Source organism: Mytilus trossulus, chromosome 7 (assembly GCF_036588685.1).
Source record: "Mytilus trossulus isolate FHL-02 chromosome 7, PNRI_Mtr1.1.1.hap1, whole genome shotgun sequence".
NCBI lineage: Eukaryota > Metazoa > Mollusca > Bivalvia > Mytilida > Mytilidae > Mytilus > Mytilus trossulus.
This window is the reverse complement of record NC_086379.1, coordinates 339,649-453,374: the sequence shown is the minus strand read 5'-3', so window position 1 is coordinate 453,374 and position 113,726 is coordinate 339,649. Positions and strand designations below refer to the sequence as shown.

The 113,726-nt window shown below is 32.5% G+C and overlaps 3 protein-coding genes across 6 annotated transcripts; all 3 read left to right on the top strand.

The window, feature by feature from the left end:
- Window positions 1–38,125: 38,125 nt before the first annotated feature.
- On the top strand, window positions 38,126–42,826 carry LOC134724454 (ER lumen protein-retaining receptor 1-like). Its single transcript, XM_063587470.1, has 4 exons — window positions 38,126–38,274; window positions 39,961–40,220; window positions 41,129–41,406; window positions 42,215–42,826. Exons 1-4 carry the CDS (start codon window positions 38,163–38,165, stop codon window positions 42,297–42,299), a joined length of 735 nt encoding a protein of 244 aa, XP_063443540.1. The 5' UTR covers window positions 38,126–38,162; the 3' UTR covers window positions 42,300–42,826.
- Window positions 42,827–49,095: 6,269 nt separating this feature from the next.
- Window positions 49,096–62,173, top strand: LOC134724453 (ER lumen protein-retaining receptor 2). 2 transcript variants are annotated; one of them, XM_063587468.1, is made up of 5 exons: window positions 49,096–49,283; window positions 53,420–53,679; window positions 54,273–54,525; window positions 55,643–55,722; window positions 59,260–62,173. In XM_063587468.1, exons 1-4 carry the CDS (start codon window positions 49,193–49,195, stop codon window positions 55,708–55,710), a joined length of 672 nt encoding a protein of 223 aa, XP_063443538.1. In that variant the 5' UTR covers window positions 49,096–49,192; the 3' UTR covers window positions 55,711–55,722; window positions 59,260–62,173. The 2 variants fall into 2 exon arrangements, with proteins under 2 accessions (XP_063443538.1, XP_063443539.1); XM_063587469.1 differs by lacking the exon at window positions 55,643–55,722.
- A 13,079-nt stretch (window positions 62,174–75,252) lies between these two features.
- LOC134724452 (phosphatidylinositol 3,4,5-trisphosphate 3-phosphatase and dual-specificity protein phosphatase PTEN-like) lies at window positions 75,253–111,503 on the top strand. 3 transcript variants are annotated; one of them, XM_063587467.1, is made up of 10 exons: window positions 75,253–75,271; window positions 75,567–75,737; window positions 81,909–81,993; window positions 82,454–82,498; window positions 95,438–95,612; window positions 96,129–96,236; window positions 98,320–98,461; window positions 100,122–100,288; window positions 105,525–105,716; window positions 106,767–111,503. In XM_063587467.1, the coding sequence occupies exons 2-10, from the start codon at window positions 75,662–75,664 to the stop codon at window positions 107,169–107,171; spliced, it is 1,395 nt and encodes a 464-aa protein (XP_063443537.1). In that variant the 5' UTR covers window positions 75,253–75,271; window positions 75,567–75,661; the 3' UTR covers window positions 107,172–111,503. The 3 variants fall into 3 exon arrangements, with proteins under 3 accessions (XP_063443537.1, XP_063443536.1, XP_063443535.1); XM_063587466.1 differs by lacking the exon at window positions 75,253–75,271 and adding an exon at window positions 75,336–75,474; XM_063587465.1 differs by lacking the exon at window positions 75,253–75,271 and having other exon boundaries at window positions 75,337–75,737.
- Window positions 111,504–113,726: the final 2,223 nt, after the last annotated feature.

Sequence of the window (113,726 nt, the reverse complement as noted above, 5' to 3'; positions counted from 1 at the left end):
TTACCCCTATGTTCTATTTTTAGCCGTGGCGGCCATCTTGGTTGAATGGCCAGGTCATCGGACACATTTTTCAAACTAGATACCCCAAAGATGATTGTGGCCTAGTAGTTTCAGTGGAGATTTTGTAAAAGATTACTTAGATTTATGAAAAATGGTTAAAGATTGACTATAAAGGGCAATAACTCCTAAAGGGGTCAACTGACCATTTTGGTCATGTTGACTTATTTGTAGATCTTACTTTGCTGAACATTATTGCTGTTTACAATTTATCTCTATCTATAATAACATTCAAGATAATAACCAAAAACAGCAAAATTTCCTCAAAATTACCAATTCAGGGGCAGCAACCCAACAACCGATTGACCGATTCATCTGAAAATTTCAGGGCAGATAGTTCTTGACCTGATAAACATTTTTATCTCATGTCAGATTTCCTCAAAATGCTTTGGTTTTTGAGTTATAAGCCAAAAACTGCATTTTACCCCTATGTTCTATTTTTAGCGGTGGCGGCCATCTTGGTTGGTTGACCGGGTCACGCCACACATTTTTTAAACTAGATACCCCAAAGATGATTGTGGCCAAGTTTGGATTAATTTGGCCAAGTAGTTTCAGAGGAGAAGATTTTTGTAAAAGATTACTTTAATTTACGAAAAATGGTTAAAAATTGACTATAAAGGGCAATAACTCCTAAACAGGTCAATTGACCATTTTGGTCATGTTGACTTATTTGTAGATTTTACTTTGCAGAACATTATTGCTGTTTACAGTTTATCTCTATCTATAATAATATTCAAGATAATAACCAAAAACAGCAAAATTTTCTCAAAATTACCTATTCAGTGGCAGCAACCCAACAACCGATTGACCGATTCATCTGAAAATTTTAGGGCAGATAGATCTTGACCTGATAAACATTTTTATCCCATGTCAGATTTCCTCAAAATGCTTTGGTTTTTGAGTTATAAGCCAAAAACTGCATTTTACCCCTATGTTCTATTTTTAGCGGTGGCGGCCATCTTGGTTGGTTGACCAGGTCACGCCACACATTTTTCAAACTAGATACCCCAAAGATGATTGTGGCCAAGTTTGGATTAATTTGGCCAAGTAGTTTCAGAGGAGAAGATTTTTGTAAAAGATTACTTTAATTAACGAAAAATGGTTAAAAATTGACTATAAAGGGCAATAACTCCTAAACGGGTCAACTGACCATTTTGGTCATGTTGACTTATTTGTAGATCTTACTTTGCTGAACATTATTGCTGTTTACAGTTTATCTCTAACTATAATAATATTCAAGATAATAACCAAAAACAACAAAATTTCTTCAAAATTACCAATTCAGGGGCAGCAACCCAACAACCGATTGACCGATTCATCTGAAAATTTCAGGGCAGATAGATCTTGACCTGATAAACATTTTTATCCCATGTCAGATTTGCTCTAAATGCTTTGGTTTTTGAGTAATAAGCCAAAAACTGCATTTTACCCCTATGTTCTATTTTTAGCCGTGGCGGCCATCTTGGTTGGTTGACCGGGTCACGCCACACATTTTTCAAACTAGATACCCCAATGATGATTGTGGCCAAGTTTGGTTTGATTTGGCCCAGTAGTTTCAGAGGAGAAGATTTTTGTAAAAGTTAACGACGACGGACGACGACGACGGACGACGACGGACGACGACGGACGACGACGGACGCCGGACGCCGGACGCCGGACGCCGGACGCCGGACGCCAAGTGATGAGAAAAGCTCACTTGGCCCTTCGGGCCAGGTGAGCTAAAAACTGGCCAAGTCAAACGCTATCAATCAACGGAGCAAGTGAAAAACATCTGGGATATTCCTGATACATACATAGAAATGATTAAACGTGTTGTTTCCAATGTTTTACTTATCATATAAATGGCTTACGTGAGGTTAAAGCTAGATATTGGTATTAATTTTGATAAATGTAGATTTAGGATATGAACCAATAAAATAAACATCAAAACGACACAAAAGAAAACCAGATACTATACAAGTTGTATGCATTGTTTCGTTTGGTTATTTCCATTTCATATACACAAGTACTAAATGCACGATAAGCTCTTATCTATATGCTTATGTTACTTGAACGTACGTTTTATCTTGAATTTATTAGATTGAATTGGACATACACAACCATGATTTTAGGTTTGTACTTTCAACATGTTCATTAATCACCTCGGTGGTCTTAGGTTAGAATCCCAGCTGGATGATTTTTTTAAATGGTGTGTGTAGCTTCGCTATGCATACAGCAGTAAGGAAAAAGTTCAAAGACTGGTAGGGTCGGAGTCAGAAAGATTGTTCGGATGAGGTGACAAGTCTTCTAACGAACTGCTATCTTGTGAACTAGTACGTCAGGCTCTGCTATACATCGTTTTCAATATAATAATGCGATTTTAATACAAGTGAGCGGATTTGCTAGCTATAAAACCAGATTTAATCCACCATTTTCTATATAAAAAATGCCTGTACCAAGTCAAAATGACAGTTGTTATCCATTCGTTGACTTTTGATTTTGCCATTTGATTAAGGACTTCCTGTTTTGAATTTTCCTTGGAGTTCAGTTGTTTTGTAATTATCTTTTACATATTAAGCTCTAATAATCTATGCCCAAAGATAACTTTGATTTTAATCTTTTTTCCAGTTTATCTTTCACTAATTGTTCTCCTAAATGTGAAACCAACTCAAAGTTTAGTTACTTCCCAGGTTTGTCTGAAATGTGACAATGTTGATAGTGTCAGCATGTGTGTTGTTACTGAAATCTGTAACAAAGATGAGGTAATTTATAAAAATAAGTCATTCTCCCTTGTATTAGACGGAATGATAATGCGTCATAATATTCTAATTGATTGAATGTTGGTGTGTTTGAAGTGTGACAATCATGTGTGATAATGCTGAAATCTGGCTTAAAAATGAGGTAATTTATAACAGAATTTATTTCCCTTGTATTAGAAAGAATAATAATGCGTCATAATATAATAATTGATTGATAGTCGGTGATATATGCAAAGTTCCGTAATCTTAACTATGTCATGTTGGTCAGTTTCCATTGATGGAGAAAGCCACAGAGCTCAGAGATTTGATTATTTGATAATCTATGACTGTATTTTTGATTATTGTATTATCTTGTTAAAGAAATGATAACTAATTATGCTATTACATTTGCAACCAAGTGGGATTATGGAGGGTCTCACTAAACTGGAGAGTTGAATGATATTTGAAATTAATGTACAATTCATAGACTTGAAGACACAGCCCCATTCCACCAACCTACTAGCACCTTGATTTAGTCTCTTTTAATTGATATGGAAAGAAATTAAGAAATCTTATCAATTGACTAAACTGCTAAGCATGACGAAGTAATTTATCCTCCAGTCTGTTAAATAAAATGGCCGATTTAGGTTTTTTTTAAATTGTCTACTAGTAATTTACAACCAACGTTACCTATAATTTCTTATCTAAATGATAACAAACACGCTTCATTATCATACTACATCTTCGTACATTCTTGATATAAAGGGGTAATCTTTTTGTTTTTTTGGGGGTTTTTTTGGGGGGGGGATAAGCAGGGGTGTAAAGATGACTTTTATTTTGTGGTGGAAATATTTTTTTAAATTTTGCTATGCCAACATATATAGCGTGACAAAGCCTAGCAAAATGTACATTCGTCAAAGGGACTCAACTATTAATCAGAGACCAACGAACGTTTAGATATATTTGAAAGAAATTTATACTCATGCCTTGGGCAAATGATTTTCATTTATCACTAGATTAGCATATTCTGCCTTACCAAATGGAAATTAAATGGCCAATAATATGACAGTTGTTGTCCATTCGTTTTATGTGTTTTATCATTTGATTTTGCCATCTGATTACGGACTTTCAGTTTTCAATTTTTCTCGGAGTCAAGCATTTTTGTATTATATTTTTATCCCTAATTGTAAAGCTATTCATTAACTTAGTTTTTATTCTTTATATAGGTCTGCTACATGCATCATTACATCGATGATATGTTTCAAGAACGTTTTGACTTAGGATGTATGCACCCTTCGGTAGGTAATTATGTATTCGAGAGTAGTAATTATGTTATGGTGTTTCAAAATTAAGTCATCCTTTAGGTTAGTGTAATTTCCCTTAGACGCTTTGTCAATGGTCACATAGATTGCTATGTATGCCCCGCCGCAGGGTAGAGGGCATTACGTGTAAACATTGTATGTCTTTTTGAACGAACGTCTCGAAATGATTTCGATTCTCTAACTGTAGTTTTGACATTAAGCAACCAATAATCAATTAATGTATCTAACTCTTAAATTGAGAATGGAAATGGGGAATGTGTCAAAGAGACAACACCCCGACCATAGAAGAGACAACATCAGAAGGTCACCAACAGGTCTTCAATGCAGTGAGAAATTCCCACACCCGGAGGCGTCCTTCAGCTGGCCCCTAAACAAACATATTAGTTCAGTGATAATGAACGCCATACTAAACTCCAAATTGTACTCAAGAAACTAAAATTAAATATAGTAAAAGACTAACAAAGGCCAGAGGCTCCTGATGCGCAGGCGCAAAAATACAGCGGGGTTAAACATGTTTGTGAGATCTCAACCCTCCTCCTATACTTCTAGCCAATGCAGAAAGGTAAACGCATAACAATACGCACTTTAAAATTCAGTTCAAGAGAAGTCCGAGTCTGATGTCAGAAGATGTAACTAAAGAAAATAAACAAAATGTCAATAATACATAAATAACATCAGACTACTTGCAGTTAACTGACATGCCAGCTCCAAACTTCAATGAAACTGATCATATGAATATCAGGCATAATTCTTCCCGTTAGGGGTTTAGTATCATACCATCATAACATATATGAGAAGAACATAACCCGTGTCATGCCAACAACTGGTTTTTAAATAAATGTGTTTAGTTCCGATGCAAAGATCCTATAAGTGAATCAATATTAACGCCAAAATATGCAATCTTCAATCATCTGACAACAGTATCGTAACTATATCCCTTCTTAATAAGCCTATTTAATGGTTTTGTTAGCTTTTGAGGTGAATACTGACATTTTTGTGCTCTATAAAGAATATTTCCATAAAAAAATGGATGTGAAATACCTGAACCTATAAGAAGTCTGAATGTTGAGTTATATTTACGAATAATGTCCTTTTACCGATGTAGTAAATGTTTTGACTAGTTTGTCATATCGAAAACCCTGGTGTAATATTTTTTAAGTTATACATACATTTCTCTCGTTAAAATCTAAAACATGGTTACATACACGAGCGTATCGTACAAGTTGAGATATGTAAACACCGTAAGATGGTGACAAGGGAACGTCACCATCTACAAATGTATAATTAACTTTAGGAAATGAAAAATTATCTCTTTTATCATAAATTTTAGTATTAATCTTTCCGTTAATGATACAGATATCAATATCGAGTAAAGGGCATTGTTAGTATAAGCTTTATTTAAAGTAAGTTCAACAGGATAAAATTTCTTAAGTATACATACTGAAGTCGTCATTATTGAGAGCCAACATATCACCCAAATTTCAAAAAGTATTATTAAATTTGTGTATCAGATGTTGTTTCGATTGGTCTTTGCTGATTGTTGTCATAAATTGTTACTCATAGCAATACATGTTTGTCTCAACCAAAAATTATACACAATACTCATTACCTCAAAACACAGATACATTTTTTATTTTAGACGGTTCACTTTTACCGTTCTAGGATTATGACCTTTGGCTATACAAATGGAAAACTCTCGTTATGGTTTTTTTGCACTTAAGTTTGCCTCAACTAAATTTAATGAAACTTATACATAATGATTGTTACCACAAAAACTATGATCACGATCAAATTGTGGTGGCGTCACTTTAATCGTTCCAGAGTTATGTTCCTTTATAACGTTATATGGAAGCGGGGATGTCACCATATGTGGCCCATGAACATATATTCAATTATTTGTTTTTGCCTTGACTATTTGACACACACATGTCTGTTGCTTGGTCCGTTTCGGTGTTGTGTCGTTGTTCTCCTCTTATATTTAATGCGTTTCCTTCGGTTTTAGTTTGTTACCCCGATTTTGTTTTTTGTCCATGGATTTATGAGTTTTGAACAGCGGTATACTACTGTTGCCTTTATTTGAAATATAAGTTATATGATTTGCTACTGACCCCTTACGGATCCATAGAGGGTTAGTAAAATTCATACGGGTGAGGCCGTATAACGAGTCTTACTCAATCAGGACAGTTCTAGCTGTTTTGTAGGAAAGTAAACAATGAAATATAACAACATCAATAGACGACGTCACTATTAACAGTAGACGTGACTTGATAAACACCCTTCAATATTTTCTAACCCACTACGGATTCATACTGGGTCAACACATGACGACGCTAAACAAATCACAATATCAGCGGTGCGATAAAAGATCACAGTCAGTCAGTCATCGTTTAAAAAAACATTACATGCAATATCACTTGAGATTTTAAGGAAATAGCGTTGATTTTGAAAACGTTTTCAACAACATGTATCCTTTATTAATACAACAAATTGAAGATACTTCTATATATAAACAAGTTTGGAACGTAAACTCGTGTTGTCTGTTCGAATTATCTTGTTAATAACGTGTAAATTCCATTGTAAAACGTAAAATGCTAATGCATTTTCTATTTGGCAAATGATGTGTTTTGTTATCGAATAGTCCGTTTCTATGTATGTTGGTGTTTATATTTGTAGCGGTTCTGTGTTTTTGTTGTTCAGTTGTTTTCCTCTTTTAGTTGATGTGTTTCCCTCCATTTTGGTATGTTACCTGGATTTGTTTTTGCTAAATCAATTGATGCAATGACTGCTGAACAGTGGTGTACTACTTTTTTTTTATAATAATGTAACAGGAGTTCTTATACAGATATATGTGGTGCTCTAAAACACGAGGAAGTCACATAACACTTTAAATGAAAGATAATCTGAGGAGAAACACTTGAAAATTACCATGATTGCTGTGGTTTAGTGTTTTTAATGCTAAGACTCCCAAAACAAAATTAAAATATTCTGGATTAAGATAAAAATATAAACATTTGATCGAGAATTCCTTCATCTTTGTATTTGTTTTTTTTCTGCTAATATTTATCAGCCAAGCGCCACGTGCAAGTCGTATGTACACATTATTAAGCCTCTATGTATCTTTGACTTGTCTTGACACCCCTGTCTTGTAAATCAGTTACAAATCATCATAATAATACTGTAAAAGAACTTGTAAGATCGTAAAGTGAATGAATGGACCGTTTTATATTACAGAGGTGTTCTCACTTAAATAACCTGACTACCCACCTAATTGGTAAAAGGACAAATTATGATACAATATCAATATGTGAGTCATGTTGTAACGGAAGTTCGCAATGCAATCGTCATTTAGACTGTAAACGTCAAAGTTTGTCGTGAGTTAACCATTAATATTCATTTGTGTACATTGAGTTTAATTTCTAGTAAAACATTATTTTACAATAAAATGGGTTGGAAGATACCAGAGGGACATTCCAACTCATATATCGAAAATAAACAGACAACGCCATGGCTACAAAGTAAAACGACAAATAGACAAACAATAGTACACAAAACACCACAAAGAAAACTAAAGGCACAAAGGAAACCCATAAAAAACCTAAGGGGTGATATCAGGTGAAATAATCTATTGAACTGTTAGCCATTCAGTCTCGCAGTATGCTTTCTTGAAAACAGAGACGACGGATACCAAAGGAAGAGTCAAACGTATAGATAAAAAATAAACTGCCAACGTCATGGCCAAAAAAAATAAAAAGACAAACAGAAATATAATAGCGCAGAAGACACAACATTGATAACTAAAGACTAACCAACACGAACCCCACCAAAAACTGGGGGGATCTCAGGTGCTCTGGAAGATTAAGCAGATCCTGCTCCATATATGGCACCCGTCGTGTTGCTTATGTGATTACAAATCCGGTAAATAGTCTAACTCGGTTTGTCAAATTCATGAAAAGGGAAGGGTATTGTAGTAACGACAGAAGGAACATATACGATATCATCTGTGAAACGGTTATCATAACGTTCAACCAACTCGTGAAATATGATGTATACAAATAACGAGTAATTCCTTTTCCGACTTGCCTACAGTTTTGATTCTTTTTCGTTTTATCAGCTTCCAACGTTTGTATTAGATTCAGGATTTGCAAATTAATATATGCTAGTATCGATTGGGAGACTTAATGTTATGTTTTGTTATTTATTCTATACTTTACACATTATGTATCTTTGTACCCATGTTGACCTTTACACATAGTAAAGTTTTATGTGATGTTAATTTCTTTCTCATCATAAAGAATTGAAAATATCTTTCTTATTATAAATAATAGCATAACTATATCTCCTATGTACGTACCTTTCATTGTCCTCATGCCCACCAGACAGTTTTCATTTGACCTCGACCTCAATTATTCATAGATCAGTGAACAAAGTTTTGGTGGCCATGTTCATATGTCAGATACTAAAAACAATAGGTCTTCTTTATTTGGTGTATGGGATGATTGTGCGGTGTTCATGTCCTACTGGTAATTGTCATATAACCTTGACTTGATTAGTATGGTTCAGTGGTCAAAGTTAAGTTTTGAGTTTTGGTCATTTATTTTAATACTATATGTAATAGGTCAACTACGTATATTTGGTGTATGGAAATATTTTATGATGTACATGCCAGTCTTGCAGGTTTTATTTGAACTTGACTACTTTTCAGGATTAATTGTTCAGTGATTTTCTTAAACTATTAGCAAACTGTCAACTATATTTGTTGGATGGAATGACTGTAAGGTGTACACGTGTGTCTGGTAAGGTTCATCTCACCTGAACCTCATTTTCATGGTTCATTGGTCGATATTAAGTGTTCATGGTTAATAGATATAGGAAGCTGTGTTGTGAGTGCCAATGAGACAACTCTCCATCCAAATAACAATTTAAAAATTAAACCATTATAGGTTAAAGTACGGCCTTCAACACGGAGCCTTGGCTCAAACCGAACAACAAGCTATAAAAGGCCCCAAAATTACTAGTGTAAAACCATTCAAACGGGAAAACCAACGGTCTAAGTAATGGTTAAGTATATTTCTTAGAAACTATAAGCAACAACTATATTTGGTATATTGAATGATTGTAATATGTGGAAGGTGAACATGTATTTTTTGTTTGGTTTATCAGACCTTGGTCTCATTTCTTCAATCGTGTTAAATTAACCGGATACTTGTAGTAAAGCTTTATATTTAGGACTATCAACATAAAACCAATGACTAGTAATGCAGTGAAACCAACTCCAAGTTTAGTAACTTCCCAGATTTGTAAGAAGTGTGACGATGTTGCAAATGTCAGCATATGTGATGCTACTGTTATCTGCTACAAAGATGAGGTAAATATGTCATTTGCCTTTGTATAAGAAGGAATAATAATGTGTTATAACATACTAATTGATTGAATGTTGGTGTTAGTGAGCAACCATTTATCTGAAAGGGGGGTTAAGGTGGGGTTTTTTTCAGTAAAAAAATTGTATTTTATTTTCAACGTTTTCAATAAAATGATTTTTTCTAAAGGTATGGGGAAAATCTGGATTCCGAAGAAAAATAATTGTCATCTGCTTGACCAGAATATACCAATTTTTATCAAATGGGGAATCAAAAAGATTTTTTTAGGAAAAACATCATCCCCCTTTTTTATTCTAAATGTCGTTCCCTTATTTGCAACGTTTGGCAATCTTAACTTTTTCATGTTAGACAGTTTCTATTGGTAGAGAAAACAACAATAGCAAGAGAGAAAAATCGACTAGGAATTCAAGCATTTCTATCAAATAAAGACCGTAGTAGAACGAGGGTCTAGTAGGTGTTACAGAATAGAGTATTATGGAAGAAAAAGGCAAAGATAAAGGACAAAAAAAATAAGAGAATAGAGGAAAATGGGCAAAACAATAAAGTATAGCGAATAATTGATTAATAAAATATAAATAGAGTACAATTGGCTAAGTTATAAATCACGAAGAAAAATAACTTAAAACGTTATTTAATACAGAATCGAAGGACCCTATTGACAACTTAATTATATCTTGAAATTTATGTGTCAGAATGTTAGTATACTCATGCCTTGCGCTATATTATTTGTTCATTTATCACTAAGTTAGAATATTCTTCCCTACTGTATGGAAATTATACGGTCATCCCCTAATTAGAAAGTTAATATATGACTAAATCATTATTATTTTAACAGGTATGCTTCATGCGAAAATACGTCAATGACATGTTTAATACACGTGTTGACCTAGGATGTGTAGACCCTTCGGTAGGTCATTTTGTAATGTTACGTAACATTTATGTTATATTATTTCACAATTAAGTATCAATTGTTTGGATTCAATTCCCTAAGTCACCATTACAAATATCTCAGTGATCGATTGGTATGGCCCCGCCGCAGCGGAAGATACCATATGGACGGCCAAACTCATAGATCGAAAATTAACTGACAATGATGTAGCTCAAAAAGAAAAAGACAAACTTACAAATAATACCGTATAGCGGGTTATTTTCACGGGGTGTAAATTTTCGCTTAATTTCGCGGATAGAAGAAAATCGCCACAATAAATTCTGCCAAATTAATGGTGTACATGCAAAGGTATTAATAAAAGTTTTCATCCGCCAAAATAATAACCGCTAAAATATTTCGTATACCTTGTTCAATGAAAATTGCGAAATTTTACACCCGCGAAAATAACCCGCTATACGGTAGTACACGAGACACAACATAGAAAACTAAAAACTAAGCAACATGAACCCCACCAAAAACTGGGGGTGGTCTCAGGTGCTCTAGAAGGGTTGGCAGATCCTGCCTCACATGTGGTATCCGTCGTGCTGCTGATGTAAGTACACAACTAGTAAATGGTCTAATTCAGCAGGTCGCATTCGTGAAAAGGGAACTGGATTTTAGTTATGATATAAGGAAAATATCCGATATCCTCTGTGAAACGGATATACCATAACGGTCAACCAACTCGCGAAGTCGTTCGACTGAAAAATTTACGAAGGGATCAATGATTTCAACCATTTGGACCTCTTGGTTTAATAGCTTCCTTGTGAGCAGCAACCCTCTGTCAAGGAAATCATGGTAGGAAATACAAGTCCGGGTATATTGTATCAATTGGGTAATATATACTCCGTATGCAGGCGCTGCTGATATGATTATTGCTACATAGAAATAGAAATATCTCTTTTGTTGTAAAGCTTTGGAAGTTGCAGTCAACAATTCTCTTCAATATAATACTGTAATAGCGCATCAACTGTTTAATATTTCAGATGTGTTCTCACTCAAACACCCTCACTTCGCACCTAATTGGTAAAAGAATAAATTCTTATATAGATAAATTCGTATTATGTGAGGCATGCTGTAATGGAAGTTCTTATTGCAATAGCCATCATCTGGACTGTAAACATCAAAGTTCGTCGTGAGTAAACCACTTATAATGATTTGTGTACATTTTCTAATAATAACATCAACAATAAAAAAGGATCGAAAGCTCCCAGAGGGACATTCCAACTCATATGCGAAAAAAAATAGAGAACGGCATGGCTAAAAAATAAAAAGGCCATAAGACAAACAAAAGTACACAAAACACAACATAAAAGACAGAAGATAATACCACAAAAAACTTGGGTGTGGGGAGATTTAATCGACTAAACGGTTTATCACTTTATTTCGTACTACAATTTCTAGAACATGTTTCATTAATGATGCGTGTCATTCTATGTTCTGTTTTATTCTATTTTTATACGACAAATAAAGTTTGTATTCGTATTCTGCAGATAAACGCATATATCAAATGTTCAGTATGTTCAAAATATAAGACATTAACATTAAGTGCTATTAAGTGCTATAAAGCTAATGTATATATTCGCACACCTAGCATAATAGTTATCAAAGGTACCAGAATTATGATTTAATACGCTAGACGCACATTTAGTCTTCATAAGAATCGTCTGTGACGCTCAGATCCAAATATTAATAAAGCCATACAATTACAAAGTTGAAATCATAAATTAGCAACTAGTATTTTAGGCATGGAGCAGTGAAGATGAACACATCCATCTTAATCTCAACGTGACTGTAATGTACGATGCATATGATATGTAAATAACAACACAATATTTGTGCAACACGCCTTTACCGTTTCGTTATATATGTATATATATATAGGAAGATGTGGTGTAAATGCCAATGAGACAACTCTCCATCCAAATAACAATTTAAAAATTAAACCATTATAGGTTAAAGTACGTGAATTGGTGGATTTATATGATTTGTTAAGTGGGTGCGGGTGTATATTTGTATATAGCGCATTAGCCATCCTACTATGTAGGAGTGCGCCGATCTAGAACGGCGATTCATACCTGAAGAAAGAAAGAGAAAGAGAGAGAATTATGTTAAAGGGGCACTAGCTGTCAAATTCATGCTCTCCGATTTTTGATAAAATTCTCATATTTGATTTATAATAATAAAAAACATGTATCTAATAAAATTAACGGTACTAATTTTCTTGCACCAGATGCGCATTTCGACAATACATGTCTCTTCAGTGATGCTCTTGGCCAAAATATTTGAAATCCAAAGCTTATATAAAAGATAAAGAGCTATAATCCAAAAGATCCAACAAGTATAGCCAAATCCGTGAAAGAAATCAGAGCTTTGCACGAGGGAGATACATTCCGTAATTTATAATAATTTCTATCATTTTGTAACATCAAATTTTAATAACACAAAATATCCGTATTTTCATGCCAGTACCGAAGTACTGGCTACTGGGCTGGTGATACCCTCGGGGACTAATAGTCCACCAGCAGAGGCATCGACTCAGTGGTAGTAAATAAAATTAACGGTACTAATTTTCTTGCACCAGATGCGCATTTCGACAATACATGTCTCTTCAGTGATGCTCGTGGCCAAAATATTTAAATACCTAAACAATTAAAATTAAAAAAAAAAAAAAAATTCAAGGGCACATGTATAAACATAAGTATCTTCGTTTCGTATGTATTTTAGTCGAAATGCCATCTAATACTCATCGAGTTGACCTCGAAAGCGATCTAAACATGAAATATAAATATAAATAGATTAAGCAAACTCGTGCTGTTGGATTAATCTAGGTCGTTTTAATTTCATATTATAGACAACAAATAAATGTTTATCATCGTTTTTACCTGTATAAGAATGATATTTTGTGGATCGAATCGGTCAATCAAATGATTTACATTTGTTTCACTTTCAATGTTGACATTCTTTTCCTTAAGGAGGCTGGCGGGTATAAGATTTTCAGAAAGAAAAAAAACATAAATTTTTCATTACAAATTTTATTTATTACCTTTAGTAATTGTTACTTTATCATATCGTACAAAAATCATTCCCAAAAAAAATCGTGTTGGCCCAAGGTGACTTTTAAAATAAAAATATCATTGAAAAAGCTCCAAATTATCTCCCTTTGGTGCAAACATTACATTTTTTTTCATTAAAATTGAAATATCTTTTTTAACTCATCGGTGATCTATATTTTTATTGTCGTTTTCGCATAAGCTGTACATTAACTAAATAATTTTAAAATTAAAGCGATTTCTGTAATTTACTTCTTTTTTTATTTCGATATTACCGCTATTTCTCTTGTTAGTTCAACAGAAAAAAAATGACACATTAACAAAAATGTATGCTTCTTTCGAAGGCAGATTGTTGGCGTAAATGAACGGTGACCCCATTTTTTTTTCATTTTTCTATCAAGTATTAGATACAATTCATTTATAGAAAAATAGAGAAATCCTATCTTAAATAAAAAAAAATTGATTTAGACCCCGAGCCCCCTTAATTAACTTTACACATGCAATTCACGGGTTATCCATCTAAAGCGAAGGGGTTAAATTGAAGTTCACATGAATACGAATTCAATTAAATTGAATTAATCATTTACAAGTGAATAATTCATTATCAATATTTTTAGGTTATTATGACACACTGACCGCTAAAAGCGAATAATTGTTTCACTTTTTGCCTTTCCTTAATGATTGAGCAAACAAAATTATTATAAACGGTGTTTTTTATATATCTCGTAGTGCCCCTTTAAATAAAGGCAACAGTAGTATACAGCTGTTCAAAACTCATAAATCCATGGACAAAATCCATGGGTAACAAACTAAAACCGAGGGAAACGCATTAAATATAACTGGAGAACAACGACATAACACTAAAATGTAACACACACAGAAACGGACCGAGCATCAGACAAAATCCAACGAGAATAACAAATATAACATCAAAACCAAATACATGAATTTGGGATAGACAAGTACCGTGACACGTCTTATCGCTATGTGAATTTACACACAAAAATAAGAGAAAACAAACGACGCAACGTTTAAATGTAACACACACAGAAACGAACTATAATATAACAATGGCCATATTCCTGACTTAGTACAGGACATTTGTAGAGGAAAAATGGTGGGTTGAACCTGGTTTTGTGGCATGCCGAACCTCGCACTTTTATGGCCATGTGAAATATAACATCAAAATGACAACACAACACCACAGGACTACAATATAAATAAATTGGAGAACACTATTGACAAAGAATCACACGAACAACAGCCAACAAAAGGCAACAAGTTCAAAATTTTAATACGCCAGAAGTGCATTTTGTCCACACAAGACATACTAGTGAAGGATTTTCAAATAAATAGATGTTGGTTTCGATTGCACATGGAAGACCTGTTGCTATAACCAAACATTTGTTTTGTTTATAGATATAAACATGATGTGGTATCAGCGCCAATGAGACATCTCCCTTTAAGTCACAATTTGTAAAAGAAACTCCATTTGTATATGCATATTTTACAAATTAAGTATCTTTTTACCCTGCTTCAATTCAGACAAAATGACAATGCCAAGGTAAAGGTTAGCGTCACAATCATCTTCGCTGTCCAGGTTTTGGCCAAGCAGACTTCTATAAAACTATGACCAGCAAGAACGGGAAAATGCATTACCAAAAACTAGGTGATCGAAATGCACGCCGGTAAAAAATAAACTACATTGTCTGATATCATAAAATAATTATTTGTACTGGTACGAAACAAGTGGAAAGATCTGTCAGCTTCGCGTTTAACTCTAAATATCTAATCGATTGTTTAACATCATGTTGGTACCCGAAAGGTGTGTTGTACATGTGATAACTAGATAGGGTCGAGAACTACTAGTAGTTACAATTTGAGATAACTGGTAAGGTTCTAAGATAACAAGTTGGAATCTGAGATCACTAGTTACGATGTTATGATCTGAGATAACAAGTTAAAATCTGTGATAACTGCTTAGGGTTTAACTATACAGTTAGGTTCTGGGATAACTGCTTAAGGGTTTAACTAGTTAGGATCTAGGAAAACTGATTAGATAAAAACATAGCTTAGCATATATGAGATAACTGGCAAGGATCTGTGAAAATTTAGGAAACATAAATAACAATTTGAGTATTTTGGAAGGAATTTTGTGATTGCACCAATGATTGAATAACACTTGGGTCTATTTTGAATAGTCTTGACTTATTTTATTTTTTTTCACTTTCAGGAGTAATTGAAATGACGAAACACCGACTTGATATGAGATATTATTTTGGAAAATTTAACAAGTAAACGTAAAAAGGCTGTCTGAAGAAAGTTACTTTTCATGCTGGTTTACTTTAATATAGAGAGAATACATGCAAGCCGAATATATATTTTTATTCAAGTAATATTTGTACTACCGTTTTAGATTTGACTCAGTACCAATTTTACGATATCGCAAGACAAACATAATAGATATCATAATATAATTTAATGTTGGATTTTTATTTGAAATTAATTGCACGTGTTAGCTATCGGATTAAGACAAAAAGAAATAATTATATTAAACATTAAATTTGTTTTGAAACATCGTCCTATTTCAATAGCTTCTTTGAAATTTGGTTTTACATCCTTTACAGTATTTTTGGTGTTTCTGGTATGTAGACGAACCCTTTATCATTACAACTTCTTTTTGATCTACCGAGAGACCATTAACATTTAAATGGATCTACTTAGTTTAAGCAGTATTTTTTTTAAAGTGCACAAAATACAAGTATGCAATAGAAGAACAGGGATTCGGAAACAATTAGAACGTATACGAAAATCAATTTCCCTACTTCGTCTTATATATGAAAATGACTATTATCAAGTTTTGTGGAGACATGTTACATACATTAGCTGTCATCAGTTTGTTGATTTGTTTGTTGAAATATCAATCCCTGATTGGTAAGTCTCTAATTGCACCTTCCTTTTTAAGAATGTATTTTCTAACAAATAATCCATATCTTACATTGCACTCAAGTTTTGTTTACTGCCGGTGTAAGATAGGAAATGTTGCTTTATTACAGTCACCATTGAAAATGTCTATTCATATCTCTAACTTTTTTGTGAATCTTTCTGATGTAGATGAACGGTGATTTTATATAAACGTCGGTTAGCTTTGATTTATCTCCAAAAACAAAACGTATTCACCGGGGGCACTTACAATGTTATTAGTGGTCAGGATGAATCACTGAGAAAGGTAAAGGCAACAGTAATATACAGCTGTTCGAAATTTATAAATCGATAGAGAAAAAACAAATTCGGGTTCCAAACTAAAACTGAGCGAAACGTATCAAATACAAGAAAACAACGACACAGCAGAAACATAACAACAAAAATGTAACACACACAGAAACTAACTATAATATAACAATGAACATTTTCCTGACTTGGTACAAGTCACTTATTCAAATTGAAAGTTATGACTGAATTATGTTTGTATCATTGTCAATGCCCTCTGATGGACCTTAAGTGAAATAAACAAATATTGTGCAGAGGAATCGTAAATTATTTCTCATAAATAGTCGTTTCTTGTCATTTTTCGTGTATTACAGTTACCTTTTATTTACAGTTGGTGAATATGTTACAGTGAATTTGTATAATCAGTGATTATGTAGAATCCCTGAAATTCTCAGGGATTATATAGAATCACTGGCCAGTTTAGGGATTATATGTAATCACTAAAATTTTAGAAATTAAAATTAGAAAAAACGTCAGGGATTATACATAATAACTGGAATGACGAAATAGTTTTATTTATAAAGAAAATTAATAAAAGTCATATTAAAACAGCATTACACTGTGTAGACATAAATTGTAAAATGTTAAGCACAAAATAGCAAAATGATAACCCTATTGTTTTAAATGTTAGGCACACAATATATTCAAAGGCTAAACACAGTGTATTAAAATGATATGCTAAACATCTGTTTATACCAAAATATACACATTTTTTAAGAAAAGAAATCTTCACAAATTGAATAACATTTTATAACCCGCCTCAGAGAAATAAAGTGTTCATTTAAAACATCTGTAGGTACCCCCCCCCCCCCCCTCATAAAAAGGGAATAAGCAATTTCAAACTGGTTCGTGCATTCTGCAAGATACCATGTTTTTGGTCAGGCGATATCCTTTTTCAAACTTCTGATGAACAATATCAATTATGTATTTTTGGGATTCCCTATCCTATTTTACCCTGTGGAATTGCTATAAGATTATAACACCAAATGCCAGCATCCTCTAAAAAAATTTTTTAATTGTTAATCCTTAGTTTTTCTATACATTTTCTCGGGAATTTCTCGTTATATTGAAGACCTGTTGGTGACCTACCGCTGTTGTTTTTTCTATGGTCGGGTTGTTGTCTCTTTGATACATTCCCCATTTCCATTCTCAATTTTATTTAATTGTGTAAGTTCTCTCTGTTTGAATTTCTTTTTCATTTGAGCAAAAAAAAAAAATCAAAAAAAAATACGTTGTTCCATAATCTTCTTAACCATTTGGTTTACATGTACCACAAATAACATGCTCTGTGGATTTACAAATAGGACATACATATCCATTTGACGCTGGCTTTTAATAAACAAACAATACAAGTAATTTATCACTATAAAGGGAATATTGATACTATTAATTTTGAAGTCTTCAACTCCAAGTTATCTCCAAACCCTGTGTTGGTTATATCTTTAAGATCATTCTCTGTGTTTAAAAGCAAAATTATTTTATCTGTCAATGAATATGAAAGAAAAAAAAATATAATTTGTCTTGGGTTTTTTTTTATCAAACAAAGAATCCTTTATATATAATCCCTGAAATTATATTAGGGAATTTGAAGAATAATTATTAAAATGTTCAGTGATTATGTAAAATCACTGGTCATTTTCAGGGATTATATTTAATTACTAATGAATTTAGTGATTCTACATATTCCCTGAATAATCAGGGATTCTACATAATCCTTGATTATACAAATTCACTGTAACATATATACGTCTCAGTCATTTAAAAATCAATAAGTTATTAAAATTTGATCCAGATGTTATACAGGTCAAAATCGAAACGGATGGGTGTAGTACATTTTATTCATTCTTATGTGTCTACCTTTTGTGGGACTTACGAAATCGAATTTCATACATCTTGTTGTCATGTTCAGTCTAAATAAAGGCAATATTAGTATACTACTAAGCAATAGTCACCAATCGATATTACTGACACAATTCATCCGGTACCATTTATATTGAGTTAACTTTCCACAATAGATCGATATGATGTAGAAGTCAGCAAGTATGTGTCAGCGAATGGCCTGTAACAAGAAAAAAACGAAACCTCATAGCATGTCATAAGAAACTCTAACATGACGATATGTATAACAGTTATTGGATGGAGAGTTGTCTCATTGTCACTCACATCACATCTTCCTATATCTATAACGAGAAAACTCACAACCGTATTTATCTAAAAGAAACAACAAACGGCAAAAAATGGTATAAGTCACAAGCAACAACCACTAAATTACAAGTCCCTGAATAGGGAAACGCACATATATTTTTAACGAGGATTAATATGTTTGCAGACGCTCAACCCTCCCCATAACCTGATACATTGATGTTACAAAACTACATACGAACAGACCATAAAAATCAGTAAACAAAAGACTTGATACATCAGATCAAAACAAAGCGCACATAAAAAATAGCTAAATTAGAGATTTAAGTCACAAAGTACTAAGAGTAATTGCAGTTACTAAAAACAGGTTAAAAGCCAATAACAACTTACAAAAAGATCATGAATCAAAGATAAAACCAATTAATCAAAACACATTCAATGGATTGGGTGTAAAGACGTCATAAACAGTCAAAAGAAAAACGTGATCGTATGCAATGCCAAAATGTAGGTATCTACAGAATGTAGGGCAGTTAATATTTGTAGGTGTATATTGATTTGGGTTTTAAAAGATATAGTTTAAGATTTACAAATATCCTTATAATAACGAACAGAGACTACTCCTGAATGCATTGTCAGCAGTTTCTGTTTTCATCAAGTGTCTGTGTCGCCTTGATATCGAGATGAGGCCCTAACAACATCTGTTTTGTGTGTAAATCGCATTACATAAACTTCTGAGTTCGGCTTTTTTCAACTGATTTTTAAGGTTTGTGTTGATGTTGTACTGTTACACCACTGTGCCAGGTTAGGAGAGGGTTGGGATCACGCTAACATGTTCAACCCAGCCACATTCTTTATGTATGTGCATGTCCCAAGTCGGGGCCTGTAATTCAGTGGTTGTCACTTGTTGATGTGTTACACATGTGTTTTTTGATTATTTTTTGTACATAATTTATTCCGTTAGTGTTCTCGTTTGAATTGTTTTACAATTGTCATATCGGAGTCTTTTATAGCTGACTATGCGGTATGAGCTTTGATCGATGGACGCCGTACGGTGATCTATAGTTGTTAACTTCTTTGTCATTTGGTCTCGTGTGGAGAGTTGTCTCATTTGCAACCATTCCACATGTTCTTTTTTATATTGATAAATGAATCAGGTATTGACAATTTAATTGGAACCTCAGCATATACCATCGTTGTGACGTCATTTTTTTAATTGCGTTAACGCCTGCACTGATTCTGGTGTGTCTATGCTGTATTGAACTTGGCATCATGTATTCGGGTTTAGTTTTCTGTAATAAGTTAATACTTTAGTTTCATTATGAATATATCTTTCACATTCATTTGTTAAAATTTACTGTTTGCAATAACATGAATCGTTCTATATAATAGTGTTCTTATCCCGGGCATATTACAATGCCGTATTTAGCAAAACCTTTTTCAACTTTTGATCTTCAGTGCTGTACAACTTTGTACTTTTTTCACTTTCGGTCTTGTATATCTGGGCGTTATGTATTCGGGTTTAGTTTTCTGGAATCAGTTTTCTGTAATTAGTTTTTACTTCAGTTTCATTATGTACATGTATATCTCTTTCATACTCATTTGTTAAAATTTACTGTTTGCAATAGTGTGAATTGTTTTATATAATATGAATGTTCTTATCCTGGGCAAACAAACAATGCCGTATTTGGCAAAACCTTTTCAACTTTAGATCTTCAGTGCTGTACAATTTTGTAATTTTTTTTCGTCACTGGTGAGTCTCGTGTGGACTAGACGCGTTTTTGGCGTATTGAATTTTAAACCTGATGCTTTTTGCTATCTATTAATCATGCTTTTCTTTGTCTAATATGTTCTGCTTTTTATTTGTATTGTAGTCCTGTAATATTTTGTTTTCATTTCAATGTTATATTTAACTGTGCCATTAAAGTGCGAGGTTTGGCATGCCTTAAAACCAGGTTCAACCCACCACTTTTATTCCCCTTTAAAAGTGTCCTGTACCAAGTCAGGAAGATGGTCATTGTTATAATATTGTTCGTTTCTGTGTGTGTGTTGCATTTTTACGTTGAGTTGTTACTGTTTTCTCTTAATTTTGAGATAAGACGTGGCACGGTACTTGTCTATTCCATATTTATGTATTTGGTTTTGATGTTATATTTGTTATTCTCGTGGTGTATTGTCTGTTGCTTGGTCCGTTTCTGTGTGCTGTTGCGTTTCGGTGTTGTGTCGTTGTTCTCCTCTTATATTTATTGCGTTTCCCTCGGTTTTGGTTTGTTGCCCCGATTTTGTTTTTTGTCCATGGATTTATGAGTTTTGAACAGCGGTATACTACTGTTGCCTTTATTTATATACCCAATGAAACTTTCTAAAGTGGAAATCCTGAATATCAAGGGTCTGTGCTCTGTTCCCATTGAATTTCAACCAAAGAAGAACCAGATTGGCCATCACTGTACTGGGTACAGAAACTATATAAGTGTCCTTACAAAGAATGGTATATTGTTGATTCTTCGAAGTGCTACATGAAACCTCTTTCTGAATTAATATTGTTAACATCAATTCAATCAGTAATCAAAGCCGGGCTTCAAAGTTATCAGCTATACACGAGGTGGCATAAATTAGATGTGGATACTAAAATAATCAAAGATCTTTTAGAATACATACATTCAAAGACTCTTTCATTTTGAATCAGTATTAAAACATTTAATTTTATACACTTTGCACACTTATTCCCAATTCTAAACTAAACTGGTATTGTTTCGTTTCATAAAAAGATGATCAAAGTATACAATTATCTCGTCTTAGAGAGGGTTGAATTCTACTTTGTTTAAAATCCCTGTGATTCAAACCAAAAAACAATCTGACACTGAGATTTTCAAGATGTTTGATTTCTTGATTGACAACATATGTGTTACGTTTAGATGACGTGTTTCTAAACTTATAATCGACATTTCTATGGGAACAAACTGTGCCCCTCTTAACTAGCTTCGACATGTTCCTTTATTCTTATATGGCTGAATTCATACAGGAACTTCTAATGAAGAAAGAAAATAATTTAGCAGTATCCAGCTTTCCACTATATAAAGGATATTCTTTCACTAAATTATTCAAAATTTGATATGCGTGCCCAACGCATCTATCCAATCGAACTTGCGATAAATGATACAACAGATAAGACTGTCGAACATCTAGAAATTGACAATGAGGTTCGGTTGATTACAAAACAAACATACAACAGATGATTTCTGCTTCCAAATTTTGAACTTTCCATTTCTGAGTGTTTTCCAAATTCTAAAAAAAAGTACATGTTTGTATATGCAATTTGCAGTTATCAGATTACAAGAAAACAAATTTAATTTAATCATTTGTTTTGAAATATATTTTAGTAACAGAAAAAAACCCCATCCTCAACACTTAGAGATGGGCTTATTATGACGTCATCTACACGATTGACAGGATAGATTTGTTACTTGTTACCATTACATGAATAATATAGTTCGACACTTTTCAGCTAATCCGTTGTAATTATACAGAGAAGTGGAATTAGTTATATGAAGGATCAAATTATCAAGTTATCATGAAAACAACAAGCATTGTAGTCCTAGAGCTGTTGCAGACTTTCTATAGCGGTCCAGATGTCTTTGATTTGTTTGTACCGTTGGATTCGATGAAGCCATACCACAAACTTTTTTAAGTCAGAAAACAAATATACAATAAAACAACTTTTGATCAATAATTTAAAAATATTCTAACATGACTACTTTAAGTGTAAGCGCAAAAATACACAAAACTGGCTGTTCCCCGTTACGCCCAACTTCGTTATACTACAAATTAAGACGTGGTGTAGTGTTTAGTGCATAGGACTACTAACACAAAGGTTCCTGGTTCAATTCCCGTTTGGGATGAAAATTTCAGGAACTCAATTTTCGGCTCTCCCTTTACACCATCTGCGAGAATGGTCTTGAGGAAACGATGATAGTCCGTCGGAAGGGGACGATAAATGGCTGACCCGTGTTAAGAGAGAGCCATATCTCTTGCACGTTAAAGACCCCCTTGTAGATTTCGAAAAAGAGTAGGCTAATGCCACTACAAGGCAGCACTCGTACCCGCAAAGTGGAAAGGGATTAATATAAGTTGCAAAACTTGTTTCCCAATCCACTATAAATAAATATGTTTAAAACTAAACCAATATTCACCGGAGTTTACGTAGGCCAAGATACAAAAAGGTTATCTCTCTTTTAAAAATAAACAAACAAATCAGTCCATTTCAATAATTTTTTATGTAAAATTCCATTAAAAAAAATCCGCGAAATGACGTTATCGTCCTTACATGGCGACTATAAACCAGGTGACGTTAAATGCATTCTTCTGATCTTCCTTATCAAAATTAAAAAATAATGTAAATTAACACCGGGCGTTTTAAGGCTTCTTGTACGCCATATAGTGTAATTAAATTACATAAAAAGAGCATTTACATAGTTAGTTGAAAATGCATTTTTATTTTAATATTATTAAATAAAAAACGCAAAAAAAACGGACCGCCATAGCAGTATCGTTTGTATATGGCTTTCACGGTTAATAAACTTGCCGAATTTGTCCATAAAGATTCGAAATAATTCATGGCAGAGTTATTTTCATCTATTCATGTGTTAGGCATTCATATTCGTTATTTACCCCTAGCTATCGCTCGGTATAAAATTTTATTGAAAACAAAATGTTTAACCCATGGTTAAATGAAACAAGTCTACGGCTGTCACGCAGGTTTCCCAAAATAGACTTAGATATTTGGATGATATTTTAAAAAGAACATATTCTAGTACACTTTTTTTAGTTTATAAAATATGTCACATGCAATGAGTTAAATGATCCATTTGTGGTTTTAAGTCAGTTTGGTTAACTGATAACTTAACAGTGGTTGTCGTTTGTTTATGTGTTACATATTTGTTTTTCGTTAATTATTTTACATAAATAAGGCCGTTAGTTTTCTCGTTTGAATTGTTTTACATTGTCTCATCGGCGCCTTTTATAGCTGAGTATGCGGTATGGGCTTTGCTCATTGTTGAAGGCCGTACGTTTAACTATAGTTGTTAATGTCTGTGTCATTTGGTCTTTTGTGGATAGTTGTCTCATTGGCAATCATACCGCATCTTCTTTTTTATATTTACAGATGTATTCTGTTGAACTTACCTAAAACAAAGCTAATATTACAATTATTGAATCTTGATAGCTAAAATGGGAAGCTTTAGTCTTAACTTTTACAATAAAACAAAAAAAATCATTTTCTTTATGAAATATTAGTTTTTAGATGATGGTGTTCCCTTGGCATCATAGTATCGTGTTCATACATCTTAATATGTACGATTCGCTTTGCTCGTGTGTATGCAAATAAAGGCAATAGTAGTAAACCGCTCTTCAACGTATTTGTATTTAGCGAAATATTATTTCTATTTTAATTGTAAGTTATTACACCAGGGTTATTGATATAACGAACTTTTCGAAACTGTTTGACTAAATTTTATCGTCGGTACAAACTTAAGTACATCATTCGTAAATATGAGTTAACGTACATACATCAAATAGTTATCAAAAGTACCAAGATTATTATTTAGTACACCAGACGCGCGTTTCACACAAGACTCATCAGTGACGCTCTCATCAAAGTATTTATAAAGCCAAACAAGTACAAAGTTGAAGAGCATTGAGGATCCAAAATTCCAAAAAGTTGTACCAAATACGGCTAAGGTAATCTATGACTGGGATAAGAAAATCCTTGGTTTTTCGCAAAATTATAAGTTTTGTAAACAGGAAATTTATAAAAATGACCACATTATTGATATTCATGTCCGATAGTATATAACATTGTATAACAAACAATATAAATATCATATCCGATAGTATATAACATTGTATAACAAACAATATAAATATCATATCCGATAGTATATAACATTGTATAACAAACAATATAAATATCATATCCGATAGTATATAACATTGTATAACAAACAATATAAATATCATATCCGATAGTATATAACATTGTATAACAAACAATATAAATATCATATCCGATAGTATATAACATTGTATAACAAACAATATAAATATCATATCCGATAGTATATAACATTGTATAACAAACAATATAAATATCATATCCGATAGTATATAACATTGTATAACAAACAATATAAATATCATATCCGATAGTATATAACATTGTATAACAAACAATATAAATATCATATCCGATAGTATATAACATTGTATAACAAACAATATAAATATCATATCCGATAGTATATAACATTGTATAACAAACAATATAAATATCATATCCGATAGTATATAACATTGTATAACAAACAATATAAATATCATATCCGATAGTATATAACATTGTATAACAAACAATATAAATATCATGTCCGATAGTATATAACATTGTATAACAAACAATATAAATATCATATCCGATAGTATATAACATTGTATAACAAACAATATAAATATCATATCCGATGGTATATAACATTGTATAACAAACAATATAAAGCATCAGATCTTGAAGAAAATGGTTTACTTATTTTAAAAAAAAAAATATGATACCGGTTCTGTTCAGATCCAGCGAAAAATTTGTCAATTGAATTGTCCCCCCCCCCCAAAAAAAAAAAAATCGTCTCCAAATTCTACATTTTTTGCAACTAAGTACAAAAAAACTTACAACTACAAATTTATGACTTCCTTTTTTACAAGCAGATGGAAAAACACTTAACATTATACCATTTAGTAGTTTTAGGAGATAAGCGGCTTGTTAAACTAATTCCTTAAATTAGTGGTATAGATAAACCGTCATGATAATATCAGACTAACGTCATCTTTATTTTCTCATAACGAGGCCTTTTAATCACTCGTGGGTTTTTTTTCAAACCGAGTGCTATATATATTATGCATAACAGCATACTTTAAGCATGATTTTTACTTCAAAATTTAACACTGTATCACCACAGTATATTCAACACACTAACTCAGTTTTCTATAGTCGTGGTTAGAATTTTTTCAGAATTTCCATATAATGTGCCTTTTTTATTAACTTCTTTCTTTTTTATCATATTTTTTATCTTACTGCATTAAGATAAACTCATCATAGATACCAGGATTGAAATTTTATATTTACGCCAGACGCGCGTTTCGTCTACAAAAGATCATCAGTGACGCTCGAATAAAAAAAAATGTTGAAAAGGCCAAATAAAGTATAAATTTGAAGAGCCTTTAAGACCAAAACATCCTAAAAGTTTTGCCAAATACAACTAATGTAATCTATTCCTGTGGTAGAAAAGCCTTAGTATTTCAAAAATTCCAAGTTTTGTTAACAGTTAACTTATAATTATGAACATATCTATGATAACTCAAGTTAACACAGAAGTGCTGACTATTGGGTTTGGTGATACCCTCGGGAAAATACATCTCAACCAGCAGTGTCATCGACCCAGTGGTTGTAAATCATCATAGATACCAGGATTGAAATTTTATATTTACGCTAGACGCACGTTTCGTCTACAACAGACTTATAAGACGGTCGAATAAAAAAATGTGGAAAAGGCCAAATAAAGTATAAAGTTAGAGAGCATTGAAGATAATAAAAATCATAAATTTTTTGACAAATACAGCAATGTACAGCTAATGTAATCTACTCCTGAGGTAGAAAAGCCTTATAATTTCAAAACTTAAAGTTTTGTTAACAGTTTATTTATAATTATGAAAATATCAATGATAACTAAAGTCAACACAAGAGTGATGAGCTGGTGATACCCTCGGGGAAATAAATCTCCACCAGCAGTTCACGTGGCATTGACACAGTGTTCGTAAATAAACTCATAATATAGATACCAGGATTGAAATTGTATATTTACGTCAGACGCGCGTTTCTCCTATACAACAAATTCATCAGTGACGCTCAAATAAAAAAATGTTGAAAAGACCAAATAAAGTATACATGCATACTGCGGGAAGCGTAGGTAAAACTGAGTTGAAGCCGATGCACTACATTTGTACATAAAGAATGACAGGCTTGTTTAATATTTCTTGTTAGGTAGCAATAAACAGTTAGGAAAAAATAATAAAATTTGCCCTTATGAATTTTACCATTCCCTTTTCATTGCTTTCTTGCAATATCAAACAGTTTAACTTACTGTTTGTGTCATATATAGGCATATGTATGGAATCAGAATCTTCCATAGATTTTATTTCCAGTATATAAAATGGTAAAATATAATTTCTTTTTGGTATATCCATGGCAACAATCTGCATTTATTTGTTATAAAATATTGCAAAAAGGGGGGGAAAGATGTCACATATTTCCCCAAAATTTGGCTAAAAGTAGAATTTCAATCGCTTGAAGTAATACCTTATCTGAAACTGTGTACATATATCATTCAGCAAATCCAATGAAAATCATATGTCTTTCGTCTCATTTTTTGGTAAAATTGCGTCAAAAACTTCGTGTAGAAAAAGAGTGTTTGTAAACAGTACATTAATTTCTGGACCGATGGCAGGTCTAGCTATGAAAATACGGACTGTCAAACAGAAAACAGCCCATAAAACATGTAAAAAATCATCTTGATGCTCTTATAAACCAAATTAGCACTCATCTGTCTAAAAATGAATTTTATTACACAATAACTTTCCTGTTTGAAAAATCCACAGGGGCCATAATGCGAAACTAAACTCCTAACTGTGTATTGCTATCTTAGTCGGTTTTTTTTAAAAACGTAACAACTATTATATAGATCATTATACGGCATTCAATAAGTAGTAAAACCCAAATCGCCCAGTCAGCTTTAAAATGTCCCGAAATGACAAATGTATAACAATCAAACGAGAAAACCAACGGCATGTATTGTTCATTAGAAAAATTAAAAGTTTGTTGTTTCTTAACGGTACAGAACCTTTTGTATTGAAGTTTAAATTGAATGTTTAAAGAGACTATATCTGTCGAATTCATGTTAACCGATTTGATTCATAACATACTCAAACGTATATCAAAATTGCAAAAAGTCAAAAATAAAATATAATCAATGCAAGGACTAAATCTGTTTTATTTCATATATTGCAGTGTACATAAAGTGCGAATCCAGCTAGTTCATTTTGACTGTTATATGCGGGTATGTTTATTGTAGAATAAAGGATCATGGGAAAACTGTATTTGTTTACGATTTGAAAATACCAAATCAATTGATTTGAAGGAAAAATTTTACATATTTTCATTGTGATATGTCTATATTATGTACAAACATAGCATTAAAGTTCAAATAAATGTTATAAAAGCAACATAATATAGCATATCGATTATTGAAAGCGATCCATTTTAACTATAGATGCGATGAATTATCACTGTTAGTACAGTCATTTCTGATGTGGAATTTTTGAAGATGCGAGGAATTTTTATTGTAGAATTATGTGATAAATGCACATGAAACAAATGAAAAAACTTAGGCCGTGTTCACATTGACCAAAATTCGGTGTTGTGTTAGTGTAACTCACACGTAAACTAAACACAATTGCGTTCCCATTGATAAAACTCAATGTTTACATGTAGTTTAAATCATGTTTTATCTACACACAGTCGATAGTCAATGTAGGCCTTGTGTAGGTTAAGTGTACATAAAACTAGGCATTTAGGACATTAGTTTTACCGTGTATATATTTAAGGAGGAAACTATTTTTGAGTAAAATTAATATTTTTTATAATTATTAGTATAGTTCTATACAGAAATTGGTGTCTAAATTTTACACGTACTTTATTAACCCCTGATCAAGACTCAAAGCAGCATCATTGCCGAACCCATAAGGCAGCAACCAATTGATTTTCGGGGGGGGGGGCTATTATAGTGAGTATAAAACATACAGGCAAGGGGGTGGTGGTGGTGAGCTAGGGATTTTGTTTTGCTAAAATTGATTTCGACTTGTCACTAAAATTTGTCCTGAAAAATAATCAAAAGCCCACACCCCTCTACCCCCCCCCCCTGCTCCCCCTCCCCCTCCCCAAAAAATGAAGTAAATAGTTGCTGCCTAATTCATTTGAAAAGGTATTCCCGAATCGACTTGACGTACACAAAAATATTCGCCACTGGTCTTTACTCAAACAACGATTCACGCAAAAATGCATGACTAAAAAAGTGTGGGGAAAATGATACGTTTGTCTAGTATCTCAGATCCGTTAAATAACACTTAAAATAAAAAAAAAAAAACGTTACCCTATTCTTTTACCAAATACTCCTTGGAGATGAAATACCATTAGAAACAAACAGAAAAGATAAAAATGTAGGGATCCCTAATATCTCAATCCTTTTTTTCGGCTGTAAGCACGCTGCTGCAGCTAACGTTTCTAATGCGTTATCGAGAGTCATCTCTTACTAGTATATTCAAACTACTGCAAATTATAAAAATGGCTTTCTTAAAGTAGCAACCCCTTAACCAAAAAAAGGGGGAGGGTTGTGTATTTTTTTTTTTTATCTGAGTCAGATTTTTTTAACACTATAATGAATGGGGAAACTCTTGATTCAGAATATTTTTTTATCATCTGTATGACCATTATTTTTTTTTATCAAATTGGAGATCTGAATATTTCCATTCCCACCACCACCACCCTTTTGAAGCCAAATTGTTGTTCCCTTACCGCTAGAAAAATTGTCCAAAAATTTTGAATTCAGTTCTACGTAATGAACATTTAAATGACATATAGTTTACAAGTGGGAACAAATCTTATGTACAGGTAGCTAAACAAGGTGTATAGATGTGAACAAATGTTATGTGAAACCAGTGTACACTACACTAAACTAATTGTAAACATGTTTACTCTACACGGCGTTTGGTGTGAACACGGCCTTAGTTTATGACTTTAGAATTTATGATAAATGTATTTTCAAATTGAAATACAAACTGCTCATTCATTCTTTATCAAATATATTGCTTTTCACACTTGTAACAAAAGCGCTTCTCAAAAATCATATTGTATTCTTCAAATTACGTTTTTCCTTGATTTAAAAAAAAAATTAAAAGATATTTCTGTAAGTCAAAGATTAATATGGCGGAGTTTAAGTGCAGTCTGTGTAAAATAGAGACGAGTACATTTGAGTACGTTATCTTCCACGCAATACATACACTTTGCGAAAACAGAGAAAAATGCATCTTGAAACGCAATGGTGACAGAAAAGCTAATAAAAGATTAACTTTCCAAGTTGTACCCTCAACTGCTTCAATTTCCATATTCTGAAAAAGACAGTTTTTGGTAGAATAAATGTTTTTGACTCGATTGTTGCTTGCATGATTTTTACTGTATAAGGTGAAACGGTATGTGACATAAATTATCCACAGTCATTAAAACATGAAATGGAAGGTGAATGGGCGAACTTTTTTGTTTGCATTGGTACGTGACGTAGAGCACCCTTGATACAAAAGAAAATGATCCGTTATACACAGCTCGATACCAGAGGAGGATTTAGGGGGGACAGGGGGTTGCCCCCTTTTGGGAAAACATTTGGTTACTTTTATATGGAATCAATGGAGCGGGCCCCCTCTTAGGCAGTTATTGGGCCCTACTTATGAAAATTTCTAGATCCGCGAGTGAAAACTACCACAGAGGTCAAACAATGCACATTTTGGGTAATTGTACGCGACATGCATGCTACAATTCATGTTTGATGATCTTAGACCCTTTGGACCTCTATGTGGGCTATTTCGGTAACTTGGCAAAAAATCCCCAAACTGAATACACGAATAGATTCAGCATGTCAAAGAACCCCAAATATCCATAAGGACTTTTGTCTATATTTGGAGACCACAAACTTGAAAAAGGGACCAAAAATATGAAAATGCATGCATGGGATACATTAGTTATTGAAGGCATGACTGTAACAATATGATGAAGATAAATAAATATCTTATTCTGGGGTCTCATTGGAGGGGGGTGAGGACTGTCTGATACCTGATCCCGCCTACTGCTTTGTCAGATTCCCGTATCACGCTTATACTATGCAGTTCTCATTTTTTGAAATTTTCCGTGTCCCGCTATACTTTATTTCTCGTTTTCACGACACAATCATTTGACTTTCACGTGTCACGCTTACAAAAAAATCGGCAATTCAGCGTCACGCTTATACCCCAACGCGACCACTATTCTTCTCTTTTCTGACTCATATTAAGCCCATTATAAATATATTAAAAAAGTGTGTTTTTATCCCTTTTTGTCCCGTTTCGTTTTGATTTGAGCCATATATAGATAAGATGTCATATGGGACAATGAGACAACTCTCAATCCGAGTCACAATTTATAATAGATCATAACAGTATATCTTTATACGTCAAAATACGGTCTTCAACATGGAGTCTTGGCTGACACCGAACAGCAAGTTATAAAGGGCCCCAGTGTAAAACCTTTTAAACGGGAAAACCAACGATTCAATCTATATCAAGATGTACGTAATTAGTGGTGAAGTGTCATGGAATTTGAAAAAAAACCAAGGATATGGAAATGGATAAAAAAAAAAAGGATCAAGATCCCTATACGATTTATAAGAAATTAAATGGAATACATTTGAAATAAATGTTATTTCTATTGAATTTATTTAGAGTGTTTTAAACCCAAACTTTTCTCCGTAAGTTAAAATTTATCAAATCCGTCTCTTACTTTATCTATTGTTTGAGCAAGTCGGCTAAATTAAGGCTTTACAGCTAATTTTCTAATGCATGTAAAGCAAAACTTTGGTTTACTTGCTTGCTTTGTTTGTATAATTGTTTATACAAACTTTGTAAATAAGATTGACATCTTTAAACAATATAAATCGGCATAGTTTAACCTGTATTTATATAATTATTATATTTGAATTAAATTGAGTGTTATCATAATGATTGTACAATAAAAACCAAAGCAAGCACGCTAACTAAAGTCCTACTTTACATGCTTAAAAAAATACGCTGTAATAGATAAAAAAAAAAAAAAAAAAATTCATACAATGAAAATGCTCCGCATATACAATACTAATGACTCGCTCTACAGTGAAAATGAAAGAATAGTATCATTATTCGACAGTAAACATGACTCGCATAAATAAAGCATCAATAGTGGAATTCACTTCAATAGGAAAATACTGAATGACAAAACCTATTCTACGTTATACAACTTTACTATTTGTGTTGAAATGAATATTTTTTCTGCAACAACATCTTACCTGTTGTTATAAAACACAAGCACAATCTGTTCGTGAAATGTCCTAAATATTCACCTTTTTTAGTGTATATTTCACAGCTAATTGGCTTTAGGCGCGAAAAAAAACCCGTTCGCATCTCTTATTAGATATAGGAAGATGTGGTGTGAGTGCCAATGAGACAACTCTCAATCCAAATAACAATTTAAAAATTAAACCATTATAGATCTTACTTTGTTTTATTAGTATTATGTGTTTCTTAACATATACATTTTAACTTATTTTTCTTCATTTTCTTCAAAAATAAAAAAAAGTCGTCTGTTTATTTATCATTCTACATTAGAAATTTCTGGCATATACAGTGAAAATGATATTTTAGGATCCGCACTTTACATACACCGTATTGTAGATAAAAAAAAAAGGTTTACAATATTTTTTCCCTGTAAAAGAATATATTATTTTGTGTGGATCGAATCAGTTAACCAAATGGTTCATACTTGTTTAAATTTCAATGTTGACATTCTTTTCGTGTAAATAATTAAATGCATTGGTAACTCATTTGCCGCTAAGTGGTCAAATTGGAGGTCAAACGAATACGTATTCAATGAGGTCGAAATATTCGCTTGCAAGTAAATAATTCATCGGCAATGTTTCTTAGCTTTCAAGCGTCATATAATCAAACTTGCTGCTAAAAGCGAATTATTATTTCACAATTTTACTTTATTAATGAATGAACAAATAAAAGTTATTGTTTGTTGTATTTCGTAGCTAATACCCCTTTATGCCTACTCACAGTTAAAAGACAAATATACTGATATATTACAACAGGAAGCTTTCCAATTATTAACCTTCGGGAATTCGGAATTTTTATTTATCAAAACTCATGTTTGAAGACAACAACGAAACAAAGCACGCAAGTATTGATATCAGGTATGTAGTTTATTAGCAAGAATGATCAAGTAAATATAACATTATGTACAAAACAAATTACATTCAATCTGAAAATATATTAAAGTTTGAACATCAATGACAACATATTTCATGAAAATCAGTGTTACAAATGATATTGGACTTCCATGTTTTCATAATTTTTCATACTGGTCTCGTGTTGACTTTATTGAAAATCACAACGGTTACCGATAAAAGAGCAGGGTGTGCTAGTTATCCTTCTGCTTTCTGCATTAATGCCTGGTAATATGAGATAGGAGTTTGTGTTCTTCAAGGATTTTGGTTTGTTGTTTCCTTTGTGTTTCCTTTGTTTGTTTATCATGATCTCGGGTTTTTATGGGGTGCAAACACATTACTGTTTTCCCCTCCGGAGCACCTAGGTTTACTCCTGTCATAATCTGTTTAAACTAAAATCACTAGATTATTTTTACTTACATACAGTACTGGTGGAATTACTGCACACACCGCCAATGTCCTCAGCCGAGGCCATCCATCATCATGTGTTTCGACCCCTAGCTCGATACACTCTCAGGATGGGGGGTCCACAGTGGTGATCAATCACTGTGCATTGTTAGTGGGTTTCCAGCTACTACTATCTCTCTTCATCCATATCCAGCAAGATACTTTCTTTGCTGCTTGGCCCAGTTTCTTGATTGCTGCTCTTCTATTCTGTCCAGTCACTCCAACTGCAGAAAACATTCTCCACACTGACTGTGCAGAGACGCCTCTGCAGCCAACCTCAACAGGGAAGTTCCATGGCTGCCATCATCTATCTCTGCACTCTGCCAACAGTTCATCATATTTTGCCCTCTTTCTTTCATTTGCTTCGCCACATCTCTCCTCCCAGGGAACTGTCAACTCTATGATTACTACTTTTTTACTGCTTGTAGACCATGTCTGGTCTTAGATTGGTTGGTACAACATCAGGAAATTGCATCTCCTTCCTAGATCAACTTCTAACTGCCAATCCTTCGCCTGATTAAACATTCCTGATATGTTCTTTTTACTTTTCTGGCCTACTTCACCCTCCATCACAAACTGGATCTTGATAGGTTTGTCTCTAATGTGTTTTGCATCTTTCCTCTGTTTCTCTATAACGTCAGCAAGTTCCCGGAGTACTTGGTTGTGTCGCCATGTATATCTCCCCTGTGTAAGAGCGATATTGCACCCTGAAAGAACATGTTGTAGAGTTTCCGCACAAGGGACAGTCTGGTTTTTCTGATAGTTTCCACCTGTGCAGATTTGAAGGTGTCGGTAACACATCATACACTGATCTCAGAAGGAACTGAAGTTGGTATTGCGGATATCGCCATATATCTGACCATGTAAGGAATCGTTGTTCCAAATCCCATCTCGACCAAGCACCTTGGCTCCCTAATTCTACTGTCTTTGCTTGTCTGTTTTCTTCTTTTCCAGATTTAATCTCTCTTTGGACAAGACTTCGTCTTTCTTGTGTGTTAGCGTTCTTCCAGTAGCAACTTTTTGATGTACCAAGGCTTTGTCGTCCTACTGCCACTGTTCCAACAATATCTTTATGCCTCAATCTACTCTCTGCCTCTGAAACTGCTTTTAATACTGACCATTTTCGTCCTGTTCTTACTTGGACACCTGCTGTTCTTACTTTGTCATCTCTAGATTCTTTCAGTGTCACCACAAGGCGACTTTTGCTAACTTTGAATTCTTCCACTAGAGATGTAAATGGTAGCTGCAACTTTGCTGTCCTGCTGTACAGTCCTACAGTTGAAAAACTTGGAGGGACACCTAACCATTTCCGTAGATGTCTGTTGATGGTTATTTCATGCTTTTCAACTGTTGTCAAGGTTTTTTTCGTACAGCATAAGTGGCCATGATATCCTTGGCAGGAGTCCATGTTGGTATATCTATGCCTTTAATTTCCCTGGTAGACCTGTCTTGTCGATGTTCCTCATTCCCTCTGAAACCTGTTGTTCAATTCTCTTGATATTGTTTTTGTCACTTAGAGAGTCATTATACCATTTTCCTAAGCACTTGATGGGATTGTCTATTATTGATGGAATGACTTCTCATTGCACCTTCAGTTCGACTTGGTGTGTTCTCTTCCCTTTCCTTATAATTAGAGCTCTAGACTTCTTTGGCTTGAAAGACATCCTTGCCCATGTTACTCTCTCTTCCAAGGCCTTTAATACCCATCTAGCCTGGACATGGGTATCTGTAGTGATGGTTAAGTCGTCCATGAACCCTCTATTTGGTGGTTGCCTGATGTCAGTTGATGTTTTCGGGCCTCTAGTTTCTCTCTCTCCAGATTTAATAATCATATTCATTCCCATGACAAACAAGATTACTGAGATGTTACATCCAGTGACTATTCCTTTTTGTAGTTTCTGCCATGTTGTTGTTAATGTGCTTTTTGTAAATCGCAGCTCAATCCCACTGAGATAACTTCTTATCACTTTCTTAAAGTGGTCAGGAATATGGTAATGATCTAGTGATTGTTGTATCAGCATGTAAGGAACAGTTCAATAGGCATTGGCCAAATCTAGCCATACTACTGTCAGATCTTTCTTGTTCACTTTGGCCTCTTGAATAAGTTGTGAAATGATGCTTGTATGTTCAATACATCCTGAGAATCCTGGTATTCCGCCCTTCTGTACAGAAGTGTCTACATAGATGTTATCTGTCATATATGATGTCATCCTTCTTGCCATAATAGAGAAGAAGATCTTTTCTTCTACATTTAGGAGGGAAATTGTCCGAAAGTGTATGATGTCCTCCGATTTTTCTTCTTTTGGAATAAAACACCCTCTGCTTTCTGCCAACATGATGGTATCTTCCCTTTCCTCCAAACTACTTTCAGTAGCCTCCACAAGTGTTTCACAAGTGTTTCGGGCACTTCTTATATACCTTGTACGGGATGCCATTTGGTCCTGGTGATGATGCAGACCTGGCTTTCTTCACTACATCTGACACTTCTTTCCATGATGTTTCCTTAGTATTCATTGGTATTTCTGGTTCTGGTACATTTTCTATCCTATCGCAGTTACCTAGATGTTCCCACTGACTTTCGTCGCTGTGTGTCTCTGATAGATGTTTTTCCACTTCCTCTTTCGTGCTTTTAACTGAATCCGCCTTTGTTCCGTCCAGTGTTGCTTTGGTAAACTTCTAGGGATTGGCAACAAACATTGCACTCTTCTTCCCTCTTTCTCTCCTTGCTTTTCTGATTCTTTCTGCTCTTTGTAGACTGTTTCTTCTTTCCCTCAGTGTTTGATCTTAACTCATTCAATTCTTCTTTTTCCTCCTCATTTGCTTTTTTATACTGCTTTGTGACATCATTTATTTCGGTTCTGAGTGTTTGTATTTCTTGTTGACGTCTGTTATGTTTCATGTTACCCTGAGTGCCTTCTCTTGTTTTGGTGTTACTAGCTCCAAATCTATCTTGTCCTACTGCATATACAATAGTTGACAATGCTGATATCTTTCTTTGTACGTCTCCAGTAAGTGTATTATCCAAGATCTTGTCTAGGTCTTCATCAAAGATCTCCCATCTCCTATCATCTGTTGGTGGCCATTGTTTCTTTTCTTTCCTGCTGTCTGCTGAAGGTGTCGATGTTCTCTGCTGGTTTTGATTCCAATGCTCCTTCTCAATGTTGATCTGAGTAGCTTCATTAGGTAAGAGGTCCTCAGCACTGTGGTGTGCTTCCTGGCTGTGGTCCTCCGTCGTCTCATCAGTGTTAACTGTGCGTCCCCTTGTTGCTTCCCAGATCCACACTTAGTTCTTGCCTGGTGTATCTTCAAACCTTTTAAGTTCTTGCAAACCTTCCCACAATGACACTTGGCTTCTGTCGTTGTTTCATTCAAAGTCCGTTGGATTAGCCGAGTTGTTACCGTTTTGTCCTGCTCAAGGGGTCTCTCATCCTCCCCCTCTCTCAGAAGACCCTGGGGGTATTGCTCTTTATTCTGTTCTGTAGCTTGGTATGGTGTTCCTTTACAGGAACAGTGTGTTGGGATGCCAACCCTTCACACCCTGGTTTCAGTCTTCTCCGAATGTCATCTGTCTCTCCAGACGTCACCATTCTATTCTTGGTTGTCAGCTAGTCTTTCCCAGCAGTCACTGGTAGGTCCAGGTTATAAGTTACTTACATACATGTACAGTACTGGTGGAATTACTGCAAACACCGCCAATGTCCTCAGCCGAGGCCATACATCATCATGTGTTTCGATCCCTAGCTCGGTACACTCTCATGATGGGGGGGTCCACAGTGGTGATCAATCACTGTCCATTGGTGGTGGGATTCTAGCTACTACTATCTCTCTTCGTCCATATCCAGCAAGATGCTTTCTCTGCTGCTTGGCCCAGTTTTTGATTGCTGCTCTTCTATTCTGGCCAGTCACTCCAACTGCAGAAAACATTCTCCACACTGACTGTGCAGGGAAGCCTCTGCAGCCAACCTCAACAGGAAAGTTCCATGTCTGCCATCCTCTATCTCTGCACTCTGCCAATAGTCCATCATATTTTATATTAATTAGATACAGGGAATTTGCACAAGAGATCGACAGACTGATTGCATTGAACAGTAGGCAATCATTAATTAATGTACCTCATCTTCTTTTTTTTATATTAGCAAAATAAGCATCTGTTATTCTATCGGGATTTTGGAATGAATTTAAGCACAAGAAATCGGAATTAAGTAAAAATACACTCGGGATCTCAGATTGGACCATCTCCAACTTCCACCCTCCCCCTCAAACATATCCCTTAACATTAGTATTGACATGAAAATCCCTATAGGACTTCCAGAAAACAATTAGAATATCCTTTCAAGACGTCATAATTATTTGGACTAGAGGAAGTCGTCACAGAAAAAAAAAGCCTTTCAAGACGTCATAATTATTTGGACTAGAGAAAGTCGTCACAGAAAAAAACAGCCTTTCAAGACGTCATAAATAGATGGAGAAGGCTTCCGGATAGTTCCACACCCTTCAGGCGAAACTACACAAGATAATTTCGTTATTTCAAGTTTAAATATAATTGAAATTAAAAATAAGCTTTAAAATTTCTTTGGTTCACGTATTGCATTTTTTTACACCTCTGTTTACATTTTACCTGGGTAATTATTATTATCTAAAAATAACTTTCACAATATTTAAAATGGAGCTTCTTCCTTAATTTGAAACATGGTAACTTTAATCGGCAATGTGAATATTTTCCGGTTTTGTGGGGACATGTTGCATGTAGTAGCTATCATTATACTGTTGAGCTATATATGGAAATCTCAATCCGTTTTTGGTAAGTCAAACCTTTACCATGTTTACCCCCTCAATGTCCTCAGTGTGTGCGTAAACAAAAACAATTTCGTTTACTCAGTTCGTTTGTTAATCGTTTATGTCATATAGCCTGCTTAAATCTGATTCCATTCAGCTATTTACCTCAGTGCTCAGATTTCCTGAACATAAATTAAGTTATATTGTCTTTTTTATTGATAATTATTTTACTGTGCACATTAATGTACTATAGTTAATATTATAATATGTTTATATTCTAAAATCAACTTATCATTCAATAAAATTGAGAATGGAAATAGGGAATGTGTCAAAGAGACAACAACCCGACCAAAAAGAAAAACAACAGCAGAAGGTCACCAACAGGTCTTCAATGTAGCGAGAAATTCCCGCACCCGGAAGCGTCCTTCAGCTGGCCCCTAAACAAATATATACTAGTTCAGTAATAATGAACGCCATACTAATGCATGCTCGACGACATTCAAGAGCAAGGACATTGCTTCACTTATTAAAACGCAGACTATACATTTTATAAGATCTCAACGAGTAAACCGAAAGTCTGTTAATTTCTAACTATGAGGGACCTAACTAAACTTATATTACTTCAGTATAGAAAATCAATTACAATGTATGAGTAATACTAAACATTTTCTTCCAATGTGATTCGAGATATTGACGCAGATATCCAGATATAGAACTACATGCTTCTTTTTTATTCATTATGTTTATAGTGGTTAACGAAATGTCCCATGAACTATTTCTTGACATTCCCTTTTAGTGATATATAACGATATCATATAGATATAAAAACAGAATTCAAAATGGTTAAGCTATTTATTACTGAAAGATTTGAAACTTCAAAAAAACATATACATTTATAGTTTATTGAATAAATGCACATTTATACCCCAATGGGGTTGAAGGCATATATAAAATATGAACACAATTTATACAACACAAACAAGGCAATCATGCATTTAAAACACAAATTTAAAGATCAATAAAACTGAAGTAAAGGTATAAAAATTAGTATATGTTAACCTTAGCAATACGTTTTTAGAAAACAATTTAGAAATTTTGAAGTGATTTAAATTGGTTTGGTAACTCGTTTCATATTTGACATTCGCATATCTTAATGGATTTAATCCATGCATTGTATTTCTTATCGATGATCCGGGACTTTCTATACTAGTATAGTAAGTCCCTGCGATGATATAATTCTGATATCTCTTACTTTTAGTCAGCCATGTTAAGTATTTGTGGACTGATGTATTCTTTTCTAGCTTTTACCAATGGCTGTGTCCATATTCTTTGGCTTGTGATTTTTGTGTCCTCTTGGTATCTTGTAACATTTTGGTAAACTTTTCTATCAAACTTTAATGATGATCACGACCGAAAACACTCAAGCCGTCTCCAACGTAAGGGATTGGATATAAGTCTAATCATTATAGATCATTTATCCTTCGGTAATCGAAGCAAGTTTCGAAAAAGTTGCCTTTGCTATTGTCTAAATGCAATAAAGTTCAACACAGTCAGGACTTTAAAACATTTGAAATATAAAATTTTACCGACTGTAATTCAGAAAATTAAAAAACAAAATAATATATACATTTTCATAACTATAGAGATTTTTGAAATGCTTTTTACACTGTCAATAACATTAAAATATGTAACCTTCCTTTATCTTTTTCAGGTATTTCTGGTAAAAGTCAGATTTTGTTTGCCTTAGTCTTCACCACAAGATATGTGGATCTGTTCACTTCGTTTATTTCTGTATACACCAGTAGTTTAAAAGTGGTTTACATCATAACAGCATATGTCACCTTATATTTGATATACATCAAGTTCAGATATACCTTCGACAAAAGTAATGATACATTTCGTGCAGAAATACTCATCATGTCCTCTAGTACACTTGCTGTTTTTGTTAATTATGAGTTGTCACCATCAGAGGTAAGCCTATACATGTATTTTAGGAAATTAATCTCCTATTTTTATCATCAGGTAATTCTTCAAAATTCACATGTTTTAACTCAGTTGCTTCTAAGAGAAATGTAAATAGATATAGGAAGATGTGGTATGAGTGCCAATGAGACAACTCTCCATCCAAATGACAATTTATAAGAGTAAACCATTATAGGTCTATGTACGGTCTTAAACACGGAGCCTTGGCTCACACAGAACAACAAGCTATAAAGGGCCCCAAAATTACTAGTGTAAAACTATTCAAACGGGAAAACCAACGGTTTAATCTATATATACCTGTTGGAATTGGTGAGTGGAAGAAAGAATGACAACACGCACTCTCCCAAAAATAAAAACCAATATGGATGAAAAATAAACACTACACAAAAACTACAGATTGCGAAAAAAATAAACCCCACATGTCGACAATCGAGTTGTTATCATGTGCTCCGGATTGGCATACAAATCGTGAAAACCGTCTGATAACTATGACAATACAATACAATACAATACAATATGCTTTATTTCAAAAACACTCTGTCACATTGACGAAACCATCCCGTGGAGATATGACTGAAATTATGGCAGTTAATAAGATCGTCCCCTACTTGTTAAATAATTTTTAAACATTAGTGTTGACATCATTAGTAAAGATTAATTTTATTACGTTTTCAGTTTAAGTATTAAAATTGAGAATGGAAATGGGGAATGTGTCAAAGAGACAACAACCCGACCAAATAAAAAAACAACAGCAGACAGAAGGTCACCAACAGGTCTTTAATGTAGCGAGAAATTCCCCCACCCGGAGGCGTCCTTCAGCTGGCCCCTAAACAAATATATACTAGATTGTATGATTTATTGTCCTACAGTAATAACCATGCAGTTTAATTTTGCAGTTCTGTTGGACTTTTTCAATATACTTAGAGTCTGTTGCAATCCTTCCACAATTTTTCATGATCATCAAGAACGGCGACACAGAGAGACTGATTGGTTATTATCTGACTGCCATGGGATCATATCGTGCTCTGTATATTATGAACTGGATGTATAGATACAAAAATGAGGGATTTTATGAATCTATAGCAGGAAACTCAGGATTACTACAGAGCATCTTATACATTATGTTTTTGATATTGTATTCAAAGCGTAATGATTTCCGCTTACGTGTAGTAAGGTATGTATAATAAAATGAATACAGTAACATTGTTTTATGTTACGAATATCTTATATTATATTATATTTTTTCATAAAAAAAAGAGATTGAGTCAAAACATAAGAAACTAAATAGCACTGTAGACAGAGCTCCATAAAGTAAACTCTGTCATCTAGACGCTCCATTTGTATAGAAATCGAAAGATTTATTTTCATATCTCTCAGTATATGAACCTTTTCGCATATTAACATATTAAATTCATTGAGCAATATTACTATGCATATACTAAATAAAGTTAGTACGTCACTAAAGAGTTTCCAAAGATATCAAATTACCAATATTAAAAGAGTTCCTAAGACACCCTAATTTCTCAAGTCTCATCAATAATCGCGGCTCGTAACCTCAATAAATTATAAAGTTTAACAGGAACACCACGACAGGGCACATGTATACCATGTTGTCTGTCTTTTCGAATTTTGACGAGAATTCATAGCTTATTATCGCTGAATTGAAACCAATGCATGTTGAAATTCAAAAGGAGGAAGTCATTATTTTTAAAATGTCAGTATAGTTGAAATGTAAAGGCTACGTTTTAGTACGTATACATGCATGCATTTTCATTTAAGCAGCTACGTATATTTAAGAAAAGAAAAATCGCTATTGAAAACGTATTTAAAATTATTCGTGCTTTTTAATTCGTAGAAAGCTGATACTTTCACTGGAGCATCCATTAATTATTATTCTTACCAAACATAAATAATATACAAGTTAAAAATCTAACTTACTTAGAACTACTCCTTTATATATATATACATACTTTTATTTCCAGAAATCAACAGAAACATACACTTTTATCAGAACATACATTACTGCCTCAACCATCACGATGGCCGGGAATAAGTATGAAAGTGTGATTTGTAAAGAATGTATCTTGCCATGATCGTAATCATCAAATCGTTGGTAACAACTTCGTGAACAGCTAAAGCTAGCTTCACATATGTTTCAATGTACATAGATGTAATATATAACAACATACACCATAAGTGTAGTAGAAACAAGACTATTTTCATTTTTGAGACCAAGCGTTGACCTATAGGATATTTTTTCCACATTTCTTAGTCTACAAATGGTTTCATTGAAAATAAAATCACATATATATATTTCATTGGCTGATCCAGAATTTTCATAAAAGGGGGTAGGGCACTGTCTGCCTAAAATGGGGCACGCTTCAGTCAAAATTCAGTGATTGCCTATGTAACTCAATGACTGTTTTCCCACAAAGAGGAGGGGGTGACCTGTCCCACATAAATCCGCCTCTATATCCATATTGGCTCGAATTAGGCTTGAGATTGAACCGCCATCTATTAGTAACATAATTTGACACAAACAATCTTCCGAGACGTTAGAATGGCATGCATAGAATAAATAGACTCATCATAGATACCAGGATTAAATTTGGTATTTACGCCAGACACGCGTTTCGTCTTCAAAAGCCTCATCAGTGACGCTCGAATCACAAAAAGTTAAAAAGTCCAAAATAAAGTACGAAGTTGCAAAGCATTGAGAACCAAAATTCCAAAAAGGTTTGCCAAATACAGCTTAGGTAGTCCATTCCCGAGGTACAAAATCCTTAGTATTTTAAAAATTCAAAAGTTTTATAAACAATCAATTCATAAATATGACCGTATCAATGATAATTCATGTCAAAATTGTTGGCTGACTACTGGGCTAGGTCGGCGATACCCTCGGGGAATTAAAACTTCAACAGCAGTGGCATCGACCCAGTGGTTGTAAATAAACTCATCATAGATACCAGGATTAAATTTTGTATTTACGCCAGACGAGCGTTTCGTCTTCAAATGACTCATTAGTGACGCTCGAATCACAAAAAGTTAAAAAGGTCAAATATAACTACGAAGTTGAAAAGCATTGAGAATAAACTCATCATAGATACCGGGACTAAATTTTGTATATATGCCAGACGTCTCTGAGGTAGAAAAGCCTTAGAAACGCAACAAACTTTAAAACAAAATATATGTGTTGGGTAAAAAGTTAACACAGTATTTAGAAGTCAATAAACAATGTCAATCATGTCTCAAAGGTGTCTTTAAATAATGGTAAACTTGTAACATCCTACTGCTTATCACGGAAGTTGTAGATACGCCTTGTTGTTTAAGGCCATTCTAAAATAATTCAGAATGTATACTATAATATACCTATTTAAGGAGATTTGATGGAAACCAAGATGAATAAATACCCCTCCGAAAGGCAATTCATTGTACATTAAATTACTCTTCCAAACCATAACATTCAACTATTGGTCGTCTGCCCAAGGTTTACAGCAATGATGCAAACTATCAATCGGACGGTGATCTGGGTGAGGAAAAATGGCAATTGGCACCTGCTCGATTATTGGAAAAAATCGGAGGTGCATAATCGATGAGTAGTCGATTAAATGTCATTATAATGTATGTGTCGTGTTAAAGTTTTTAAATACAACTTTAGATAAAACCTAAAGGTGGATTTTTTGTTTTTTCATAACTTATTAAGTGGTTTTTTTTTTATTGGTACGATTCTTAAAATAAATAAGTCAAGACTACTAAACTATTATCTCGAACATTCCAAAGCATAATCGATTTTTAGCATCGACAGTCTTTCAAAGATATGGACCATCGACCATCGTAGATCATCTTTACCCTGGGTTGTGTTCAATATCTTAGCGGCTATATATGGCTAAGTAGATTTATTATTATTGAACATGAAGCTAGCCTAACTGCTACATAGATATTGATAGCAGCTAGGGTAGCTACTTGTTCAGTAGACATAAATCTACGTAGCACTATGTAGCTGCTACAATATTTAACGCAACCCATTAATGCTGACATGACAAACTCGATTGGAAAGACCCTATAGAAAAAGAAGAAAATCTTTGCAACAGCTGATCATCAAAAACCATTAACAAAAGGAAATCAATTAAACAATGAAAACGGCCAATAACAATTGACATTCATCAGGCTTGAGATATCGATTAAACCAAACATCTTACACAATTTGACACAATTTGACACAACCAATCTTCCACAAGAATGTCCGTTTAATTGGCACAGAAATGCAACAAAAACATAAAACAAAACATAGCTGTTGTGTAAAAGTTCACCAAGTAATCAATGAAAAGCAATACATTGTAAACTATTAAATTACTTTTCGGGACAAAAGCGAACTAGTTGGTCGGCTCAGGATTCTCAGCAATGATACAAAATTCCAATTGTGCAGTGATCGTGGTGAAGACAGACACAGTGTACGCTGATTGGCCAACACGAAACCTGCACGATTACGACTGTCGAAAACAACCGTAGCTTACAGTGGAGTGACCAAGCCAACAACTTTTCAACTTTAATGGACCACCCTACCTGCATTAAGTCTTTTTAGAAAGAGAAATGTTTATTCATTAATTTTTGCCTGGTCGTAGAATTGAAATATAGTGCAATTTTTTTTAATAAGGTCAAAGGTTAGTGATTGAGCTTTTCACTATTGTCAATTTATTTCACAAGAGGTTATAAAAAGTCTCCCAAAAAATATCTGAATTGTTACCAAACAAGAAATTCATAATGAAATAAACTGTGACACTTCATTTTCAACTTAATATGAAAATAATGAAACCACCAAATGGACATTTCAAAGTGAATTCGGATTAGCAACAAAATAGAAGATGGAACAACCGAATTTCAATTCATTTTACATCGCACATACTTCTAAAGATATATTTCTGAACCTTACGGCATTATAAAGGAATCAAAGTCAATTTGGTTTTTTCTTTGGTGTATATGTATTGCCAGTCACAAATATTTCACAAGTCAATTAAATCAAATGAGTTTAATGATGGACTAAAGTTTCAACTTATATTCTAGCTCTATGAACTCTTTAGGTTTTATGTACCTTTGCCTTACAAAAACACGCATGGACTTCTTAGACAGACTGGTTGTATGGAATATTTTAACAAACAAAGGGCATGACAACTTTCGTAAACCTGACATCAGTCAACGTTTTCATCGTCGTCTTCTGCCAAAATTGATCGATGAGTTAAATAATTTCTACAGCCATCAGATCCTTCACATGAACAAATATTGGTATACGCGGATTTATGTTGGTTGCATACATAGTTGTTATTGCAAGCTGTTTTACCTTGCCCGTAAACGTACAAACAAGTCTTGAAAGGAAATCTACTGACATAGGTCCCTCAAAGAAAACCGAGAGCAATCCGTTTTTACTCTCTTACAAACCAGAGTCTTTGGAAAGTATTATCACTGGTTTAGCAATATGAGAGATTATCAAAACTTGCGTTTGAAGCATTGCACATGGGATGTGCTGTAAAAACGTGTTTTTACATGGAGGAATTTTCACAATACTGGCATCCTTTGTGGCGGCAAATTTTTAAACTCCATCCTTAGCTTGTTTAAATCACCATGAACATACATAAACTTTCGCCTCTAATCATACAATAAATGCATTTCCAATGTTATCGGCGATTCATAATCTATCGTTTTAAAACTAATCGGATTTGGCACAACTTTTTGGAAAATTTGTTTTTAATGCTCTTCAACTTTATACTTGTTTGGCCTTTTTAACTATTTTGATCTGAGCGTCACTGATGAGTCTGGCGTATCAAGATATAAGCCTTGTACCTTTGATCAATTTTATCATAACTTGGAAGATTGAAAGAAGAGTAAATTAGGTTTCGAAAATAAGTACTGAGAATGAGTTGGCTGCAAGTGAGATAAGAGTAAGGTGCCAGATACGGTATAAGAACTTGATAAATAAACAAACAAACTTTGTATAAAATGCATAATCATATGTCTAAAGACAAAAAGAAACTAACAAAAAAAAAATTTTCACATCTTGAAATTTGAAAAAAATATCAAAATGTCTTTTTTTCTTTCTATTTTATAAAAAAAAACCTGCACCGCATGAAATGTCTACGACCGGGCAAACTGAAAGTTAGCTTAAGGTATTGGCTTTGCAAAAAAAATCGTGTTTAGCCTGCAGGCATACCGGTCCATTAAAGTCGTAATATAAGCACATTTTTCTATATCTGTCACTGCACTATTGTACATAATCGATTTGTGGTCCACTGAATTTTATAATAATGTGTTTGTTGTGTTACATGTTTTTAAATGCAGCTTCAAATACAAACGTAAGGTATATTTTTTTGTATTTTTCCTTATTTATAAGTGTTCTTTTATTGTAATGCTTTAATGATTAGAACAATTAATAAGTTAAAACTACTAATCTGTTATCTTAAATGTTTAAGCATAATCAATTATGAGCATCGACAATCTTTTAAAATTTTGCCAAAAACAGCTAAGGTAATCTATTCATGAAGTGGAAAAGCCTTAGTATTTCATAAATTCCAAAGTTTTGTAAACAGTTAATTTATAAATATGACCATATCAATTATAATTAATGTCAGCACAGAAGTGCTGTGCTAATGGGCTGGTGATACCCTCAAGGAGTTAAAACTCCACCATCAAATTATACTTACAGTGATGCGGACATGTCAAACTCGATTGAATATAGACTCTATAGAATAAGAAGACAACCGTTGCAACGGCTGAACATCAAACACAATAAACAGTAATAAAAGGAAATCAATTCAACAATGAAAATGACCCGTCAATATTTGAGCTTCTTCAGGCTGCTTGAAATTGAACAAACCATCTCACACAATTTGACACAAGCAATATTCCACAGGAATGCCGAGACGTTAAATTGGCAAAGAAACGCCACAAAATTAAAAACAAAACATAGCTGTTGCGTACGTAGAAGTTGACAAAAATATTTAGAAGTCAGTCGAAAAGCAATATAGTGTAGTACACTGCTTTACTTTTCTGAACAAAAGGAATTGGTGGTCGACTATAGATCATCGGGAATGATACAAAATTTCAATCGAAAGTTAACTGGGTGACGAAAGACATGGTATAAGGCAATTGGCCAACACGATTATCGGAAATATCCAGGGCGATTTCAATCTTTATTTTTTGTTGGCATCGTATGCGCTCTATATTTCCTGTCCAATAATCTATGGAAATTTACCCATTTTTATTGTTTTTGGGGGGAAATCAATAGGAGTGCAACTTGTGGCGTTGAATAAAACGCAGGAACTTAAATTTTCTACAAAATGACTTATTTCCTATCTAATTACTGTTAAATGAGGAGTAGGTAATTCATACGTAATATTTTTCATTTTAATAAAGAAAATGACATGTAAAAAGGTTAAATAAAACTATTTTTGTCAAAGTTTAATTCTATTACGTTGATGTCTACATCCCAAGATGGTAAGGTTAAGAGATTTAGGTCACGTGTATTTGGCCAAATCGGCTGGATGTCAACCCCATTTAAGACCAGGAAACATAGAGCTCAGGCGTTTACAAACTAAATATTCAAATGAGACATAATAATAAGACATAAAGCTTTATTTAGAGTCGGTATAAGCAAGCAATTACAAACATAAGCTCGGAAGAGCTTTTAAAAAGTAAAATCACAAAAATACTGAACTCAGAGGAAAATCAATTTGGAAAGTCCATAATCACATGGCAAAATCAAAAAACAAAACGCATCAAAAACGAATGGACAAGAACTGTCATATTCCTGACTTGGTACAGGCATTTTCAAATGTAGAAAATGGTGGATTAAACCTGGTTCTATAGCGCTAACCCTCTCACTTTAATAACAGTCTCATCAAATTCCGCTACATAACCGACATAACAACAAATAAAACAAAACATACATATCGAGTCATGCACACAACATTAAACATATAAAGCAAGAGTTCAATCAGTTTATAAACATGCAGCACAAAAGTTCTTTAAGCATCTTACAAGTTTAACACATACTGGTACATGCAATTATGAGATAAAAACACAAAAGCACATGTGAAATGTCTTCACAAATATTATTTTAAAAGATCTTTGTTGTTCTACAAAATGGCTTATATCCTATCTAATAACTGTGTAATGAGGTGTGCACATTTCGAAAGTAGTAGGTTAGATTTTTCATTTTGATAAAGACAATCACGTGTTGTATCAAATTTAATGTATGAAATTGGTTAAATCATGTTTAATATTACTCCTGCCAACTCGCCCCACTTAAAATGGAAAACGGTAATATTTTCCATAAGTGTGGCGATTTGGCATTACTACATTCATCCTGGTTAATAATATATTAATCTAGATATTTCGTTTTCCATAAGTGGGGCGAGTTGGCAGGAGTAATATTCACGGAATTTAAGTTATATACAACGGGATAACATCTTTTTCCATGAGTGGGGCAAGTTGGCATTACTACATTTATCCTGGTTAATAATATATTAATATAGATATTATCGTTTTCCATAAGTGGGCGAGTTGGCAGGAGTAATATTAACGGGATTAAACACATTTCACAAGTGGGGCGATTTTTAAAAAAGTGGGGCGAGTTGGTGATCCAGGTTGGGGCGGTTTTTTTTAAAGTGGGGCCAGTTGGTGAAAAAGTGGGGCGATTGTGTGTGGGGTGACTTGTCATGGATACTGTTCAACCTGTATCGTGAAAATAAGCCCGTTTACTCATATTTTATATAAACATGATATAAACTACATTTAGACAAATTAATCATATTGATGTCAGACGATGTCTTCCTGGTTTTAAGACTAAGATAAAATGTTAGAGTTGCTTCCCTTTTGTTGTCAAATATTTCCCACAAGTCATTGCAGGCCACGTCCGCAGCCGCCATAGAATTTGGTTTTGAACGTGGAACACGTACTTAGCAGCCAAAATGAATATTTTCAGACTATGTGGGGATATGTCCCATTTGGCTGCAATCATAATATTGTTATTGAAGATGTGGAAGACTCGTTCTGTCGCAGGTGAGTTCGTGCTCTCTTTGAAAAATCGTCTGTAAACCTTGTCAACCATACCGGCTTGTTGACTGTTGACTGTTTTCAATGACGTGGTCTTTGCAAAAACAAAGAAATAAATCATGGATCATTTCCCATTGCAAACAGTGAAAGAATAAATGCACTTTCCCTGTAGCATCAGTGTGTAATTCAAATAAAAAGATAACAAGAGAGATAGCTGTTGCATTGTTACGTGGCCAGATGTTTATGATTGATATTTAATCTGCATATTGACATCATTGCATGACTCGTATAAGCAGTGCTTTGTAACATTAATAATATGATTGTCGACAAAATTTTATATCAGACTGGTTTGCATTATTTTATATTTGCTTGAAAGAACCATCTGCATCATTGACCATCATCAGGGATTGATCGGACTGTCAACACCATAATAACATTTAAATTTATAATCATTCATCCATGAGATTTTAGAGCTGCATAAGTTTTGAAGGCTTATTCCAAAATATACTGAGAAACTGCTAACAACAAGATTGAAATAATTTTAATTGTAAAGAGATTCCTCATAATAATTTTTTTTTACCAAATATGGTGGTCCTGTACATTTTGCCAATAGGAATTCTTTACTAGTCTCACCTATTAGCAGCAAGACATTTATATTTTATAAAAAAAATGATGATTAAAGTTTGAATTTATATAAAAAATCACTTCATAAGACTGCAAAAATGTTACACTGGTCAATATGCATGATATGTTGCACCTGATAGACAGACACCATAAGGACAATTTTCAAAAGCTAAATCAAAAGGTTGTGTTTGTTTTCAAAGGTTCTAAGCAATAGAAATTCAAGCAATGACGAAACATTATTTTCAATATGATTTACAAACAATTTCGTAGTCCATAAGATTCTGAAAAGGCAAATTAAATACAGCTTGGTACAAAAGTTCAAGGGTTGGGGATTTTAACTACATGTAGGGTTGGTCTAGTAACTGGAACCACACATATATTTTATTTGGCCTTATGAATGAACTTCCCATTTTCCCTACCACTTCACAAGACTTCTTTTCTGACCCAGTGTAAAGCTGGATGGAACTGCATCCTAGTTGTAGCAAATAGAATTGTCAAAACAAACACTGACCAACACACCAAGAAGCTCTTACAAGTGGATTACACTTGTGCACGTCATACATGTTTATAATATACTAGAACACACCCGTGATATCAGGGGTTCGTGACTGAATTAAAGTATATAACTATGCGCAAGAATTATTTTTGTATTAGTATTGTCATCTGATAAAGTCATGCCGATTATAAGATAGTTATCACAATTTTCTCTGCTTTCAAATCTTTCTGTTTGAAACCGTCTAACTGGAACTTATCAATTATTGGTAATATTAATTATTTGGAAAACAAAAGATCCTGGGATGGAGTATTTTTTTAATCAACAGCATTGTCCTATATTAGTTATAAATAAAGTTGAATTCTTTGATTCACTGTTTTACGTCATGCCCGCTAACAAATTGAAAACTGTACATATACGCCTTATTTTTAGTATCCGTATTGTTATCTTATAAAGCCTTACTGATTAAAATACTACAATAGGTAAAATTTGACAATTTAGTAGTGTCAACCCTGTGATTATGACCCGTGCATATAGCATATCCTGACACCGTTTGGTGGTGCGCCTGTCATTTGCAGAACATACAGATAAGGTAATAGATAACAGATGAATATACTATTGGTATCGGTATCGGACTCGACCCGGAACTTCTTAATTATTGGCAATATTAATTACGTGGAAAACAAAAGGGCCTGGAGTGGTGTAATTTTTAATCTACACCTTTGTACTATATAAGTAATATGGACCATAATTTGCTATTGGGCTCCGTTTCCTATAACTATAGAAAAGTGATAAAATGTGAATTACTGTAAGAAAAGTTGCAACTACATCTAAAGATGCCATTATTTTTATCAACATACAAGTGTATGCTACACTTCCCTAGAAAAAAAATTAAAATATACGAATTTCAAAGATTCTACAACCGTATTTTTGTGTCGTTTCTCGCGTTATTTATTGCTTCCGAAGAGCATAACGCTGACTGATTTATAGATAATCGTCACCGGCAAATTCGTAACTTTTGCTTTCAAATAACAAAGAACATCGACCAATAAGAATAGTGAGAAGAAAATGCCGAGAACTATAAGTATTTATGTAGCAGATGTAAGAACAGTGGCGTGATTTTTGTGTCCGATTTCATAACACAATTTTTAGATGATGTAATCTGCTTTGTTGTAATAGAATTCTTAAAAACAATATGCAAATATGAACTCTCGCGAGATGTTCAAACAGGTAAATCCGAGATGATTTACATTCTTGTTTTGATCTTCGTAATAATTAAGTAAGAAAATTACGTTGCCGTTATGCGTTACATTTCACACGAAACAGAAGTCCAGTTATTTATTAAAATTGTTTTTGTCCTCAAGTTCTAACCATTTCCGGTCATACGTGAAACATGTGACTAACATGTGATCACGCCATTACGGCCGGATGTACGAAATACTAGGTCTAAACATTGTTTTTGTTTCCAACGGGATGTTAGCAAACATAATCTGTAGACTTGTTTCGTCTTGTTTAAAAGGGGAGATTGCGCCGGTGGTCTGTTATTTTTCCTATGTGCATAATGTTACATACGATCCTGTGTGAAAATAAATGCCCAATGACTTGACAAAATCGATTTCATATTTGACAGACGTTAGAACACACTTCGTTTCCCGATAATGACGTGAAGAGTCCTTGGAAAAATCAATCGAAATTACGTTTCTTATCATTGTACCAATGCTCGATTTAACTTCAGCAGTAAATATTACTGGATATTTTAGGTGAATAAATATAATTTAATAAAAAATACATGTTAATATACCGTTACACTTGGAATGTACAAAGTTGGAATCCTGTCACAGTTTTTAATTAATATTTTTTATTCATGTTCTGCAAACACTTATCAGAAACGCAATAAATTTGTCAAAGGAGAAGTAAACTTTTAGCATGCATGACTTGAAAGGAAGTACTTTATTGATTTTAGCCCACTAAAGTAGGTTAAAATGTGGAAACCCTGTAGATGGTGTACAGGTCACAAGTATCACATTGTGTCTATTTTAAAGATTTTAATTCCAAGTTAAAGGATTTTTCTTTACTGGATTTAAAGAATGTTACATTGCCAATGATTTGGAATAAATTGTATATATTGTTATTTGGATGGAGAGTTGTCTCATTGGCACTCACACCACATCTTCCTATATCTATTAACTGGAAAATCAAAATCAAATATAAATACATTTTTTTTGCTTAAACATCATGATTCAACGATTATGGTATCCTGTATCAATGGAGAAAATATGGAAAATTCTGAATAAATTGTACTAATAGTTTTCAAAACAAGCACATATTTAGGAGTTTTATAATACTGTTACATTTAAGATGGATTTTTAGAAAAAGTATACTGTTCAGATTATTTTAAGCAGATTTTGCAATAAAATAAAACTAAAATAATGCTTTCGGTTTCTTATGGTTTCCTGTCAGGTTTAAAAAAAACTTTAATATAACATTGAAAATAGATTTTAAATATTAACATGAAGCAAGTAACACTAGTAATGGTGTTTATTTATGCCTTTTGAATTATATTGTGCAAAATAAAGAAAATAAAGATTGGTTTCCTGTTTGGTTTCATGTCATGTAAACGGTGAATCAAAATGTATTATTTTTTTCTCGAAAAACTCAATTGTTCCATTCATACTATTCTAACACCAACACAACCCACTAAATAAAAGTTAAAATTTTAGAACTTATAAAAAAGGATACAAAAAGAAACCAAAGGCCGAATACCAAATTATGGTCCATATATAAAGTTGAATTCTTTGATTCGTCGTTTTTACGTGATGACGGCTGACAAATTGGACCTCGTAATTTTAGTATTATAGATACATGTAGTGAATTTATACTATATATATGACTCAGCATTTTTATTTCACTTTTCAATGACAGAATGTTGTTTTGTGTATTTTCTGTTATATTGAAATCAAATGCAACATCTAGTTTATGCTCTATTTTACCTTGAAATAAACTTAATGTTTTTTTTTCATTTCAGGTATTTCTGGTAAAAGTCAGATTTTGTTTGCCACAGTCTTCACAGCAAGATACTTGGATCTCTTCACATCTTTCATTTCTATCTATAACACTTGTATGAAGGTGTTTTTCATCGGAACAGTATATTTCACCATTTATTTGATTTACATGAAGTTCAAAGCTACCTATGACAGCAATCATGACTCCTTTCGTGTGGAGTTCCTTATTGTACCCGTTGGCGGTCTAGCTTTTCTTGTAAATCATGAGTTTGCCCCACTTGAGGTGAGTATGACTTTTCTCTAGAGTCTAGTAATATAACTTGCATATAATTGTATATACATGTGCAAATTTATATTAAAATAAAACCACATTGGATTGTTGCATTTACATGTATCATGTCCAGCAGCATATATTCATATACAGTAGGAAACTTATTAAGTTTGTAAGAAGGAATAAAGGGGAAATTCATTTTGTTTACATTTGTTTTTTACCTTTGATGTTTCTTAATGACATGCAATTAAATGTTTAGTGAAATTCCATTTTAGTTTTTGACAAGACCAAACTTTATCTGTGTCAGTCATGCTTCATTTAAAACGCAAAGGTGAAATTACACATATTTTTGAAAAATGTTTATTTAACAAAGTTTAATATGGGGAAAATAAGAAAATAACAATCAAATTACAATGTACATGTACCCATATCAAAGGTTTGTACAATTATATAAAAATTCCTCATCCTACAAAAGGTAAAAACTGTACTCTGACATTTGTCTTTTCATGTTGTGCAAGGTGTCGTTCTTTATAATTACATGTACATGTACCACCCTTTTCAAAAAATGAGAACCAAAAATGTACAATTTCCTGTCTTTTTTCCAGATTATATGGACATTTTCAATCTATTTGGAGTCAGTTGCCATCTTGCCTCAGCTATTTATGATCAGTAAAACTGGAGAGGCAGAAACTATTACCAGCCATTACTTGTTTGCCTTGGGATCATACCGTGCCCTGTATTTGTGTAACTGGATCTACAGATATTACGCTGAGGGATTCTTCGATCTTATTGCAGTGGTAGCTGGTGTAGTTCAGACAATATTGTATTGTGACTTCTTTTATCTTTATATTACAAAGGGTTTGTATTTTTTGTTATTTCATGTATTTAGTCATGTTAGTGGAGATTTGTTTAAATATGGGCACGATGGGTGTTACCATTTTTGTGGTTGCTACACATGAAAATGTTGTTTGACATTGTGTTTATTTAGCAAATGCTAATTAGTACATGTACAATTGTGGTGGAACTAAAGTAAATTCCAATGATTAAAATCTGATCTGATGTGCAGTCACTTCCTATTAGCTGCACAGTACTATGATTTTTGTTATACCCACTAAGCATGGAATTGTTTTGTTGCATATTACTCGGCTTCATTACGATATCAGACATTGAAATATTGTGTCAAATTGATTTTATGATTTTTTTTCTACAGTAACATGAAATTTACAGAGTTTGTTAATACGTATAGTTCCACTTCATAATCTGTGTTGCTTTACCATGTTCATAACAGGTGGTTTGTCAAATAACTAAATTAACATTTCTGCAGTTGTTTGTTAGTAGATAACAAATGGAAGTTTTCTGCATACTCACATGAAAATATTACAAAATGTTAACTTATTAAAATCTTTTGTAATGAAAGATGATCTCTAGTCTATTTTAGACTAAATTTGAAGTCCAGAAGATGAAAAAAGAGATATTTGTAGGACAGAAAGCTGTCTGGTTTGCACCTTTAATTCCTAAATTTCAATGAACTATTAAAAACTATTTTAGTTTTTTTTATAACCGATGCTCTCGGCCTTTTAAATATTTAATTCATGTGTCATTGATGAGTCTTTTGTCTGGTGTACAAAATGATTTTTTTTAATCTTAAATTTGCAGCCAACTTTTCTACATATGATTTACACCAAATCTCACAATTGTAGCTATATAGAGATCCAGTGAAAATTGGTTTGATTCAGGACTGTACTGAATCATCATTTCAGGGAAAAAATGGAAATTTTTGAAAGTCCAGTAAAAATAAATTATGGTTGTTATAAAAGATGAAAATCTTAATTCGCTAAGATTTATGAAGACTGACTTTCCATGCAAAGGGGATATATAAACTTCTGCAACAAAATAATTTTCTAAAAAAAAAATTGGATGTACACGTTACCAACATAATTGATACATGTGATATGGCCAAATCTGCTTTTTTCAGGAAAGGGCTCTCTGCTGTTTACAAATAATGAGATTGTTTTCAAGGAATCCCCTTTGCTGGAAGTTTAAACAGTCACACTTGTACGTAAATCACATCAAACATTTGTGTTTGTATTTTCATTGCATTTGGAACGCTTGTTTTTGTTCTGTCATTAGCATGGTGGTGGCTCACTAACCTCTCATTTTACCTTTGGTTTAGAGTGTAAAGAAGTTTATAATACAGAAAAAAAAATTGTGTTTCTGGTTATCAGACTGACCATTTTATAGTTCAACCCTGGCACAATTATTTAATTGTAGGTTAATAAAATTTTCTTTTAAATGCTGTTCATTTCAGACTTTTATTTTAACATTTAAGTGTAATGCCTGTATCAACTATAACTGTTATAAAGGAAATATATCTATATCAAGCATCCCTAACTTTTTTCAAAATATCAAAACCATTTTATTTTGGCCTAGTCCTGAAATCTTCAATTCTTTTATTTTAGTTTGCATAAATGTTTGTTTTGTTTTGTGTCTGTTGTCATTCATGTGCCATTTTCACCATTCTGTGATTCGACATGATTTTGGAAAGTATGTTTTAAGTTATAAGACTTAGGGAAAGCACTTTTTTTTAGTAAAAAGTAGTGCATTTCTGTAGGATTAAGATTGGTTAACATGCATGGTAAATGGTTTTATACAGAGCATGATGTTTGAGATATTGGTAATTGTTCATAAATGTAAATGAGCCTTTCCGTGCTTACTTTAAAATAGTGATTTTATGAAACAATTAACATTTTTATACCATTATATTAAAATAACAAGTGTATTATGTAGCTTCAATATATATATGTTTTAGTTTATAATAGAAACGTAAAATATCTATATTTTACTCCAACACAATCAGGTAAAAATACAGATTATGTGTCAATCCTTTACTTTCAAGATTCTGACAAAACTACATTCGACTTTCTGTTCAGGTAATTATTACAGAAGATTTGCAATGAAATTCCTGCCTACAAATTTTTGTAGGTGCCAAAGGCATACATATTATTAGGACAAAACCAGGAAGTGTGAAAGGTTCATAATTTATAAAATAGAACAGATTATTGTCATTGTCAGATCCATACAACTTGTAAACAACACATGGACACATGATCTGTATTTTAACTTGATACATAATTTTCCCTAAAGTATTATAAAGAGCTTGTTTAAGTTGAATTTATAATTGACTGGGGTCTTAAATGTGTTGTTCAAAGATATTTAACCTATTATTTGAATTTGGAGACTTCACACAATTTTACATTTGAAAGTTCAGAATATTAAGTATGTCAGTGTTCCTCAAAAGTATGTTCAAATATAACCATGGGATTAGAAATAACAATAGCAACTCACATCATGTAATCTTTTTAACATATTTAAAAAGGCATGGTTTGCTGTTAACAACACAGCATGATATTACGAAGTTATAAGATCCTATGCAAAACTGTTTTATGTAAGAATTTAATGAAGTTTGACTTAAAAATTCAAATAGAAATGTGCGCATATTTTTGTCTCTCCAATGACATTTCTCATCCAAAGTAACGTTAGCCCTAAGTGTAAATTTTTAACCAACAAACTACCATGTGAGGAAAGAAAAGCTAGTTTAAACATGTTTGATAGAGAGTTACTTCCCCTTCTTTATAGGCCTGTTTGCTTCATATAAACATTTGAATTGTTATATCCATACATGTGAACCTCTCGACTGGAGAAAAAAATCCTATGTATGAAATATTTTATGAATGAAAATTTAATCACTTCTCCATGAATTTAACTTGCCTATAAAGTTACCAATGATATGGAGAAACAGTCTTCAATACAAATCTATACTCAGAGAGAAGGTTATGGTGTGTTATTTATAAGCAGGCAACAACAATTATCTAAAACAAAACAAGAAACAATTTTTTTAATAATGTGATTTCATTCAAATTGAAGGGCTACAATGATACTATATACAAATTGCATTCTGATGGAAAGTTTAAGAAAAAACACTCTTCAAGACAATTTCTGCATCATACTGTTACATTTAGGACAAAAATTAGGTCGATAAAAAACCTCCTGATCTGAGGACTAATCTCCTGACCAAAATTTTTTCAATCTTCTGATCTGAGTTTCCCAGGTCATCACATGTATGCATATCAAAATTGAAGGTTTATTTAAGAAATAATTCATGGAAGCCATAGATTATTGGAAATTTACACATGGCCTGGGCCGTGATATTCGAATTTTATCCTGAGCGTTAGCGAGGGATAAAATCAACGAATATCACGGCCCAGGCCATGTGTAAATTTCCAATAATCTATGGCTTCCATGAATTATTTCGATTCTAATAGGACAAATACGATCATTAAAAAAACTGAAGCGAGGGTGGGTAAATCTGTGTGTATGGCTGTTCTTTTTTACTCCCTGTTAGATAAAGCTCAACTTTTTAATAGATCCATAGCTTGCACGGATTATTTCGTGAACAACCGCTGAAAAAAAATATGTTTCATTCTCAAAACCAACAATTGTCATGTTGATTTATATGTTTTTTCCCGTGAGCTACCGTCAAATCCAAAGTTGACATTTCGTAACCAATGAGCCGCCATGTTGACTTGCTGAAATCAGTACATATGCGAATAATGCAATAGAATAGAAAATCAAACATAACCTACCTTGATAATCAATTTTAATACAATTGTAACCGACATATCAATAGTTAACGTAACAGAAAACGTTCAACTCTAGAGTTTTCATTTGTATGACGTCATGTTTTGAAATGACTTCAATGGGCCAAAAACATTAATAGACTTTCGCGGAATTTTATTTAATTTTTATTTTGTTGGTTTCTCCGAGCTCTTATGCATTACTTCTTTTTATTGTGCATCCGAATAAGAATAAAAGTGATTTTGTCTTTTCTGAATTGCAATTTTTAAAACAATTAAATCGACAAAGGGTTTGCAAATAGGTTTCAATACATGTGGATTTACGTGGGAAGTATATTGTAACAGCCATTATTATGTACACCACGGAGTCTGCGCTAAGTATAGATATATCGAGAATTTTATCACAGTGTTGTTTACAAAGCGAAAGAAGCACGTCATATTAGCATAGATATTTAACAACAAACAATTCACAACAACACATCATAACATTTTTCTGTTACACTTCTAACCTTGGTCATCTGTAAAAGTGTTTCAGAAAGATGTTTTCCTCTTTTTACTACATGTATGTATATGTGCACAAAGTTCTTAATTGTTGTCAGATTTTTTTGTATAAATTTCAATGTAAGCCTTGCAAGTCAGGAGCCTCTGGCCTTTGTTAGTCTTGTATGATTTTAAATTTTAGTTTCTTGTGTATAATTCGGAGTTTAGTATGACGTCCATTATCACTGTACTATTATGCATATTTTTAGGGGCCAGCTGAAGGACACCTACGGGTGCGGGAATTCTCGCTACATTGAAGACCCATTGGTTGCCTTCGGCTGTTATCTGCTCTATGGTTGGGTGGTTGTCTCTTTGACATATTCACCATTTCCTTTCTCAATTTTATATGGAGTTGTTGAAACATTTGCTAATAATTCTATATGTACATGATGTACAATGATCTTTCTTTCTATTTCAGTGATGAAAGGCAAGAAGATATCTTTACCAGCCTAAATCTTAGATACTGACTGAAGTCATGGACCATTATGATAATTCTGACTTTTTTATTTTGGGAAGTTAGGAACCATTTCTAATATTTTGCATGCGTGAGAAAGTGAGCGATTACTGGTGCTTTTTTTTTGGTTGTCAATGAACAGTTGGTGAACACCAGATGTATGGATAAAGAAGATTACAGTGCCAATTTGTTTGTTGTACAGATTAAACCAGGGTTTACAGATAGCAATTCTACTCGTAGAGATCTAAGATACTAGACAATAGGAATCATGGAATTTATTTTAAAAATTTGTAATTAATTAATTTTAATTATGATGGCTTGTTGGCTTTACTGACTGTTTCATTTATTTTTTTCCACAAGACTTCAATTAGTAATCTGAAGAAAAGCCTGCATCTTTCATCCTTCTTCAAGACTTCAATTCAATATGAAATAAATTGTACAACTATCTTTTGTATTTGATATGTTTTTCATGATTAAATGTAACCTAGCAATTGCATTGCTGTTACTGTCAATATAGATAAACATTTAACAATCGTCTAGGCCTCAATAAGTCAATTTGCTGTTTAAGAAAGGGCATAACTTTAGAGATACATGTATGTAGAATAAGTCTATATTCATGAAATGAATTAAAATTGCAAACAAACTTTATTTATGATAATGAATATAAAATGTAGCAAATGGCATCGTGTACATTGAGTTTAAATACATTGTTGAAAGTTCGTCATCTAGTTTCATGTTGAGATATTATTATATTTTTTAAAGAATGAGGTACAATGTGTTCTCCAATAATTTTTGTGTTTTTATGATATCTTAATTAGATGCAAATCAGTGATTCTTGAGGCTTTATAGATTTTCCATCAGTCAAAAATAGACCAAAAAGGTTTCTGTCTCATTTTATACCTTACAAACTTATACTTTTTTAAAACCACACGCTTAAGATGTGTTCCTAACACATGAAAGAATGTGATTTGATCTGATTACAAATATTCGAAGATATATTAAGACTACTTGTATAATTTGAAATAACAATTACTATTGTACAACTGGTTTTGAAATATGGAAAAGTTTATGATGGCAAAATAGTTTTATTTAAGTTAATCTTTTATACATGTATTCTATGATTATTGCATGTATTAATATTTGGAAATTTTTATTGCTTTGAATATATTGAATGTAGAACTAAAAAACTTGGTAACACAATATACAAATATATGATAGTACATTTTGAATAGTATTTTGAAATTAACATAGAGTTATTCATTATGAAAGATTGTTATAAATGTATGTTTTGATATAGAATGTTAAAGAATATAAGTTTTTGTTAATGTTTGTTGGTATAGTGTTGAAACTATATATTCCTTTTATCTTTTCAACTTTCCTGATTTTGATACATATGGATGTAAACAGTTAAAAAATACCATTGAAATTTTATAATTTGTTTTATGAATGAAATATCTTGGTGACTTATGCTCATAGTAAGAAATTAGATGTCTTATAGAACAAACTACGGTAATGTTAATATATTGTATGAGCAGCTTGAGTTTTACTGTAAAACCCAATTGCAAAAGTGCATTAAAACAATATGATACCAAAATTCAATTGTATATTTAAACATGGTGTACCACTATTTTTATGAAATCCATTTTAATATTTAAAGTTTCTTTCAAAAAAAAATTTATATGATAAAGATATTGTTGAAATATATATTAATTGAAGAATGAACATTAGAAAATCCAAATTGTATTCTATGTTTGTTATGTGTTTATAACCATTGCAGTTAATTGCTAAAGGGTTATTATGAAAAGGAAGATTTTGTTTGAATGAACCCTTGGATATCTCTATTTCCTGAATTTCCCATATGTATGCCAATGGTGTAATGTGATTTTTTTTCATTGACAAATATCAGTATTTCATTAACATGGATCAAAACCTATGGATTTAGGGAGTAATTGTATTGTATGCAAAACCTTAAAATTAGTTTGGTAACCTAGCTATTTATGTTAGATTTTATGATTGAGTATGTTTACCCATGTAGGCCCTCAATTATAACAAGTGGACAAACTTTAACCCATATTTCAGAATATTATTAAGTCAAATCCAATGAAACAGATTGAATTAGAATTGATATGTTTTACACAGTGACCATCTAATCTTGTAATTTCAGTAGTTACTTTAAAAAGAGTATATGAGGTTGTCTGCTTTAATCTTCCATCAGATGTTTGATTTTAAAATAATGTCTTGCCTTATTCAAATGGTTAATCTGTAGATGTTTTTTTTTGTTTGTTTGTTAATTAATCACGTCTTCAATTTCTTCAGATCTTGTCTTTCCTGTTTACTTTTATACACCATTAAACCTGTCCAACCAACCACCCCTGTAGACTGGACAGATAAAGTTATTCCCAATGCTTAGAATAGTGTGATATCTTAAACTATCAGAAAGTAATGACACCTTGCTATTGATTCATATTGAACATGCTTTAAAATATGTAAATACTTTAATAAACACTTTTTTTGAGAAAATGAATAGAATTCTTATTAAAACTTTTGAAAGAAGGTTCAAGGACATAGGTACTTTAAAAAAAAGCTTTTCATTGGTTAACACTTTTTCCTTATTGCCTGAGTCTATTTTCATCATATACAGACTTATTATTTCTTCTGTCTTCTCAGAAACAATCTTAAATTTTGGCATTAAAAGTAGAAATATGTATTATATTGCCATGTGTCGTTACAAAAAGTGCTATTAACTACAAGTGGAGAGAATGACAACTTTTTATCGTGTTTCAAGTGCAATTGTATGAAAGAGAATGAAGTCATTATAAAGTTTGTGTAAATAGCATTGTAATGTATTAATATGTGAATAAAATATCACAAGTTTTAATTTTCTTCAAACTTTATTATTTGTACTGCTTTTTGTTGGAAAAAGATATTTCCTCATTTGAATTTGTCTAATAGCTGACTTGTTGATTAGGTTGAAGGCAATAAAATTGCTAGTATTTGCCTGTATCTAGTAATTTTGTCTCGTTAAAAGTTGTTTCATTGACGATCATGCCACATCTTAATGTTTTTGTCTGGCCTTCATGGAGTCAAAAAGCAAGACATTGGTATGCTGTTTCTGGCGGTGGCATCAACAATTGTATTAGGTTTGTTTATGGTGAAACACTTGTGGTATGTCAATGATAATTGGTATGTAGTTGTATTAGCTTTGCCACAAGTTATTTCCACAGAGATTATTTGGCCCTGTCCCCTCAGTCATGGTCTATTTACTTTGAAATGTTTGCTTTGTTTACATGTATTAGCTTGTGATTATGTCAGTTTATGGGCTTTGCTCATTGTTGAAGGTCGTACGGTGACCTATAGTTAATGTCTGTGTCATTTTGGTCTTTTGTGGATAGTTATCTCATTGACAATCATACCACATCTTTTTTATATTCATCGGACAAATTTTACGGTTCAGTGAGACAACTCCCTACTTCAGATCAAATTACAGAAGTTGATTACAGGTCAACGTATAGCCTTCAACAAAAAGCAAATTTCATAACTCTATATTATAGCTCAGAGGGCCAATTGAGCTTGTCGTTATCCATCATAATTTACTTTTACAAAAATCTTCCCTTCTGAAACAACACTGCCAAAAACCAAACTTGGCCACAATTATCATTTAAGTATGTAACTTAAAAAATGAGGATGATAATCCTGCTAGCACTCCAAGAATGCAGACATGGCTAAAAATAGAACATAAGGGTAAAATAAATATAACAAGATGTGGTATGAGACAACTCTCCATCCAAGTCCCAATTCATAAAAGGAAACCCTAACCCTAACCCTTTATAGGTTGAAGTACAACATTGAATATGGATCTTTTACTCACACCGAACAGCAAGCTATAAAGGGCCCATAAAAATGACTTTTGAAAACAACGGTCTCATCTTTATAGAAACCAAAAACAACCTTATCAACAAATGACAACCACTGAACATCAGGTTCCAGACTAAGAACAGTTTCAAACAAATGCTAGTTTTGTCTAATATTTTGAAAACTGTTACTAGTAGTGAAAATTTGATGGAGAAAAATGTAAATAGATATAGGAAGATGTGGTGTAAGTGCCAATGAGACAACTCTCCATCCAAATAACAATTTAAAAAGTTAACCATTATAGGTTAAAGTACGGCCTTCAACACAGATCCTTGGCTCACACCGAACAACAAGCTATAAAGGGCCCCAAAATTACTAGTGTAAAACCATTCAAACGGGAAAACCAACGGTCTAATATGTTTTAGCTGTACAAATAATCCATGTTGATTGCAAAACTGTAGGACAACTTATAGGAGTTATTGCCCTTAAATGACAAATTTTATCAGTTTTATCTTTTTGCTTATTATCTTTCAAACTATGATAGATATAGAGAAACTTTAAAATGCAACGATTAGCAAAACATGATCATACCACATCTTTCTGATATCAACAAATAATCCAAATTTTGAAATCAACTCTTTATTAGATATATTGCCCTTTGAGGAAATCGTACAACGATCTACATACTATCAAGCCAAATTTTGCTTATCTAGTTACATGTAGTAGAATTTCACTCTTTCAAGGAGTGATTGCCCTGAAATTATGATTTTTGTCAAGCCTGCAACTTTTGTTGCAGAAAGCTCGACATAGCGATAGTGATCCGGCAGCGGTGGCGTTTGCTTACTTCTTAAAAGCTTTATGTTTTAGTAAGTGGAAGACCTGGATGCTTCATACTTTGTATTTAGATGCCTCATGTTACGAACTTTCCGTCAGTCACATGTCCAATGTCCTTGACCTCATTTTTATGGTTCAGTGACCACTTAAAAAAAAAGTTTAGAATTTTTGTAATGTTGAATTCTCTCTTATTATAAGTAATAGGATAATTATATTTGGTATGTGCGTACCTTGCAAGGTCCTCATGCCCGTCAGACAGTTTTCACTTGACCTCGACCTCATTTCATGGATCAGTGAACAAGGTTAAGTTTTGGTGGTCAAGTCCATATCTCAGATACTATAAGCAATAGGGCTTGTATATCCGGTGTATGGAAGGACTGTTAGGTGTACATGTCCAACTGGCAAGTGTCATCTGACCTTGACCTCATTTTCATGGTTCAGTGATTATAGTTAAGTTTTTGTGTTTTGGTCTGTTTTTCTCATACTTTATGCAATAGGTCTACTATATTTGTTGTATAGAATGATTGTAAGGTGTACATGTCTAGCGGGCAGATGTCATCTGACCTTGACCTCATTTTCATGGTTCAGTGGTCAAAGTTAAGTTTTTGAGTTTTGGTCTCTTTATCTAATACTATAAGCCATAGGTCAACTATATTTGGTGTATAGAAATATTTTATGATCTATATGTCAGTGGCGCAGGTTTTCTTTGACCTTGATCTCATTTCCACGGTTCATTGATCATGCAGTGTTAAGTTTTTGTGATTTGGTCTATTTTTCTTAAACTCTAAGTAATAGGTCAACTATAATTGTTGTATGGAAGCATTGTTAGCTGTATATGTCTGCCTGGCATGGTTCATCTGACATTGACCTCATACTCACGGTTCATTGGTCTTTGTTTAGTTATCTTGGTTAATGTTAAGTTTATCTGACAGTTTAATAAAGCTTTATACTTAGGACTATCAACATAATATCAATGATTAGTAAAAAAGGCGAGACATTTCAGCGTGTGCACTCTTGTTTTTACTTATTTTCGAGTATTTGCGTTTATTTTGAAAAATATAAAAGACAGGTAGGTACTAATTACAATAAAACAAGATCTATCAGAATACCAATATGACAGAAACCATTGACTGACCACTTATAGTAGTTATTGCCCTTTGAAGACGATTTTCTACAAATTTTGATTGATTCAACTATAACTTCAATTTTTTACAAGGGAGCAATTCAGGCTTATTGGAGGAACTAAGCAATTTGTCAACTTTATCGTGTATATTTATCAGGTGTAAGGAGTGATTGCAAGATTTGCATTTGCGTCTGACCTTGACCTAGTATTCATAGTTTAGTGGTCAAGATTTATTGATACATTTTTGTAGTTTTATTTCTCAGGGGCAGTGCGCTATAGCTATAAGTCAACTATATTTGTTGCACGCATCTGTCTGGTAGGGGTAATCGGACCTTATCCCCATTTTCATAAATCCTTTATGAGTGCTTTTGTAATACATTGATCTGAAAGATTTTTCAAACTAAAATTCAATCGTGATCAGATGTATTATATGTCTTTGCCATGATCAATAAACGGTAGGCGACGCATCTCACCGTGTGCATGCTCGCACTAATCTGGTTGTTTTTCTTTCGGATATTAAACAAACAACAAACAAAACAATCATAATATTAAACGGTTATGCAACATCGGTTTGATCATACATCATTCTAAGGAGTATTTCCGCATGTTTCTTTTTTATAATACCTCCACACCGCATGTTTTGTGCTGTCAAGCTTAAAACTAAGAAACAGGTTGATTGTAGTCAGTTTATCATGGTTACATTTAACTAATAGACCTTAAACTACCCATGCGGCTCTCGCAGTGTTAAACTTTTTTCTTTTAAGAAATCTTTTAATATAGAGCGCTGGATTTTATACTTAATGTTGATTTTAAAATGAGGTTCCGCTAAATTATACTAAGAAGTTGTTTGGGTATCAGTTAGTCAAAGAATTTCACAGTAACGCCGAGCTTGTCAGTTTGATATACTAAGAGACAGAATGTATAATGGACCTAAAGGGATCTTATAATGAAAACAAAAAGGTGGTGTTCGTCATCTCAGAATCATCTTTTGATGTGAAATAACTGAACATATAAGATGTCTGCATGTTGATTCATATTTACGAATGATTTCCTTGTACTGATGATAACATTTAGTAAATATAGGTCTTTGTTGAATTAATGCTGAGTTCACACGTAATTCTAATTCGATTCGCATTAACTAATGCCTCGTTCACACTGACATTTAATTCGAATCGAATACGAATCGAATTCGCTTATCACGTTCACACACTTTTAAATTTTTAATTCGAATTGTTTCGAATTTTATTTAAAACTAATTCGAATTAGTCAATTCGCATAAGAAATACGTGTGTGTTAATACGAATTTAAAGCTAACGTCGTTTGGACAGTAAAACGAATTTCATGCGCATTGCAATTCGAATTAGAAATGACGTTTGAACGGTAAAACGTTTCGAATGCGAATTAAACTAATTCGAATTAGTTAATGCGAATCGAATTCGAATTACGTGTGAACTCAGCATAATTCGAATTACAATGCGCTTCAAATTCGCTTTACTGTCCTAACGACGTTAGCTTTTAATTAAGAATTGAATGCTTCTTTTTGTAAATTTATTGGGTGGTAAAATCGTTGACCGAAGTACATTTTGTATGAAGCGCGGAAGCGCTTCATTCTAAAAATGTACGCACGGTCAACGCTTTTACAACCCTATAAAGTTTCAAAAAGAAGTATTCAATACTTATAATTACATTTTTTTAGCTAAAATCATGAAAACACGATTTTTATCCAGTTTTATTTAATTCACCTGTGCACTTTTTTGTGGGACCTCGTGTCATCATGCATGATAAATGTTATTGTCTGATGCAATTGTTTACGGAATAACATGTTAGCCAATCAGAATAACGTATTATAATGAAACTTACATCTAATGTAATTATTTAAAATTAACTAAAACGCATTTCCATTGCGAATTATAGATAATGCGAATTGGTGAATTCGAATTAAAAAAAAAAGAAGATAGTGTGAACGCGATTAGCGAATTCGATTCGAATTAAATTCGAATTAAATGTACGTGTGAACGAGGCATAAGTCATGAATTTTAAAGCATAACAATACAGAAACAAGTTTGCAATAAGTGGTGCACAGTTTGTTCCCATTAGAATTGACATAGCCGGACCAAAAATGTCATCTAGTTAATATTCAAGGGCTGTCATAGTATTAAAGCAGGTGCAATTGACATAGTTCTTTTGTTTGTTGTTTTTAAAAATTTACCTATTAAAAAGAGTTTGAACATATAGTCGCATTCTGATTTGTGTTGATTTTTCCTTAATTAGATTATGAGACAAAGTGGTTTATAGGGTAGACAATTCAAAACTTTGAACAGATTAGAAACAACCAATATAAGCATGCATTTTATCAAGTACTTTCAACGAAGTTTTAATACTTCAAAAGTAATTAATTCCACTATCTTCAAAGGCCCAATTTGAACAATTTATTACCCGGATTTTTATTGTACCAAGTGAACTAGATAGTAGCAATTCAGAATAAAATGAGAGTCATCCTCGATGACTTTGCAGGTTTTACACAGCATTTGTATTCATATGTTAATGTGACTGTCATTTTCTATTTTAAGATTTTAGTCCCTTATGAATTTAGTTCATTCTAATGTATTTGACATTTGTTTGTATGAAATAATCGAATATTTTTGTCGGTTTTTTCTCCTCATTTTTCCAGACTTCTGAACTTAGAAGACCACCCCAACCCCTTAGTATTTTTTTTTTAAATTAATGAGATACCATGTGTTTTACTCTTACTGCTTTCAATGAAGATCCATAAGATGGCGTTGTTCTATATTGATAATCTCAGTAAGGAGAGAAAATGTTTGGTAAATATAATAAAGACTGGTTTACAAAATTTTTTCATATAGTTCTGCATGGTTGTAAATTGAGAACATATAAACTTTTTAAACATACTTATAACACTGAGCAACATTTGCTCTATCTATAGTAAAGGATCCTACAAATTAATGTAAGATACAGTCACAGAAAATAATTATATTCATAAGTACGTCTGAGTCAGTGACAACCCTACAACAGATGTATCCATCGGATCGCCATCAATGATGGTGATACATGGCTGTGTACATAATGTATATATATACAACTCGTCTAAACATCAACCCAACAATGTTAGATCTGTAAATTTGCTTTCGCAAATTTTTGGTTCTTCCCTCGCCGGGATTCGAACCCATGCTACTGTGATATCGTGACACCAAATCGCCTGCACTGCAGCTATATACATATATACATTGTGTAACGTTTTTCGTTTATTACATGCATCACTGGGTTTTATGATCATCATATAATTGGATTAATTACTTAGCCGCATTAACTGTTATAAAGTAATCCCTTACAATCTATGTTTATCCTGAGACTACTATAAGGTTTATCACCTTCAATTAGATTGTACTTGTTAAATGTCAAATCAATCATGTTAATCAGCTGGTGCCCCTTTGCTAAGTTTATACAGGTGTCTAGGTTGACCTTAGCTTTGGTTGACCTTAGCTCCGGGCTCCGGGCTCCGGTAATATAGCTCCTGTAGAATATTTCTTTGTTCAGAGTCATTTAACCATATTATAATTGAGATAATAGAGTAGTATAAAAGAGAGAAATAGTTGTAGATACGATATATGCCGACCGTGCAAGGGCTGTATAGCCAGTCAAGGTCGTTAAAAACTTCCATTTGTTGATACGATATACGATATACGAGAGGAGACGATTTTGTTTACGAGAGGTGTATACTTACGATTTATGATTTACCACCGTATTGTTGAGCCTGCAGTTTAGATGTTGTAAACTTATATTACTGTTACATTTAGTTTGGATTTTGAATAATACAGTATTGAACTTTTAATCGACTTTGTGTTTATGTTAACTTGCAAGACTTCGTTCAGACTATACCAGGATCCATTTATTTATTTATGTGACCAGGATTCCCTTAATCACGCTACCAGTAGATGAAAAATGGTAACCCTGTTTAAAGAGTATACTTGGCATTTGTCGTTCCGTGTACGAGTGAAACTTAGACACCCAACAACACAACACAACACAAGAATACACACTTTAGTTTAAGTCCTCATACTTAGACTACAGTTGCATCACGGCAAACTAACCACTAAAAACTCTTTTTCGTCACATTGGTGGCAGTGGTGGGATTCAAGTTGTATCACGACAAACTAACCATTTAAACACTTTTTCGTCACAATATGTTTAAAAAAACCAATGTGTGAAATTTTGTTGCCAAAACCTGCAATAACATTTTAACAAGTAGAAACAGTATTTTATATCATTAACTATTTGTAGTCTTTCATCAAATGAATTATTTTAGAAATATAGATATGTATTTTAATAGTCTCTCATAACTCTTTTAGGAATAGCACTAAATATATTTTAATTGTATATGTTTACTGTGTATTTAATTATATAATTGTATATGTTTACTGTGTATTTAATTATATAATTGTATAATGTTTACTGTGTATTTAATTATATAATTGTATAATGTTTACTGTGTATTTAATTATATAATTGTATAATGTTTACTGTGTATTTAATTATATAATTGTATAATGTTTACTGACTGTGTATTTAATTATATAATTGTATAATGTTTACTGTGTATTTAATTATATAATTGTATAATGTTTACTGTGTATTTAATTATATAATTGTATAATGTTTACTGTGTATTTAATTATATAATTGTATAATGTTTACTGTGTATTTAATTATATAATTGTATAATGTTTACTGTGTATTTAATTATATAATTGTAGCTTGTTTTAATTAAGTTGTACTACGCTGTATGAGACTTAAACAATAAACTATTGAACAGTATTAAAACAGTATTAAAACAGTATTAAAACAGTATTAAAACATTTGGCTTTTCTACTCTTTACACAAGTATTCCACATTCCAAACTAAAATACAAATTGAAAGAGTTGGTATTACTTTGCTTCATAAAAAGAATGGCCAACGTAGATACAAGTATCTTGTCTTAAGGAGGGATAAATCCTACTTTGTAAAGGATCACTCTGATTCAAACAAACAAATTTCTGAAACCGATATTATCAAGATGCTTGATTTCTTGATTGACAACATATTTGTTACGTTCGGAGGACGTGTTTTTCAACAGACTGTCGGCATCCCCATGGGAACAAACTGTGCCCCTGTACTTGCCCACTTGTTTCTTTATTATTATGAGGCTGACTTCATGCAGGAACTTCTTAGGAAGAAAGATAAGAAGTTAGCAATATCCTTTAACTCTATACTTTCCACTACATAGATGGCGTTCTTTCACTAAACAATTCAAAATTTGGTGACTATGTGGAACGCATCTATCCCATCGAATTGGAGAAAAAGGATACTACAGATACAGTTAAGTCGGCTTCATATCTTGACTTACATCTAGAAATTGACAATGAGGGTCGGTTGAAAACAAAACTTTACGACAAAAGAGATGATTTCACCTTTCCAATTGTGAACTTTCCATTTCTAAGTAGCAACATTCCAGCAGCACCTGCATACGGGGTATATATCTCCCAATTGATAAGATATTCCCGTGCTTGCATTTCCTATCATGATTTTCTTGATAGAGGGTTACTGCTCACAATGAAGCTATTAAACCAAGAGTTCCAAATGGTGAAGTTGAAATCATCCCTTCGTAAATTTTACGGACGCCATCACGAGTTGGTTGACCGTTATGGAATAACCGTTTCACAAATGATATGGGATATGTTCCTTACGTCGTAACTACAATCCCCTTCCCTTTCATGAATGTGACCTACCGAATTAGACTATTTACCGGATTTGTAATCACATTGCAGCACGACGGGTGTCACATTTGGAGCAGGATCTGCTTACCCTTCCGGAGCACCTGAGATCACCCCTAGTTTTTGGTGGGGTTCGTGTTGTTAATTCTTTAGTTTTCTAAGTTGTGTCATGTGTACTATTGTTTTTCATTTTTAGCCATGGCGTTGTCAGTTTGTGTTAGATTTATGAGTTTGACTGTCCCTTTGGTATCTTTCGTCCCTCTTTTTTTGAATCTGTATCTAAACTCTTGATAAGTCACAAATGTTGCAACCCAGCTATTTGAAGGGGTGTCCATTCATACACTCGATGAAATAAATCATGTCCAAATTCCAATTTTTCATATAATGACAACAGTTTAAATTCAAATTTAACATCAGATTCTTTTATTTAAAACTAAAAGATATAATCAGAGAAACCAAAAACTACCTGTTTATTGATTCCTCCTTTCACATATCTATCATACTGATTGTAAAATGATTTATCCCATGGAGAACAAGAGTTGTCTCATTAGGATTCATACCACATCTTCTTTTAATATCAAGTCACATTTTCCTGTACAAAGAGGGATAACTCTATTGTTTTCTTGTACAGTAAACCAATTACAATGAAAGTTCCCACTATGAACTTTACACTCACTGGCTTCCGAAGCTGTAAAAAAAAATCCTTACAAATATAGATTTATTTCGTCGTCAAGCCATTGTTCCATTACCAAACTATCTATTCTACTTACTAGTACACGTAATACAATAAAAAAACCGGCCATTAAAATGTTCCAATAGGGCCTTTGAAAATAGTGGAATTAATTACTTTTGGAGTGTCCAAAATTCGATGGAATCACTTGATAAAATGCATGCTTATATTGATGATTTAGAATCTGTTCAAAGTTTTGATTTTTCTACTCTATATACCACTTTGCCTTTTTAATCTAATTAAGAAAAAATTCACACAAATCAGAATGCGAATATATATGTTCAAACTCTTGTAGGTCATTTTTTAGTAACAACAAACAAAAGAACTACTGTGATAAAGTAATCCACGAAAACCACGAAAATTGGTACCCCACGAATAAAAGTACTTTCACAGTATTTTTGTTCCGGCTATGGAGATTCTGTATATCGTCAATTCCAATGGGGACAAACTGTGCACCACTTATTGCGAACTTGTTTCTGTATTGTTATGCTTTACAATTTATGACTAAAATCAGCAAAGAATCATCAAAACAACGTTTGATTTAAAAGTTTAATAATACTTTTAAATATTTGGATGATATATTAGCTCTGAATAAAGACGACTTCAGTATGTATACTAAAGAGAAGTATCTTGCCGAACTGGTTGTATAAATAAAGCTAATAATTACAATGATCACTGACCTTTCCTAGATATCTATAACTTTAACGGGAAGCTTGATACCAAAATATATGATAAAAGGGTTGATTTTAATTTTTTTTTAATTGTTAAAATCATCCATTTTTAGGTGGTGAAGTTCCTTTGTCACCATCTTATGGTGTTTATGTATCTTCTGTTCGATTCGCTCGTGTATGAAACAACGTATTTGCTTTTAACGAAAGAAATCTCGGTATTACTGAAAAATTATTACACCAGGGTTTTCAATATTACAAACTAGTTTAGTATGACGTCCATTTTCACTGAATTAGTACACATTTTTATTTCGAGGACGGCTGAGGCCCACCTCCATTTGCATTAACAACTATAGGTCACCGTAACACCTCAGTCAACAATGAGCAAATCCAATACCGCATGTAGTCGGTTATATAGACCCCGAAATGACAACTGTAACACAATTCAAACAAGAAAACTGACGGCGTCATTTATGTACCAAAAATTATCGAGAAACAAATATGTAACACAGCGTAAACAAACGTAAACTATTCAATTATATACAGGCTCGTGACTTTAGGTAAGCACATACACACAAAATGTGGCGGGTGGTGTTAGCGGGGTTTAAACCCTCCTGTTAACCTGGGACAGTGGTGTAACAGTACACAATAAGAACAAACTATACAAATCAGTTGAAAAAAGCTTAACGGATGCAAATCGAAAAACATAGTCTAATAAAAACACAAAGTGGATGTGGCCGGGTACTTGTAAATCCAAACAACATAGAGACAATACTAAATAAGTACAGATCTGAGAGTACACACAATTATTGATAGCTAGTTCAAAACCCCTAACCACCAAATTCATGCATCTAATATAAAAAAAGAAGATGTGGTACGTATGATTGCAAATGAGACAACTCTCCCTAAGACTTAATTATCAATCAGTACACATCCAACATCCAATTGGATTTAGTGAAAAGAAGTAAAAAACAGTCTTGCCCATTATCTTTCAAATGAAAAATTGTTTTCTTTTGGTTCGGCCTCGGACTCATACATTAAACGCCTTCATACAACGCAAACATTCCTAAATCATGAAAACTGATTGCAATTTTCCAACTGTCGTAACTAAAATACTTCCCTTTCTGCTAATGTTTCCTAGCGAATAAGACTAATTACCGGGTTTGAATATACTGACTGGAGCAACACGATGGATGTTACATAGCTACTTACCACCAGGAGCACCTGAGATCACCTGACTGGAGCAACACGACGGATGTCACATAGCTACTTACCACCCGGAGCACCTGAGATCACCTGACTGGAGCAACACGATGGATGTTACATAGCTACTTACCACCAGGAGCACCTGAGATCACCTGTAATTTTTTTGTACAGTTTGTGTTACCCAGTATCTAGTTTTCTGTGTTGTTTGTACGATTGTTGTCTTTATCTTTTTAAGCCATGGTGCTGTCATTTAATTTCTAACTGAAGAGTTTGGATATCATTATCTTTCGTGTCTCTTTTGTATATTTTTTTATAAATTTGTGTTAAAATGCTTTCAACATCTAGCCTACATATGTAGTGCTAGATAGCATTTTGCTTTCATGAATATGCTGTGTATTCTACCTATTGCTAATGCCGGGATATGCACTTATTCTGAATTTACAAAATTAATTATAGAAAATCTGAACTTCTGCATAACAAGGGATTTTCATATTACTACTTTTAAAATCATTGACTTAATAAATTATTAAGAATGATCGAAGTGTTATCAATTTCCAGTACAACGAGTGCACATTATTTGAAATAAACCTTTTGTATAATCAGAGACATATAATACAATTGTATTATATGTCTCTGGTATAACTAACTAATAAATGTATACGTTTTCGTATTGACAGTCATGCTATATATCAAGGGTTTTTCGTATTGACAGTCATGCTATATATCAAAGGGTTTTCGTATTGGCAGTCATGCTATATATCAAAGGGTTTTCGTATTGACAGTCATGCTATATATCAAAGGGTTTGAATGGGTTCACAGGACTAAAAAATAAAGAAGCGGAAAATGGGCAAAACAAAAAATACAGAGAAACATTGCGTTATAATAAAGAATAGGGAACATGGCTAATGAAAATATATAAAAGAATTTAAATAATGAAGATCATCCAAACCTTTTTATCTGTAATGGTTATCCCGGGGATATAATTTGTTTGTCCTGCTAACTTCGTCTCTTGCAGTTTGTGATAAAAAAAAATCGTCTTCGTACCAATGAATTGTTTATATAATAAATCCTATATAAACAACGCTTTGTTCGTGCAAAAGAGAATGCCCCCTTTTTTGCTCATAAAAAAATATTAAAAAAGGATTGGCGTGCAATAAAGAAGAACAGATAAAATGGACAAAAACAATTAATTGAGAAAAATAGCCTAAAAATCAAGGAATACAGAAATGAAGTAAAAAAAAAACCCTTGTCCATCCAGACCCTCAGACTATAACAATGTCCATCCAGACCCTCAGACTATAACAACCTTATCATACGTCTCAGTCATACGTAGTACAGTTTTTTTTTTCCCATAAAAAGATCAGTTAAATTTCAAAAAGCTGTTAAAATATTACCCCATCAACAAAGAAAATATCAATAAATTCCAGTTATATTATTGTGCTTTATACATGTCAATTAGTTGTTTCTGCTTATGTTACATGCAACCAAAATATAATAAGCAAGTTAATTGGTTTTATTGAGGGCACCTGCGATAAATTGTATATTCCATTTATCTCCCTTTTACTTATGTATAATTATTTTTTACAATGTAATAGTTTGAATGCATATTTTTCTATATTTTCCAGTCGTAATTTATGAAACACTCCTTTGTTACACATTTGTTAATAAATGGTGCTTTGGGTATTTACCCTAATCGATAGATCAAACAAAACACTGTGTATTGCAAACTATGTCAATGATTAGTGGGTCAGTAGGTTTTTACACACAAGGTTGACCTTTGACATAGCTTTATCAGGTTAGAATACTTTCGTATCTTCATAAAAATGGAAACATTCACACAGTTGAATATTGTTTAAATATCATTATTTAGCCATAAGTGTTATATAAATATTTTTACGCGTGAAAGGCTGAAGATTTTAGATATCTCCCCACATTGATTGGTCAGCGGAAGGATATCAAATCAGGAAGCCGCCATAGCGAAATAGCGACATACAAAATGTAAACTGAAATTTGTGTCATTTATTGAATTTTGTCGTTTTGTTTACATGTAATAATGTATTGTTATCATCAATGAATTTATTTTTGTTTAGAAAATGCAGTGACAAGGATATTATCATTCGCTGATTGTGTCGAAAGACCTGTTGACAATTTTTCTTGATTTCAAGTTTCAACTGTTTTTGTGAAAATGGATTTTTTAAAAGGTCTTGTCAGTAAAAACAAGAGACGACACAAAGTGGACGGATTTGATCTAGATCTGACATGTATCCTTTTTACAGCATAGAGTTTGTAATAGGTATGAAGTGTATCACATAAAGTTATGCAACTAAATACATGTACATGTATGCTGCCCCTATTTTTTCTTACTCTGTGAAAAACGAACGTAGAGGGACAACAAACATATGCTTTTATTGTCAATGATGTCTAAAGGAGGCCAATTGAGAGTTATTTACACAGATTTTTAGTATCAATCAACAGAACAATTTGAAAATCCTACATATAACGATCGTTATTTCGGATTCTGAGAGCATGGAGAGAAACCTAACTTGACGAGGTTAATGGTAATCCTTATGATTGTCCTTACAGAGATTCCCGTTACCTAAAATTATCAACCTGCACAATCGCTCTGTAATTGTAGTTTTACAGCTACATGTATGATCCATGAGTATGACATAAATCAGCGACTTCACATGTACAATGTTGGAGAAGTTATCCGCAACTTTACAATCTGTTAGAAAAGGGTGGTAAAGAGTTAAGTTCATGCATTCTCAGCCTTTTTATTATGCATGTTTTCATGTTTTGGCATTTTATTTCTTGTGCTTTTTTTCCCTGATTTTTACTTTCCGTGCAAGTCCCAACGTTTTTTTGTGTTTTTAATTTCACGTGTTTCCATATTCAGAACCCACCTTTACCACTCTCTGAGACAATATTATCATCAACATGCCCTTTACCGTCAGGTGCCAAAAGATCATTTCGGCAACTTTCAGCATAAAATGTAGTTAAAATTTTATTTTGATTCATCAAAATGTCCGTATTGTGATTTGTATTAGGTCAGAAATAATTATCATAAATAGCGTCATTTCTCAGAAATAATTTAACGTGATGCGTCATTATCAGGATTATTGTGGAAATTAGAGTGTGTATTTTATCATTATGCACAAAAATAACATTGTAACATCAATTTGCAAGAATTTTTACCTTCACCGTTGGAATGTACTATGTAGGCCATTAAGACACCCTTTTTACTTCATTGTTTTATAAAGGGCTAAAAGAGGGTGAAAAGATCAGAAGTAGCATGGTTAACAGGTCATCAGATTTCGCTACCAACTTTAATTGGCAATCATCCCAGACCCCAATTTTCTTTTTTATATTTAACTATTTTTTCATAAATAAAAAATCCTCAATTTAAGTTCAACTTGTAATCAGAAAAAAATCCCTTCCTTTAGCATACATGTATTTAAAAGTCTTCATCATTTTTCATCAAATGTCAAAGCACAATTTGCCAAAGTGTTTTTGCGTCCATGATTGAAAATAAACAATGCCCAGCTCATATAAAATTGAGAATGGAAATGGGGAATGTATCAAAGAGACAACAACCCAACCATAGAAAAAACAACAGCAGAAGGTCACCAACAGGTCTTCAATGTAACGAGAAATTCCCACATCCGGAGGGGTCCTTCAGCTGGCCCCTAAACAAATATATACTAGTTCAGTGATAATGAACGCCATACTAATTTCCAAATTGTACACAAGAAACTAAAATTAAAATAATACAAGACTAACAAAGACCCGAGGCTCCTGACTTTGGACAGGCGCAAAAATGTGGCGGGGTTAAACATGTTTATGAGATCACAACCCTCCCCCTATACATGTGCCTCTAGCCAATGTAGAAAAGTAAATGCATAAAACTGTAGTAAGCTGGGGAACCAAAGTGTGCTGGCAATCAATCTAATTAACGTCCATGACAGCTTTCACTCAATTTGTTTGTAGATCTGATTTTAGTCCAATAGACTATTTTCATAGTACCTGATCATGACTTGGTAGCAGGATGGGTAACCAGTCTAAAAATTATATAATCCAGAGTGAAAAGTCAGTAATAAAATGTATGAAAATAGTCTATTGTCTGGTGATGAACACTAGTGTATCAGCCAGGCTCAAGGAAAGTACATATGTATATATAGAAAAATGTGTGTGACGTGAATTCAGAATTGGTGTACATGTATTAGAACATATCTGAAATGAAAAGGTATACAACAATTTGTCCTTAAAAAAGATTTTTCAGTCCGACTTAAATCTAAATGATCATATAGCATGATTGTTGGACAAATGCTCAGAGACAGTTGGGCACAGCTGACTGCCAGTAAATAAAACAAAATCTTTACAGCTTGCTACATTTTTGTATATTAACATTAACAGGTGATTAAAAATAAAACCAGTAATTTGTAAACCTAAGAAAAATACAAATTAAACCTGAATTGGGTCATTTTGTCCTGTAACTTTCCATCTTACAATCTTGGGTGATACCTGTACCCCGCTTTATCAATATAATACCCAAACTGGTATTGATTGACAGTAATAATGATAGAGAGATTAGGAAGTCTTCAAACCCCAGTTGGGTCAAACTAAAGACTGTAAAATTGGTATTTGCTGCTATTCCGCTCAACAGTGTGGCAGATCCATTATGCAGCGTGGCAGATTAAAGTGTGTCGAGTACAAAGCAGGGCTAATATTCATTTGACATTCTTAAAGATTAGCATGTTCTGGTCCTGAATATGCATATTAATTTGTCGCTTGATTGTTAAGCATAGCTAAATATAGTCAGCCATTTATAATTGAGCCTTTGAAAATTCTTATACATTGTAAGGAACCACTAAAATATATGTCAAACTTTGTAGTTTTATTAAGCTTTATATCCATTGGCGTGATTAGGCAATCATTGAATTTTTTTATGCCCTACCTACGATAGTAGAGGGGAATTATGTTTTCTGGTCTGTGCGTCTGTTTGTTCGTCCGTCTGTTCGTCTGTCTGTCCCGCTTTAGGTTAAAGTTTTTGGTCAAGGTAGTTTTTGATGAAGTTGAACTCCAATCAACTTGAAACTTAGTATACATGTTACCTGTGATAAGATCATTCTAATTTTAATGCCAAATTAGAGAATTTATTCCAATTTCACGGTCCACTAAATATAGAAAATGATAGTGCGAGTGGGGCATCCGTGTAGTGTGGACACATTCTTGTTTTCAGATAAAAGTGAAATAAAACTTGGCAGTACTTCATGTACTTGCAATTGCAAGAAAAATATATTTGTGAAACTGTTTAGTCTAGAATTAAGTTTTATATATGTATGCCCAATACACTAAAGTAACCTGACTATTGATCAGCTTGATGTTCTATTGTTGTTGATATAAATAGCTTTATCAAAGGAGTATTTCAATGACCTTTGTGGTTTATCTGATTGATTCAACATCTTATGATTAGCTATCAGAATTTCATGACCTGCCTCTGGTAAATGTCTGCTAGCTATAGGAAGATGTGGAGGCATGTGCTGTTTTTTTCTACAAAAACCAAAAATAGGCTTCTCATTAGCATTGATTGGAGACCTTTCTACTTGAGTCTGTTTTTTGTACTCACTCCAAAATCAACCAATCAAAATGCTGGATTTCATGCTTCAAGCATGATTTTTGTTCTGTAAGAACTTAGCAAAATTTTATGACTTTTACCCCTTGTAATCAGGTCTTGTCATCATAAAACTTTAAAAAAAAGTATGATTATTAAATTTTAATTCCAGCTGATAGCATAAATTTTGTAGTCTGGAGTATAGAGTAAGGTAATTTTTGGACAGAACATGTAGAGCCCAAATTATATCAATATAATTTTTTTTTCTGGTGAGGGTTGGGCCACAGTAAATTTGTAGTATAGAAATGTACATGACTCGGTACATGATTTACTCAAGCGGAGGATGTGTATTATGAGTAATACATTTGTAATATGGGCTGTACCCAGGTACCTGATTGAAGTTATCACTTTATGATAGTACAGAAATATTCAATTATTCATGAATGTTATTGATGCGATTAAACAAATCAGAGTGCAATACTTTGTACCGAAGTGAATTCAAATGTATAATGATTATGTCACAAAGCTAGTACAATTTACATTAATGTTTTTGTGACACGTATTTTAAGAATGTGATGTTGATGGCATATCTCTTAATTTCTTCATTTCTGTTTATATTACATGTATTATTGATATAATAAATCACAATAATAATTTGTATCCACCTGTCCGAATGCTTTTGGTATTGCTGTCACTTACATGTTGACATGTACAGCTCACATCACTTTTAATTTATATCTGTCTCTGTGGCCTTATAGTAGCATGCTTGCCTCAATTGTTGGAGACTGTGGTTTTAATCCCTGACATGTACATACAAGTACAGTATACAGGTTATACTAAAGACTTGCTATTGGGTTTTGCTGTATCTCTGCTAGGAGTTAGAGCACAATCGAGTCGGCCTGAGTAAGATCTGCTAGGAGTTAGAGCACAATCGAGTCGGCCTGAGTAAGATCTGCTAGGAGTTAGAGCACAATCGAGTCGGCCTGAGTAAGATCTGCTAGGAGTTAGAGCACAATCAAGTCGGCCTGAGTAAGATCTGCTAGGAGTTAGAGCACAATCGAGTCAGCTTGAGTAAGATCTGCTAGGAGTTAGAGCACAATCGAGTCGGCCTGAGTAAGATCTGCTAGGAGTTAGAGCACAATCGAGTCGGCTTGAGTAAGATCTGCTAGGAGTTAGAGCACAATCGAGTCGACCTGAGTAAGATCTGCTAGGAGTTAGAGCACAATCGAGTCGGCTTGAGTAAGATCTGCTAGGAGTTAGAGCACAATCGAGTCGGCCTGAGTAAGATCTGCTAGGAGTTAGATCACAATCGCGGCTTGAGTAAGATCTGCTAGGAGTTAGAGCACAATCGAGTCGACCTGAGTAAGATCTGCTAGGAGTTAGAGCACAATCGAGTTGGCTTGAGTAAGATCAATTTTCTGAACCAGGCAACTATTCATTCTCATCATGATCATCTATGAATGAAATCCACTCTTCTGAATTGTATCCAATTTCGGTTACGAAAAGTTATGAAGATCAGTGGTGGATAAGGGGGGGGGATCTGGGAGTTGGTTCCCTCCTGTTTTGGATGATCAATGCTTATGGTTGAAACCCCTCGTTTCAGAAGTGGCTGGATTCATGCCTAAAGATGCTGGAATGATTATTAAATTTGCCAGGTACGAGAAATGAACGTAGTTTTAATTTTGGCCTAAGCAGTCTCTGAGGTAAGCTTTCAAAAAATAAGTGGAAAACATAAAATATTTATTATAAATGATGTCAAATAATGAAAAAGATACATTAAAGTTATACTTATTTTATAAAGAGTTGAGGTCTGCACCGAAAGTCTATTTCTTATTCATAGTGATTTGATAATGATTATAGCCATGTTGCCTTTGGTTTGATAATGATTATAGCCATGCTGCCTTTGGTCTCTCTTTGACCATTGTTGACTGTTGATCATTATACCTGATATACTTGAAATAAAAGTTATTTTCTAGTACAGCAGTGAAGAGATATAATTTTCTGTCTGTAAAATTATTAATCTTTTTTCATAATGTTTGTTCTGAATGGTTTCTGCAGGCACATGCAATAAAGATTTCATTCATACTTATCTTCAAAGATGAGAAAATGTGGTTAGTGTAAAAATAATGAGCTTGATGAATGAAAATAAAAGGTCTATGTAAACACTGCTTAATTAGATCTCTCAAATTCACTTATAAAACTGTACTCAGATAAGTGAAGACATTTGTTTACAAAGGCAATTTAAAAATGATTTTTTTAGGTTTAAAAAAGAAGAGAGCACTATTTTAAAGATCAGTGTAAATTATTATGAGGTCAGGAAAGACTTGTGCATACATGTACAATATAGAGATGTATATATACTTTTCCAATTTCATCATTGAAGAGGATTTAAGGATTAGTCAATTTTTAAGGAAAGTATATTTTGTTACAAAATGCATATATATTAAAAAGAAACAATGGAAATTATCTTCTGCACTCAGGCTTCCTCCTACTCTTAGTACTATAAATATAAATGGCTGCAAATGCAAGATTAAGCTGAATGTGCTGAAAATTGTTGAACTCCAACAATCTATAAATCAATCCAATATCAGTAGATGTGATTTTAAGGAGTAAATTAAAAGTAAATCAAGATTGGCTTTAAACAATTCCCCGTGCCCACCCCGTATAAGATATAAGTGTTTTGATATCTAGCTTTTTTATTGGCATTTTAAAGAATCATATCATGTACATCATGTTACAGTATGATTTCAGTTTGTTGATGTTATTGTATCCTAGAGATACTAGATATTATAGAGATGTAATTCCTTAACTTGTGATTCAGACATCTATCCTAACATTATAGCCATGGGCTTTCCTGCAGAAAAGCTGGAGGGAGTGTACAGAAACCATATTGACGATGTTATTGAGTGAGTACATATAAAATTTAGACATTTTAGGGATAGGGGCTTTTTGTCCAGCCTTTAACTTTTACATTGCAGATCTAAGTGAAACAATAACCCTACAGTGTATTGCTGTACATGTTTATTTATTTGTTTGCTAGAAATGTTATTGTTTATACCTTCTGTTGTCTGCTTCAATGGAGTCAACATTAAGCTCCAGTCTGGTTAATTATCTATTAAATTAACATGTTTGTAGAATCCTGTTGTAGGAAGTAAGCTAAGGTATCACAGCAAAAAATTGAATTAGCCTTTCAAGATGTCGTTATCATGACCCTCATTTCTTGATCAGTTCACCAAACATGAAAGTGTGATTGGGCCATGGTGTCCTACATGCATATATTCTTGTTTTCTTGTAAGTTGATATAATTAAATAAATTGCGTTTATTTTTTAATAAATATGTAATCAGTGTTTTTAATTCTGTTTCAGGTTTCTAGACACAAAGCATAAAGACCACTACAAAGTATATAATTTGTAAGTATGCCAAGAAAATATGTATGACTTGACATAACTACCTCCCCTGTGACATTATTACCTCCCCTGTGACATTACTGCCTCCCCTGTGACATTATTGTCCCCCTGTGACATTATTGTCTCGCCTGTGACAAAATTGCCTCCCCTGTGACATAATTGTCCCCCCTGTGACATAATTGCCTCCCCTGTGACATAATTACCTCCCTTGTAACAAAATTGTTTCCCCTGTGACAACATTGTCTCCCCTGTGACATAATTTCCTCCCCTGTGACATAATTGTCTCCCCTGTGACAGAATTGTTTCCCCTGTAACAAAATTGCCTCCCCTGTGATATAATTGCCTCCCCTGTGACATAATTGTCTCCCCTGTGACATAATTGCCTCCCCTGTGACGTAATTGTCACCCCTGTGACATAATTGCTTCCCCTGTGACATAATTGTCTCCCCTGCTGTGACATAATTGTCTCCCCTGTGACAGAATTGCTTCCCCTGTGACAAAATTGTCTCCCCTGTGACATAATTGCCTCCCCTGTGACATAATTGTCTCCCCTGTGAAATAATTGCCACCCTGTGACATAATTGTCTCCCCTGTGACATAATTGCCTCCCCTGTGACATAATTGTCTTCCCTTTGACATAATTGTCTCCCCCGTGACAATATTACCTCCCCTGTGACATTATTGTCCCCCCTTGGTCAATATAAAATAGATTCTATAATTAGCCCTAGAGTGCTGAAATTGGTGTTAAACACCATCACTCAATCAAAGTACTGTTTCTTAAAAAATATTTTATTATATCTACTTACCCTTTATTCAATTTAAAATGTTTACAATCATGACAATACTGTATTGTCAGTATATCAAAGGTCCGACTTTATCTCTTGGGACTCTGGCTTCGTCTACCAATAAAAGTTGACCACCAAGAATATATCTTATTGCAATATAATGTAATATTGTAGGCTCCATTTCACAAAAGAGCAATGAAATGAAATTAAATTCATATCACTTTTAAACTTTTTCTATAAAATGATGATATTTGTGTTTAGCTGTGTTCAGTTTATACAAAATATTTCAATCTTGATGCATCTGTGGACTCACCAGTTTTGAAAATGGTGAGTCCAGGATTCATGGACTCGCCTTAGTGAGAACCCTGAGTCTGTAGTGTTGAAAGTGAAATAAATCAATGTATTACCAGTACAATGTACCTTTTAATGTAATGTACAATGTATATATTTACCTCATAAAGGCCCATTTTATAAGGAAATATATGTGAAAAAAAAGTTAAATTGGACTTGAGATAAACTTTGAAAGCTTCTTCAATGGGTTTAGCATGTCAAAAGAAGTTGTCAAACAGATATTGAAACAGTAAATGTATAATTAAAGTAGAACAAGGAAGATGTTTTATATGTTGAAGTACTTTTATAGGAAATACTGTGTATAAGAGGAAGGATTACTTCCTAAAAGTAACCACATGTTACTGTTACACACCTTTTCAATTGAGCTCGAATATGATTAAAAGATTTTATTTAATTAGAAATATGAATATTTTTTTTTTGGATTTGGGTTGATTTTTACTTCCTGGATGTCATTGAAACATTTCTCAAACTTTAAATCAGGTCCACATGTTCATGGTTAGGTGAGCACTGAGTCTTTTTGGAGTTCTCATACCTGTAGTGTTGGCATGGGGACTGGGACTGTTTTATATAAAACACTTTTATTTAAAAAAAAAAAAATCCTGATTCAAAGCCATGATACTCAGAATCAGGACATATTTCTAAAATTAACCAAAATTCATAATGAATTATATTCACTTTTGTATTGAAAAGAATTTAAAAAAATTAATTAATTTATAAAAAAATGTAAATAACTGTTAGTTTTAAATCTTAACCATATAAACACTGCCTGACTGCAGAAATAAAATAATCTTTGTCAACAAAATTCATACCAACAACTTCAACTATAGATATATAGATCTCAGAACACTTTAATTATATGTCGTTACTATGATAAATTATTGGCCCACCCACATGACATACATAATAAATTGTAGTTTGTAACTTTTGAGAAAGTCCCTTGTAAAAGGACTAAAGGTAAAAATGTTTGATTTAGTCCCCGGATCAAGATTAGAGTGTAAGACAACTTTAGGGAAATATTTTAAGTTGACCAAAATCGATATGATTTTTCTTGTTAATTGAGAGGAAATAGACGAGTGATGTGCTGAAATCAACATGAAAATTAGGACAGGATATCCTTTGATTATGTAAACTAACCATCTGATTAAAGTTGTGGATAATGACGTATTTGTACATTTCTCTTTAAATGTAGATTTCGCCAATCAGTTTTCTGATGATATGTTTAAATAACTACCCAATTAAAGTCATGGATAATGACGTATTTGTACATTTCTGTTGAATGTAAATTTCACAATTCTGTTTTCCTATAATTAGTTTAAATAACCACCTGATTTAAGTCTTGAATAATGACATATTTGTACATATGTAATTGTAGTTTTTGCACTTCATTTCTATGTACTTTGGTCAAGTTCCAGATATGTTAATGTTCTGACTGACCTCAGAAATAACTGGGTCATGAACTGATCAATAGAATTATACATGTATATTGCCAAGCACTTATTGTTTTAGTACTTTGATTTTATAGAAGTTATTTCCCTGTTTTGTTTCATATATATACATTGTAACAACAGTTCAGTTGCATAATCCACATCAATGTCATTCAAGGTTTAGGTACTTTGAATTTGTATAACCATACTTTTCTCTGTGAATTGTGTGTTATTTATCTGTTCCAATTAAAAGGGAAGCAAAAGAGCACTAAAGTGACTAAAGCATACACTGACTATAACCTTGTTACATGTTCATAGCCTGTTTCTAAAGCGTAACACTGACTGTAACCTTGTTACATGTTCATAGCCTGTTTCTAAAGCATACACTGACTATAACCTTGTTACATGTTCATAGCCTGTTTCTAAAGCGTAACACTGACTGTAACCTTGTTACATGTTCATAGCCTGTTTCTAAAGCATACACTGACTATAACCTTGTTACATGTTCATAGCCTGTTTCTAAAGCGTAACACTGACTGTAACCTTGTTACATGTTCATAGCCTGTTTCTAAAGCATACACTGACTATAACCTTGTTACATGTTCATAGCCTGTTTCATGTCAGGAATCTCTATATATTATTGTGAATGTCCTTTTGGGAGGTGGCATATCTGGCACACATGTGGCATGTGCATTTGACTCCAATCTTAAGTACTGTAGAGTGTCTTTTTTTTTTCGTGGGGTGCTAATTTTTGCTGTCAGCTTAACAAACTCGCAAAAATGAATTCTGCCAACTTAAAAGTGCACATTCAAAAGTATTGATAAAATAGTTGAATATACAAAAATATAAACTGCAAAAATATTTCGTATACCTTATTCAATGAAAATCATGAAATTTTACACTGGCGAAAATGACCCCCTATATGGTACTTGGGTTATCAGTTTTCCTAGATAAAAGTTGTGGTTCTGTCAGGGCAATCTTTCATCCCACTTCTCACTGCTACACTATAACCAACAGTGCTAGAGGTGGCCTTAAATACCAACAAATAACTAGTCTAAAAGAGGGGCGAAATATACCAGGGGAACAGTCAAACTTATAGATCCAAAATAAACTGACCACACCATGGCTAAAAAGAAAAAGACAAACTAACAAGCAGACAAATAATAGTACATACGACACAAAATCAGAAAACTAAAGACTAAGCAACACAAACCCCACAAAAAACTGGGGGTGATCTCAGTTGCTTTGGAAGGGTATAAGTAAGCAGATCCATCGTGTTGCTCATCATGCTCATATTATTACAAACTTGGGCCACACTTTAAAATATTTTGGTTTGCCCAAACCCTACCCAAAGGTTGAGACAGTGGGTAGGTAGTTAGGCATTTTCTTTTTTTTTGTTTCAAAAAAAGAAATTGAAGTGTTTCAAAAAAAGAAATTGAAGTATCAGATGTTTATTAGTCTTCATGCCAATTTGATTAAAAAAACCTTCTTCAAATCAGGACAATAAAAGAATTTGAGTAGGCAGCTTTTTTCTGGGTAGGTAGCATTTGAGCAAACAAACCTGTTATTTATTATGGCCTTGGTATATAGTTTAATTCGGTAGGTCACGTCGTGTAAAGGGAAGGGGATTGTAGTTTTGACATAAGGAACATATCTGATATCATCTGTAAAACACAGTTATTCCAAAGGGCCACTTTCATGACTTTACAATTAAGGTGGTATGGGTGTCTTTCGCCATCTTGGATTGTAAAAAACAGAGAATCTAAGGTCCATATTTTTTATCAAATTAGCAAAATTTGATGCAAGAATGCAGATATTTCATGTGTTTTTACATTTAAAAGATCCAATTTATAAAAATATACCTTATAAATATAAATATATGTACAAGTGTAGATTATTTTTGGTTGTTTTTTTAAATATTTTTAAATTGTCATTTTAAGGGGAGGTAACTCTAAAACAGTGCATTTTCTGTTGGATTGTTCATGGAATTTTCCTTCTTTGTATTTTAGCCGGAAAAAACGCACGGTGACCCTATCTTTTCTTTTGATATTATCATAGCATTGTTTGAAAGCTATATTTTCCTAATTTATTTTACAATTCTATCATTTTTAGTTTCTATTCACAAAATGGTGTTTTTTCCTGTATAATCCATACAAAATGTGTCATTTTGTCACGACCCGTAGCTTGAAAAAATGCACGGTGACCTATCATTTTTATAATATTTTTTTAACATGTATCAATAGATACTACATTTTGGCAAAGTATAAACAAATTCTATCATTTTTATTTTAGACTCCCATACCACCTTAATACATCATTTCTATAAACAATAACATTTTAAAGTGTTATACTTAGGAGTTAAGGAGGTACAGTGTAGAACTGCATATTATTCATATGTTATTAAACAGCTTTATCTTTGAACTAGGAATTACATTTGTGTTAAACCTTTTTCTTGAAATAAAGATCCCCTTTTATCTCTCACTACAAGAAAGACAATTCAATGGTCACCCCCACTTTATAATTTTGTGGCATGGAGACTTTTCCATTGCAGTTAAACAGGAAGAAATGAAGAGACCCAACAAGGAGACTTTAAGGAAAAGTGATAAATCTTTATTAATTTTTTCACATGATAAATTTCCCACAGTACAATATAATTTTTTTAGAAAGAACACTTTCTCATAATGAATAATGGATTAAGTAATTGAGTTTGTCTCATTTTCTCACTCAAAAAGTTAAATATTGCACTAGTCATGATAGTCCTACTAAAACCTCTCAATTTTTTATTTTTAATGATGCATCTTGCCCTCAATCGAAACTGGTTATTAGAATGAATTGTAAAAAAGAAAAAGTTGATGATGTTCTTAGACATGTAAGAGGTTTTTTAAGATGAGATTTATAGTCTTGATATAAAGGCATGGTTTAAACAGCTGTTCTTTGACAGGTGGGAACTATTTCTCAATAGATAAATACAAATCCACATGGTCTTTTGAAAACTTGATGAAGACAAAATATATTTCGTAACTATTAAACATTATGTGAAATAGAAATTGCATAAATTTCACCAATCGACATATGATTATTGATAAGATAATAATTTATATTGGGAGGCATTTACTTAAACATTCTTTCGACTCCCGATCAAATTTCGATAAAGATGAAGAGAAAATTGCTAGTCCTTGTAAGACATCTTACATTTTATTAAAAAGATTCTTAAAAGTATTACTAGTGAATTTTGTGTGAATTTCTTGCTGAAATTATAATGTATGTGACTTTTGCATTACTTTTTGAAAGGTTCAGCAAAAAGATTCTAAGCTCCTCTTAGTCACTTAAATATTTTGTAAAAAGTAGCAAAATTTTCTTGTTGATTTTGAACAAATAAAAGAAAATAGGATTATTCGTTTTCTTAAATATATTTTAATGTACAGAGCCATTATAAATAACACCAAAAAAGATAAAAGTACAAAATAGATTGCAACCCATGCCCAGGAACTATTTTTGGGGACTGGACTAATAGTTCAGCAGCTGAAGTAAAGAACCATACTTTGCTAGTGGTAACCATTGTTACTTGTTATATAAAAAAGATTTTTTATTAACTTGAATTACAATGGAACTATATGCTGTTAGTAAATACCAATGCCAAGAAATAGGCTGACTTAATGTAAGGAGTAATTTAAAAGTTAAAATATGTTTCAAGATTACGAATCTCTGATCAGACATTTTAAAATGTTGACTGCTTCAATTTAGATGTTATCAGATTATCAAACATTAAATTATGATTCATAAATGAATATTGAAATGCAATTTCACAAAATTAGTAAAACAAAAATCCATCTATCCCTATCTTCCAAAAGACACCACACTTAAGTATTGTTTTATTTTTTAAGATATTTGTGTTTTTATAACTACATGTATATTAATCTGACATATATGTTAGTGTAAACAATTTGATTGACCTTGACCTAATCATAAAAATGTATATTTCTAAGAATACGCATGTAACATTATTATTAAGTTTTGTCATGTTTTTATATGCCCCATTTATGGGCATTATGTTTACTGGTCTGTGCGTCTGTCTGTTCGTCAGTCTGTCCCGCTTCAGGTTAAAGTTTTTGTTCTAGGTAGTTTTTGATGAAGTTGAAGTCCAATTAACTTGAAACTTAGTATACATGTTCCCCATGATATATTCTTTCTAATTTTAATGCCAAATTAGAGTCTTCACCACAATTTTAGGGTCCACTGAACATAGAAAATAATATTGCGATTTGACATTCTTGTTTGTTCTTTTTTATAGGATTATTTTAGTGGTACAAATGAAGTGGGAATTTGGGGGCGGGCATGCCTTATATTTGAACAGAGCATGGTCAAAACAAAGACTCTAATATAAACCAACATTGCTTCTTCTTTAGTACAAAAGTATTTGTATGCAGTGTTCCCTGAATCCTTAAAATCATATTATTATCATGACTTCTGTAAATTCATTTATTTTTGTGGGTATCAATTTTCATGGATTGAGGAAAACTTCATGGCTGTTTGATTTTATGGTATTGACAATCTCTGCATACAACATGTACAAAGTCTTAAGAAAATGGGAAATTCGTGGTTCACCTTTAACCACGAAAACCATGAAAATTGGTATTCAACAAATTATAATGATTCTACTGTATACCTCTAGCTTTTCAATTTGTAAATCAATAATTGCATTAAGTATAAAATATTCTATGGATATTGAAATCGTGTGTATTTTGGACTGAAAAGAATATAGATCATGTATAATTTGTGTATATCATTAAAAAGTGTAAACAAAAACATGTTTTTGTTGTTTGATCATCACCTGATAGTAATGGACGTGTTACCTATAAACTGTAATAAACAGTCAGGTGTAAACACCTTATATGGTCATTATTGACTGCTCTATATATAAGTACTATTAAATAGAATAGGGTATATATATATATTAGTCACAAATTATTTAATAACGCTTTTATGTAAATAGTAAATTTAGTCTAAAATTCGATGAATTACTTGTGACATATTTTAAAAGAAAATATTGAGGTCTAGTCTTGTGAATATAGAAACTGGGGGTGGGGGTTGATATAACTAGTTGTATTTTGGGTTTGATGTTGGATTGCTGTCTCATAAAGAGATACTTTATTTTGGTATAAGTCAATGGACTTGATAAATGTCTTATTTTGTCAAGCACAATACTCCTTGCTAAAATAATTACAATTGTTATTTCTTCTTCAATGTCCTGTTTCAGAAAAGTTAACAAATGTGAATGAAACTTCTTATGTTTTGTTGTGGTTAACATTTTATATTCAGTCCCTGACCTTTTATACAATAATCCCATTTTGTATACACAATAATTACCCACATTGTTACTTACTTGTGCATGATTGATTTATACAAGGCAAAAGGGAAAGACACTGAAGACGGCATTGAAGACGTAAATAGTAATCAATGGTCATTGTACACACAGCTATTAATTTATGTGTATAATATGAGTCAAGGATTTAGGAAAGATGGTCCAAGTCACGTAAAACAACAAATGATTAACAGTCATCCTAAATGGATATATATATATTAGGAACAAAGGTTGAATCCAGCCATTTAAAAAAGGGGGGGGGGGGGGGGGGGGGGTGTTCCAACCACATGTCCCAGCATTGATCTTCCTCCCAAAAAAGGGGGGTTCTAAACCCCAGAACCAGCGGTAAACTGGGTGTTTATAAAAGTAGTTTTAAACATAATGTTAAAACAGTGGCATATCTAGGGGGTTACAGGGGTTGAACCCCCCCCCCCCTCTTTTTGACGATCATAGCTTATGAATGGGGACATATGGTTGTGTCACCCTTTTATCCTGTGTTGGAAAGTTTAAAATTAGCTGGATCCGGCCTTGTGTAAATCTCAAAAATCCATTGAAAAATATACAAATCATGGTAAGAAATAAGATCTAAGGAAATCAATGAGACGTTTGTTTCTCAGTCTGTTTTAGGCTTTTATTTCTGTTAGTGTTAAATTTACTAAAGAACAGTCGTCATTGACAAAATACAGTTAGACACAAACCGTGCTTAAAGAAAAGATAAATACCACACATGTGATAATTACACTACATACACTATCATTATTAGATAAAGAACCAGTACAAAAAGTTCAATCTAGTTTAATTAGTTTATTTATAAATTTATATAACAATCTGATGCAACATTCAAGTTATATGATAAAATTCAATATTGCATTGCTTTAAATGATTACATAATGTAAAATCAAACACAAATAAGAAAACAAGAATGTCTTTCTGTACCAAATGGAAAGACCTTAATTTAATAATACTGTCATTAGCCTCAATTTAATCTGCCAGATTGTTCTGTTCCTTATGAGAGAAATATAATCCCCCAGATTGCTCCGTTTTTTTCTGCATGATTAGATACCTGACCTCCTTGATTTCGGTCTCTTTTAAATTCATGTTTATCCTCTTCAAAACAAACGGAAATCCCTGCAACAGCCATAAACAGTAAATATTATAATACCATAAAAAGATTTATCTAGGTCAGTGAACTGTTAGTACTTAGGTAATCTATGTAAGTGGGATGTGTTTCACTATGTTTGTGAGCAGACGGATTTTAAATCTATGTCAATCACTTTGGATTTTAAATCTATGTCAATCACTTCGTCTTCAATCTCCTTAATGGAAATAAAATTAAAATTGCAGACTGTGTACAAAAGAGATGCATTTTATGATTTTTTAATGATGATTTTTTTCATAAAAGATTTTTGAACCAAATGATGTTGAATTGAATAGAAAGTCACCAGGCCAGAAGTCATCTCTTCTGTGTTGACATGATTTATTATTGACATGGCCATATCAATGAAGCTGTTTACAAAAACAATTGTAAACGAAACAAGCATCTGGGAAATCTGGGGTACAAAAGTTATAATCCTGGTATCTTTAAGTATTCTAAAAAGAAAAGAAAAGAAAAGAAAAGTTAAAGATTTTAGAAGTTGAAACTGTTCATTCAATAAATATGACTCCAAATGATATGTTTTATTTATTGCCCATCTACAAATATTTACCAAAAAACATTTTTAGGAAACATAGTCTTCACAAATATATGTCAAGACCTAAACGTATGTAATGAGTTCATAATTGAGGGTAGTAATGCCCTTTACAATTAGGTGTCAAACAGTCATTTTCCACTACCGTTAGCATCAAATTGATTAAGATTTTACCGTGATTTGTCAAAATATCCTTAACATGATTTGTTAGAGTTCTCAAATAATTATCATTACTGTTATTTGTGGCTAAAAATTATTGTGATTCTTCAAATCATCCCTTATTTTTATCGTTTAAAAGAAAGTGCATATTTTAACGTCATGAACTGAAAATTACTGTGTATGTCATTTGACAAGAGTTTTGACCGTTATTTGTCATGAAGGTATCCCCATTACCACCCTCATACTTGTAGTAAGTAATGAGACAGAAACAAAGATCTCCTAACGAATGACAGTTCAGACATTAAACAAGCACTAACAAGATCTTGATTTGCATGGTTATGTTGGGAGGTCAAACTAGTTATTGAGATATCAACCCTCCCCCTTTTTTAATCTTGATCATTGGCCTAACTAAACATAGATAAAAATTAGTCTAGACAAACTAGACTAGACCTAGATAGATTTATTAAACATGGATCATATTAAGATCTACCACAACAAATAAATAAACAAAGGGGTGTACATCTAGACCAGGGACATGATTGTTGGTAATAGGTTATTACCTGTCACAACCCTTTAACATTGTTTGCTAAACATGGCGTGTTATACTGAACAAAAGCATTTGTATAATATCAGTGTTTTAATCAATATTTTTTTATTGTAAAATCTGGAGACCAACTATATATAAATTAACTTTTTTCATGTATACGTGTGGAAAATTTGGCAAACCTGTTGTCATAATACCCAGTGGCGACCATGGGATTATAAAGAATTATGAAAATACCGCAAATATTTAAATAGGTCCTTGACCATTTAGTAAATTATATTTTTGTGTCAAAAATTACATACCTATTGATAATAAATGTGTTATCTTGTGTATATTTCCTTTACCTAATGTAAAATGTCTGACTTAAATTTTGCCTCTGGACATCAAATAAAAGCCTTTTTATGAAGTCTTTATATTGACCTTATAATGAGTTTTTAGGAGCCAGCTAAAAACTGCCTCTGATTGCAGGATTTTCTACCTGTGTTGAAGACAAATTGGTTGCTTTAGCTTGTTTTCTGCTCTTTTGTCAGGTTGTTGTCTCTTTGACACATTCCCTATTTCCATCCTCATTTATTTTTGGAAAATGACGCAGTCATTGTTCCATAACTGCCGACCTGAACTTCATTACATTTCTCTGTGTGTTATCATTATGCATCATTGTGTAGTATAAATCAGCCAGGACCCAGTTTACACTGGTTTTTGCTTGTATTCCACTACACTCGAACAAAGTGTTGTAGTTTGACGGGAACCAGTTTTAAAATTTGTAAACTACAAAACGTAATCGGTTATTGTTCATTCCGTTTTGGTGTTTCATACTGACTTACATGTTTTGAATAAGCTTAAGACCCTTCAAACATTAATGTGATAGGTATATTAAAGATTGTATTACAAAAGGGTTGAACTGTTTTACTTTCAAAGTCGTACTATAGGGATATCTGTCATATACGGATTTCCACTCTCACCGGTTAATTTCTTCTTTTACACGTGCTTTGGAAACTTCCTGTTTAATCGCAAGTTTTAAAATTGTTTTTGAGTGAATTAAACTTATTTTAACAATCATGAAGCGTTCCAGAATCATTTTAAAGCAGTTTCTTCTTCTTTTTGATGATGGAAAATAGGTTTTCTCAAGAAAATACCTCAGAGGAATTGAAACGTACAAGTCAAGTCGGCACCTGGTTAAATTGGCATCTAGTCAAATCGGCACCTATTCGACGTCAATTCGGCATCCAATAATATTTGTTATAATATTTTCTATTCAATTAATTAATTACTGTTACCAAGTACATAGTGAATATGTTGTTGTGTATTTTGGTAAACCACGAAACGAAAGTGAATATGTAGTGTATAAAGGTAAACAACGAAGCCCTTACAAAAGCTGTTGTTTTAACAATTAGACAATTTGTGTAATTGTAAAAACAAGTCAATTATTAAAATAAAATGGAAAAAATTCTTTGACAAATGTTTGAAATTACCTGAGTTTCATTAGACCTTTGATAACAGTGACAAAAAGATTATTTACTTAGGTAATATTTTGTGGGAGAAGGGGGTTCAGACTATGTGGTATCAGGTCTGTTCACGCCCAATACACTTTCGCACCCTACACGTTCTCACCTCGCACGTTCGCACCCAAGGTCCGTTCGCACTCTACTCATTCACGCCCAATTAAGATTTTAAAGAAAAAACACAAAAGATAATTGTTTTTAACAGCTTGGTCCCTTTGATCTGAAACAACGAAACAATAAAATATAGGAACCAAAATATAGCAATCCACTATTATAACCAAAACATGATAAAATTTATTCAACACACAGAAAAAAACATAGTCAGAATCTCACTTCATTTTGAAACAAGTCAATGAAACAAAGTTATAGCAATACACTAACCAAAACATGATTAATAGTTATTCAACACAAAATAAAATGTTCACAAAATACCACTTTATTTAGAAAGGATTATTATTATTTTTAACAATACGCTATCCAAAACATGATTAAGATTTATTCAACACATAAAAAAATGCTGTGTTACTTTATTTTGAGACAATGACAACAATTATACTTATAAGAAAACACTTGCTTACAGAGTTATTACACACAAAACCAATTAAGATTGGGTGCGAACATGTAGGGTGTGAAAGTGAAAGGGGGCGAACATGAGTGGGCGTAAACGTGAATGGGCGCGAATGGACCCGGATTCAGACTATGTACCAGGGAGAAATATACAAGCCTTTCTACGGTATTCATTTGTACAATTCAGGTAGTCCTATTCATTTGTCTTAACAAAAAGCAGCCAGTTGTCATCTTCACTTCACACACACGAGACATGTTGCAGTGTTAAACTAATTACGGTATGTGAAAATCAAGACTTGCATAAAAACTATACCAATATTAGAGACAGTGGCGTCATTTTTCTTCAGAGCTTTCAGCTCTTTGATTTGTAATGTGATTGGATTTTTGTCTAGTTATTGTCGTTATTTGTTAAACAGTAGATTCATTGTTATAAGTTGGATGGTATTTTTTGTTGATTTGAATGACAAATTAAATTTTACCCTTTGCAAATGTACAGAAAGATCCTATGACCCTGACAGATTCTATAGACAAATATTTAATGTATTATTTATTAATTTCAGATGTACAGAAAGGTCCTACGACCCTGACAGATTCCATGGGAGAGTTGTAGCCTATCCATTTGAGGACCACAATCCACCGAGATTAGAGTTAATAAAACCATTCTGTGAGGACCTAGATGAGTGGTTGAAGAAAAGCAATGAGAACATAGCAGCCATTCATTGTAAGGCAGGAAAGGTAAACGGCTGTTGTACTCCAATCAACCCCATTGTTAGCCTCATGGAGGAGGTCATGGGTTTGACCTCTGGCTGGATTAATATCAACACTTTAAGATTTGTACAAAATTATTTATATAAGCTACTTCCCCTCTAAGCATGCATCATTAAGGAGTAAGAGCATAGACTGGTAGGCTCAGAGTCAGAATAATGTGACCAGGTATTGTAATATGTCTGTATGTAGACTATTGCCTTGCAAACCAATATGTTAAAAATTTTAGAAATATAATACATTTGTATTTACATGTGAACATATAATTACACTATCCAAATTTAATTAAGTGACAAAATTGAAGTGAAATACTTTCATTATTTTAAAATCTGTTTCATAAATGATGAAAATGAGAAGCACTAGCAAAATCACTGACAAAAATCTGGGTTAGAGTGTCGTCTTGGATATTGTGCATTTAATTTGTTGCTGAGGAACAAACAATTATTTATGAAAGTGTCTGAAAGTAAATTTTATTTATAATTGCAGGGAAGAACTGGTGTTATGATATGTGCCTATATGTTACACAGAAACAAATTTGATAACTCTAAAGAGGCACTGCGGTTCTATGGCCAGGCACGGACACAGGATGAAAAGGTTGGCTGTAGAAAATAATAACAAAAACAATGTTCTGCTCAAATCTTGTGAACTTTAAACACAAAAAAAATAAACTTTCACAGGGAAGCTACCAACAGGATGACTACTTATTGGATTCAGGAAATTAAAAAAATCTTATGAATAGTAAAGTAGTCCTCCAGTTTCCCAGAATTTTAAAGTAGTCCATCAGTTTCCTAGAATTGTAAAGTAGTCCATCAGTTTCCCAATCTAAAGAGAACATCCTTTTATTGTGTTTAAGCCAGATCCAATGAGATGACCTATTTATTAATAAGGTCATTTAAAAAGTAAAATCACAAAAATGCTGAACTCAGAGGGAAATTCAAACAGAAAGTCGGTAATTAAATGGCAAAATCAATGATTAAACACATCAAACAAATGGGTAACCACTGTCATATTCCTGACTTGGTATAGGCCTTTACAAATGTTTACAAATGTAGAAAATGGTGGATTAAACCTTGTTTTATAGTGCTTAATATAACTTCTCACTTGTGAGTGAATGTTTGGTATCAACAGGAGTTGTTAAACTCTTATTATATATATATATATATATATATGTTGTGTGTACAAGTTATTATTTTGTACAAATTTTAATTTGTATTTTGAAGTTGTAAATAAGGGAACAGTCATTATTTATCAGCTGAGGGGGTCGGTTCAAATTTTCACATCAAAAAGTTTTGTTGGCAACCCCCCCATAATTTTTATGAACCACACAATGACCCCCCTTAAAATGATATTTCATAAGTATGACCCCCCCTACTAAAAAAATCCCTATTAATTAACAGTGGGCAAATAACTATGGGAAGAATGTGGACATTGACACTATCTGTTACCGAGTATGCATGGCATAAAGAAATTTTCCCTGATTGCAGTCATTTTCTTTGATTTTGTACTGATTTTTTATATTTAAACATTCTACAATTATAAGTTCCTCTGGTATCTTCCGTCCCTCTTTTCTATTATTTAGTATAAGTAGCTTGAACTTATTAATTTTTATTAATTAAGTTTGACTGCGTGTTAGCAGTCTTTAATAACTGATATTTTCTAACTATTTCCAAATACTTTTATTGGATAAAGCAAAAAAACTATAAGGTAATTTTATATTCCCTTGATGTTCATCATGACCTTCAATGTTCTTTGTGTTGAAGCTGATGGAACTGATTTTGGTTATTTTTTTTCAGTTTAATTCTACTTTGAATAAAACAGCCTGAATACATGAAATACCCCATCGAAATTTTTTCAGATTTTTTTTTCTTGAAACACGAATTTCTGACACATGCAAGAAGAAAAGTACAATTATAAGATGTCAAAATCAGATGAACATAGTGTAAAAAGGAATTTTATTGTTTAAAGTAGGTGACATCACCGGCAAGGATCATGATATTTTTTAAAGATCATGATATTTATTGAAAAGTAAAATATTAAACGTGTATGTACTACGTTTCCTTATTTTTCTATTCTTTATTTCTATACTTCTATTTTAATCTTAATTATAAGACCGGTAAAATAGCATTTAAGAGCCATGAAATAGCTACTGCCTTAAATTTATTTAATTTGATTTGTGAGATTGCACACTTACTTACAATATCGTCAACAATTTATATACTTGACAGACATAAAAACTTTCATTGTGTGACCCCCCCAGTAAAATAAAAATTTTGATGGCAACCCCCCCAGCTGTGTGATTTTCTTGGTAATGACCCCCCCTAAAATGCACCGACCCCCTCAGCTGATAAATAATGACTGTTCCCTAAAGGCAACAGTAGTATACTGCTGATTAATAGTCATAAATAGATTGAGAGAAAACAAATCCAGGTTACTAACTTAAACCAAGGGAAACACATCAACTATACTTGCTATAAGAGGATCCAGAAAACAATGAAGTGCAACAACACATATGACAATGCAACATACATAGAAACAAACTATTAGATTACAATTGACATTTTCCACTTGCAATTTGTACAAAAAGTGCTTTTAATTGTAGTCAACCATGATAGGACTGTTAAATTGGTTGTTAAATACTACCTTCATTCACTTTTGATTGTAAATTTGTACATTTCAGGGGGTAACCATTCCTAGCCAGAGACGATATGTAGAATATTATGAATATTTAATTAGAAACAAGTTAAACTACAAGCCTGTAGCCTTGTTGTTAAAAGGCATAGAATTTATCACAGTTCCCATGCACAATGGGAGTGGATGTTGTAAGTAAATTATAAATATAGGATATATGAATATGTAAATGAGGAGGCGTGGTATAATGTAGGATACATGAATATGTAAATGAGGAGGCGTGGTATAATATAGGATATATAATATGTAAATGAGGAGGTGTGGTATTATTGCCTTTGAAAACTCCCTGCCTCAGACCAAAAGGACAAGTACATAAACAACCGTATGTCACCAAACACAACTTATAAAAACTAAAAACTGGGTATTTAGAATAACAAACTAGGATTGATATCAAGTGCTCTGGAAGAGTACTCAACTCCTGCTTCACATGTGACACTTCTAATCATCAAAACAGAAGACTTTTTATGTAAAAGAACCAGAAGTGATCAAGGTGCAAACTATATTAATAATGAATAAATAAATAGCTTGTTAACATGGTAAAGAGATAGTCGTAGAAAATATCTTTACCTTTTGAATTTTTATTAAACCAGGAATGTATATCAGAAATGCACAATAAAAAGTCAACATCAGAAATGCTCGTAAATATAAAATGTTTGATACCATTTTAATCAATAAAATCATTAATTTTGAATTCTAATACACAAACAGCGGCCTGCCATGCATGTTCCTAAATTTAGGAACTATATGAAAACATTTCATGCCAATTTTTTTTTTTTTTTTTTAGATCACTCTGATCTTTTCTCTGACATTTAGGGACGACATCAAAAGTTCAATGGATAAAAAACATAATTCAGATAGTTTTTTTAATGACCCCCTACCCCCCTCTTAACTTAACTTGGGAAAAATTGATTGACCCATATGGATATATGTAAAATCGATGTAGGATAGACAAAACTTGCAGCAAGTTTAACCACCCCCAAACTATTTGAATTAAGTTTTTTATCCTTCATTGATCGTTTGATGTCGTCCCTTAAGCGAAGCAACTAAGACTTTTCTTTATTGTTTTACATTTTTGTTATGTCCAATTTTTTTGTGACTTATTTTACGGTTTTAGCTCATTGTTGAATCTCGTACAGTGAACTGTTTATGCTTATATCTACGTCATTGAGTGTCTGATAGATACTTGTCACATTTGCAAATATACCACATTTCAAATTAAGAATTTTTGTATTAACACTATAAATTGAAACTAATTAGCAAGTAAGTTTATTTGTGTATATGCTTTGTTGATGTGGTTATTTCTTGGAAAGGAAAGATTATGATGTATTAGTTCTTGACACAAAATACAGACACATGCTTAGCCTCAATCAGTTTAATGGGTCAAAATGTCAATGAATAAAATCACCTGCTCTGATTTTGACATTTTATTTTTCTCAAATGTAGATAACATCATTTAAAACAACAAACTCTCAGATGATTTTGCGATTACTATTTATAATTGTAACCTTTTCAAAACTGAGAAGAAATAAATATGAAAATTGATTAAAAGTGTTGCCTCATATTCTTTATTTTTTGCTACCCTTATAAAATAAATGGCTATGGTTACACAGTTGCTTAATATTGATTTCACTGAGATCAAAACATAATTTGTACTCATAATGACAAATTGAGGGCAAGCCCCAACCCCCAAATTTTAATAGGATATTGTAGTTTTCAGACTATATTTTTATCAAATGTATATCCAATGAGCTCATGATAATCATAGCCAGAAATTTTTTAATCTATTTTCAGCTCCATTTTTTGAAGTATATCAACTTAAGGTGCGAGTATACACATCAAAAGTTTATGAAGACATCAAAAAGGGCCAAACCTCGTTTTACATGCCCATAGAACAGTCAGTACCGCTGTGTGGAGATATCAAAGTGGTATTTTATAATAAACCAAGAATGAAAAAAAAGGTAAGTTAAAATGGTGTTAGTTTCTACATGCTTTTAGAATAGTAGCTGTCACAGTGTATAAAATTGCAAATGAAGAGGTGGGTGTCAGTAGAAGAAATGACCTGAACAATAGACCATGTTCTTATTTTTAAAGGCTATATAAAAAAATGATCAAACTTAATTGATGGTGTATGAATAAAATCCCAGTTTTCTTGTAAAAATTTTATGGATAGTTTGTGTAAGAAACAAGTTCTGTCCAACCTGAATCTGACCTCTTCTCAATAATAAGTCTTTGGTATAGCTATTACAGCAGATTTAAAGGAGATGTGAGGTCCATTTTATTTGAATAACGATTTAATGACACTATCAAAATCAAATTACATCAAGAAGTTAAAAGCCGTCTTTTATAATAGACAAGTTTCTTTGTAATATGTTGAGCTTCACATCTCTCCAAATCAAGAATAAAGGAGAATAATTTGTTAATTTTTTGTGTTCAAAATTAAATTTATATTTCAAAAACGAGAAAATAAAATTGAATTATAATAAAAGCTTTAAATACTTTGACATTTAAAATAACATTAAAAAAAACCAGTGGCGTTGATGAAATACAATTATTTCCCAGTTTATAAATAAAAGGCTATTTCAGGTGAGAAATTATTTCTTTATTTTCATAGTTTTTGACATCATACAACAAAAGGTGTCAACTGCCAATGCAGCTGCATAAACATGAAGCAAGAATGTGTAGAAAAAGATATAGCACATTTGCACATATTTTCTATTTTAGTTACATTAAAAGCCAAAGTTAAAAATTGAGAACTTGTCCAAGAATGTGAATGTCAGAAAAATTCAAATTTAAATGTGTGATCAAACATCACATTGATTCACTGATGTAACTTTCTCTACATTTACTGACGTAACTTTCTCTACATTTATAGTCAAAATTGATTTTGAAAATGTAAGTCTTTTGCTGTTTTTGACAGGTCACCTTTGCAAAGGTACGGAATTGCATTGTGAAATATATATACATAAATCATATAAGGGTCTTGAATACCTTTTGTTCTTTTATCGTATTTAGTATGAAGATATTTATTTTAAGGGCCCACACTGATTTTAGTTTATTTTTCTTCTGTTGGCCTATGATACTGCTTTTTATGAACATAAATTAACTAAGTTTCTCTATTTAGACCTAATATTATATATATATATATAAATGTAGTTTTTATACGATGTAGATTTGACTAATGCTTGACGAAAATAATAAAATTTATCTCTTAGTACTAGAAACAATATTTAAAACTTGTCTACTAAATATATGAATGATTGTATTAACTACATACAGATCTGACAGATATTCAATGAGATTGAAATTAGTCGCAGTTAAAATAGGGTGGTTTGCTCTTCTCCTTATTTGGATATATTAGAATTGGTATCAAATTCCAGTAATTTTTAAAGAACACACTTTTAATTAGGAATCTTGTTTATGTTAACTTTCATCTATTATGGTCAATACCCAAAGGTGAAAAGGTCAAGCATTTGAATCGTTTATGTGAAACCTACTTTATGGTTAAGTTTACCCGAGGTGTTTATGGTCAAGTTTCTCCCAGGGTGTAGCAAGTGTAGCTATAACAAGATAACATGTTTAATCGCTTGCGAAAAAGATAAAATGTGCCTTCTCAGTAAACGTTCTTTAGTTAACATCTTTCTAAATTCTTCTGCTAAAATTTATTTGGCATTTTTTTGGCGTTGATCAAAACATTAACATAAATTCTTTGAGTAAATTTGTCTACATCTAAAAAACATACAAACATAAATAGCCAAGAAATCCAATAAGAGTACCTCCCTACCCTTCCTTGTTCATTTCAATTGATAGTTTGAGTGTTGAAAAAATACAACTCTACACTAAATTAAAATCTAAACGTAATTTCAATGGTATTTTTAAGCATACAGTGTTATCTCTGCAAGCATGTATTACATGAAGACTGTTTATATTTTCAGTTCAGTTTCACTATATTTAATATGGATTCTATAAGTGGGGTGAATATTGTGTGCTATATTTAGTATATATATGTGTAATCTTAAATAAATTGTCAAAACATCACAGGTTTTCATTTTCAACTGGCACTACTAATTGGCTGAACTTGTCCTTAGTCAAAACTTAGGTCTTTATAAGTCAAAACTTAGGTCTCTATAAGTCAAAACTTAGGTCTCTATAAGTCAAAACTTAGGTCTTTATAAGTCAAAACTTAGGTCTTTATAAGTCAAAACTTAGGTCTTTATAAGTCAAAACTTAGGTCTTTATAAGTCAAAACTTAGGTCTTTATAAGTCAAAACTTAGGTCTCTATAAGTCAAAACTTAGGTCTCTATAAGTCAAAACTTAGGTCTTTATAAGTCAAAACTTAGGTCTTTATAAGTCAAAACTTGGTCTTTACAAGTCAAAACTTAGGTCTCTATAAGTCAAAACTTAGGTCTTTATAAGTCAAAACTTAGGTCTCTATAAGTCAAAACTTAGGTCTTTATAAGTCAAAACTTAGGTCTTTATAAGTCAAAACTTAGGTCTCTATAAGTCAAAACTTAGGTCTCTATAAGTCAAAACTTAGGTCTTTATAAGTCAAAACTTAGGTCTTTATAAGTCAAAACTTAGGTCTTTATAAGTCAAAACTTGGTAAGTCAAAACTTAGGTCTTTATAAGTCAAAACTTAGGTCTTTATAAGTCAAAACTTGGTCTTTATAAGTCAAAACTTAGGTCTTTATAAGTCAAAACTTAGGTCTTTATAAGTTTTAGATTGAGATATTATATGGATAAAAATGTAAATACAGCTAGAATTTTAAACAGATACATCATGTTAAGAGAGGTATTTGCGAAAAATACCAGTTGAGAGAATGTTAAATTACGGCAAGGGAAATTCATTCTCAAGACTTCGCAAATTCCCCTCAAGAACATGATATATCTGTTTAATTACACTAAATGTTTATGTTCAAAAACAGATTGATGATCGTGGCGTTACAAGCGTCCATATTACAATGTATTAAAACTTCAGACTTTGAAAAAAGAGACAGGAGTTTAACTTATTTTTCTCATGCCCGATTCTTGAACTCAGAAATGTAGTGTTGACTTTCTAAATATAATTTATTTATTGATTCAGTATTAACATCTAAAACTTTTGTGCAGAACATGTACTGTAAAATTCTTTTAAAAATCAAGGACAACTGTAGGTATTTGAACTATTTTCATAAATTATGGAAGAATGATAATGTTTACTAATTTTAGAACTAAGAAGTGCTTATTCTTTGAGAGGGTTAAAGTTCAGGGTAGACGTTTGACATCAAATTCCTCGTCTTTAATAAAAGACCTAAATTAATTTGTTTTACAAAGTTCTTTCGTTTCCTCTGTCAGTCACAATAGAAAAACAATGGATATGGGGTATATATCCATGGCACAAAATTAGTACATACAAACAAGAAAGCACCCCAAAAAGGAATGGAACAGTGCTAATGGTTGCTTTGAAACTTGACTAAAACTGTAGAAAGTAACTTGTCATTTCTTTTATCATGACGCTGACAGACATAAAACTATCAAGTTATGAATGAGGACAATGACAGCTTTACACTAACCAACAAAACATTTTTGATATATGCAATTTAAATTTTGTCAGTATGTGTATACACTGATTAAGGCAATCATATACTGATCATTAAAGAAGCACAACTTTCATAGTGTTATCCTTTAACAGATTTTAAATCTTCTTCTTCTTCTTTCTACTTTAATTGGCCTTTTGATTTATATATTGAGCATCACTGATGAGTCTTTTGAAGACAAAATATGTGTTTGGCGAACAAAATTTTAAGCTTGGTATCTGTGATGTGTGGAAATATAGAATTAGGAGATAACTGTATTGTATTTTAAGCTTGGCCTTCGTAAAACGTAGATTTTACTGTCGCAAATTGAGTTTACCTAGCGACGCGGAGCGGAGATAGGTAAACGGATATTTGCGACAGTAAAATCAAGTTTTACGAAGGCCAAGCTTAAAATACAATACAGTTATCTCCATTCTAATGCCGCATCTTAAAATAAATGTCATTAAATAAATATTTTGGCTTAAAAATGGCATAAATGAAAAAGTCCGCGAAACTGTCGCATTGTTTTTAGCATCTTAACAGTGTGACGTCATGTGTTTAATCTGGGTGCGAAACATGAATTCTAAACGTATTTTTACTTTTCGTACGCTTCATAATGGTTTCAATATAGACAAAGAGAAGATTTTTGAGGCTCAAAATGGGAATATCTTGTTTATATTTTGAGAAATTACATATCCCAAAAAAAGAATGGTGGCTTTCTTAGTTACGGACTGGTAGAACGTGGAATCTAACCCCTCAAAATATTTATCAACGTCCAATGAAAATTATCGTTACAAACTAATTGCATTAGAATTCAAAATATTATGATAACATACTTAATATCGCCAGTAAAATTAACAAAGTTTATAGTTTGCTTTCCATTCTTAAAATTAGTCAGTATATTAAGATATGAAAACTGTTGTGTTTTTTTGTGACTATAAGTAAATTGTGGCACTAAGTTGATTATGAGGTTGTAATTGATAAGAGTGTGTTCCTGTTTATCATATTTATAGGCTTTTGAAATATGAATGTGTCAAATCAAATGCATGGCTTTGTTCGAGTTTAACGTATATGCTAAGATCCTGTTTTTTGCTTTCCATAGTTTTAAAGCTTAATGGAGTATGTGATTGAAATTTAGATTTTCGTTCAGAAATGTTTTTATCCATAAAAATTGTGATTTTTGTCAAGTATATTATGATAAGTTTTATGTGATGAAGCTAGATGGAGACTTTTCTTTTAAAAGAGGCCATATTAGAGTACCCAGTAATCATAGTAGAACATGTACTGTAGATTGATTCAATCATATTCTTGGGGTATCAACAATGAGCAAAACCTATAAACATGTACCATAGCAAGCTACGTCTTACTAAGAACAGACCTTAATGGCTATAATTTCTGGCTTGGTCTGATTGTTCAATGAAATTGACACTGTGCAATTGTTTAATGGGAAATTTTTTTGTACAACCAGTTAAAAGTATAGTTTGCTTCAACAAGTTGAAAACAACATTCACTAAAAAACATAGAAAAAGTAGTTTTTACTCATTCCAAAGATAAGTACATGTATACATATGAACATGAACCACTTTTAATTTTTTTTATAAAAGATTTATACAGAGTTAATTCCTATATATTGTTTTACAGGATAAAATGTTTCAATTTTGGTTAAACACATTTTTTGTGGAAGCAGACGACAAGCCAAGAGAGAATGGCCGGAAGTCTTGGGCCGGAGAGGTGCCAGGGTCCAGTAATTATTACACAGTGACTATTCCTAAGTGTGAACTAGACAAAGCTAATAAAGATAAGGCTCACAAGTTATTTAGTCCTAATTTCCAGGTAGGTCTATTTATCGTGAAGAAGGGGTCTAAAGATGAGACAGACCAAAAATATTGGTTCACAAGTTATTTAGTCCTTATTTCCAGGTAGGTCTATTTCCTGTGAAGAAAGGGTCTAAAGATGGAAAGACCAAATGGTGTCGTTTTATACATAAAATTAATCAGTACATTATAAAGACTTTTATTTAAGTCCTATTTTCTATGTAGGTCCATTTCCTGTGAAGAAGGGATCTAAAGATGGAAAGACCAAAAGGTGTCACTTCAAACATAGAATGAATCAGTACATTAAAAAGACTTTTATTTTAGTCCTAATTTCTATGTAGGTCTATTTCTTACAAATCCATACAATAATAGCTTGAATTAGGTAGATATATTTCTTGTATAGAAAAATTCTAAAACTGATCTTGCTGTGCTCCAAGTTTGAATATGAATTTCATGCCATTATAACATCAATACAAGAAATTGACCAGAAGACTGATTTAGTGTCGAGCTTTCGACTTTCATTGAAAAAGTGAGACATAGCAATTCTACATTCTGTTGACGGCAACATCCATAAATATTCACTCTGTGGTTAAGTTTTTAAAATTTTAATAACTTTTTCAAACTATACTGGATTTCTACGAAACTTGGACAGAAATTTGTTTATCATCATAAGATAGTATCCAGAAGTAAATGTTGTAAAAAAAAATCCATTTTTTCCGTATTTTACTTATTTATAAATGGACTTAGTTTTTTCTGAAGGGAAACTTTACATTCACTCTGCGGTTAAAGTTTAACATTCTTAAAATATCCGGGGTTTGTACCAGACATGGACAGGAGCTTGTTTATGATCATCAGATAGTATCCAGAAGTAAATTTTTATATAAAGATAAATTTTTTACGTATTTTACTTCTAAATTGACTTAGATTTTTTGCCAGGAAACAACAAATTCACTTTGTGGTTAAAGTTTTTAAAACATTTATTAGATTCATAAACTATACTGGATTTTTACCACAGAATTCAAGGAGAATTAATATAATTACATGTCTAAATGATTTATATATTTTGTAGGTCAAACTTCATTTCACCAATCCTGAAAATTGTGGATTATATAACTCCTCATTAAAAGTCCCAGATCAGCAAGGATTACGACACCGATCAAAAACATTAGAACAAATATGTGATAAAAACTCCACTACAAATCACTCGGACCATAGTGTGGATGGGATGCCACATTCTATAACGGCACTGACACTTAACTCTCGACGAGAAAATCAGTCGCCTGTGATAACACGGACACGATCACCTAGTCACATGACTCATGAACGACCAAAATTCAATTTGCCTTCTAATGGGGAGGGCAGTAGTGACCAATTAAGTAGTGAGGCCAATAGTGACACAGACTTTCCCGAGGAGGATTTGTCAGACACGGACGATGAAGAAGAATGGAACGATCTAGAAACGACTGCTGTTTGATAAATTATCTATTTTTATAAAATTTATCATTTTCGTCAAAACATTATAAAAATCCCACATTATGTTGTTGTTGAGTTTTGTCATATTTTCTCCCATTGTTATATAACCATTAATTGTTACATCTATGCTCAGCATTTTGTTTTTCATCAAATAAGTCATTACAATTAATAGCCAAACAGAAAATTCTTTCTTGAAGTATTTCTATATAGTTTTCTATATCTTTCAAGACAATTCATTCTACCTGTTATGTTTCAGTAAACAATAGGGTTTTAATAAATTACTTTTGTACACATAGTTTACTTTTATATAGACTTCCCTTAATTTATTTAAGTTAATTCCATCGTCTCTAATTTTCTGATCTCAAAAAATATTTTTTTATACCTAAGAATTTATTTCCAATATGAATTTGTAAATATAGAATTTTACAGATTATAAAATAACTAGTGCTTATAATATGTTTGACAATTTTCACTCATTTTTTTTTTTATCTTAGATTGATTTTTTATGAACCTATCATATAGTAATTCAAACCTTTGTTAATCTATTAGGCTGAGAGAAAAAAAATAGAGATAGGAAAAAATTTCCTTTATGAAAGACTTTGTAATTTTTTTTATCTTTGAAAGAGTACAGTTCTCAAATTGAATGCTTTTTCCATGTATTTTTTAAAGTGTAGAATTTTGAAACCTAATTTATTGACTGCATGTACTGTCATTTATAGAGCTATCTTGAAAATCAAACTAACAGTATTGTATTTTGATTAAATTTTAATATTTTGTACTTTAATTTGGTTTAGATAATGTTTTTAAAAGTGTTGAAATCGTCTCTTTTAAATAAGATTGTTATTTTCCACGCTTTTAGATTCCCTTCAATTGAAAAAATATAAAGAAATTCAAAATATAGTTTGATATTGAAAACCTTCCAAGATTTATTTTCATTTGGAAAGGGGGGGGGGGTGTTTCAGGGTACATTTTTGAACAGCATTACTCTCAACCATCCATAGAAATTTATTTGCATGTACATTCTAAAACACTGAGGAACTTATATTGGAACAGCACTAAGATAAAAGAGGAATTTCATAAGATAGGACTATCTGTACATTGTATATAATTTTGCTTCTTTGTGAAATTTGCTTTTTTCCAGTTTTTGTGCATGCAATATTTTTATGTGTTCACAGTCTGTTTTCTGGTGTTGAATTTTTATTTGAAATTATTTTAACTACTTGTCTGTTGAAGAATCATGACATTGTATAAATTTAGCGATAATAAGCATTGATTTGAATCCACTGCAAATAAGTAAAAAATTATGGTATTTGTTGATCTGATCACTAGAAATATAAATTGTATAGAATACAATGTTAATTAACAAATTAAGGGAAATAACTTGGGAAAAATACATTCTGTATCATAAAAATTATTTCCAATAAATAAGACCAATAATTGTGGTCACAGAGCAGTGTAAGATAATATATTTTTCATTTTGTACCGTTACCATTTCAGATTCTCAGCCAGACCTGTACTTAAAAATAGGGCAAGGGTCATATTAAATCAAAATATAGTTGATATGCAATATTGCATGTTTTTGTTATTAAAGATTTTCATATCATAAGTTGGAACTGCCTAAAAAACTACCCTATAGGAGTTATGGTGAATTGGACTATCGTTATGAATTTATTTTTAGTGTTTTGAATTAGGTACAGTTCTGAGTTTTTTTGTTATGTGTGTCTTATCTCTGACTTTGGTTTCCCATAATTCTTTGTAAACATTTCATTTTCAATGGATTGAAGTAACTATGACATTTAAAAAAAATTTAATTGAGGGATTTCTGATAAAAAAAAGATAACTTATAAAAATTGTAATCTGATTTTCCAACAGTACATTTCAGTGATAATGAAAGTGCTGTTTGGAATAAGTTACAAAAGTGCTTAAGGTTTCACTAGGAATATTTCCACAAGTCACAAATGATTTTATTTTATTCATGTTTTGCTTAAAACTTTTATAAAACATGTCAGATAAACTCAAGTATGAGATAATAATTGCCAAAAGTTTGAATCGATGTTTAATATATTCCTACTTAAATTAATGAAAAAGAGATATACAGTGAATGTTAGGTCTTCCATCTTCATCATATAGGTAATGGGAGATAACTCTTACAAATCACTGGAACTTTTGTATCAATGAATTTTATAGGTGCATTCTAATCTTTTAAGTAAATAATTAAATAATTCTGTTGAAGGATACATAAGCATTTAGAAACTGCAAATTACAAACATGTAACTGGTTTATTAACTTTTTAGAAAATCACTGAAGTTTTTATAATTAGGTCAATTTAAAAAAAAGTTAAATGGAATTGGTTGTATATTAATGGGGGTAACAAAACCTTGACATAATTTTCATTTTACATTCATCAACTCATGTTATTCAGTTAATAAGTTACTAATAGGTCAATTTGTCTTTTGAATCATTGCTATGTATACTGACAGATGACACCTGACCTTGACCTCAATTTCATGGTTCAAATTATGTATTCATTTATACTGTTTTGTTTAACAAACTGAATTTTAAATTTCTTTTTATATAGCAAATCATTGACTGTCCAATTTATTAATATGTATCCTTATTTTATCTGCATTCTTTCTAAATTGAATAGTGGTAGATTTTATTAATTGAACTTTGACATAATATTTTATGTTCCTCTATTGTCCCTCTTGTTTCAGTTTTAATTAGAATATTAGGTATGGTGTTTGTTTTGTTTTGTTTCAATAATTCAGAACTATGTTACAGGATCAGTTCCAGTTAGAATATGAAATTATGAGCTCAACTTGTAGCACATATAATTTGCATTTATTCAGGGACAAAATGAAAAAAAATTATAACGATTTTTTGTTTAATTCATATGAAAGAGATTATTTTGCATCTATTTAATAAAAAGAAAATGGCTTTATGTTATGGTAGATATAGATAAGCTATATTTTCATGAATCTTTTGTATTATTAACCTTTTTTTTGTTATACTGTAAACAGTAAATTTTAAATCATCAACATTCATTAAAAAAAACTTAGGTAAGGGTACCAGTATTTTTACTAGTACATGTACAATGTATTTACAATTTGAAGAGAAAATAATACAGAAAGAGTTCCAAAGCTAATTATTTGGATGTATGACAAGATATTCAAGATTTCTTGACAAACTCTATTCTTGAGTACTAATCCATAAGCCTTTATTGGGATTTTTTTCAAAAACATTTTACCGGCATATGAATTTTATTTTCACTAACTTATTTCCAAAATAGTGCCAAAAAAAAACTACCAGAGGAAAAAGGATTAACACACAAATATGTTTTTTTTGGCCAAAGAATTAAACACTTCCTTCTTTCGCAAATTTTGTAAGTAGCATACATCCAATATTTTTAATTGAGGAACAGTCTGCCAAAAGTTTTGCTGATTTGTTAAAACCTCATTTAAAGAGATAATAGGGCCATTGTTGACATTGATTGTTATTAACATTGTTAAATCTCTGTTTTATGTTTTTACCATTAAATCTCAGGGTAGGTAGTTATCTCCCCTTAGATATTCTATCAAAGTGATGGAATACTGTTCACTCATCAAATATATATTTTAAATGTTAGGTCATATGATATGATAGTGGCAAAGGGAAGCTAACATGTTTACATAGATAGAACAGAATTAATTTTTGACATATATATATCCTTCATTCAGTTGTTTTATATTGGGCTTGAGCACCATTTTAACAGCTAAATTTGGGACCATGCTATTATTATACATTTTAAGCTTTGTCAAAGTTGCATTACATGTTTGAAAGAAGTCATTAATTTATAATATCCTTCTTTTCAATTTCAAAAGAATCCAATTTACCATTTCCCATGAATGAGATATCTCCCTGTAGAAATCTTAAGAATTGTGGGTAAAATAATTTCATATGCACCAAAAAAAATATCACTGTATCATTCATTATATTATCGTTGTTTAATAAATTATCATCCAATCAAATCATGATGCAAGCATTTCAAAATATTACTCACAACTAAGTTAGATCCAAACACAACATATAGAGGGGTAACAGAGAACACCTAAGGCATGTAACTCTTCAAAAATCAGCTGAAAGTTTTAATCACATTCTTATAGTTAAGACAAAACCTGCTTCTAAATGAACAAAATATGTGTTTGTATCTCATTAAAATATTCCTTCAAATTAAGCTGCTTAACTTCCTAAACTATTGATATTGATATCGAAAAATCATGTAAATATTTTGGCAAAATTTTATGAAAATTAAACTAGCTATATATATTTTAGTCAGTGTTTCAGTTTGGTACCCCCCCCCCCTTAAACGCTTTTAAAATATAATTTCAGTAATGTAGTCCCATTACAATTTACACAGCGAATATGAAAAGACAATATCCTCTGAACTATTTTGGGGAAATGAAATTGTTAAAAACTTTGTTTGCTCTCTTGCTTTTCAAAATTACGACACTACCTGTGTTTCCTTTATACTTTAATGGAACAGCCCTATATGGTTTCTACAGTACCTGTGTTTCCTTTATACATTAATGGAACAGCCCTATATGGTTTCTACAGTACCTGTGTTTCCTTTATACATTAATGGAACAGCCCTATATGGTTTCTACAGCACCTGTGTTTCCTTTATACATTAATGGAACAGCCCTATATGGTTTCTACAGTACCTGTGTTTCCTTTATACATTAATGGAACAGCCCTATATGGTTTCTACAGTACCTGTGTTTCCTTTATACATTAATGGAACAGCCCTATATGGTTTCTACAGTACCTGTGTTTCCTTTATACATTAATGGAACAGCCCTATATGGTTTCTACAGTACCTGTGTTTCCTTTATACATTAATGGAACAGCCCTATATGGTTTCTACAGTACCTGTGTTTCCTTTATACATTAATGGAACAGCCCTATATGGTTTCTACAGTACCTGTGTTTCCTTTATACATTAATGGAACAGCCCTATATGTAACACTTTGTACTATATTGTATGGTTGTGTATATAGATGTTACAAAGTTTAGCCTTTGAATGGTAGAGATATTTTTATGGAAGAATTTTGTATGACTGTTTGTTATTATTGCCTCATAAAATGCTGTTTAAAAGAAAATGAAAGTTTTGTTGTGTTGTTTATATTATTTTGTTCTGCCTAATGGAGGTAGTAAATTAAAACTCAAAAGTTATAGAGAAATTGGTAGAATCAGGGCAAACAAAGAAAAAATACTATACAAAGTTGATAAAAAATGGGAAAAGAAGTTATGAAACTCCAAAAATACTGAACTCCTAAAGGAAAATTCAAACCAGGAAGTCCCTAACCAAATGACAAAATCAAAAGCTCAAACTTTTAAGCAAATGTGACACAAATATATAACAAGAATAACAAATGTGAAACAACAACCAAATGACACCAATATAGAACAAGAATAACAAATGTGAAACAACAACCAAATGACACCAATATAGAACAAGAATAACAAATGTGAAACAACAACCGAATGACACAAATATAGAACAAGAATAACAAATGTGAAACAACAACCGAATGACATAAATATATAACAAGAATAACAAATGTGAAACAACAACCGAATGACACAAATATATAACAAGAATAACAAATGTGAAACAACAACCAAATGACACCAATATAGAACAAGAATAACAAATGTGAAACAACAACCAAATGACACCAATATAGAACAAGAATAACAAATGTGAAACAACAACCAAATGACACAAATATAGAACAAGAATAACAAATGTGAAACAACAACCGAATGACATAAATATATAACAAGAATAACAAATGTGAAACAACAACCAAATGACACAAATATAGAACAAGAATAACAAATGTGAAACAACAACCAAATGACACAGATATAGAACAAGAATAACAAATGTGAAACAACAACCAAATGACACCAATATAGAACAAGAATAACAAATGTGAAACAACAACCAAATGACACCAATATAGAACAAGAATAACAAATGTGAAACAACAACCAAATGACACAAATATAGAACAAGAATAACAAATGTGAAACAACAACCGAATGACACAAATATAGAACAAGAATAACAAATGTGAAACAACAACCGAATGACACAAATATAGAACAAGAATAACAAATGTGAAACAACAACCGAATGACACAAATATAGAACAAGAATAACAAATGTGAAACAACAACCAAATGACACAAATATAGAACAAGAATAACAAATGTGAAACAACAACCAAATGACACAAATATAGAACAAGAATAACAAATGTGAAACAACAACCAAATGACACAGATATAGAACAAGAATAACAAATGTGAAACAACAACCAAATGACTCAGATATAGAACAAGAATAACAAATGTGAAACAACCGAATGACACAAATATATAACAAGAATAACAAATGTGAAACAACAACGGAATGACACAAATATAGAACAAGAATAACAAATGTGAAACAACAACCTAATGACACAAATATAGAACAAGAATAACAAATGTGAAACAACAACCGAAT

Bases quoted from the DNA above. Each gene is read 5' to 3' on its own strand.
- LOC134724452 (XM_063587467.1), top strand. From the start codon at position 75,662: ATGGATTTTTTAAAAGGTCTTGTCAGTAAAAACAAGAGACGACACAAA. The intron at 100,289-105,524 runs GTAAGTTAAAAT...ATTGTTTTACAG, and splicing joins AACCAAGAATGAAAAAAAAG to GATAAAATGTTTCAATTTTG. The intron at 105,717-106,766 runs GTAGGTCTATTT...TATATTTTGTAG, and splicing joins TATTTAGTCCTAATTTCCAG to GTCAAACTTCATTTCACCAA.
- LOC134724454 (XM_063587470.1), top strand. From the start codon at position 38,163: ATGGTAACTTTAATCGGCAATGTGAATATTTTCCGGTTTTGTGGGGAC. The intron at 40,221-41,128 runs GTAAGCCTATAC...TTAATTTTGCAG, and splicing joins ATGAGTTGTCACCATCAGAG to TTCTGTTGGACTTTTTCAAT. The intron at 41,407-42,214 runs GTATGTATAATA...TTTTATTTCCAG, and splicing joins TTCCGCTTACGTGTAGTAAG to AAATCAACAGAAACATACAC.
- LOC134724453 (XM_063587468.1), top strand. From the start codon at position 49,193: ATGAATATTTTCAGACTATGTGGGGATATGTCCCATTTGGCTGCAATC. The intron at 49,284-53,419 runs GTGAGTTCGTGC...TTTTCATTTCAG, and splicing joins GAAGACTCGTTCTGTCGCAG to GTATTTCTGGTAAAAGTCAG. The intron at 54,526-55,642 runs GTTTGTATTTTT...TGCTTTTTTCAG, and splicing joins TTATCTTTATATTACAAAGG to GAAAGGGCTCTCTGCTGTTT.